The sequence below is a fragment of the Nicotiana sylvestris genome, chromosome 7, assembly GCF_000393655.2.
Source record: "Nicotiana sylvestris chromosome 7, ASM39365v2, whole genome shotgun sequence".
Classification (NCBI taxonomy): domain Eukaryota; kingdom Viridiplantae; phylum Streptophyta; class Magnoliopsida; order Solanales; family Solanaceae; genus Nicotiana; species Nicotiana sylvestris.
The window spans coordinates 83,692,174-83,836,352 of record NC_091063.1 but is presented as its reverse complement, the minus strand read 5'-3'; the positions used below and the strand labels follow the sequence as shown (position 1 = coordinate 83,836,352).

General features: G+C 36.4%; 3 protein-coding genes and 1 non-coding gene across 4 annotated transcripts; 3 read left to right on the top strand and 1 right to left on the bottom strand.

Annotated features, from left to right (window-relative positions):
- Positions 1–34,107: 34,107 nt before the first annotated feature.
- Positions 34,108–36,042, bottom strand: LOC104239516 (uncharacterized). Its single transcript, XM_070151847.1, has one exon. The coding sequence runs from the start codon at positions 36,040–36,042 to the stop codon at positions 34,108–34,110; it is 1,935 nt and encodes a 644-aa protein (XP_070007948.1).
- A 610-nt stretch (positions 36,043–36,652) lies between these two features.
- LOC138874234 (small nucleolar RNA R71) lies at positions 36,653–36,759 on the top strand. Its single transcript, XR_011401278.1, has one exon. It is a non-coding gene; the product is annotated as a small nucleolar RNA R71 (small nucleolar RNA).
- A 14,178-nt stretch (positions 36,760–50,937) lies between these two features.
- Positions 50,938–57,347, top strand: LOC104235949 (ABC transporter C family member 3-like). Its single transcript, XM_070150734.1, has 10 exons — positions 50,938–53,914; positions 53,998–54,084; positions 54,166–54,798; positions 54,944–55,108; positions 55,246–55,540; positions 55,632–55,846; positions 55,927–56,232; positions 56,334–56,397; positions 56,477–56,716; positions 56,798–57,347. Exons 1-10 carry the CDS (start codon positions 51,539–51,541, stop codon positions 56,920–56,922), a joined length of 4,506 nt encoding a protein of 1,501 aa, XP_070006835.1. The 5' UTR covers positions 50,938–51,538; the 3' UTR covers positions 56,923–57,347.
- Positions 57,348–73,623: 16,276 nt separating this feature from the next.
- Positions 73,624–86,286, top strand: LOC104227059 (putative DUF21 domain-containing protein At3g13070, chloroplastic). The gene is made up of 14 exons (XM_009779191.2): positions 73,624–74,311; positions 77,381–77,481; positions 77,579–77,672; positions 78,025–78,102; positions 78,205–78,308; positions 79,649–79,730; positions 81,199–81,338; positions 81,426–81,504; positions 81,617–81,680; positions 82,523–82,614; positions 82,697–82,762; positions 83,064–83,180; positions 83,394–83,573; positions 85,251–86,286. The coding sequence occupies exons 1-14, from the start codon at positions 73,757–73,759 to the stop codon at positions 85,503–85,505; spliced, it is 2,007 nt and encodes a 668-aa protein (XP_009777493.1). The 5' UTR covers positions 73,624–73,756; the 3' UTR covers positions 85,506–86,286.
- Positions 86,287–144,179: the final 57,893 nt, after the last annotated feature.

Here is a 144,179-nt window from a genome sequence, read left to right as displayed (position 1 = left end):
GGACCCTGTTTCAGGCGAGAGATGCCGTGAGGTTGGACTACGACGCTCAGTATGTGGCACCAGAGGACTACCATCGGGGTAGAGGTATCCCACGAGGCAGGGGTAGGGAACGAGGGAGGGGTTCCCCACGAGGTAGGGGTGCTCCATGGGGTCGCGGGGGACGGCGAGTAGGTGGTCCCCAGCAAGGGGGCGTTGAGGCACCTGTCGACCCACCTGTTGAGGGACATGATGAGGACTTTGGAGTTGTGGCGCTTGGAGATGATCAGCCGAGTTATATACCTCGACAAGATGAGCCTTCCAGCAACATGCCTTCGTACAGCCTTCAGCTATCTCTGCCAGCATCGTAGGTCACCCCGTCAAGAGCATTGTCGATCACGGGTACATTCGATGGGGATGTAGACCAGTACTTTGCATGCCCATCTACCGCAGCTGAGGATCGGCCCACCCGGGACATGGATGGAGGGCGCATGTTGAGTTATGCCTCATCCCCGGTGGTTGATGCGGATCTATCACAGGCGCAGGTATGTTTGTATTACTTTAAAATTTCAATTTGTTTTTTTCCTTAATGAGATGCCATTAACTAATTTTTAACTTTCTTATGAAGGCATCATCCCAGCACATCTTTGAGGCCACTACATGCTTTGATGAGGACACCACTGATGCGTATATTCAGGAGGCCGACGAGACCACGGTGGGAATATATTTTTTGACTTAACACGTACAATACAAATATACTTTGTCACATGCTAAGTTTAGTACTTGTTTTGTAGGTTGCTGACGGCCCGACGGCCTATTCTTGCGATCCTGCCAGTTGTGGTGTCGATGTTGCTGCACATCCTCACATAAAGAGGCGGCTTGATGATGATGATCCAGATAGTGTACCCGGGCGACAGGGGATGCGACTCAGGCTAGCAGCAGCACTGAAGCACACAGGCTGCGGGACTCACTGATTTACTTAGATTTTTAGTTTGTGTAAATAGTGCATTATGTATATATTGATAACAATTATCGTTTGACAACATTTATATTTTAATTGCATTTGAACAGCAGTTTTACTTAAACAGTACACAAGAAACACAAACATTGCAAAACGTAGTACTATACTAGAACTAAAACCATCACTGCACAAAGGATAGCAGTACACAGAAAACAAACAATAGAACTAAAACCATCACTGCACAAAGGATAACTAAAACCAGCGTTTTTCACATGGTTTTCATCTTTTTCAGAACGACAAGACAACTCCATAAAACGTAGTACTATACTACACTTTATGTGTTAAATTTTTCTGCAATAAACCAGCTTTTTTCATATGGTTTTCATCTTTTTCAGAATGACAAGACAACTCCATAAAACGTAGTACTATACTACGCTTTATGTGTTAAATTTTTCTGCGATAAACTAGCTTTTTCACATAGTTTTCATCTTTTTCAGAACGACAAGACAACTCCATAAAACGTAGTACTATACTACGCTTTATGTATTTTGTCTCGCCTATAAATAACAGCATCATTATAGTTATTTTGTGTGCTCAAAAATTAGTAAAAGCAAATATTTCATTAAACGTAAGGTTTTTTTTTACTAAAAGCAAATATTTTATCAAATGGCTCAACCTCTTCGTGCACCAAAGTGCAACTGTGGAAAAGAATGCTCGATGCAAAATTGTTGGGACGATGGTGAAATTGGACGCCGCTACTGGTGCTATATGAACCAGTTATACAAGGTTTCCGTCGAACCTTTTTGTGATTTTCAGGAATGGGTTGTTGAACCATGTTATCAGGAATGCTACAGAGAACAACTGCAGTTTCTTCATAATATGTGTTTATGCCAACGGGAAACACAAAGAGAAAGCGATAGAATTATTGTAGAAATGAGGGCGAAACTGAAGGAGGTGGGAGAAGAAAAATGGAAAGCACAATGGAATTGTGAAGCACAAAAGGAACGAAAATAAAAATATAAACGGGAACTTGTGGAGGTGAAGGCGAAACTGAAAGAGGTAGAAGAAGAAAAAGAACGAATCGAAGAACGATTTAAGTGGTTGGAGCGGAGAATAAATGGCAACCGGGACTAAACATTTGCTTGTATGTGTTTAGTGTATTTTTCATATTTCATGTATATTTATTATGTTGGCCTGTTATGTTTGTGTTTGTGTTGTAGTAATGCTTTATTTTAATTGAAGTGCAAGTTAAGTTTAAGTGTTTGTGTTGCGCATATGAAACTATCAAACCACGCTTTACATATTACATTTCCTACAATTAAACAGCTTTTTCTTCACTCATTTCAAATTGTGGAATATAATTTTATTTGATATATATTGCAACATACACAAGTAAAAACATGTATTACAAAAAACAATACCAAAATAAAAGACTAGAGGTATCCTTGATAGTTGGGTACATTCGACGAACTTGCACCAGGAGCCGGATTACCACCGCCACGCACACCACCTGAAGGACATTTACGACGGTCGTGTCCTGTTTGCGAGCATATGCCACATTTACGCGCATAAATAGTGTCACCACCATCCATTTGGTTCCGTATACGCGTTCTCTTTTGCACTTGCAGCTTGCACAAATAGTCCTTGTTACATACCATCTTAAAAAGTTCCGGCGGCCAATAATGCTCAGCACCTAATGGCTGCAACTTCCCACTATACGTGTCTATGTATGCAGCAACATTGTATTGCCTATCAATATAGTTTGTTGCCCCATATCCAACTTGTTGAAAGCACTTCAACGCATGTGCGCACGGCATGTGGTAGATGGTCCATTTTCTACATGAACATAACCTTCTATTTTCATTCACCATCTGTAGATTATTCCCACGGTGTCCGCGGATAGCGGTCTTAACTTCAAAAACACCCCGTTCATGATCGTACCGAAGAAATGAATGCCACTGTGCTCGCCTCCTGGACCTTTCAAATCTTCTCATGGGTATTAGCATATATTGAACACCCATATTCATCAATGCTGATGCAGTTGCATGCCTTTCAACAAACCTCTCCACACTCTGTTTGAATGTCATGCGGACCATGGCAGTGACAGGCAGTCCACGGGCAGACTTCAACAAGCCGTTGAATGACTCCGACACGTTTGTAGTGAGGGATCCCCCTCATCTGCCGCCATCAGCATGCAATATCCACATGTGAAGCTCATGCCCCATCAACCAAGTATAGGCTCGTGGTTCTAACTGCCGGATTGCTTCCATGTGCCCCGTGAATTTGCACTGCTGGTGCTTAGTTGCAGTCAGCCACATTAAGTCATGCAATGCTTTGTCAGGATATTTCTTCTGGAAATTGGCCTTCAGGTGAGGCACATAGTAACGGTGGTATGCATATGGTTCCTGCCATTCAGGCAAGTGATGTATAGAACTTAAAATACACATGCCGATCAGATATTAGACAAATACCTAAACGCTATTTGACAACGTGCTGCTTCAAGTGGTTTAAAAAAAGCGTCCATGTCTCTTCACTTTCGTTGGCACATATGGCAAAAGATAGTGGAAATATTTGCCTGTTGGCATCTACTGCAACTGCAATCAAAAGCTTAATATCATACTTTCCATAGACATGAGTACCATCTATGGAAATAACAGGACGACAATGCACAAAACCATCAATTGCTGGTTTAAATTACCAGAACACATAGTTGAAAATATATTCGGGTCTGTCCGGACTCCGCTCACGCCTCCATTCAACAACAGTCCCGGGGTTAAAGTGTTGCAGTGCGGCCATGTACCTGGGCAGATTTGAAAAAGACTTATCCCAGTCGCCATAAATAAGTTCAAAGGCACGTTTGCGACCGAGATATGCCTTTCTTTTGGTTATAGTACAACCATACTCCTGGTGGACGGCTGTAATACACTCTTTAATCTTGAACCTAATGGACACTTCCAAATATGGAATCAAGACAAGAGAAATCAAGTCCACATCCAAGTTGAAGTGATTCTCATTGTATGTGTCCATTTCACATCTGTGCTCGCTAATAAATTTACCCACTTTCCACAAACCTGATTTCTTCTTGGTGGCACGCAACATCCAGTGACAACCCATAAAGTCTCTACAACATACAGCCTTGTATTTCTCCCTAGTTGATTCACTTACCGTCATCTCATAACACTCTCTTATACTGTAGATTTTTACAACCCTAATTAGGCGAGCTTTATCGGGGAAATACATGCCCTTTGTCAGAACAGCTGGTCTAGACTCATCCCACATCGCTGACCGAAATTCATCAACATCCCTTGTGAGGGCATCTATGTTCGGCATGCTTGGCAAATTATCAAGGTAGGGAATATTCCGCTCATGAAATGGCACGTGGGACTCGTACACTCTTGGTCTAGCTGGAGGTGGAGGAACATGCTCCCTAGTCAACTCAGGTTCAACATTCACTTCCTCCTCCTCATCACCCTCATCATAGAAGGGTGTATCATCCCCAGACTCATCCGCATTGTTGTCATAATCACTATCATCTTCCTGACTCTGCGCATCTACCAAATCACGAGTAAATACGTCGTCTATAGGCAATTGTGTGAGGTCAGGAGCTTCAAGAAGCTCATTTTCACTGCACATAAAGAATAAAATGATAAGTTACCCAACTAGATAAATACTTTAGATATAGCTATATCACTTTACTTACAAGTCGTACTGTCTTGACGTTTCATGATGGATATTTTCTTGTTGGTGATGACTCCCAGATGGACCACCATGGTCCAATACTCCAGAACTACGCATATTCCAACTAGGGGCAGGGTCATAACTTGTAAAATTCATATCCGGACGGTACCCCCTATGAAAAATATGAGTGTTAATACAAATCCAATTAAAACATAAATTAAACATCGCTAAAGCGTAGTAAAATTGAAGTTTACCAGTCGTCTTGTTGATTATCTAAAGTCAAAAAATTATTTTGTGGCTGCTCATTCGCCGGTGGTGACAAGTTTAAATCAAGGCAAGCTCTTTCATCACCAATCTGTCCGGCAAAAACTGCTCCAGAATAACCACCCGATGACTGGGGGTTATCCCTACTATGCACGCCCTCATTATTGGGAACGTCTTCCACCTTGACGTACATTTCCAATAATTTTATTACAATAAATTCCCTATATTCAGCCGGAATCAGCAAAAAATCTCTAAGAGTTTCATCATCCTCGATGTTAAACTCAGAATAATAAGCAAACCCCTGCGGAGTCACTGAATACGGAAATCTACCGGTTATTTTAAGGTTAACCGAACGCCTCCTCTCATTCATTTTTTTACGTAACAACGATACCAATTTATCGTACTCCATAGTAAGCGGCAATTTAACATGACATTGTGGAGGTGAGCTATACCTTACAGAGTTATTCTCCAACATAACCTCACCCCCCCCCCCCACAATATAGTGAAACCCTTATTTTTGCCACTTCAGACATTGTAAAAAAATAATTGATAAGAAAAGAGAGAAGTATGAACTTAAGTTTGAAATAAAGTATTGAATGAATTTTTATAAAATTAAAACGACTTTAAATAAGGCAAGTCCGACGTTGGGGTGTAGAATTTTTCTATGTAAAATGCAGTACAATATTACGTTTTATGTATTGAATTATTGTTATGTCAGTTCATTATTGGTGGGGGCAAAAACCAGAGTACAACGCAATTATTTAATGTAAAACGCTTATACTGCGTTTTATAAATATATCTTAGTAAAACGCAGTATAGTACTACAATTTACAAAAAAAAAAATCTAAACTAAAACGCAGTACTATACTGCGAATTATTTTAACGGCAAAATTTCCGTTAAAGTAATTTGCAGTATAATACTGCGTTTTACTCATTTATGTAATTTTTTTTAAGTAGTACAAAAGTGTTTTTTGTCCAAAAAATGATTAAAAAGGTTTTGGACTCGGTTATTTGGTTGGGTCGGACTGTTCAAAATGAAAAGTGGGGTGGGTCTTTTACATTCAATCAGATCGTGCCACGTGTATTTTTAAAGTTTTGAAGAAGGATTTAACGTATGAGGGGTAATGCTAATCTCAAAGTATGACGGTAAGGTTATTTTTACTAAGAAACTTAAACGGAGGATAGATATAACTTAAACTTGAACAAGAATTGACACAAAACCAAACGCAAGATATACAGAATTTTGTATTATGTTTATTTCTTCTAATATAAAACCAGTTTGTGCCCTATAGTTTAAACAGAAGTAGTACTTAAACCATGTAGCTAGTACTAGGGTGTAAATGGATATTTAAAAACTGATAAATCGACACAACCGTACCGCACCGAACCAATTTTTAGGTTTCTTTTAATAAAATCATAGGTTTTTATATAAATCTACAACCGTACCAATAATTAGGGTAGGTTTTTTATTTTATGAAATAAACGGAAAAAATACCAAACCGTATCGAATAATTTAGATATGCAAAATATATTTATATATTGAGTTTAAAAATATTTTTTTTTTCTTGGGCCTTGGAAATATAAAAATGGTTACTAGCCAACAATTAATTAAAATCAAAATTCTAATTCCCATACATATATATTATTCCTACCAAAACTAAATTATTTCCAGCATATTCATTACCAATTAAGACACAAAGTATTCTAACGATTATGGGTAGCAAACTACAATGTATTGAATATGTTTTTTTCGTATGATTTAGATTTATCTTTTTGAATATTTAATCTTCTACAGACTTTATTCTTGAGTCTCATATTGGTTAATATCTTTCTACTCGTGTGATTTATCTTTTCTTTATCTTTGCTTAGTTTCTTTTACGTTGTTGTAGAGTGGTTGATGGATCTATACTCTGGTTATCTTTCATGTTTTCTTAATTTATCACCATTTAAATAGTAAAACTGTCTTGAGAGTTTTGCCAAGTAAAAGTTTGTATGTATGTTATGAAGGATTGCGTATAGATGTTCATAACACGCAGCGGAAGACAATAACAATCCTAGGCAGATCTTTTCGTATTTAAAATTTATTTACATGTCAATAGATCGGATCTAAGATGTACCTGGTGAAGCAAGTCTTGTTTCAAATTCTTCGATAGTGCGAAAACTCTATGCGTATCCACACCGAAACCGATTCTTATTATCAACTCTTTGATCAATGAAACCCACGAACAAATTGAACGAAGAATATTGTGTTGAAATTTTTCTCAAAAATCTCAACTCAAATTAGAAGAAAAAGAAACACTTTTCTTGTAATTGTATTTTCTCTCTTAGTTTTGTATTGCACTCTCACTTTCATAAAGTGAGTTTTCTTCTCAAGAAAAAATTATGCGGCAAATTTTCTCCATCACCCTTTATATAACATCACCTACAAACTCTTTTCCTATTTAGTTGAGGTAATGATTTACTTAAGGTAAAAAATTTATTCCAAAATAAATTCTATGGGATTTTGTATGAAATTCGCAATCTCATCCTTAATGGGTAACGTGACTGCCGAGAATCATGGACTTTCCATGAAGTCCAATTCCAAACATTGGAATTTTCCTATTATAAACAAGAAAACACATTTGAGTTGTAAGACGTCCTTTTTATGGACTTTTAATTTCCATGTTTAATGAAATCGTAGGAAATTCTTTATGGAATTTCATGTCCAATTTAAAATTGGATTGTAAGAATAAATTAACATTAAATATATAACCTTTATATATAAATATTAATAACGAGCACCAAATATATATCACATATATATTTCAATCAAGAAATATAATTTAACTTTTTATTCCAAATAGAAAACTTCAATTTGTTCACAATATTAATTATATCCTCTTTGCTAGCAAAGAACATAATAATATTTCATTTGAACTAATAAATAAATTATTTGACTGATTAAATTCTTTAATTTAATTAACAAATAATAAAGGAATTAATCCTTTAGCAAAGATCAGAACACTCTTTAGTGTGCGACCCCATAGGTTCAATACTAAACCGGTAGTAAATTGATCATATCAATATACTAATCAAGGGTGGCGTCTAGCAATACTCCTTAACGACCGGATAGCATGAAGTATACAATTTACTCTCAAGAACCAGTAAAAGAATAATGTAGTAATTTCTTCTGTCCTTATAGCTCTGGATCATCCTAGGATATGGTTCAACTGTCAAATCCTAATAGGCGACCAACTATGTGTTCATGTCAAGTATAATCGACCATTAAATGACCTAAGAAACTCTTTTCTTCTTTCATTCAATTACCCTTGCCAAGGTCTTAATTTGGTCATTTATAATTCATGACAACATAGAGCTTAAACTCATTACCAAGAGTTGACAGATTCCATCTTGATCAATCACTAATTCTACAAGCATTCAATCGTACCCAATATCCTTTCAACTATCGCCCTAAGGCCATAGGTGTCTAGTATTAAAGCACAACAAATAACTTGTCAATTACTATGACGATCTCAGGACAAAGGAAACTCTTACATCACATCCTTCAAGAGAATATCCTATTGACAGTTTATGGTAATTCTAACCATTAGGAATTATCCAATGAGTCGGTTCAATGATCATATCTCTATATGCATCATTTATCTATGTGATTCAGTTAATGAGATCAACTAATATTTATCCCATAAAGACAATCACATAAATATTGATCTAACCGAATTACTAATGTCCAAATTAATAATCTTACGAGCAAGAACAAATTTAGATTAAATTGTAAGAGACTTTGCTCTCTTTATCATGATCTCTATCACGATGACAATTCTCAAAATTTAATCAAAGAACTTATCAAATTAATCCAATAATTAATAATAACTATGATAAAAAGAATGTCATATATTTTTATATCAAATAATGTTCACAAAAATATGTTCAAATCATCAAATATGAGATTGGATCTAGGGCATATCTACTATATTCCTAACAATCTCCCACTTGCACTAGAGCCAATCGCTCTTGTACTTCATTCCCAATTTTTACTTGTGTTTGTCAAACTCCTTTGCACCAAGAGCTTTAGTGAATGGGTATGGAGCATTTTCCTTTCCATCAACCTTTTGAATCTAGACGTCTCCACGTCCAATGATTTCTCTTATCAAGTGATCCCTTGGCAGAACGTGTTTGGATTTTTGGTGTGATTTTGGTTCTTTTGCTTTAGCAATGGCTTCAGTGTTTTCACACAACAATGCAATTGTACCTTCTATTGAAGGAACCACATCAAGTTCTGTTAAGAACTTTTTCATCCATACAGCTTTCTTAGCAGGTTCACTAGCTACTATATATTCTGCTTCAGTCACTGAATCAGCTACTGTAGCTTGTTTGGAACCCTTCCAACTCACCGCACCACCATTTAAGGTGAGTACATAACTAGAAATAGATTTGCTATCGTCTCTATCTAAAGAGAAACTTGCATCACTTTAACCTTCAAGTTTCAACTCAGAATATCCATAAATGAGGAATTGGTCTTTAGTCTTTCTTAAGTACTTAAGAATGGTCTTCACCACCTTCCAATGTTCCTCACAAGGATTTGCATGATATCGGCAAGTCACTCCAAGTGCATAAGCCATTTCAGGACGTATACATGTCATGGTATACATGATAGCTCCCACTGCACTAGCGTATGGGATCCTACTCATGCGTTCTCTCTCTTCAGGTGTTTTAGGATAATCCTCCCTACTGAGAATAATTCCAGTGCCTATCGGTAGATAACCTCTTTTGGAATTATCCATATTATACCTTTTCAAAATGGTATCAATGTACAAATATTAGGAAAGTCTAAGCAGCTTCCTCGATCTATCTCTATAGATCTTTATTCCTAATTTATAAGTTATTTCTCCCAAGTCTTTCATGGAGAACTGTTCAGATAGCCAAATCTTGGTACTTTGCAATGTCGGTATGTCATTCCCTATGAACAATATATCATCAACATACAACACTAAGAATATAATTATGCTCCCACTAACCTTTTTGTACACACAAGGTTCTTCTTCGCATCTATTAAAATTGAACTTTTTAATTGTCTTGTTAAAGAGAATATTCCAACTTCGAGAAGCTTGCTTTAGTCCATAAATGGATCTTTGTAGCTTGCAAATTTTATTATGATCAGACGAAGATGTGAAACCTTCTGGTTGTGGCATGTACACATCCTCTTCTAGCTCACCATTAAGGAAAGTTGTTTTCACATCCATTTGCCATATTTCATAATCATAGTATGCTGCTATAGCAAGCAAAATCCGAATTGATTTGAGCATTGTCACGGGAGAGAAAGTCTCGTCATAGTCGACTCCTTCTTTATGATGATATCCCTTGGCAACAAGACGGGATTTGTAGGTCTCCACCTTTCCGTCTGCTCCAATCAATTTCTTGAAAACCCCATTTACAACCAATAGGTTTTATATCCTTTGAAGGTTTAACTAAAGTCCATACTTTATTTTCCTCCATGGATTCCATTTCGGATTCCATGGCCTTTTGCCACTTCTCATAATCAGAATTTTGTATAGCCTCTTCATAGGTCTTAGGATCATCATCATTATGATCAACCTCATTTGATACATCATATTGTACCATTAGATTTAATCTAGTTGGTACATGACGTTCTCGTGTAGACCTTCTAAGAGGTGCTTGTACAACCTGTTCACCTTGTGCTGGATTTGGTTGTTGTTCAATTTGGTTTGGAACTAGTTTATTAGCCTATTTTTAAACTACATTTAGTTCTTGAATTTCAATTGTTGAAGATGACAACTTCCTTATCAACTTCAAAACATCCAATAAAGGTTCTTCAACTTGGGTATCATGATCTTTATATTGTGTTGATTCATTAGTTTCTTGAACTTCATCAAGTTCTATTACTCCATTATAATTTCCTTCTAAAAGAAATTCCCTTTCCAAAAAGGTTGCTCCTCTGGCCACAAACTCTTTATGGTCCGAAAGGTGATAGAAATAATATCCCATTGCTTCCTTGGGATACCCAATGAACCTACACTTATCAAATCTTGAGTCAAGTTTATTAGACTGTAGTCTCTTTACATAAGTTGGACAACCCCAAACTTTAATGTGTTTAAGGTTAGGTTTATGTCCTTTTCATATCTCATATGGTGTTGTAGAGACTGACTTAGTGGGAACTTTATTAAGTAAGTATGTTGCTGCTTCCAAAGCATATCCCCATAAATTTATTGGAAGATCAGTGAACCCCATCATAGATCTCACCATATCTAATAAGGTTTGATTTCTCCTTTCAGACACACCATTGTGTTGTGGTGTTCCTGGAGGTGTCCAATGTGAGAGAGTCACATTCTCTTTGAGATACCTAGTAATATCTTCACTAAGATATTTTTCACCTCTATCACATCTTAGTACTTTGATATTTTTATCATTCTGTTTCTCAACTTCACTACGGAACCTTTTGAACATTTCAAAAGATTCAGACTTGTGTTTCATAAGATACACAAATCCATATCTTGACATATCATCAGTGAAGGTGATGAAGTAAGAATATCCACCTCTAGCTTGAATTTTCATGGGCCCACAAACATCTGTATGAATTAGTCCCAATAATTCAGAAGCTCTTTCTCCACTTCCAGTAAATGGAGATTTGGTCATTTTTCCTTTGAGACAAGATTCACAAGTTGGATATGATTCAAAATCATATTTGTCAAGGTACCCTTCCTTGTACAACTTGTTAATTTTTTTCTCTCTAATATGATCGAGCCTACAATGCCAAAGGTATGTATGATTTACATGATCATCTCTTCTCCTCTTAAGACTCGAAACATGCATAATCAAATTAGTATTCACATTAGGTAAGACATAAACATCATGTTGGAGATAGACATTCACATATAAATTATCACCATAATTAATAGAGCAAATACCATTGCCTATAATAATGCGAAACATATGTTTGTCTAACATAAAAGCTGAAATTATGTTCGAAACAAATTTAGGAATGTAGTAACAATCATCTAACATAAGTACTTTGCCCGTAGGCATTATTAAAGAAATTGATCCTACAGCTACGGCCGCAACTTTTGCACCATTTCCAACTTGTAGATTAACTTCTCCTTTCTTTAGCCTCCTAGTTATTTTGAACCCTTGCAACATATTGCAGATGTTATAACCACTGCCAGTATCTAATACCCACAGTGAAGAATTAGTAGTAGCTAAAGAAACCTTGAAAATATTTTTCATTAATGTGTCACCTTGTTTTTTGTCCTTAAGAGTTGCAAGATACTCCTTGTAGTTTCTCTTCTAATGCCCTTTCTTCTTATAGTGAAAACATTCAGCACCATATACTGACTACAAGATCAAATCTTCAGAAAGTTCTTTACCAAGCTTGTACCCCAACTTCTCATGTTCTTCGATAAGAACAATCATATGATTGACAAGGGGTCCAACTGGAGAGTTTTCAATGTCCAACTGTGTATCAATCATCTTCTTAAGATATTCAATGATTGTAGTTGGATCCATATTGTAACGTTTCCTCTGGAGTTCAGAACGCATAGAAGCGAGAATGATGTGTTTAATAACAAGGCATTCTTCCAAGTGTTTATGATAAACCTTGGTGCCTTGAACATCATTCTCTGGTGGGATTATCTTTGAAGGCTTATCGATCACATCAATGAGTTTTTCATGCATGAGAACAATTTTCAAATTTTTATACCAGTCATCAAAGTTTGGTCCTACCAACTTGTTGGTCTCAAGTATTTCACGCAGTGATATAACAGACATATTGAAAAATCTAAAATATAGAAAAGAAAAGGCAATAATATAAAAACATATTTGCATATATCATAGAGACATGGACTTTTATCTAAATGATATTTCCACTAATTATTTTTAAACTATTTACCCTCATTATAGTTTACCAAAATCTTTATTTCTGTTAGTGGAGTAAAGAAATCCTTTAACAATATGTATGAGCCCCTTGGAAGTCAAGTCGTTTCTCACATATATTTTAAAGGTAGGTACTCTTACCAATTGTATCCCCATACAATTTCCTTAAATAGCTTTATGTCAAATAGTCCCCTGGTAGTCAGGTTGATCCTATTGGCATAGTTGAGTTCAATCATCATGATAGCAAATAACTTATTAAATTTTATACTCCCCGGGTAGTCCAGACGTCTAGTAAAAATTGAATAATTCTTTCAATCCATGCATCTAATGCAATAAATAATTTTAACATATTCTCGAACTATAAGTCTCCCGATAGTCAGGCCGCTCCTTATAAACAAGAAATAAGTAAAATTATTTACTTTGATGGATAGCTCTATAATAAAATATCTTATATTTTATTATTTAAGAACTCAAATTTTAGTAAGAGAGAATTGTTACTAAAACAGTTTTTAATAACATGAAGATCAAATCTTTTATAACATGTGAATTTTGTTCAAGTTGTCTATATGCTTAGTCCTAAATTGATTTACATCACATGTAATAAATAATTCAAAATTATGTAACGAACAAGCATGTGACATAAAAACGAAATTCAACATCTTCTAACATGTTTATCTTATATTTCACATAAAAATAATTCATGCTAGAAAACTATTATTAATTAACATCTCATGAACTAATAACAATTAAAAATAACAATAGAATCATGTAACATATTATAGATTCCCGTCGTATCTAATACAAAATTTCAAATTCAAGTTATGAATTATCTCAATAGTTATATGAATACATATTTTATCCACAATAAAATAATATCAACATTCAAACAATTTGACTATTGCACAAGGCACATGTATTATTGTTTGAACTCTTCAAATATAATATTAAAATATTTCGTAAATAAATTTTAGACACAATAAATCACGGCTTTGATACCACTGAAGGATTGCGTATAGATGTTCATAACACGCAGCGGAAGACAATAACAATCCTAGACAGATCTTTTCGTGTTTTTATTTACATGTCAATAGATCGGATCTAAGACGTACCTGGTGAAGAAAGTCTCGTTTCAAATTCTTCGATAGTGCGAAAACTCTATGCGTATCCACACAGAGACCGATCCTTACTATCAACTCTTTGATCAATGAAACCCGCGAACAAATTGAACGAAGAATATTGTGTTGAAATTTTTCTCAAAAATCTCAACTTAAATTAGAAGAACAAGAAACATTTTTCTTGTAATTGTATTTTCTCTCTTGGCTTTGTATTACACTCTTACTTTCACAAAGTGGGTTTTCTTCTCAAAGAAAAATTATGCGGCAAATTTTCTCCATCACCTTTTATATAACATCACCTACAAACTCTTTTCCTATTTGGTTGAGGTAATAATTTGCTTAGGGTAAACGTTTATTCCAAAATAAACTTTATGGGATTTTGTATGAAAATTCGCAATCCCATTTTCAATGGGTAACGTGATTGCCGAGAATCATGGACTTTCCATGAAGTCCAATTCCAAACATTGGAATTTTCCTATTATAAACAAGAAAACACGTTTGAGTTGTCAGACGTCCCTTTTATGGACTTCTAATTTCCATGTTTAATGAAATAGTAGGAAATCCTTTATGGAATTTCATGTCCAATTCAAAATTGGATTGTAAGAATAAATTAATATTAAATATATAATCTTTATATATAAATATTAATTACGAGTACCAAATATATATCACATATATATTTCAATCAAGGGATTTAATTTAATTTTTTATTCCAAATAGAAAACTTTAATTTGTTCACAATATTAATTATATCCTCTATGCTAGCAAAGAATATAATAATATTTCATTTGAACTAATAAATAAATTATTTGACTAATTAAGTTCTTAATTTAATTAATAAATAATAAAGTAATTAATCCTTTAGCAAAGATCAGAACACTCGTTAGTGTGCGACCCCATAGGTTCAATACTAAACCGGTAGTAAATTGATCATATCAATATATTAATCAAGGGTGGCGTCTAGCAATACTCCTTAACGACCGGATAACATGAAGTATACAATTTACTCTCAAGAACCAGTAGAAGAATAATGTAGTAATTCCTTCTGTCCTTATAGCTCTGGATCATCCTAGGATATGGTTCAACTGTCAAATCCTAATAGGCGACCAACTATGTGTTCATGTCAAGTATAATCGACCATTGAATGACCTAAGAAACTCTTTTCTTCTTTCATTCAATTGCCCTGGTCAAGGTCTTAATTTGGCCATTTATAATTCATAACAACATGGAGCTTAAACCCATTACCAAGAGTTGACAGATTCCATTTTGATCAATCACTAATTCTATAAGTATTCAATCGTACTCAATATCCTTTCAACTATCGCCCTAGGGCCATAAGTGTCTAGTATTAAAGCACAACAAATAAATGTGATGACCTTTTGGGTTAAAATGAATTCTGCATTTTCGATGCCTTAAATACCTCTTTTAGCATCACCTCAATTTGCGTGCACAGTCCGGGCGCGTAGCCGGAAAGCCTATATGTGAAAATCTGTGAAAAATGATAAATTTTGATTATAAAATAAATTAATTTAACTTCGGTCAACGTTTTAGGTAAACGGACCCGAACCCGTAATTTGACGGTCCTGGAGGTTCCGTAGGAAAATATGGGCCTTGGGCGCATGCCCGGAATTGAATTCTAAGGTCTCAAGCCCGAGAAATGAATTTTTTGAAAGAAATTGTTATCTGAAAAATATAAAGGATTTTGAAAGTGAAATGTTATGTGAACCTGTGGTATCAGGCCCATATTATGGTTTCGGAGCCTGATACAGGTTAAATATGATTTATATGTGTTGACGGAAAAGTTTAGTAAGAAACAGAATGCATTCGACGTGATTCGGACGTTAAATGCAAAATTTGATGTTTAGAGAAGTTTTGAGAAATTTCATTGATCTTGAGGTTTAATTCGATGTTCATGATGTTATTTTGGTGATTTGATTACACGGACAAGTCCGTAGGATGTTTTTGAGGTAGTGTGCATGTTTGGTTTGGAGCCCCGAAGGCTCGGGTGAGTTTTGGATAGGCCACAGGGTACATTTTGGACTTAGAAAAATTGCAGATTTTCAGCTGTTTATAGCAGGCCTGCAGGCTTCGCATTTGTGAAGCCTGGCTCGCAAATGTGATATCGCAAATGAGAGTGGTTGATCGCAATTGCAAAGGAAGCCAGGCCAGCTCCAGTCTCCCAAATGCGAGGCTCCTTTCGCAAATGCGAAACTCCCCTGTTCAGCCTTGAGTCGCAAATGTGACCCTGTCTTCGCAATTCCCATCTTGCAATTGCGAGACCCCCTTCGCATTTCCCAACTTAGCAGAGGTCATGGTTCATAATTGTGAACCCCTCTTCGCAAATCCCACATCTGAGACCTGCAACTTTTATACTTAGACGAATTTTAACCCATTTTCACATCTTTTCAAAACACAAACTCCCTAGGGTGAGTTGTATCAAGAACAACTCTTCTTCCAAATCGATTGTAAGTTAATTTTAGCTCATTTTCTTCAATCATTAACCTCTTTTAACATGATTTCAACTCACAATAAATGATTTTCATGGCGAAAATAGGGTGTTTTGGATAGAACTTAGGTTTTTCAAAAATTGGGGATTTGGACCTCGATTTGAGGTCCGATTTCAAAACAAATTATATATTTGGGTTCGTGGGGAATGGGTAATCGGGTTTTGATTCGATCCTCGGGTTTTGACCATGTGGGCCCGGGGACGATTTTTGACTTTTTGGGTGAAACTTAGGAAAATTCATTTTCATGCATTCAAATTGATTCATTTAGCGTTTATTGATGTAATTAAGCAACTTATGACTAGATACGAGTGAATTGGTGGTGGAATCAAGGGGTAAAGCTATAATTGAATCATGAATTATTTTCGTGACATCGAGGTAAGTGTTTGGTCTAACCTTAGCTTGAAGGATTAGGAGTCGAGTCTTATTTGCTATGTGGTAATTGTTGAGTACGACATATAGGCATGGTGACGAGTATCTATACGTTGGTGTCTAGAATGCCCGTGAGTCTTTATATTGTGATTATTATGACTTCGTTGTATCTTTCATGCCTTGGTGATGGTTTCTATTTGTTGTATAAAGTTGGTGGAAGGAATTGTGACCTATGAACATTGAAGAGCATTGGCTCAAGTTGTATAACGAATTATGAAGGTATAAGTGATAATTGAACCTCTAGAGCATTGGCTGATACTACACTCTGCACTATGTGTAGATCCCGAAGCAGCTCTTGGACCGTAGTTTGGAGGCTACCTTCAGTCCACGCGGAGATCCAAGGTAGACCTGCAGGCGTCCGTAGGCCCTAACGTCTCCCTCTATCCCTTATTTCCTGTTTCATTTTCCTTACTTCAGAAACAGTGTACTGTTATTTCTTCAAACTTTGTATATAGCAATCTTAGACCGTCTGTGACACTGTGACACCAGATTTTGGGTAATTAAGGCTTAAATAGTTGTTATAACTTCAGATTTCAGATATTTCATTGTTTTCTTCCGCTTAAATTTAAACTTCCGTTATTTATGCGTTATCGCTTTATGTTTGTTAAAGAGAAATAAAATTGGTAAAAAGGTAATTGTTTGATAATTGGCTTGCCTAGCTCCTATTAGTAGGTGCCATCACGACTCCCGAGGGTGGGGAATCTGGGTCGTGACAAGTTAGTATCAGAGCTCTAGGTTACATGGGTCTCACAGTTCACAAACAAGCTTAGTAGAGTCTGAGGGATCGGTACGGAGACGTCTGTATTTATCCCCCAGAGGCTACAAAGTTAGGGAAAACTTCACATTTATTTTTTCTTATCATGCGGTTTGGTTTCTCAATGCTAAATGAATTTCTACTATGTTCTTTCGCAGATGGCGAGAGCACGCGCTTCCTCATCCACTGACCAGCAGCCCGAGGCCCCAGCAGCAACTCCCACGAGGTGCAGAGGGCGAAGGCGAGGCTGTGCTAGAGGCCAAGGTAAGGCAGAGCTCAGCCCAGGGCAGCAGCACCCGCAGTGGAGCCTCAGGTTGATTTTGATGATGAGGTTCTGGCCCCAACAGTTCCTGTGGGCCCATCTCAAGTCCTAGAGGGGTTTATTGCTACTTCAGTTCTCCAGGATGCTCTGGTCCATCTAGTGGGCCTTATAGAGAGTGTCACCCGGGCAGGTTTGCTTCCTGTAGCACCAGCCATCTCTCAGGCTGGAGGAGGAGCCCAGACTCCTACAACTCGCACTCCGGAGCAGGTACCTCCCTAATTTCAAACTCCAGCAGTTCAGCCAGTTGGAGTAGTTTAGCCGGGTGTGGTAGCTCAGACCGGTGATGGAGCAGCTATGTCTGTCGATGCCTTGTGGAGGTTGGATAGGTTCACCAAGCTCTTCACTTCTACTTTTAGCAGTGCATCTTCTGAGTATCCCCAAGATTATCTAGACAGTTGTCATGAGGTTCTCAGGAACATGGGGATAGTTGAGACCAATGGGGTCAATTTTGATACTTTTCGCTTGTTTGGATCCGCCAAGACTTGGTGGAGGGATTACTGTTTGGCTAAACTATCCGGATCGCCAGCTTTTACTTGGGAGAAGTTTACTCAGCTATTTCTGGAGAAGTTTCTCCCCATCACTTAGAGAGAGGCCTATCAGAGGCAATTTGAGCGTCTCCAGCAGGGTTCTATGACTGTTACCCAGTATGAGACCAGATTCATCGACTTGGCTCGTCATGTTCTTATCATACTTTCCACCGAGAGAGAAAGGGCGAGGAGGTTCATTGATGAACTTATTCAGCCGATTCATCTTCAGATGGCTAGGGAGACTGGGAGTGAGATATCTTTCCAGGAGGCAGCCAATGTGGCTAGGAGAGTGGAGATGGTTCTGTCATAAGGAGGTGGCCATGGGTCGGACATGAGGCCCCGTCATTCAGGCAGATTCAGTGGAACCTCGTCTAGAGGTAGGGATTCGTATGGTAAAGGCCATCCTCCTTGCCTTTTCAGTCAGCACTTCAGGTTTCTCACGGTGCTTCAGGTGGCCGTGGTCCTCAGATGCAATATTCTGATCAACAGTCCTCTAGTGCACCACCAGCTCCTATCAGTGCACCGCCGCTTCAGAGTTTTTGAGGTGGTCACTCAGGTCGTCAGGACCAGCAGCCGAGGGTTTGTTACACTTGTGGTGACATGGGTCACATTGCTAGGTTTTGCCCTCGAGCATCGAGTAGCTCTCAACATCAGGGTTCCTGTGTCATGGTTCAGGCACCAGGTGTTTCGTAGCCCGCCCAGCCAACTAGAGGTGCGGGTAGAGGTGCTAGAGGTGGAGGTAGAGGTATTAGAGGTGGAGGCCATCCAGCATCAGGCCATCCTTGAGATCTAGTTTAGGGTAGTGGGGCCCAGCCCCGATGTTATGCTCTTCCAGCCAAGCCCGAGGCTGAGGCTTTCGATGCAGTTATCACAGGTACGGTTCTGGTTTGTGATAGAGATGCTTCAGTGTTATTTGATCCAGGGTCTACATACTCGTATGTGTCATCTTATTTTGCACCGTATTTGGTCATGCCTAGTGATTCTTTGAGTGCTCCTATTTATGTGTCTACACTGGTGGGTGATTCTATTATAGTATATCGAGTCCATCATTCATGTATAGTTGTGATTGGGGGTCTTGAGACTCGTGTGATTTGCTTCTTCTAGACATGGTTGATTTTGATGTCATATTGGGGATGGACAGGTTATCACCTTACCACGCTATCTTAGACTATCATTCCAAGACTGTGACCTTAGCCTTATCGGGTTTACATCGTTTAGAGTGGAGAGGGACTCCTGGTCATTCTACCCATAGTGTTATCTCTTCTGTGAAGGTTCGACGTATGGTCGAGAAGGGGTGTTTGGCCTATTTGGCATATGTTCATGATTCTAGTGTTGAGGTTCCTTCTATTGATTTTGTGCTCGTTGTTCGTGAGTTTCCTGAGGTTTTCCCTTCAGACCTGTCGGGTATGCCACCCGACAGAGATATTGACTTTTGCATTGATTTAGCTCCAAGAACTCAGCCTATTTCTATCCCGCTGTATCGTATGGCCCCGCCTGAGTTGAAAGAGTTGAAGGAGAAGCTGTAAGACTTGCTTGAGAAGGGTTTCATTAGACCCGGTGTTTCTCCTTGGGGTGCGCCGGTGTTGTTTGTTAAGAATAAGGATGGATCGATGAGAATGTGTATTGATTACCGACAGTTGAACAAGGTTACAATCAATAATAAGTATGCATTGCCGAGGATTGATGATTTATTTGATCAACTTCAGGGTACCAAGGTATTTTTCAAAGATTGACTTGAGATCTAGCTACCATCAGTTGAGGAGTAGGGCATCTGATGTCCCTAAGACAACTTTCTACACTCGGTACGAGCATTACGAGTTCTTGGTGATGTCATTCGGATTGACGAATGCCCCAGCAACTTTTATGGGTTTGATGAACTGAGTGTCCAGACCTTACTTGGATTCGTTCGTGATAGTCTTCATTGATGATATTTAGATATATTCCCGCAGTCGGGAGGAGTAAAAGCAGCATCTTAGAGTGGTTCTTCAAACTCTGAGAGATAGTCAGTTATATGATAAGTTCTCGAAATGTGTGTTCTGGTTGAGTTCAGTCGCATTCCTGGGTCATGTTGTATCAGCAAAGGGTATTTAGGTTGATCCGAAGAAGATTGAGGCAGTCAAGAACTGGCCTAGACCAGCATCAGCTACAGAGATTCGGAGTTTCTTGGGATTGGTAGGCTACTATCGTCGGTTCGTGGAAGGGTTTTCATCTATCGCAGCCCTAATGACCAGGTTGACCCAGAAGGGTGCTCAGTTCAGATGGTTAGATGAGTGTGAGGCGAGCTTCCAGAAGCTCAAGACAGCTATGACTACGGCACAGGTATTGGTTTTGCACACAGGTTCAGGGCCTTATACAGTTTATTGTAATGCATCTCGTATTGGGCTTGGTGCAGGATGGCAAGGTCATTGCCTAAGCTTCACGGCAGTTGATGATTCATGAGAAGAACTATCATGTTCATGATTTGGAGTTGGCAGCCATTGTTCACGCATTGAAGATTTGGAGGCATTATTTGTATGGCATGGCATATGAGGTGTTCACGGATCACAAGAGTCTTCAGTATTTGTTCAAGCAAAAGGAGTTGAATTTGAGGAAGAGAAGGTGGTTGGAGTTGTTGAAAGAATATGATATCACCATCTTATAGAATCCGGGAAAGGCCAATGTGATGGCCGATGCTTTGAGTAGGAAGTCAGCCAGTATGGGCAGTCTTGCTTATATTCCAGTCGGTGAGAGGCCGCTTGCTTTGGATGTTTAGGCTTTGGCCAATCAGTTCGTGAGATTGGATATTTCTGAGCCCAGTCGTATATTAGCTTGCAGGGTCGCTCATTCTTCTTTATTGAAGCGTATCGTGATCGCCAGTATGATGATCCTCATTTGTGTGTCCTTAGAGACACGGTGCAGCACTGAGGTGCCAAGCAGGTTACCTTATGTGATTATGGGGTTTTGAGATTGCAGGGTTGAGTTTGTGTGCCTAACGTGGATAGACTCTGAGAGTTAATTTTAGAGGAGGCCCATAGCTCCCGATACTCTATTCATTCGGGTGCCGCAAAGATGTATCAGGATTTGCGGTAGCATTATTGGTAGCGGAGAATGAAGAAGGGTATCATTACGTATGTGGCTCGGTGTTTGAATTGTCAGCAGGTTAAATACGAGCATTAGAGGCATAGTAGTTTATTTCAGAGGATTGAGCTTCCCGAGTGGAAGTGGGAGTGGATCACTATGGATTTCGTTGTTGGATTCCCGTAGACTCGGAGGAAGTTCGACATAGTATGGGTCATTGTTGATAGGCTGACCAAGTCAGCGCATTTTATTCATGTGGCAGTCTTCTATTCTTCTGAGAGGTTAGCTGAGATTTATATCCGGGAGATTGTTCGTCTTCATGGTGTGCCCAAGTCTATCATTTAGGACCGAGGTACGCAGTTTACCTCACGCTTCTGGAGGCAGTTCAGTGAGAGTTGGGCACACAGGTTGAGTTGAGCACAACATTTCATCCTTAGACGGACGGGCAGTCCAAGCGGACCATTCAGATTTTAGAGGATATGCTCCGAGCTTGTGTCATTGACTTTGGAGGCTCATGGGATCAGTTTTTGCCTTTAGTAGAGTTTGCCTACAACAACAGCTACCAGTCGAGCATTCAGATGGCTCCTTACGAGGCTTTATATGGTAGGCGGTGTCAGTCTCCGGTTGGATGGTTTGAGCCGAGAGAGGCTCCGTTGTTGGGTACGGATCTGGTTCAGGAGGCCTTGGACAAGGTCAGGATTATTCAAGATAGGCTTCGTATAGCTCAGTCCAGGCAAAAGAGTTATACGAACCGCAAGGTTCGTGATTTGGCATTCATGGTCGGTGAGCGGGTATTGCTTCGAGTGTCGCCTATGAAGGGCGTGATGAGGTTTGGGAAGAAGGGCAAGCTTAGCCCTAGGTTCATTGGCCCGTTTGAGATTCTTGATCGAGTAGGAAAGGTAGCTTATAGACTTGCGTTGCCGCCGAGCTTGTCAGTCGTGCATCTAGTGTTTCATGTGTCTATGCTTCAGAAATATTACGGCGATCCATCCCATGTGTTAGATTTCAGCACTGTCCAGTTGGACAAGGACTTGTCTTATGAGGAGGAGTCGTTCGCTATTCTAGACCGACAGGTTCGTCAGTTGAGATCGAAGAGTTTTCCTTCCGTTCGTGTTCAGTAGAGAGGTCAGCCTACTGAGGCGTCGACCTGGGAGTCTGAGTCCAATATGCGGAGCCGTTATCCTCATCTTTTCCCCGACTTAGGTACTTTATTCTTCTGTCTATTCGAGGACGAACGGTTGTTTTAGAGGTGGAGAATGTGATGACCCAAAAGGTCATCACTTGTTTTTAAAATGAATTCTGTGTACCGAGGCCTTAAAGACCTCTTTTAGCATCACCTCAATTTGCGTGCGCAGTCCAGGCGCGTAGCCGGAAAGCCTATATGTGAAAATCTGTGAAAATGATAAATTTTGAGTATAAAATGAATTAATTTGACTTCGGTCAACGTTTTGGGTAAACAGACCCGGACCCATGATTTGACGGTCCCGAAGGGTCCGTAGGAAAATATGGGCCTTGGGCGTATGCCCGGAATCGAATTCCGAGGTCCCAAGCCCGAGAAATGTATTTTTTGAAAGAAATTGTTTTCTAAAAAATATAAAGGTTTTTGAAAGTGAAATGTTATGTGAAACATGTGGTATCGGGCCCGTATTATGGTTTCGGAGCCTGGTACAGGTTCAATATGATTTATATTTGTTGACGGTAAAGTTTGGTAAGAAACGGAATCCATTCGACGTGATTCGGATCTTAAATGCAAAATTTGATGTTTAAAGAAGCTTTGAGAAATTTCATTGATCTTGGGTAGAACCTAAGTTTTTCAAAAATTGGGGATTTGGACCTCGATTTGAGGTTCGATTTCAAAATAAATTATATATTTGGGTTCGTGGGGGAATGGGTAATCGGGTTTTGGTTCGAACCTCGGGTTTTGACCATGTGGACCCGGGGGCGATTTTTTACTTTTTGGGTGAAACTTTGGAAAATTTATTTTCATGCATTCAAATTGATTCATTTAGCGTTTATTGATGTAATTAAGTAACTTGTGACTAGATACGAGCGAATTGGCGGTGGAATCAAGGGGTAAAGCTATATCGTGAATTGTGTTCGTGACATCGAGGTAAGTGTTTGGTCTAACCTTCGCTTGAGGGATTAGGAGTCGAGTCATATTTGCTATGTGGTAATTGTTGAGTACGACGTATAGGCATGGTGATGAGTATCTATACGTTGGTGTCTAGCATGCTCGTGAGTCTTTATATTATAATTATTATGACTTCATTGTATCTTTCATGCCTTGGTGATGGTTTCTATTTGTTGTATAAAGTTTGTGGAAGGAATTGTGACCTATGAACATTGAGGAGCATTGGCTCAAGTTATATAACGAATTGTGAAGGTATAAGTGATAATTGAACCTCTAGAGCATTGGCTCGAGCTGTGAAGTGAATTGTGAAGTAAAAGTGAGAAAGAGAAGAGATCATTATGTTGCCACCGTTGTCGGGTTATTGTTGCTTTATTTGTTATCTCCATTGCCGGGATGTTGATATTGTTGATATTGTTCCTTTGCCGGGACTAAATTGTTGAATTGTTGTTCCCTTGCCGGGATTCTTATTATAATTTCATTTATTTCTCTTGCCCTATTGTTTGTGATTGTTGTTTGGGTGGGAAGAGAGTTAAAGCACGAAGGGTGATGTCGTGCATTGTTTTTGTGAGGAAAGAGTGTAAAGCACGAAGGGTGATGTCGTGTATGATTGTGAGGAAAGAGTGTAAAGCATGAAGGGTGATGTCGTGCCGCACGATGTACCATTCCATGCCGATTATATTGATTATATGGTGAGGAAAGAGAGTAAAAGCACGAAAGGTGATGCCGTGCACATTTTTATTATATAATTGCTTTGGTGAGGACGAGAGTAAAAACACGAAGGGTGATGTCGTGTATTTATTGATTTCTAATTCTTTGTTGATACCCGAGTTATATTGTTTCTTTCGTTTACTTGATGTCTTTCTATTCGGAATTGATATCTCCCCCGCAGCATGCTCCCCCTCCCATACTTGACTGTTTATTTTTATACTTCTTTTCCGCTATATATATTGAATTGCACAGGTTATTTGGTAGTCTGGTCCTAGCCTTGTCACTACTTCGTCGAGGTTAGGCTAGACACTTACCAGCACGTGGGGTCAGTTGTGCTGATATTATACTCTGCAATATGTGCAGATCCCGGAGCAACTCTTGGACCGTAGTTTGAGGCTACCTTCAGGCCACGCGGAGATACAAGGTAGACCTGCAGGCGTGCGCAGGCCCTGACGTCTCCCTTTATCCCTTATTCCATGTTTCATGCATCTCGGATTTTATTACACCTGCATCTTAATTTTATATTTTGAAACGAAACGATGCATGGTTTTGTTTGTTTCCGTTTAATAGAGGTTTTAAATATGAATCATGCGCATCGATTTATTTGTTTTATTTTTATTTCCAATCACTTATTTGTTCATAATAGATTTGAAGCTAGTAATACAAGCTAGAGCATACTAGTTAATGTTGTCTTATTCTTATCAACTATATCCCCTTCGTCTTTTGAATGTGAAACAACAGCCTCCTTGTACTTAAACCTCAAGGGGTTAAAAAAATTCTCATCAGTAAAAATAAAAAAGTTGGGAATATTTTTGGCGCTATATTTCTGGTAAAATTTTATTTGCATAAGTTTTTTGGTACTTATATTAATTTAATGGAAGAATTGAAAAATATTCAAATATGTTCGTTGTTTATTAAGTGGTGCCTTATAGAATGGTCTAAACTCTAAGGCCATTAGGGACAGACACATTCTACTGACAACATGATATTATACGCTTGGAGCTTGAAGTACAATGGGATTTGCGGCGAGAAATGTCATTTTGTTCCTTTTGGTATCATAGCGGAGCTAAAATTTATATCAAGGTGATTCGAAATATAAATAAGTGAACAATCGAAAGTTAAGGGTGATCAACCTCTATTATATATACATAAAAAGAATATTTTGATTTTATACATATAATGTAATTTTTCAACGAAGAGAATTTGAACAAACATCATTCTGCCACCCTAGCTTCGCCCATGTCTGGGAACAAAGACGAATGCCCTTGTACAGGAACAAGAAGAAATCTTAGGGTTCGTTTGGTTGAAATACGGATTATGCTGGTATAAATTATGTTGGGATAAGTTATGTTGGGATTAGTTATGCTGGGATTATTGTTTATTCACTGTTTGGTATGTTGTATTAAGAATGACAATTGCATAATTTCTAAGAAGAAGGTATAAGTTATACCGGTGCTAATTACCCCACCCTCTATAAGGTATAAGTTATCCCGTGTTAAAATTAACACCGAAATAACTTATATCTGGTTTGCTAACCAAACATAGTATTAAGGGGGGATTAAATTTGTACCACCCCTACACCTTCTTATACTTCATACCAAACGACCCCTTAAAGGGGAACTCAGAGGCCCTTAGAATTTACTTTATCTTTTGAGTACAAGGGGTTGTCTTTCTATTCAAAAAAGTGAATGGGGTATAGTTTTCTACCCCTTAAAGGTTGAGGGGTAAACTGGAAAAGCAAAAAAGTGGAAAAGAAAAGGAACATGACATATTATATGTATATATCCGAGTAGGGGTGTTCGTCGGTTGATACGGTACGGTATTTAGACATTTCGGTTCGGTATTTTCGGTATTCGATTTCTTAAAATGCAATACCAATACCGTAACCAATTAAATTCGGTATGGTTCGATTTTTCTCCATTCGATTTCGGTTTATTTGGTTTGATAACTTCGGTTTGAATACTAACTAGTGCATAGAGTCATAGAATGTAATATTCTGAATTAAAGTACTCAAAAGTACAAAACTAAAAATATTTATTGACAAAAAATTTATCCAAAACTAGAAAATATCAACTTAGAGAGAGAAAATTGTACATAAAAGAATAAATTTGATCATTAGAAATGTCTTGTTACTTACTTAGAGTTAATTGATGAGCTTAGAGAATAAAGGAAAGTAAAATTTTAGATTCTTCTATTTATGTTATAATTAATAATATGTGCATTGTGTAATAAAATATATATTTCGGTACGGTATTGGTATTTCGGTATTTTATTTTAAAATACCAAATATCATACCTAATACCAATTTTTTTTAAACTTAAACCAAATACCATACCGAATACCAAAATATCGAATACCAAATATCAAAATTTTTGGTTTTGGTACGGTAATTCGGTATTTACCAAATTATGCACAGCCCTATATCTGAGGGTACTGATCACGCCCAACTATGCCTTCTAAAAGAAAAGGCGGTCGTTGCAAATATAATCCAGTTTTAAGTCCGGAGTCGAATCCTCAGGGAACTAACCTATCTATTACAACTCTTGGCAATGCTATTATCAACTCAATAATTTTCAGATACAAGATTTTATCAATAAAGATTGGGCTTTTGTTTAACTACTTCAAATGATATTAAAAATAACAATATGCTAAATCAAAGATAATTCAATGATAAAAAGGTCTAGGATATTGATTTCTCCAATTGCTAGTTTAAGTCTTAACTCTTTTGCTATAATCTCGCCGTAATACTTCTTTGAGGATTATGAGATATGGTTATCGTAATTATCTCTCGATCAACTACGATAATTTATTAGAGCATTCTCTCGAACTACCCTAGCTGATACTTCGTGCAGCTCTGAATTATCTCACCAAAGTTTCGTTATCTCTAACCCCCACTTTTAAGTTCAAGTAATGAATCTCTTCAATTACCCAAAAGTGGTGTTGTTCCACAGCAATCTAACCTAGTATTCTTTCTCAAGCAACACAAGGCAATTAGACACGATTAATCAAGGGCACATTCAATTAATCACCATACAAGACGTAGTTGAACAATCATATAATAAATTCGGCTCGATTATAACAAAGTTGAGTCAAAACCTCATCCAACAAATGGTTCCATCAATTCTAGATTAAATGTTTATCTACTCATAACAAAGCAAGAGAAAACTACTAAATTGTTCATAATGTGAAATTACAATAATAAAGAGAAGATAGAAAAACTCTAATGTTTGGTTGATCTTCTCACACTTGTTCTTGCCTCCAAAGTAGTCTAAAAACAAGCTTAATACTTTCTTGGGCGATCTTCTAGAGTTTATAAGGGTTTGGGATAAGTTTTCCTCGAGTTACACTTTGGTCCCCAAAATTTCCGGCAACTGGACAGTTCACTGCGGTCGCGACAGATCGCGGCGCGACCGCGGTGAGAGCCAGCCATTCTGCCTCGCATCTATGGCCTGTCGCGGTCTAACCGCGGTCCACTGCGGTCGAGGTGGATTCAAACCCAGTCCATTTTTGCTTCTTTCCGCTCGGGTGCTTCTTGATTGGACGTTTTCTTCATATTATTGACTCCAAAACACTCCATAGTTCTTCCTAACTTGGATTAATCTCTGCGAAGCAAAAGAACACCAATTAGAGCATTTTGTTATCATTTAGCCTATAAAACAATAATAAAGCATGGTATAATTAGGGTGCAAATATCGTCTATGTAGCCTATTATCAACACCCCACACTTAAATCATTGCTAGTCCTCGAGCAATCCACCACACTCTATCAAAGTTCCTTCCCTAAGCTTTCCCTTTAACGATTCACACCAAGAACAATTCACCAAAGTTGCACCTAGTAGTGAACAACCTTTGCCTCAAAAGTCGAATCTCACATGCCATGCAATATTCGTACTTACTCAAACTACTCTATACAGAGGTCAAGACTTACCTTTCCTTCATGACTCACATGCCCTCACATCGCACAAGAGAGTAGTTCCACAATTAATATTATTAAGAACAATTAGGAACTCAGATAGATAAAATTCGCTCACTCTCCAAAAGAACATTCACATGCCACAAAGATGCACCATAAGCTTGCCCGTAGTGTACTAGTCTACTAATCGAGTCTATTCAGTCTAAGATCAATTAGGACTTCACTCGGTTGTAATGTAGGCTAAGGGATGGGTAGGATATATTTGGATATAGTGACTAACCTCCCTAAGCACTTTTAATACAATCACATTAACCTGCCAAATCATACTTATGTCAACCAGACGTTCCACCACATTTTCTTCATAACATCTCTTTCTTTAGGTGCATTTGTATCAAGCTACCACTTATCAACTACTATATTTATTCTTTTTTTTACACTGCACTTCTTCTTTTACTCTTCCAAAAACTGCACTTTTTTTCTATTTCATTGGTTCCACTCAAAAACCAAACCACCACCCCCACACTTTAACTTTTGCATATGTCAAGGTCATTTAAGTGCTCATGGGAGGTAAAAAGGGTTCAAACATATGGCTATTCAAACAATTGGGTAAGGTTCGCAATGTGGTTGCCAAAGAAACAGGCTTATAGGCTCAACGGGGTTAACTACAATGTATTACATTTAGGTGGGTTTACTTTATATATCTGGCTTAACAAAAAAAATGCCTATATCACTTCTAAGACTGAATGAAGCTACTATTTCGCTTTGCAAACACACAAGGCAAGTTCTAGGCATTAAATGTAAAGCATAGAATACAGTACATCTCACACACACATGGCACATGACTCACTCCAGATTGGTTTAACATGACACTCTCTTTTGAGTGTTCAAGTCAGTTACAAACATACAAATTTAAGGCACTTTAGCAAGAGTCAACCACTGAGACTAGGCGTTACACTCTAGTGTCGATTGTGTTCAGGTGTATTAACACCAAGGGTTTCTCTTTCTATTTCAGCTCGTAGCCCATCAATACTAACTAAAAACTAAAAAAAAACTACATACACCTGGTCCAAGCTAAATCCTCGGAAAAGAACCGTGGCACAAAGAAAAACCAAGGGGGAGTTACTACACTACCTAAAAAAAATCTTTTTGGTATTTTCTCTAGACTAACTTCCCTAAAGAAACTGTCTCAAATATCTGTCATCAGGAAGAGTCCTTATATTCTTTTTTTTGTTCGACTAATGTCCCTCAAGAGATATGTCGAAAGGTGTCCATCTTTAGGCCAAGTCGAAGTTAACTACATGACCCTACAATACCAACCAATCAAAAAGAAAGCAGCATCATACAAAGTTATACAGTCTATTTACAACAACAGCCATCCCCCACCCCATACTTAAAAGTTTGGCTTGTACCCATGTCAACAAATATAAAGCACAGTAAGGTAAGGGGACTTCTCTGAAGATCAATCCAGATCAAAGACGGTGTCAGGATCGAGGTGACATGCTCGTCCTAGCGCTCGAAGCCATCCCATAATCTTCTTCTCCGACTTGGCCTATTGAGTGGTCAGAGTGTCAAATCTGGTGCCCAGGTCATCGATAGAAGTGCGGAGACCAGCCATTTCTTATTCCAGGGCTGTCATGTGGGTACTTCGGTGGGGCTGTGATGGGTCCGCCTCATCAACTCTCGTAGGTGGTAGGACAGCAGCTTCATCAGCATCATCATCAGATTCATCATCGTCCTCAACCATCACTACCGGCTCTCTTCCAATTCAGATTTTGCTTGCCCAGAACAGGGCTTTCAATGGCAATTTCTCATCAACTCTAAGGTTTTCAGGGACTCTAGCAAGACGGCACAGCTTGGTGACTAGAGAAGGGAAGTAAAAACCTTTGAGTATCTCAGGTGAGCGAATGAACTTCTCATTATGGAGGAGCCGGGCGATATCAAAATCCTGGTGGGTCATAAGACTGTTGATAGCCGCTGCCCGTGGCCCATTGACATAGTCGTGTTGCTAGAGGGTAGCAAGCGACCGTTGATAATGGTGAGCCAGCACTTTGCCTCCCAATTAAGAGATTGTGAGTTCAATGTTATCAGACGCTTTATCGATATAAACTCCCTGTCAATCACACATATGACATCAAGAATTGGTGTCCAATTGACCCTCGGGCGGTGATAAGCAATATAAGCATCCATCTCCTCCATGAATACTGGTAGTCGGTACACCCGGCGGATGGTTTCGAGGGACGCATTTACCCGGGTATTGCGTATTATGACAACCCCATCCTCATGTTCCGGGCAGTTGGCATAAAATTCCCTTACCATCTGTACATTTGCCTCCTCCGGTTCCTCAAAGAAGATGTCCAGCTGACGCCTCCTCAACTCAGCAAAGATATTCGGGCATTCCACTTGCAAAGCTGCTCGGTCAATATGCACCTTCGGTAACAATTTCTTAGATGCCTTTGCATTGTACCTGTCCTCTGCCTGTTTGGAGACAAACCTAGTGCTGTCAAACTGTGCCACACTAGCTTGACCCCTAGCTCTCGAGGAACTGCCCGATCCACTAGCGGAGGACCCTGTGTTGTGTCTCTTTCTAGATGGATGCATTTACCTATCAAATAGAGAATCGCCTATCAGTTAGGGTGTGAGGTGTGTGAACTATGGGTGGTTACTCAGGCTTCACCACAACCATGGTCACATTAGCCTTTATAACTCTATTGGGGCAATTCCACAAACACCTTGTGGGCAAGACACTTCCTAACACATATAGCCCATATGGATACATCAATGCTTCCCCCAAATCACAATTTGCACTTCACCATACCACCCACAACACTAGTCTTACACACTCAAGCACACATATCTCTACAACATTGTGCACACACTACTCTACAACATTGTGCATATAACCCATTAAAAAGCAAGAAAAGAAGAAAATTAAAAGAAAAAATTCAACTAGAGATACTACACAATTAAATATTGAACTAAGATAAAACTTAAAACAAAAATACAATAGAAGAGGGAGGGGGTAGTGACATACCTTGATGGAAGAGAGAGTGGGATGAATGGAGATGGGGGAGGTGGGAAAAGTGAAGAAGAAGAAGAAGAGAGGAGGGAGATGAGAGATTAGGGTTTAGAGAGAGAGAGAAGATGGGGGAAGTGAGAGGGGGCGGGTGTTTTAATGAAATTAAAAGGGGGGGTTTGAAAAGAAAATAAAATAATAAAAAAAGTTGAAATTAACTTACCTGGGCGACGGAACTCAACGAATCACCGCGGTCGACCGCATTCCCACCGCGGCTGCGGTGGGTTAAGGAATTTGAGGCAGAATACTCTCACCTCACCACGATCCTACCGCGGTCGCGGTGGGTCGAGCAAATGTAAGGCAGAATACTCGTCCTCTACCGCGGTCGCGGTGCGATGATTGTTTTGGTTTTTTTTGTATAGGAAGTTACAAAAGAAACAAAAACAACAACATTCGTGGGTTGCCTCCCACGCATCGCCTGATTTAATGTTGCGGCACGATACAGTCTAGGATCATCATTCCTCATTCGCGTACTGGGGCTCTTCCAACGTTATTATCTCTATATCCCTTTTCTCTTCTACCATTCCAAGGTAATGTTTCAACCTTTGCCCATTCACTGTGAACTTATTCATCCCATCTTCTGACTCAATCTCAACAGCTCCACTTGAGAACATTTGCACCACTCTGAAGGGTCCTAATCATTGGGACTTCAACTTACCCTGAAACAACCTCAATCTTGAGTTGTATAACAACATTAGCTCTCCGGAGTTGAAGTTTCGGTCCACGATGTGCTTATCATGCATTAGTTTCATCCTTTCTTTGTATAATCTAGCGTTCTCGAATGCCTGGAACCTGAATTCCTCTAGCTCATGTAACCCAGTGACTCTGTTGGTGCATGTTGTCTCCATGTCCAAGTTCAACTGTCGCAATGCCCAAAGTGCTTTATGTTTAAGCTCTACCGGAAGGTGTCATAACTTTCCAAACACCAACTTGTACGGTGTCATACCAATTGGAGTTTTGAAGGCTGTGTGGTACGCCCATAATACATCATCCAACTTCTTTGCTCAATCGGTCCTTGTTGCATTCACTGTTTTTGTAAGGACACTTTTAATTCCCCTGTTGGACACTTTAACTTGCCCGCTTGACTGTGGGTGGTACGGGGTGGTCACTTTATGACGAACTCCATACTTTTCCAACAGCCGTGTGAAAGCTCTATTGCAGAAATGGGTTTCGCTATCACTGAGTATTGCTCTCAGGGTGCCAAAACGTGTGTAGATGTTCTTCTTTAGAAAGCCTGTTACCCCTTTAGCATCATTGGTTGGGAAAGCCACTGCTTCGACCCATTTGGAGACATAGTCAACTGCTACCAATATGTACTTATTACCATACGAGCTGACAAATGGCCCCATGAAGTCGATCCCCCACATGTCAAAAACCTCCAGCTCTTGAATTGTGGTCATTGGCATCCCGTGTCTGCGAGATATGTTGCCTGTCCTTTGGCATTCATCGCAACTTTTGACCCAAGCATGGGCATCCTTGAACAGAGTTGGCCAATACAAACCCGACTCTAACACCTTAGTTGTTGTCCGAATTCCTCCAAAGTGACCACCATATGGTGAAGTATGGCAAGCCTGCAAAATAGAATGTTGATCTTTCTTGGGGATACACACCCGGATCATGTTATCTACGCATATTTTAAATAGTAGAGGTACATCCCAATAATAAGACCGACAATTACTAAAGAACTTTTTCTTTTGAATTGGGGAGAGTTCATAAGGTACAATACCACTTGCTAAATAATTAGCAATATCAACATACCATAGTGCCTCCTCCATTGTCATTGCTAGTAACTGTTCATCCGGGAATGTCTCTATTATATCCTAAACCTCTAACTTCTTTTCATCTCCTTCCAACCTTGAGAGGTGATCAGCTACTTGGTTCTATGTCCCTTTTCTGTCACAGATCCCCAGATCGAATTCTTGTAACAAAAGAACCCAGTGAATCAAGTGTGGCTTTGACTCCTTCTTTTCTATCAAGTACCTAATTGCTGCATGGTCAGTATAAACAATAACTTTCAAGCCAATCAAGTATGACCTGAATTTGTCGAATGCAAAAACGACAACCAACATCTCCTTTTTCGTCATGGTGTAATTGAGTTGTGCACTGCTTAGCATTATGCTTGCATAGTAAATCGGGTGCATCAGTTTTGCTGCCCCAAGTCTGCTCCTATAGCATAGTCACTTGCGTCGCACATGAGCTTAAACGGTTGCTCCTAGTTGGGTGCAACAATGATGGGTGCAGTCACCAATCTCTTCTTCAGCTCCTCAAATGCCAACTTGTAATCATTAGAAAACACAAAGGGCTGATCCTTTTCAAGGAGTTTGCATAAAGGGTTAGCAATCTTAGAGAAGTCTTTTATGAATCGCCTGTAGAACCTGGCATGCCCAAGGAAACTTCTCACTGCCTTGACTGAAGTAGGCGGTGGCAATTTCTCAATCATGTCAACCTTAGCATAGTCAACCTCGATTCCTTTACTGGACACTTGATGCCCCAAGACTATCCCTTCTTGCACCATAAAATGGCATTTTTCCCAGTTCAGCACTAAATTTGTCTCCACACATCTTCTTAGCACTCTTCTTAAGTTGTGAAGACAATCCTCGAATGAACCCCCCACCACGGAGAAATCATCCATAAATACCTCCATAATGTCCTCCACCATGTCCGCCATCATGTCCGTGAAAATGGCTAACATGTACCGTTGAAATGTCGTCGGTGCATTGCAAAGCCCAAAGGGCATTCTCCGAAAGGCAAAGATGCCATAGGGACAGGTGAATGATGTTTTCTCTCTGTCTTCGAGGGCTATTGAAATCTAATTGTACCCTGAATATCCATACAAGAAACAGAAGTGAGATCGCCCAGACAATCTGTCCCGTATTTGGTCAATGAATGGCAAGGGAAAATGGTCCTTCCGGGTGGCTGTGTTCAATTTCCGGTAATCCATGCAAATCCACCATCCTGAGACTGTACGAGTCAAGATCAACTCATTATTCTCATTTTGTACAAATGTCATTCCTCCCTTTTTCGACACACACTGAACAGGGCTGACCCAATTACTGTCAGAGATGGGGAAGATGATACCCACATCTAACCATTTGATCACTTCCTTCTTCACCACCTCTTTCATATTTGGGTTCAACCTTCTTTGATGTTCTCTAGAAGGTTTGTTCCCTTCTTCCAAGAGAATTTTGTGCATACAAAATTCTGGGTTGATACCCTTTATGTCCGCCATGGTCCAACCAATGGCAGTCGTACATTCCTGTAGCACCTGTAGGAGCTTCTCTACCTGCACATCTAGCAGACCGAATGATATAATAACAGGCAAAGTAGAATCAAGCCCTAAGAAAACATACCTGAGGTGAGCTAGGAGCGATTTCAACTCTAGTTTGGGTGGTTCCTCCACTGATGGTTTTGTTAGTGGTGTAGCCCTCTTTTCTAACTCCAGGGACTCGAACTGAGGCTCCTTTTTCCAGAATCCTTGGCCTTCGAGTTCCATGACCCACTCTACCAACCCTTTACCATCCATCTCCTCTAAATTTGTCAGACAAGCCTCTAATGGATCTTTAGCAGTCAGGGTCTCATCATCTTCGTGCAGGATCACATCCACTGCCTCCACTAGGGAGCAATTAGCATATTCACTGGGCCTCCTCATGGATTGTTGAACATTTAATATGACTTTTTCATCGTTCAACCTCATTTTTAATTCCCCACTTTCACAATCGATTAGTACTCTCCCAGTGTCTAAGAATGGACTCCCTAAAATGATAGGTATCTCTTCATCTACCTGGCAATCCAGAATAACAAAGTTTGCAGGGAATATAAACTTCCCCACTTGTACCAACACATCATCAAGAATCCCCGTCGGCCTTTTAATTGTGCGGTCAACTAGTTGCAAAAGCATCAAAGTCGGTCTAGCTCTGCCAATGCCCAGTTTGGTATATATGGCCAGCGGCATCAAGTTTATGTTGGCTCCTAAGTAACATAATTCCTTTGCAAAGGCATAACTCCTAATAGTGCACGGAATAGTATAGCTACCTGGGTCAGACATCTTTTGAGCCATGGGCCTTGTCATTACTGCACTGCAAGTCTGTGTCAGAGTTACTATGGATAGGTCCTGAAAGTCAAATTTTCGTGACATTAGGTCCTTCATCATCTTTGCATAGCCTGGCATCTCCCTCAAAGCATCCATCAAAGGAATATTCAATTGAATTTGACGAAGCATCTCCATGAATTTCCTGTATTGATCTTCCTTCTTTGGTTTTACCAGTCTCTGAGGGAATGGTGCAGGTATCACCCTTTGTGCACTGCTTGCTGGCTTCTCTCTGTTGGGGTTCTGTGGAACAAGAGGTACCACCTGTTCTGCAGCTTGTTCACTCTCCTTAGCCTTACCCTTATCATCCTGAACTTGTTCAATCACCACTTCAGTAAGTTCCGCTGATTCATCTACCTCCAATAGAACTAGAGTGGCTGGCGTAGTCTCTTTGCTGGATTGTGCAACTTCTTGCTCCCTGTCTAAATCTCTCCCATTCCGGAGACTTACGGCCATCAGCTGATTCGGATTTTGCTCCTTGGGGTTAATGTTCGTATCTGCTGGCAATGTTCCCTGGGTGCGGTTGTTTAAGGCCATGGATAGCTGCCCCAATTGAGTTTCAATGTTCTTTATTGCTGAGTCATGAACTGCCAACTTTTCCTGCATTTTACCATTCATTCCAATGAGTTGTTGAAGCATACCCCTGATCTCTACCATGTTGTTATCTTGTTGCTGAGGAGGTGGCTGATATGCCAACTGTTGCTGGTTCTGCTATGGATATCCCTATTATCTCTGATATGGCACCATTTGGCCTTGGGGCTGCATACCTCCAGGTTATGGCATGTTTGGTTTGTACTGCTGATTGGGTGTTGGTCTCCACTGTTGTCCTCCTTGTCTCTGACCCCCAAAGTTGTTGACATAATTCATATCCTCTCTTAACCCTTGGTTGTCACCTTCTCCACTCCATGAACACACATAAGACTGATTAATGCAGGGTGTACACAGTCCTCCATTTGTTGTGTCAACAACATGCACTTGCTTTGTACCCATCTCATTAATCTTCTTTGTCAATATACTCATCTGAGTCATGAGTGTGGCTATATTCTCTGCATGCAAATTATTTGGGTCAAGAGGAACTGAATGCACCATTGGTGCCAGTGTTGTGCCTCTCGTCATCCACCCCGAATTCTGGGACATCTTGTCAAGAAGGATTTCGCACTCGGTGAATATCTTACTCAAAAATGCACCCCCAGCTGAAGCATCTACGTTGGCCTTTAGATTGTCTGCTAACCCCATATAGAATCTCTGGCCAAGCATCTGGTCTGGAATACCATGGTGGGGACACTTCAATAGCATCCCTTTGAACCTTTCCCAAGTTTCCTGTAAGGTCTCAGTAGGCTGCTGCTTGTACTACAAAATCTCATCAATCTGTCTTGCAATCTTGTTGGGCGGGTAAAACTTGTTCAGGAACTGCTTGACTAATTCCTCCCAGGTGACAATGGAATTTATTGGGAGCGAATTCAGCCAAGTCTGAGCTTCCCCAGTCACAGAGAATGGGAACAGTAATAGCTTGATATCTTCTGGGGTCACATCTGGCTGCCTTTGGGTCACACAAATCGACAAAAAAAAATTCAAATGTTGATTAGGGTCTTCAATGTGTGATCCGGAGAACAATCCCTTATTCTGCAAAAGATGCAACATGTTGTTGGTGATCTGGAATGTCTCCGCTTGTATTGGGGGCACAGCAATGGCAGTGGCCAGGTTGTCAGCTGTTGGTTGTGCCCAATCAAAAAGTGCAGCTTTTGGCACAAGAGGTGCCACCACTATGATGTTTGGGTCAGCTGGCTCATCCCTGATGTTTCAGTCGATGTTATTTACGTCACCCATGTCAAATTCAAGTTATTGTGTTTATTGTGATTGTTTATTCTTCCTGTTGGCACGGTTCAATGCCCTTAATGTTTTCTCGGGGTCTGAGAGTCCTTCAAGCAGTTCTCCAGTCCTCGAACAATTCCTAGGCATACACCTAAATCCCACAAGAGTTCAAACGTGAGAATTTCAATGAAAAAGAAATTGTTTAACACCTTCGAAAATTGATCTAAACTAATAATTCTAGCACTACTTCTAAGTTGTAATAAATAACGCCATTAAGTTCCTCGGCAACGGCGCCAAAATTTGATCACGCCCAACTATGCCTTCTAAAAGACAAAGCGGTCGTTGCAAATATAATCCAGTTTTAAGTCCGGAGTTGAATCCTCAGGGAACTAACCTATCTATTACAACTCTTGGCAATGCTATTATCAACTCAAACAATTTCCAGATGCAAGATTTTTGTCAATAAAAATTGGGTTTTTGTTTAACTACTTCAAATGATACAAAAAACAATAATACGCTAAATCAAAGATAATTCAATGGTAAAAAGGTCTAGGGTATTGATTTCCCCAATTGCTAGTTTAAGTCTTAACTCTTTTGCTATAATCTCGTCGTAATACTTCTCTGAGGATTATGAGCTATGAGTTATCGTAATTATCTCTCGATCAACTACGATAATTTACTAGAGCATTCTCTCGAACTACCCTAGCTGACACTTCGTGCAGCTCTGAATTATCCCACCAAAGTTTCGTTATCTCTAACCCCACTTTTAAGTTCAAGTAATGATTCTCTTCAAGTATCCAAAAGTGGTGTTGTTCCACAGCAATCTAGCCTAGTATTCTTTCTCAAGCAACACAAGGCAATTAGACACGATTAATCAAGGGCACATTCAATTAATCACCATACAAGACGTAGTTGAACAATCATATAATAAATTCGGCTCGATTATAACAAAGTTGAGTCAAAACCTCATCCAACAAATGGTTCCATCAACCCTAGATTAAATGTTTAGCTACTCATAACAAAGCAAGAGAAAACTACTAAATTGTTCGTAATGTGAAATTGCAATAATAAAGAGAAGATAGAAAAACTCTAATGTTTGGTTGATCTTCTCACACTTGTTCTTGCCTCCAAAGTAGTCTAAAAACAAGCTTAATACTTTCTTGGGCGAGCTTCTAGAGTTATAAGGGTTTGGGATAAGTTTTCCCCGAGTTACACTTTGGTCCCCAAAATTTCTGGTAACTGCACAGTTCATCGCGGTCGCGGCAGATCACGGCGCGACAGCGGTGAGAGCCAACCATTCTGCCTCGCGTCTGTGGCCTGCCGCGGTCCACCGCGGTCGCGATGGATTCAAATCCAGTCCGCTTTTTGCTTCTTTCCGCTTGGGTGCTTCTTGATCGGACGTTTTCTTCATATTATTGACTCCAAAACACTCCATAGTTCTTCTTAACTTGGATTAATTCCTGTGAAGCAAAAGAACACCAATTAGAGCATTTGACCTCTTGGTAGGTGTCAGAGGATGAGCATCTGCTGCAAATTGTAGTGATTGCAAAGAGTATCTTTAAGTGCAGTCCGTGATTCCTGCGAAATCCTCTGCCTCTTCTTTCTTTCCCTTTCTCCTTTTGTGTAAGGGTGGGCATCGGTCGGTTCGGTTCGGTTATGAATATTATCGGTTTGCAAATATCATAACCCGATAACCAAACCGATAAGATATTTGTTATCGGTTATCGGTTAATCGATTATCGATCATTATCGGTTCAGTTATCGGTTTACCCGATAAGATAAAATAACTAAAATAGTTTCGCAATATATAAAACAGTTTCGGTATAAATTATTTTGCTAAAACAGTTTTATAAGATTTGCAATGTATACAACAGTTTCGGTAAAATCAGTGTTCTTAAGATCTTCTTTGTTCAAACGACTAACAGTAACTCTTTGTACATTGATATCTACTTTTTTACTCTAGTTCAGAATTATGTATATAGATTAAAAAGTTTATTAGTTATGAAATACAAATTTTATAATAACTGACATAATACAACTTTGTAACAGCTCAACAATTAAAGCACACGACAAATCTCACTTCAACTTTCAAACAAACTAAGAAAAATCCAGAGCGAGAATGCTTTGAAACGAACTAAGAAAAAGATGGAGATGAAGCAACTAAAAACCTACACGAAGAATCAAGATGAAGCTGAAGAATGCGGCTGAGAAATGCGACTGAAGAGTGAAGTGAAGATGCGACTGAAGAATCTGATGGATATGAGAAATGAAGTGAAGATGTGACTGAAGAGTGAAAGAAAGAAGCTGAGAAATGCGACTGACACCGGCCTGAGTCTTGACGGGCTGACTGGTGAGGGCATGAGGGGGAGAAACTGAGAAAGAATAGGGAAATCAAAGAGTGAACTATGAATTATGAAATCCTAGTATGTATATACTTAAGGGTAAACTAGTAAATTAGTTAATCCTTATTGGGTTATCGGTTTTACCCAATAACAGAATTGCCAAACCGAATCTGAATCGATAATTCAATAAAAAAAATTAACTCGTTACCGAACCGTTAACCCAATAACCCAATACCAATAACCCAATAAATAATTAATAGTTCGGGTTATCGATTTTACCCGATATATGCTCACCCCTACTTTTGTGTGACCGAATAGGGTAAATACTTTTATTTAATTACTAGTTTTAGAGTACGCGCATTGCGCGCGAACCTCATCTCAAAAAACAAAGTCTTTAAAAAATCTCATAAGAATTATTTTAAATTTATGTATAAATTTATATAAGTAAAAGTTAATAAGAAAATATAAAATCATGAGAATGATGATTATCAATTCTTTTTAACTAACCTAATAAAAGAAGAAGCTTGCCCCGTCGAAGTTCTCAAAATTCTAAATTTTGTTCCGTCAAAAATCAATTATTAATTATAATTATGATTTTTTCTGTCATAAATTCATTATGAATTGACAAGTTTTATGTTGGCTAGTCACCTACCACAACCCTCTTCCTTTGTGTTGGCTTGGGACTAACAATGTTAGCGACCTCACATAGGCAAAGTTGGGATTGAGGCGTCACAACATTGTTGTTTTTGTTGTGGTATTTGATATGAAAATTATTTTGTGAACACACGAAATTTAACTCGCATTAGAATTTCATATTTTTATAATAGTTTATATTCATTAAATCACATTCCATCAGAATTATGCTAGAATTTAGTTAGTTTAATTTAAAGATCAAAATATTAGAAAAATTTTAAATTTTAATATTAAAATTTCAACATATATTTATTTGTTGAAGGATTAATATAATTTTTTAAATATATAAAAGTGGCTATGTCAACCAACTTCAACTCTGTGGGCACGTAAATTACTCCATAAAGTTTCAGGCTGTTAGATACCTTAAATATTTTTACTTACGGAAAAGGGTTCAAAATGCTACTAAACTATTTTAAAATTTTAAAAGTACCCTTTATTCACTTATTGGGCTAAAAATATTCCTCCATCCACTTTTTTGGTTCACTTATGCCCTTTGACCGTTAGGTCAATGCTAAACTAAAAATAATAATTATTCTTTTTGTAAAACTTAAAAAAATATTTTGCAAAATATTTTCGTTTTTTTAAACTAATGCACCAATAATCCACTAATTTAGTAAAGTCTTCTTTTTTCCAGTTTTTACAAAAAACAATTCAGTTTTTATAATAAAAAAAATCATTTTTTTAAAGAATTTCTTTTTTGTAAAAACAGAAAAAAAAGCTTTTTAATAAAATATTTTCGTTTTTTAAAAACTGAAAAAAATATTTTTGTTTTTGAAAAATATTTTATTTTAAAGCTTCAGTCGTTCAATTTTGGAATTTGGATTACGTGCGAGGCCCTCAATGACATCATTGCCATTTTGCCAATAAAGCACTCCCATTTAGGTGGACCATGTACGTTAAAGAGCTTTTATAAAGAATTCCTTTTTCTATTTAAAGAAAAAAGTTTAAAAGAATTGGATTCCCAAAAATTATTAGTCAAGTTTTAATGTTTTGTGAGCAAATTAAAGGAGCTTTCCTTGTTTAACTGAACTTCATACTGTATTTTGAAAAGAAAAATCTTATTTAATGTACCTTCTCAAATTAGATTAATTCCCATTACTTTTTCGCTACTACAACACAAACACCAAAATATGAAGAATTGTTATAAAATAAAAGCAATGCATTAAAATGTAAATAAGAAAAGACAGAAAGAAGGAAGAAGTATTTTCTTCTTTTACTTTGGTGTATCTTTCCAATGCAATTACATAGCTTTTTATATGCATAAAAAGTAAAGATGATGGACATAAAGTAGGAGATTTAATCTTTAAGTTATTCACACATGGGCATCCAATGTAGCATCCAATGCACAAACTATGTTATTCACAACATGGACATCCAATGTAGCATCCAATGTACAAACTATTTATAACACTCCCCCTTGGATGTCCATATAAGATAATATGCTTCATTAAGAACTTACAAAAAAAATATTGGGAAGTACATAGTTATTTATAATATGCATTGCTTACTGCCTCATTAAAAACCTTACTAGGAAAACCCAGTGGGACAAAACCTTTGTTAAGGAAAAGAGTGCAGCGTGTAGTTACTCCCCCTGATGAAAAATCACTTAATGTCTCGAAGACGACGCATTCCAATCTTATATATCAGCTTTTCAAATATTGAGGTTGGTAATGCCTTAGTGAACAGATCAGCCAAATTATCACTTGAACGAACTTGTTGTACATCTATTTCACCATTCTTCTGAAGATCATGAGTGAAAAAGAATTTCGGTGAAATGTGTTTTGTTCTATCTCCTTTGATATATCCTCCTTTCAATTGAGCTATGCATGCAGCATTGTCTTCATACAATATTGTTGGAATATTCTCTTTCGAAGAAAGACCACATGTTTGCTGAATGTGTTGAGTTATAGATCTTAACCAAACGCATTCTCGACTTGCTTCGTGAATGGCTATTATCTCTGCATGATTTGAAGAAGTAGCAACCATAGTTTGTTTTGTCGAACGCCATGATATGGTTGTACCTCCACTTGTAAATAAATAGCCTGTCTGAGATCGACCTTTGTGTGGATCAGACAAATATCCTGCATCTGCATAACCAATCAATGATGGCTTGGATTCATTTGAATAAAATAAACCCATATCAATGGTCCCTTGGAGGTATCTGAATATATGTTTAATACCATTCCAGTGTCTTTGTGTTGGCGAAGTACTAAATCTTGCCAATAAGCTTACTGAGAAAGCTATATCTGGTCGGGAATTATTGGCAAGATACATTAATGCCCCAATTGCACTAAGATATGGTACTTCGGCACCAAGAAGCTCTTCATCATTTTCATGAGGTCGGAATGGATCTTTCTTTATATCAAGTGATCTCACAACCATCGGGGTACTCAATGGATGTGCTTTATCCATATAGAATCGCTTTAAAATCTTTTCGGTGTATGTTGATTGATGGACAAATATTCCATCTTTCATATACTCAATTTGTAGACCAAGACAAAATTTTGTCTTTCCAAGATCTTTCATTTCAAATTCTTTCTTCAAACAGTCTACTGTTTTTGGAAGCTCCCCAGGAGTTCCAATGATATTTAAATCATCAACATACACGGCGATTATAACAAATTCAGATCCATACCTTTTTATAAAGACACAAGGACAAATTGGATCATTCTTGTACCCTTCTTTCAACAGGTATTCACTCAGGAGATTATACCACATACGACCTGATTATTTCAATCCGTATAAAGATTTCTGAAGCTTTATTGAACAAGTTTTTCGAAAACTTTTATATGCTTCTGGTACTTTAAACCCTTCAGGTACTTTGATAAAAATTTCATTATCTAATAATCCATACAAATAGGTTGTAACAACATCCATTAGATGCATATCAAGTTTTTCTTGCACTGCCATATTTATGAGATACCTGAAGGTGATAGCATCCACTACAAGAGAATATGTCTCCATATAATCAATTTCAGGCCTTTGGGAAAACCCTTGTGCCACAAGTTGCGCTTTATATCTAACGACTTCATTTTTATCATTTCGTTTTCGCACAAAAACCCATTTATACCCTACTGGCTTTATGCTTTCAGGTGTTCGAACTATGGGTTCGAAGACTTTACGTTTTCCAAGTAAAGTTAACTCTGTCTGGATAGCGTCTTTCCATTTTGGCCAATCATTTCTCTATCTACATTCATTGACAGATTTTGGTTCAAGATCCTCATCTTGTTGCATTATTTCAACAACAACATTATAAGCAAAAATGTTATCGATAAAAATATTACTTCGGTTCCATCTTTTTCCGGTTGAGACGTAACTTATTGATATCTCTTCATTCTCATTATTTTCAGGTACCTGGACCTCCTCTAAGATCTTATCATTTGTTACGTCTTGGGGCTCTTCTTGAGCCACTACCTCTGTGTTATGTTCACTTTGATTACTTGCTCCTTTTTTTCTTCTTCGAGGATTTTTATCTTTAGAACCGATTGGTCTACCACGTTTCAAGCATGGCTTAGACTCATTTGCTTTAATTAATTGTCCGGCCGGGATATCAACTTGAATTGGAGCATTAGCAGCTGGAATATGTGACTTAGTCACCCTTGGTAGGTCAGTGAATGCATCTGGCAATTGATTTGCAATATTTTGTAAATGAATAATCTTTTGAACCTCTTGTTCACATTGATTTGTTCGAGGATCTAAATGAGACAGTGATAATGCATTCCAATCTATCTTCTTTTTCAGCTGCTTATTTTCTCCCCCTAATGTTGGATATACTGATTCATCAAAATGGCAATCAGAAAATCTTGCCGTAAATAAATCTCCAGTCATCGGCTCTAGATATTTTATAATAGAAGGAGATTCATATCCAACATATATCCCCAACCTTCTTTGAGGACCCATCTTTGTGCGTTGTGGTGGAGCAATTGGAACATATATCGCACAACCAAAGATCCTAAGATGGGAAATATTTGGCTCCTGACCAAAAGCCAATTGCAATGGGGAGACTTTATGATAACTTGTGGGCCTTATCCGCACAAGTGCTGCTGCGTGCAAAATAGCATGACCCCATACTGAAATGGGAAGTTTTGTTCTCATAAGCATTGGTCTAGCAATTAATTGGAGGCGTTTGATCAATGATTCTGCTAGACCATTTTGTGTATGAACATGAGCAACCGGATGCTCAATTGTTATCCCAGTTGAAATACAATAATCATTAAAGGCTTGGGATGTAAACTCACCAGCATTATCAAGACGAATTGTCTTAATTGCATAATCTGGAAATTGTGCTCTTAGCTTTATTATTTGAGCCAACAATCTCGCAAATGCCATATTGCGAGTTGATAGTAAGCACACATGTGACCATCTTGTAGATGCATCTACCAAAACCATATAATATTTGAATGGTCCACATGGAGGGTGAATGGGCCCACATATATCACCCTGTATACGTTCCAGAAATGCAGGGGATTCCATCCTAACTTTAATAGTTGATGGTCTAATAATTAATTTTCCTTGAGAACACGCAGCACAAGAGAATTCCTTAAATTGAAGAATCTTCTGATTCTTCATTGCATGTCCATGTGAATTCTCAATTATTTTTTTTGAGATTTTACTACAATATAGTGCTTCATCAATAGCCAAATTTGTTCCTCTTGGTAGTAATAAATTGGCTCTTCCAGAACCTTAAATTAATCTTGTACTACCGGATATTGTATTAACATTCGCTTCTTTTATTACCAAATAAGAGAAATATCTCTTATCTTTTAAAATAGTATGTATTGTAGCACTATCCAGAAGGCATGTATCATCTTTATTAATCTTGAGTCCAACTAAATACTGGGAAATTTTCATATTCTTCATAAATAAAAACAAAAAATACATCATAAGAATTATGAAAGACAAACAAAAAAAAATATTAAGAAATACATTAGGAATGTAGAAACTAGCAACACATGATGCATTAGGAAAATACACTCAAGAAAAATAAATTAGTTGCAAACATAAAAATAACAACTTTTATAGCTTCATTCCCCAGTAAGATGATTAGTTCTTCAGTCAATATCCTCAAATAAGTCTCCAACTTCTAAATGAGTAATATTTGTTAGGCCTCCAAAATCATCATCTTTATATGCAAGATGTGCCTTAGAATCATATTTGTTTGAGGGACCTGCTTCATCATCATTATTTTGAAAGGTCAAGTGTGCCTCCACATTATTTTCTTTTTTTCTGAGGGAGGCTTGATAAAGTTTGATAAAATAATTTGGCGTACGACAAACGCGTGCCCAATGACCATTCATACCACATTGGTGACACATACTAGTTTTACCTTTTGAATGATTAATTTGAGAACCCTTATTGTTCTCCAATTTATTTCCACCATAATGACGATAATTGTTCCCTTACCACGTCCACGTTTACGACCATGTCCACGACCACGGTAATTATTTTATTTTCTTTCAAACTTATCATATGCTGCTACAGCATTCCCTTCCGAAAATGGAGTTAACCCAGTGGGATGGGCTTCACGATTTTTCATTAATAGAGTATTATTCTGCTCTGTCACAAGTAGAATGTGATTAACTCAGAATATTTCTTAAAATCTTTTTCACGGTATTGTTGTTGTAGCACCACATTTGAAGCATGAAAAGTAGAAAATATTTTTTCCAATAAGTCCTCATCTGTGATAGTGTCTCCACATAATTTTAATAGAGAACTTACTTTAAAGATAACAGAATTATACTCATGTACGGTTTTAAAGTCTTGCAGCCTTAAATGTATCCACTCATACCGAGCTTTCGGTAATACCGTAAGTTTTAGATGGTCATACCGATCCTTCAAATTAATCCATAATTCAAGTGGATCTTTTATGGTTAAATATTCAGTTTTTAATCCTTCATGTAGATGATGACGAAGGAAAATCATGGCCTTCACTTTATCCTGATTTGATGCTTCATTTCCTTGTATAATAGTATTTCCAAGACCTTTAGTGTCAAGGTGAATTTCAGCATCAAGGGCCCATGATAAATAGTTCCTCCCGGTGATGTCAAGCACCACAAATTCAAGTTTCGATAAATTTGACATAGTTAAAACTATCATAAAAGATGAATAAGTTAGAGAAATAATTATAATAATAAACAATTAATGAAAACAAAACGATTAAGGTAAAAGAAATGAAAATAGATTTATATCATGTTAACAATCTACTAATTCATTTTATTCTTGCCATAAAGTAGAAATTACATACTTGTTTTATTTCACTTTATATTATTGATATATATATGTTAATAGAATTGAACGTGACTAACATTATTTATATGTTCCAATAAATATAACATAATTAAACTATAAAATTATTGTTTGTCAATTCATTTCTCACAGTTCTTCAAAATGCCTTAAAGATATGTTTTGATCGAGGAAGTCCATGAATATTATAAGTATGTCATTAGTGTATAGCTAGTTTGATGACTTTGAGGTCCTCTAAGAGTTGAGCACGAAACGAAATAGTTATTTTATCACTGCAATGTACTTAAACTATTTAAGATGCCCAAGAGCACAAGTAATCTGCAAACAATGAGCATATGATAAGTACTGCCATAAATAAACTGATTATAATGATACATACCTTAATAAAATATGGCTCAACTTAGCAGGAGTTAAGAATAAAATTAGAGTTTCGTGCTGATAACGTATTATAAAATAAAAGCAATGCAGTAAAATGTAAATGAAGAGATAGAAAGAAGGAAGAAGTCTTTTCTTCTTTCACTTTGGTGTATCTTTCCATTGCAATTACATAGCCTTTTATAAGCATAAAAAGTAAAGATGATGGACATAAAATAAGAAATTTAATCTTTAAGTTATTCACAACATGAGCATCAAATGTAGCATCCAATATACAAACTATTTATAACAAGAATATCATAGTAAACTAAAAGCTGCAATTAGAATAGATAATAGAAGATTTATTATACCAATCATTTTGAAAAGAGAAGCTCTTCCAAACGGTACTTCTAAATTTTTAATTCTCGAAATAAGTAAACTTTAGAGGTTTAAAAAGATAAAACTAAAATCTTAGCATCTACACCATAAAAAGGAAAGCTCATAGAAGTATTTATTGTTTAAATAATTTCTAATAGCTGAATAGGGATTTTAAAGAAGGGTAAAATGGAATGGTATTCATCTTGTTTTTAAACAAGGATATTTTCTTTATATGATATTAATTCAATCTTGTGATGATTATTAAGATTTGAGAGTAACCAAAAATCAATACTGGTAATATATATATATAATTGAGAGATGTGGTGACGGAATGAACATGATCATTTTATCTTACTAAAATTTTCGTGTTCGAGCTTTAATAAAAATACACAACAAAAATTTAAATTACTTGAGCTACTAACTTTCGAATACTAGATAATTATAAATAAAACGTATATACAGGGCGGAGGCACAAGTTGCTATAGGGGTTCAGCCGAAATCATTAGCTTTTGCTCAAACAAAACATTTGATATTTTAAAATTATAAAATATTTATAACTATTAAATCTAGAATCTATATATATGTATATAAGCTATAAAGTTACCATATATAATTGACTTTGTGGTTAAGCTAAGTGGCAAACTAATAAATATCAATAGTATATGATAACTTTATTCCATATTTGACTTATGTTAGTCGAATATATATATATATAAGGATAATTTTGAATTTATATATATGATGTTTTTAAATTTGAATTAAAATAAAAAAAATTATCTTTTTTTGCCATGTTATCATACTTAATTCGGTTAGTGATCATATGCAATTATATTAGGAACTTTTGTTATCTTAATTCAAATTATGTAAATACTACTTCGCCTCTGGCAAATAAAAACAATACTCCAAATAACTATAAACTCTTTTACATTTAAAATCCTATAATTATAGTTCTTTAAGACACTATAGCCAGATTTGAATAAAGTGATTTTTTAAAAAATAAATGTAATAAGGTACACATCTATGTTTATCCAGATAACAAAAAAATGTTTAAAAGTTGATAAAAATCTACTTACATATATAATAAAGTAAACCGGCATGCTGGAGAAAGAAATATTACAAAAATCAGTCAATATTCAACACAAGTTATTTTTTTTTCTTTTTGAAAAATGTTTTTGTAAAGAGTCAATTTATATAAATGGACATCAAACAAATAACAAAACTTTGGCTATATAATTGATTAATTTCTATTTAACACCTTCTAGGAATTGAAGGGTATAAGTCGAAACCTCTTCATTTAGCAGCAGTCAAACCAACATTGCAAAGGTATAATATTTTTTTATTGAAAAATATTAGTTTTGAATCATTAGATTATGTGAAAGATTTTTTTCTCGAATTCAAAAGGAGGGTATTAGTTTCTAATTGATAATTTCTATAGTGATTTTCAAGTGTAACAAAAAGTATATTTAAAAAAAAATTGGTATGACGTGAAATAGTTATTTTTAAAATGTCGAAATGGGATTATTTTTTAAATTATAATGTCATTTTTAAAATAAAATATAAGATATTTTTAAATATTAGTAGAGATTTTTTAAAATAATTATAATAGAAGTCATATCATGGATAAAATCAAGAAACCGAAATCTTATGGATTATTACATAAATATTCGGCCTGTTTTATTGTTTATTTTTTATAGCTAATATACATAGATGATATACCTATTACACACTATTATACACATGTTACGTATGAAGTATATATAAATTACACTTCCTCAATTTTTTAATTAAGTGGTTGGGTGAGCTCCTATTTAGGTTGATAAGATAAAGCCAAAATAAAAATATGACAGAATTTCAACCAAAGATTAAAAATATAAATAAAGTTCTTATGTAGACAATTTCTATTAAAACTCATCCTTTTGTTACGAAATAAATTAATTTTGTGTAACAAAATAAAGAAAAACATAAAAAAATAAGATAAAAGAAAATAAATATAGAAAAAATGTATGAAAAATCTAAAAACCAGAAATAAGAGACGACAACGAATTTTTTTCTGTTTCATCTTTGTTGAGTGTAAAAAATTTGGAAGACGATCTCATCGATTTCAAATTTTTTTTTCAACTCAAATACATAAATTATAAGATAAGGATATCTTAGAATATTTTTTTATATTTACATTGTGTGTTGTTTTAAAAAAAAATCACTATTACTAACAAACTGATATGATATTTGAATTTGAATTTAATTATAATTTAAGTAGTTTGCATTGAGGTTAAGCCAAGTATAGTGTCGAGAAAAAACTGCTTGGGAATTTTAAGACAATATATGCAATGTTATATAATAACAATCAATTAATCTAACATTTAGTGATTCAAAGAACAAAAAATCTGTGTATGTATAGGGTATACAAAATTTAAAATCTGTGGCTAGAGATATCGATAAACTCAAAATGGAGTCATACTGAAATAAAATTTCACCGGCCAAAGAATCATTTAAATTTTTAGATAGTCGATTTAAAGTGAATTTTAAATTAAGGATAATATCTTCACTTGCATCATTACAAAAATAATCATTATTGAAATATACATAATGTTGTAGAAATTAAAATTTCAAAATTGAAATATATTTTTTAAACATAATAGCATACTAAATACGAATTCAAGTCGTAGTAAAAGAGTTAGGTCGTAACCAAAGAATCGTTCATATTGTGACAACTTTTGTGCTTTGCCAGAGCTCATAAATACGAGTTATTATTTCGCTTTGTGACTATTTTTAGGTTCCAATGACACCAATAAGAATGGTGCAAAAATAAAATTATCACTACGAAATTTGAGAAAATGTTAGCCTTTTTTCATGTGTGATTCATGAACAATATCTAATGATTATCTATAATTACCTAGAAGGTTTAAATTTTAAGGTTATTTACATATAATTTAAATAACTCACATATTTGACATGGTTAATGTCAAATATCAAAATGGAGTCATACTAGAAAGAAAATCAATGGCTAAAAGAATTTTTTGAATTTTAGATAGCCGACTAAAATGAGTTTTAAATTAAGGATAATATTTTCACTTACATTGTTATAAAAATAATTATTATTGAAAATAAAGTTTTAGAAACTAAAAATTTAAAATAGAAATAATTTTAGAATATATCAACACACCAAATAAGAGTTCAAGCAGTAGTAAAAGAGTCAAGTCGTATCCAAAGAGTCCTTCATAGTCTAAACCTTTGATTGTTTTGTCATAAATATAAATTATTATGAATGAATATTTTCCGTTTTCCACATTAAAATATAAATCTGGACAACTCCAACCCCCATTTTAAAGCCAATAAAAAGGGACCATTTTATTTCCTTAGTTTTGTAGATAACTTAGAAGTTTGTTACTGAACATAAATACCATAGTACATACTAGGATCATGCAGTATTGAAGTTTTCGTATGGATTCTAATTATACGAAAGCATAAGAAAAGAGTTTTCGTATAGATTCTACGCAAAAGGTCTGTATATGTCCCTGTATTAGTAAATATTAGTTATATGAACCTCCGTTATACTATTCGACATTTTCTTCCGTTACCGCTACCCATTTAAACATATATTTACCCTCTAATTTAACGGACCTATTCCTCCATACACGTGGCTGCATTTTAAAACCCCAACCCATATTTCTCTTTTTTAATCCTTATTACCTATACCCACGCGAACCAGTTCACCCGAAGTATACAAATAAGGATTTAGAGATGCCATGGCAACCCTTCAAGGCTTATTTTGTTCTGCTTCCTCATCGTCATCTTTCCAAAGAGGAAACATTACAGCAAAGATCATTGACGAGAACCCACAAGCAGAGAACAACACAAATAAACACCTCATTTGGTTTTGATGAGTACATCAGAGAATTTGGAATTGTGTTTTTATTTTTTATTATGTCTTATGGAGTGACTGAGAATATATGGTGATGATGAAGCTTACAGGGCTTGTATTTTCTTCTTCCCAATTGTCCTTTAGTTCTCATCACTTGTTCATTTGTTCTCTCCGTCAACCCAGTCTTGGCCACCACATAAACACAGCTTTGACTTGTCTCTCCCTTTTCCCTATTTTCACCACCCTTTTCAATTTCCCACCTTATATTCATTATTATATTTAATCAATCAAATCAAAGTTGGAAAAAAAGGGAGTAATAATCAAATGGAGTAGTATATACATACCAGAACAATGAAAGAGCACTCATAAGCTAAAGCCCATAATTCATCACGAAACCACAATATAGAGGAAACCTGACGTGTCCCTTAAAATCTAACCTTGAACCTCTGAGACCTCCAAAAAAAACATCATGGAAATTGCAAAGGGCATGTCTGTGTTTCAATCTTTGAGGTATGTTGGCGTTGATGAATCCCTCCGAAACCCCATTTTCTTACGTGTCATTAGTTGTTCTTTGCACCTGGGATTGTTCCTTGTAATTCTTGGGTTGTGTTGTTGGAATACAATCAGGAGGGACAATAATGCTGGCCACAAACAGAGTAGTACTAGGAATGCTAGGTTCTTGTACTACAAATCAACCTTGTTTTGTTCAATAGGTCTAGCCATCTTTAGCTTTGTGTTATGTTTGTTAGCTCATTTTTATTGGTATAGAAATGGTTGGTCAGAAGAAAAAATTATAACCCTTTTGGATTTTGCATTAAAGTTGCTAGCTTGGTTGTCAATCTCTGTTTTCTTGCACACCCAGTTCCTTAATTCTTGTGAAACCAAATACCCTCTTGTTTTAAGAGTTTGGTGGGGGCTTTTCTTCTTTGTTTCTTGTTATTGCCTTGTTATAGACCTTGTTTATGGGGAAAAGAACCAATCTTTACCAACTCAATTTTGTATACCTGATGTTGTTTTCACTCTTATGGGGTTATTCTTCTGTTTTGTTGGGTTTATTGTTAAAACAGAGAGTGAGGAGAATATGCTTCAGGAACCCCTCTTAAATGGTAGTGTTGCCAATGGCATGGACTCAAAGAAGTCTACTGGGGATCAAACTGTCACCCCTTATGCCAATGCTAACATTTTTAGTCTCTTTACTTTCTCTTGGATGGGTCCCCTAATTTCTGTTGGCAACAAGAAACCATTAGACCTTGAGGATGTTCCTCAGCTTCACTTTGATGATAGTGTCAAAGGGAGTTTTCCTATTTTTAGAGAAAAACTAGAATCTGTGGGTGGGGGAAATAGTAACCGTGTGACTACCTTCATGCTGGTGAAGGCTTTGGTTTTCACAGCACGGAAGGAGATAGTGTTATCGGCTCTCTTCGTGCTTCTTTACGCTCTGGCGTCTTTTGTTGGCCCGTACCTCATTGATACCTTAGTTCAGTATCTGAATGGAAAACGAGACTTTGATAATGAAGGTTATGTCTTAGTGGCTGCATTCTTCGTTGCAAAGTTGGTGGAGTGTTTGGCGCAAAGGCATTGGTTTTTCAAGGTGCAACAGGGAGGGTATCGGGCACGGGCAGCACTGGTTTCCAAAATCTACAACAAGGGTTTAACCCTCTCCTGTCAGTCAAAGCAAAGCCACACTAGTGGAGAGATCATCAATTTTATGACAGTTGATGCCGAGAGGATTGGTGACTTCGGTTGGTATATGCATGATCCTTGGATGGTAATCATACAAGTTGCTCTGGCATTGGTGATACTCTATAAAAATCTTGGCCTAGCTGCTATCGCCGCGTTTGTTGCTACAATAATAGTGATGTTGGCAAACATCCCTTTAGGGAGTTTGCAGGAGAAGTTTCAGGAGAAACTCATGGAATCGAAAGATAGAAGGATGAAGGCTACATCTGAAGTCTTAAGGAATATGAGAATACTCAAGCTTCAAGCTTGGGAGATGAAGTTTCTGTCTAGGATCTTGGACCTCAGGACTACAGAGGCAGGATGGTTGATGAAATATGTGTACACATCAGCTATGACTACTTTTGTCTTCTGGGTTGCTCCTACATTTGTTTCTGTGACGACCTTTGGCGCTGCAATGCTTATGGGAATCCCACTTGAATCTGGGAAGATATTGTCTGCACTTGCGACATTTAGAATTCTTCAAGAGCCCATCTACAATCTCCCAGATACAATTTCAATGATTGCTCAAACCAAAGTTTCTCTTGATCGTATTGCATCTTTCCTTTCTCTTGATGACTTGCAGCCTGATGTCATAGAGAAGCTTCCAAAAGGTAGTTCTGATGAAGCAATTGAGATTGTAGGTGGGAACTTCGCTTGGGATGCATCCACCTCGACTCCACTTCTAAAGGATGTAAATCTTAGAGTGCTTAATGGCATGAGAGTTGCCATTTGTGGTACAGTTGGTTCAGGAAAATCAAGCTTACTGTCTAGCATTTTAGGAGAGATGCCCAAATTATCAGGGACTATTAAACTTAGTGGAACGAAGGCTTATGTTGCACAGTCGCCCTGGATACAGAGTGGAAAGATAGAGGAGAACATATTATTTGGTAAAGAGATGCAGAGGGAGAAGTATGATAAAGTTCTTGAAGCGTGCTCCTTAAAGAAAGACCTGGAAATTCTCTCTTTTGGCGATCAAACAGAAATAGGGGAGAGGGGCATTAATTTGAGCGGTGGACAGAAGCAGAGAATACAGATTGCTCGTGCTCTTTACCAAGATGCTGATGTTTACCTATTTGATGATCCGTTCAGTGCTGTGGATGCTCATACCGGATCCCATCTCTTCAGTGTAAGTCCTTTCATATATATGCTTTATTTTCATGCTTGATATATTTTACCTAGCCACTTGATTGACCCATCCTTTAATTGCAGGAATGTATAATGGGGCTATTGAATTCAAAAACAGTTTTATATGTTACACATCAAGTGGAGTTTTTGCCTGCTGCGGATTTGATCTTGGTACTCTTTCCTTTCAGTAATTATTGTTTGCTTAATATCATATATAGACTTAACTCATTTAACTATGATATTTCTCTTCAGGTCATGAAAGATGGAAGGATCAGTGAAACTGGGAAATACAATGATCTTCTCAAATTAGGTAGTGACTTCATGGAACTTGTGGGTGCTCACCAAGAAGCTTTAACAGCAATTGACACAGTTAAGGGAGAAGCATTGAGAAAGAGTGAGGAAATGACTGGTGATAATACAAATGTACAGAAGGATAAAAATATTTCAGATGGCCAAAATGGTAAAGTGGATGATATTGTTGGAACAAAGGGACAAATTGTTCAGGAGGAGGAAAGAGAGAAAGGTAGTGTTGGTTTTTCAGTTTACTGGAAATATATAACAACTGCATATGGAGGTGCTCTTGTGCCATTTATGCTGTTGGCACAAGTTGGTTTTCAGCTCCTTCAAATTGGAAGCAATTATTGGATGGCGTGGGCAACTCCCGTCTCAAAGAGTGAGCCACCTCCTGTTGGGAGTTCTACTCTCATCATTGTCTATGTTGCTTTAGGAATTGCAAGTGCTTTATGCATCCTTGCTAGAACCATGTTTCTTGTTACCGCTGGATATAAGACAGCCTCTTTGCTTTTCCATAAAATGCATCTTTGCATTTTCCGTGCTCCAATGTCCTTCTTCGATGCCACACCGAGTGGGCGGATTCTAAACAGAGTAAGTGAATGATTACATTTTCTTTATTTAGCCCCTTTTTTTTCCTTATTAGTGTCAATCTTTCTGTTACATGACTAATCAATGTTTTGTGAAAATTAGCTAGTAATTTCAGAATTAACTCAAATGTACTTTGGTATGAAAACAGGCATCGACAGATCAAAGTGCAATTGATCTGAATGTTCCCATTCAAGTTGGATCCTTTGCCTTCACAATAATACAGCTTTTAGGGATTATTGGAGTAATGTCACAAGTTGCATGGCAGGTCTTCATTGTCTTTATTCCGGTCATTGCAGTTTGCATCTGGTTGGAGGTTGCTACGACCACCTTTTTCGTGTTCTTTGCCTTCACAATTATTCTACTATATGCTTTTTCACAAAGTGAGTCATAACTTTAGCGACATTCATAAACGTGAGTTACATTTAAGTGGTGAATTTGTTTTCATTGCAGCAATATTACATACCATCAGCACGAGAACTGGCACGGCTAAATGGGACATGCAAAGCTCCAGTAATACAGCACTTTGCCGAGACAATTTCAGGATCAAGCACAATTAGAAGTTTCGATCAGGAATCTAGATTCCAGGACACAAGTATGAAATTGATAGACAATTATTCTCGGCCTAAGTTTCACATCGCTGCTGCAATGGAGTGGCTTTGTTTGCGTTTGGATATGTTATCTCTGATCACTTTTGCTTTCTCTTTAATTTTCTTGATCTCTCTTCCTGTTGGAACAATTGACCCAAGTAAGTTCTCTATCTTCATGTTTTCTTTCCTTGAAGTTTGTTGTGTTGAATAACTCTTAAGAGCACATTTTCTCCGTTTCTTGATTTACAGGTGTTGCTGGCTTAGCTGTTACATATGGGCTTAATCTGAACATAATACAAGCTCGGGTTGTTTGGAATCTTTGTATGATGGAAAATAAAATTATTTCTGTTGAAAGAATACTTCAGTATACTGCTCTTCCAAGTGAATCTCCTCTTATCATAGAATCCAACAGACCAGACCCTAACTGGCCATCTTGTGGAGAGGTTGATTTTAGCAATCTTCAGGTAAATTAAGTTATTCTCTGGTGTTAATTATGCAGGTTAATTTGTTGGTATGGGTTGGTATATCTGAAAACTTTTAATAGGTCCGATATGCTCCTCACATGCCTCTCGTGTTGCGAGGCCTTACATGCACTTTCTTTGGTGGAAAGAAGACTGGAATTGTCGGTAGGACAGGCAGCGGTAAATCTACTCTAATACAGACCCTCTTCCGCATAGTTGAACCAGCTGCTGGACAAATAAAAATAGATGGTATCAGCATCTCCTCAATTGGTTTGCATGATCTACGGTCTAGATTGAGTATAATTCCACAGGATCCAACTATGTTTGAGGGAACAGTTCGCAGCAACCTAGACCCGCTTGAAGAGTATTCAGATGAACAAATTTGGGAGGTGACAGCTTGGTTTTGCCTATTTTTGGATTTATTTTGTTTCAGATAGGAAAATGACAAATTTTATTTTATTGAGAAACTTTGTTTGATGTTATGCTTCAGGCGCTCGATAAGTGTCAGCTAGGAGAAGAAGTGAGGAAGAAAGAAGGCAAACTTTATTCTACAGGTAACTTCAAGAACCACATCATTTTCTGATGATTTCCACTTTTAGAGCTGTAATAATCATCTTCATTGCGTTGCTGCAGTATCTGAGAATGGAGAGAACTGGAGTGTAGGCCAAAGGCAGCTGGTCTGCCTTGGCCGTGTGCTACTGAAAAAGAGCAAGGTCCTGGTCCTTGACGAGGCTACAGCATCTGTCGACACTGCAACTGATAATCTTATTCAGCAAACTCTAAGGCTGCACTTCTCTGATTCCACGGTTATAACCATTGCTCATAGGATTACATCTGTGCTTGACAGTGATATGGTCCTACTATTAGATCATGGTAAGAATCATCGTTTATGTTCTGGAGCAAGCGGAGAAGGAAATTCTTGGTAGTTACCTTTTTTTTTATGCTATGCTGCAGGGCTCATTGCTGAATACGGCACTCCAGCCAGGTTGTTAGAGAACGAATCCTCATTGTTTGCTAAGCTCGTGGCAGAGTATAGTATGAGGTCAAATTCAAGTTTTGAGAATGTTTCAGACATGTGAGTCTCAGAAACTAATCTTCGTTAATAATGTTACACGACGATGATGATGAAAATTAGGGGACTCTAGACTAGTACCTTAGTCGATAGTGTTTTGAGTTTCCATCTGTGGACACCATAGCTTGAACAAGAACCAGCGAAATGCAGGTCATGCCTGTGGCTTGAGGGAAACTGCAACAATCCTATGGCAGGGAAAGAAACCTACATCTAGTGATGCAATATTGATTGTGAAGTGGCATTTGTTTTTGTTTAGACTTTTTGATGAGAAAATGTATACGTAACTTTGTGTTTACAATAATTTGAATGTATGTTGAGTCAAGTGATTAGTTAGTTAAGAGTGCACGGATTTTGCTACTTCTGGGTAAAAGAAGTAAACCTTGTTGTTGAGAGTTGAAAGTGAAATTACTAGTGTCGAATTTTGCCGCATAAGCTAAATGAAACACTTTTACGATAAACTCCTAGTGCAACAAAGGAAAAATTCATTGGCAAGACTAGCTGTTTATGTTTCACGACTCTCATCTATAGTGAACTATAAAATCTTTCCTCTTTTTTGTAACTAGTCTAACGATATGCGTATTGTGCGTGCACCCATGTCAATGAGTATATAACTTTTTAAACAAACATATAAATATTATTAAATATTATATTTGTGTGAAAAGAGTAAAAAATAAAAATATAAATTCTAAAATTAATAAATCTTGATCCTTCCACCTCAATGCACCAAACGTACGCCTGGTATGCGCCCAGCGCCTAACTTGCAATCGTCTATAATTAGATTTGTATGTAGATCATCAAAAATTCAATAACAATCCTTTGAGCAGTCAAAAACGTTCTTTATTAATCGCATTTCAAGATTTGAGAACATAATATCACGCCACAAAAGTGAATTTGATAAAACCTTTCATCCAAATTTCTTATTTTTGTCAAGTCTTGATTGTTTATATTTTTTTTTTTGTTTATATTTTTTTATGTTATTTTGTTTAACAATAATTTTTTTTTATTTGTGGTTTATGAACGTTATTATTTATTAGTTAGTATTAGTGAGTAAAAATTTATGAATATTCGTTAATATTCTTTTAGTAATGAATTAGGGTTTTGAATTGTTTGTCAAATAATTAATAGCTTATTAGAAGCACACGATGGTAAAATATAATATGTAATTGTGAATTATTCCTCTAAGAGTAAATATTGTTTTTCTAATTTATTTAATTCTTAACTTGGTTGCCTCTCAAAACATGTTAATGAAGGAGGCATTAGTCTTTAATTTACTTTTTTTTTTCATTTACTTCTCGCCCAAAATCTATATAATGGATTAAAGTTATAGATAGTCAAAATATAAAATAAATTTTAATGGTAAAGTATCTTTTTAAGAAAATTAGTATCTATAAACGTGCGTTGCACGTTAATAATGGAACATGATGGTTTAAATATTTATTTATATGAAGGAACAATAAAATTTAATTAATGAGATATAACAATCATTTAAATATCGAAAAATATTGTTATATTAGCATAGTACGTGAATTCAAAATAAAAGGACATCATCAGAACTTACATAAATGATTAATTTTAGTCATGTTAAGTAGATAATTATGTAATGTTGTTTACAGCATGGGCGAAGTCACACTTTGCTTAGGGTGATCAATTGACTACCCTTTGTCGGAAAACATTGTGTATATACGTAAAATATTAGGTTTTGGAGATAAATAATATATATTGAACACCCTTTGTCATAATTTTTTTTACTTATTTCAAGCTTGAATACCCTTGAGAAAATTCTGACTTCGCCATTGGTTTACATGTATCTAATGTGATGGTATCTTTCCGAACACTTCTTTATAGACGGTATTTTTTTTTTGTATATGTTTCCTTCTAATGCTTGGTTACTCTGCCATAACCAGAACTCTTGTTGTCGGTATTGATATCTCTCTTGAAAGTGCAACATATAGTTATTCGTGTAAGAAAATATATTATGATAAATATAGTCCAATATTTAGGATGTTTGTCCTTATACTTTATTTATTATAACTACAAAACATAAACATACTAAAAGTTATTTTCATGCAAATTTTTAAAAAATATTCTTTAGTTTCGAAAAACGAAAATTGAATGCGGGGATAAATACATACTTAGAAGCACATTGACCAGTATCATAAGTTCCGCATATATGATATTATTGTCAAATTTTTTATATACCATATGTGTACTATTGCATAAGTTATTCAATGAATCTAAGTTTGCAGTAGCATGACATGCATATTTTTCTTCAAAATCAACCTATATGCAATGGAAGATCAATTTTAACTTAGTCTACTATATATATGGTGACACTAACATGTGTAAGAAATAATGAACTTGACAACAAACATGTACGGTAAAAGGCCATTTGGTGTTAAAGTATTTAAGTATTCTTCTTGGTAGTATTCTTTTGCTGAGTCAAAACTAAAAAATATTTTATTTTTACCATAAAAATTAGCAATCAACCTTTTATTTAGTTAATCAACATATTCATTTCTGCTAGCTAAGATAGTTCTTTAATTTCTATCATGTAATTTGCACAAATTGCATTTTAATCTAATGATGAAAATATTTTTCTTATTAAATGCACTACTATTAATATTGAAATTGATAACCAAGTGTTCTAAAAGAATCAAATCATCTTTTATTGGTTGCTCTTCTTCGTTTTCGACACGAAGCAAGAAGTCACTGAATGTTTGATCTGTTCTTACTTTTATATTTCTTGTCAATTGAATATTTTTCATTTGAGGTCATAAATATAATTTTGGCAAGCTAGATTTTACATTTTCTGCTTTGGTCAATATTGAAACTACTGATCGTACGTGACAGAAATTACCTCCCAAACTATTACTTTTCCACCAAACGGTTCATCGATATCTAATATATCTATAAAACTCAGGGCGATTGTTTTGATTGTTTGACGCGTAGCCAAAAGCGCTTCATCCCATATTATCACTTCTGCTTTCCTTATAAATTTAGCATTATTGCTCTACTTTGATATATTTGTGATGGTCATTTCAGTTATTTGAAAATGTATATCAAATCTAAAGTGAGTTGTACGACCTCATAATAAAATCGTTGCTGACACACCACTTGTTCTTATTGCTAACAATGTCATGCCTCTTGATCTGACATTTGCAAGTAATGCATGACATAAGAATATTATTTTGATTCCGCCGGAGGCATATACAAAGGATAATCCCGCTATACCAGGTCGACTTTTTATAATATAGTTTTGAAAACTTATTCTTGTTTAGGATTTAGCTTTGATTATGCTTCCTCAAACACTTGTATGGCCTTCTTGCTATTATACTAATCTTTTTTACTTTGTGTACTATTTTTTTAATCTCTAACACTCTTTTTATGGAATAAATTTATGTACCCTAAGATTTATTTTTAACTTGAAAAATAATTTTACTCAAATGATGAATTTAAAAAATAATTTAATTGGACTCTCTTGCTAAATAATTAAGTGAAATATTTGATTATTTGGTTTTAACATAAAGTATAATTTATTTTCTGTTGATTTAGATTCTTAATATTAATTCATCTCATGCCTGAATATTTAACCGTAATTATAATTTATTCTCCTTAAATTTTATTTTCAAAGAATAAAAATGATCGATCTGACATTTCACTTTTAGATCTTTATGTTTGCAAAATCATTAGTGGTATTGATTCTTACCAACCTATTTCTTTCTTTTCTCACACATTTATAGTCTTAAAATTTTTTTTAGTTGTTCCTTAATAATTGGGTATATTTTTCTTATATTACACGAAAAATTAATAATAAAATAAATTATTTGAGCAGGAAATCAGTTCAAATATAATATAATAATATATTATCTTGGTTTTTTTCCCTCAAGTTTAACACTTTATGCCATCCGTTTAGCATTACTTTTATATTTTGATATTGAATATTATAAAATAGGAATGTATTACCAATATGGAGGATTCTTACGAAATTAATTTTATTAAAACTTCCTACATATTTTTAATAAGAATTCATTAGACAAGATTGTATTAATTCTAAAATATTAAATATTAAAAAATTAATATAGAAGTTATTGTGGTCCAATAAAAGAAGTTATTACAACTATATATGTCCTTTCAATGTGATTTCTTATGTTTAATATTTAGGGTTATTTTGATCTATTAATATTATATTCACGCTTTTATGATAATATAAGTTCTCCTATTTCTAAATAGTTTGGGACAATATAATACATTTTTAAATTAAATTAGTAAAAGGAATATTTTAAGAAGTATGTCCTAAAAGTAATAAGATTACATCGCTAAAAATATGTCCATATTCCGAAAGTAATTATACTAATAGAAAATCTAACATGTTACTAAAGGTATTAGGTTTACATATTAATATGTAGTATTATATATCTATGCCTAAAAATAATTATACTAATAGGATTTCTAAAGGTAATCATCACATGTAGTATTATTTCATAAAACTAATAGCATTACAAGGCTAATGTCTAGAATTTCGATTATGTCCTTTTATTGTAAGTTATTATGCTTCATATTAAAAGGTTATTTGTGTTATCTAACATTTTATTCACGCTTTTATAATAATATATAGAAGATAGATAGATATAGATATAGATAGATAGATAGATAGATAGATAGACATGATATAGATATAGATATATATTTTTAAGAATAATTTAAATTTTAACCAATTTTCTATTGAGTCTTTTTCTCAAAATTGTTCCATGCCTGCAACTTGCTTTTCAATTTCCAAAACCTATCAGATAAGACCCGTTAATTTGAAACCAACTATAACTTGAGATTAATATGAATACGCATCATAGAGATTAATCATGCCATGACAATAAAAGTAAAAGATAAACTAAGAAAGAAAAAAGTATAAGAAAATTTAGGGACTTTATGCAAAATATATTTTATCAAGCAAAAAAGGAAAAAGAAACACAATAATAAGTAAGAAAAAGGTTTGGATTATAAGGCTAATGTCTAGAATTCCAATTATATCCTTTTATTGTGAGTTATTATGCTTAATATTAAAAGGTTATTTTTGTAATCTAATATTTTATTCATGCTTTTATAATAATATAGATAATTATATAAATTTGATATACAATGAAAAGTTTAAATATTTAATTTGGATGAAAACTGTACGTTGATGGAATCTTAACATGCTTTATCAAATTTATAAATACACGTTCCTAATTTGTAGGTCTAAAAAAGTATGAACAAATTATTATAAATGAATTGTTCAATCTATACAAGTCAAATTTTAATTGATTTAATGTCCTAGATTTTAGACTTATATGTAACCGTTTAAAAAAGGAAAACCTTAATAAATAAAATTTTACTTGATTTGAAACTTCTCCGTATTAGGAGATAATTTAAATGATAATTTTGTCCAATATAAAATTAAATTCTAAGGGTAAAAAAGGCGAACGACATTTCGCTAAAAGCGTTCGTGCTTTTAACGCTTTGCGCATGCATCCAATCTCCATAAAGTCAAAATTTTAAAAGATCACGTAACTATTATGTTCAAAATTAAGTTTGAGTTATATATAAATTAAAAATTAATGTTTAAGTTCTTGTAAATAATATATGTTGACCTTATATGTCACATAAGTTGTCCATCATCAGTAGAGATACTCAACATACAAGTATTAACGTAAACAAAAACTTTTAATAGTTTTTAGATACATCATCGGTTGTATAAAAGTTTATTATTTGGGAGATTTGGTTTCAAGAACCCTCTTTTCTTTTCGATAAATAATTTTTAGCTTTGTTCATATTTTATGCGGAAGAAAATAATAGAAGGAGAATTAAAATGCACAAAGCAATAAACATAATTTGAGAGAGGAACAATAGAAAAAGAAAAACGTACTAATAGTATATAGTTTGAAATTGTTGCATATTGGTTTTTGTCTTAAATTTGATTTCGACATGTCTTATTTGGAATAGGAAATTTTTAATAATTTTGAAGTTTTAAATAGTAAGACTTAATTCGTATGTAGTTCAAATAAGAAAATATTTAATAATTAAAATTTTGGTTAATTTTAAAGTTTTAAATATTAAAATATAACTATTTTATTTAGTGTGAAATTAATTTTTAAAGGGTAAAAATAAAAAATCATACGTGTTTTATACGTACACATATCAATCAATATAAATTTTATGAAAATCATATGAATATGTATCAACTTATGTTTTCTGACATGTAATTGTTATGTGTTATTCGAAAATATTCCTTCAACTTGCGGTTGAACTAAAGAGTTTAATAATCGTAACTATTGGATTATCTTATATCTAATTATAGTATTTATTAGAATATGTATTTACATTTGGTACATACATTTCATAGAAGAAGTGTTTAACTAAAAGATAATATATATATGCTTATACCTTTCACAAAAAAGTCTTTCTGTACGTTTCTTTTATACTTTTACTCTGATAATTAAATTATATAAAATTTATGAATACTAACTTTATGACCGATTAAAATCTACAATTAAGAATAAGAAAGATTGAAGAAGTGTCAACATTAGCTATAGTTTACTACTTAGTCTTTTTCTATTTTATTTGTTATTTGTACTAATATAGATTTAATTGGTTATTGTTATGAAATAAAGACTATAAAGTAAAGACAAGTATAGAGAGAAACTGATATATTATTCGAATTCAAACTGATGTACATAATGAACTGAAATCTCTTCTATTTATAGAAGAAAGGAAGCTGCTCCGTAAGCTGCTACTACAAGTTGCTGTGTAAGCTGCTACAAGCTGCTGTGTAAGCTGCTGCTATACCAGATATGGATAATCTTCTACTGAGAGCAATATTTATCCATAACGGAGTACTGAATGGATAAGCTTATTATACCCGGTATGGATAATCTTTTACCGGGGGTAATGTTTATCCATAACTGAGTACTGAAAAGATAAGCCTATTATACCCGGTATGGATAAACTTATACTGGGGGTAATGTTTATCCATAACCGGGTACCGAAGTGATAAGCTTCTTCAGGAAGCTTATTTCCAATATAGTACTAAATAGATAAACATATTTACGGTGGAGTCCCATATGGATAAGCTTCTTCAGGAAGCTTATTTACAACGGAGTACTAAATGAACATCCATAATATAATATATTTATAACACTCCCCCTTGGATGTTCATTAAAAGATCATGTGTCTCATTAAAACCTCACTAGGAAAAACCACGTGGGGAAAAAAAATTCTAGTGAAGGAAAAAGAGTACACATATTTAGTAATACGCATTGTTAGGTGCCTCATTAAAAACCTTATAAGGAAAACCCCATGGGAAAAAACCTTAGTAAGGGAAAAAGAGTGCATCGCGTATTTTACTCCCCCTGATGAAAACCTTGTTTCAAATATTTGAGTCTCCGCATTCCAATCTTGTATACCATCTTCTCAAAAGTTGAAGTTGGCAAAGATTTAGTGAATAAATCTGCTGGATTATCACTTGAACGGATTTGTTGCACATCAATGTCACCATTTTTCTGAAGATCGTGTGTGTAGAATAATTTTGGTGAAATGTGCTTCGTTCTATCTCCTTTTATAAATCCTCCCTTCAATTGGGCTATGCATGCAGCATTGTCTTCGTATAAAATTGTGGGTCTTTTCTCACATTCCAAACCACATTTTTCTCGAATAAAATGAATTATTGATCTCAACCATACGCATTCCCTACTTGCTTCATGAATAGCTATTATCTCAGCGTGATTTGAAGAAGTAGCAACAATAGATTGCTTTGTGGAGCGCCATGATATGATAGTACCTCCATATGTAAATACGTAGCCGGTTTGAGATCGAGCTTTATGGGGATCAGATAAATAACCTGCATCTGCATAACCAACAAGGTCTGCACTATCTTTGTTAGCATAAAACAAACCCATATCAAGAGTTCCCTTTAAATATCGCAATATATGCTTAATCCCGTTCCAATGTCTCCGTGTAGGAGAAGAACTATATCTTGCTAGTAAATTAACAGAGAATGCTATGTCAGGCCTTGTAGCATTAGCAAGATACATTAGTGCACCAATTGCACTGAGATAGGGTACTTCGGGACCAAGGAGTTCCTCGTCCTCTTCTGGAGGTCGGAACAAATCCTTATTCACTTCAAGTGATCGAACAACCATTGGTGTACTCAATGGGTGCGCTTTGTCCATGTAAAAGCGTTTTAAGACCCTTTCTGTATAGGCAGATTGATGGATAAAGATCCCGTCTGCTAAATGTTCAATTTGCAGACCAAGACAAAGTTTTGTCTTTCCAAGATCTTTCATCTCAAATTCTTTCTTAAGATATTCAATTGCCTTTTGGAGCTCTTCTGGAGTTCCAACAAGATTTATGTCATCAACATAAACAGCAAGTATAACAAATTCTGATGCCATTTTCTTTATAAAAATACATGGACAAATAACATCATTTATGTAACCTTCTTTCAGCAAATATTCACTAAGGCGATTATACCACATGCGCCCAGATTGCTTTAAACCGTACAAAGATCTTTGTAATCTGATTGAATACATTTCCTGAGATTTTGCTTCAGGCATTTTAAATCCTTCAGGAATTTTCATATAAATTTCATTATCAAGTGAACCGTACAGATAAGCTGTAACTACATCCATTAGATGTATTTCAAGCTTTTCATGTAGTGCTAAACTGATGAGATATCGAAATGTTATGGCATCCATAACAGGTGAATATGTTTCATCAAAATCGACTCCAGGTCGTTGTGAGAATCCTTGTGCAACAAGGCGAGCTTTGTATCTTTCAACTTCATTTTTATCATTCCTTTTTCGCACAAAAACCCATTTATGACCAACTGGTTTTATACCAGCAGGTGTTTGGACTACTGGTCCAAAGACCTCTCTTTTAGCAAGTGACTTCAATTCCGATTGAATTGCCTCTTGCCATTTTGGCCAATCAGATCTTTGTCGACATTCTTCGACAGATCGAGGTTCAAGATCCTCACTATCTTGCATAATATTAAGTGCAACATTATATGCAAAAATATTATCCACCACTATTTCAAATCGATTTAAATTAATCCCATCACCGTTCGAACTTATTAAAAGTTCCTCACTCACATGAGCTTCAGGTTCATTGATTTCTTCAGGAATCTCAGAACTAATCAGATTTTGGGTCTCTTCAGGGGATCCCTTCATAGTATCGTTTTGATCATTTGTCGATTTTCTTTTTCGAGGATTTCGATCCTTAGAACCCAAAGGCCTACCACGCTTCAGGCGTGCTTTAGGTTCACTAGCTCTCATGCTAGTAGATGGTCCCATTGGGACATCAATTCGGATATGCACATTCTCTGCTGGGATATGTGACTTAGTTATCCTTTTCAAATCAGTAAATGCGTCTGGCATTTGATTTGCTATATTCTGTAAATGGATGATCTTCTGGACCTCCTGATTACATATAGGGGTACGGGGATCAAAGTGAGATAATGATGAAACTTTCCACACAATTTCTCTTTTGATTTCCTTTTTCTCTCCCCCTAATTGTGGGAAATTTGTTTCATCAAACCGACAATCTGCAAATCGAGCAGTAAATAAATCTCCTGTCAATGGTTCAAGATAGCGAATAATAGAGGGTGATTCAAACCCAACATATATTCCTATCCTTCTCTGTGGTCCCATCTTACTACGTTGTGGTGGTGCTACTGGCACATATACAGCACATCCGAAAATTCGTAGATGGGCAATATTTGGTTCATGACCAAAAACTAATTGTGATGGAGAATATTTATTATAATGTGTCGGTCTAAGACGGATAAGTGATGCTGCATGCAAGATAGCATGGCCCCAAACAGTAGTGGGCAATTTTGTTTTCATAAGTAGTGGTCTTGCTATCAATTGCAAGCGTTTAATAAATGACTCTGCAAGGCCATTTTGAGTATGAACATAAGCTACAGGATGTTCAACTTTTATCCCAACGGATAAACAATAATCATCAAAAGCTTGAGATGAGAATTCTCCAGCATTATCAAGGTGAATAGCCTTTATAGGATAATCTGGGAATTGTGCCCTTAATCGAATTATTTGGGCTAATAGCTTTGCAAACGCCAGGTTGCGAGATGATAGTAGACACACATGAGACCATCTTGAAGATGCATCTATTAGGACCATAAAATATCTAAACAACCCACTTGGTGGGTGAATAGGTCCACATATATCCCCATGTATACGCTCTAAAAAGGCAGGGGATTCAATATCAACCTTCATTGGTGATGGTCTAGTGATCATTTTTCCTTGATAACAAGCATCACAAGAAAATTCGTCATTTGTAAGAATCTTCAGGTTCTTTAATGGATGCCCACTCGAATTTTCAGTAATTCGTCTCATCATTATTGATCCGGGATGGCCCAAACGGTCATGCCAAAGCACAAAAGTATTTGAATCCGTAAACTTCTGGTTTACGATAGAGTGTGCTTCAATTGTACTAATTTTTGAATAGTATAAGCCAGAAGATAAAGTTGGTAACTTTTCTACAATGCATTTCTGGCCAGAAATATTCTTTGTAATACAAAGATATTCCCTGTTCATTTCATCTATTGTCTCTACATGATACCCATTTCGGCGGATATCTATAAAACTCAACAAGTTTCTTCGGGACTTGGAGGAGAACAATGCATTGTCTATAATAAGTTTTGTTCCCTTAGACAGAAATATTATGGCTCTTCCGGAGCCTTCAATCAAACTTATATTACCAGAAATTGTTGAAACATTTGCTTTTTCCTTATGCAAATAAGAAAAGTATTTCTGATCGTTGAATATGGCATGTGTTGTTCCACTATCAATAACACACATATCTTCATGATTTGTCTTTGATCCAAACATAATTTGAGGGTTATCCATATTCTTCAAAATAACATAAATAAAATATATTATAGTAAATATCATTATCAAAACATAACTTTTATTTATGTACAATAATTACATAACCATACTATTTATTACAAACAACACAAATTAAAATATTTACATTTCTACAGATTCACTACCGATTACATGACTTATTTCTCCTTCTGGGAGTGCAAAGTAATCAGCTACATCCAAATGCATGAAGTCTAAATTATCTTCAGAAATAAAATTTGCTTCAGCATTTTTCTCTGTCTTCTTCAGGGAGGCTTGATAAAGCTCAACCAGGTGCTTTGGCGTACGACAAGTACGTGACCAGTGCCCTTTTCCTCCACATCTATAGCATGCATTTTCTGCATTTGGCGCTTGCACCGCTTCATGCTTTTGTTCCTTCCTTTTCCACTGCTGGTGGTGAGGAGGCTTCTTTGGTGCATTATTATTACCATGATTGGGGTTTCTTCCCCGACCACGGCCATGACCACGACTGGGGCCACGACCTCTTCCACGTTTAGCTTGGTGGAAGTTCGTCTCATTCACTTCAGGGAATGGACAAGAACCAATAGGTCGGCTTTCATGATTTTTCATTAATAGCCCATTATGTTGCTCTGCTATAAGAAGATGTGAGATAAGTTCAGAATACTTTTTAAATCCCATCTCTCGATATTGCTGCTGCAGGAGCATATTCGAGGCATGAAAAGTGGTGAAAGTTTTCTCCAACATATCATGATCAGTAATATTATCACCACATAATTTTAATTGGGAAATAATTCTGAACATAGCAGAATTATACTCACTGATAGATTTAAAATCTTGTAGCCTTAGATGAGTCCAATCATAACGTGCCTGTGGAAGAACGACCATCTTCAGGTGGTCATATCTATCTTTCAAATTATTCCACAGTATGACTGGATCTTTAATAGTGAGATATTCCATTTTCAGGCCCTCATCAAGGTGATGGCGTAGGAATATCATTGCTTTGGCACGGTCTTGGTTTGATGCCTGGTTTTTATCCTTGATGGTGTCTGCCAGACCCATCGCATCAAGATGAATTTCAGCATCAAGTACCCAAGACATGTAGCTTTTGCCCGATATATCCAGGGCTACAAATTCAAGTTTAGAAAGATTTGACATTATTTAGGAAAAGAAAGTTCTTACCTTAGATACTTTCAAAATATTTGCTCGAGATGGTAGAGCTTCGTGCTGATAACGTGTTATGAAATAAAGACTATAAAGTAAAGACAAGTATAGAGAGAAACTGATATATTATTCGAATTCAAACTGATGTACATAATGAACTGAAATCTCTTCTATTTATAGAAGAAAGGAAGTTGCTCCGTAAGCTGCTACTACAAGCTGCTGTGTAAGCTGCTACAAGTTGCTGTGTAAGCTGCTGCTATACCAGATATGGATAATCTTCTAATGAGAGCAATATTTATCCATAACGGAGTACTGAATGGATAAGCTTATTATACCCGGTATGGATAATCTTTTACCGGGGGTAATGTTTATCCATAACTGGGTACTGAAAAGATAAGCCTATTATACCCGGTATGGATAAACTTATACTGGGGGTAATGTTTATCCATAACCGGGTACCGAAGTGATAAGCTTCTTCAGGAAGCTTATTTCCAATATAGTACTAAATAGATAAACATATTTACGGTGGAGTCCCATATGGATAAGCTTCTTCAGGAAGCTTATTTACAACGGAGTACTAAATGAACATCCATAATATAATATATTTATAACAGTTATACTTTTATAACAAAAAATAATTCAAACCTACACCAAGTAATAGCTACTCTTTACTTCTTACCATGTTTTTTTTATTTATTTTTTTGATATTATTTGTCTTTATAAAATTATTGTGTTACATAAAATAAGGAAAAGATTTTGCGCAATAGATATAATATAATAGGACTTTTTATATATAGTTTAAAAAGGAAGAATTTAATGTTACAAAATTTATTAGATTTTGATCTCCTAGATATTGGGAAAAACATAAGTTCTCAAAAAAAAAAAATTCTTGAAATTAAAGAGTTAACTCCTTGTTTTAAATTGAAAATTGATATATTCGATATTTTGTCTTAGTTCATTATCAAAACGTTGAATATCAAATACAAGTTTAAAATTGCATGACTAAATTCTGCATATACCATTTTGAATCATATATGAATGCGAACTTTATACAACAATGTTTATTATACTTGATTTTGAATTTCTAAATACAATATTAAGACTTTCAACACAATTCAAATAACGAAAAATTTATTAACCAAACTTTAGTTAATTTTAAAAGTTTTAACTAATAAAAATATTAAATTACAATTTTGTCCATTAGAAACAAAGAATTAGAAAATATAATTGTTTAAAATTCGGAAGAACTAAATGGAGTGCAAAGTTTACCTGTTACTTGAGTTTGAGTCAAATAATGATTAAATTGCTTATAACAAAATAAAGAAAAGGAAAAACTTGAAAATAAAAACTTTTCTAAGATTCCTAATGTGTTTAAAACTTCTTTACGTTTTTGCTTACCAGAATAGCCAATAAATTTGGTAGAATCGGACTAAAAAGATGTAAAATTTACGTTTAATTTGGATTTGGACAAAGCTAGAGTTTTATTTTATTTAAGTTGAAGTCTAATAGTGATTAAATTATTTCTAACAAAATAAAAAAGGCAGAGACTTGATAATAATTATGACTTCAAATAAGGAAAGAATTTAATAATCAAAATTTTAGTAGATTTCAAATTCCTAAATATTAGGATAGCAATTTAATTACGATTTTATCCAATGTGAAAAACTATTTTTAAAGGGTAAAAAAGGCGAACGACATTTTGCTAAAGGCCTTCGTGCTTTTAATATAGTATATAGATATAGGTAAAAAACTTACCCACACCTGACGTATACACAATTATGTGAAAATCAGGACCAAATTACAATTGAAGTGCTATGACTCGGCTGCGGTTAACAATATTTATTGCTGCATCTACAGTTTTGGCAAGTAGCGGAAGACATTAGATTGGTTGATATTAGAGACTTTTGAGAAGGAGATGCTAGTGAACTTGGTTGATCTGATTTGTAAACAGTAGTAGCATTTTACATACAATTGTGAACTAAGAAACCATTTCAATATTATCTTTTTACAATGAGTATTTGTCGTGGAACAACAGAATAGCTAGAATTCTAATAAGATTATTATTATATTTATATTATTTAAGATTACAAAAATTAGATGAAGTTAACTATGGTTAAATACTACTAATTTATAATTAATAAGATGACAAATGCCATTTAATTATTGGCTTGGTGTATACACCGGATGCGAGTAAGTTTTTTCCGTATAGATAGATATAGATATAGATAAAGATAAAATAAATAGTAAATGGAAAAAGTATTTATGAGTTTAAATTTTATATTTGTTGTTTATCAAGTGAAATAATTAGCACAGTTGCTCAGCATGGGTCAAATTATAAATTTCAATGACTTAAATTATTCAGTATTTCTTAAAAAATTTATAATAATATTGACCAAGTAAAAAGTACCCTAACCTAACCGTTTGTTTAGATGGTTGTTACCTATTGTATAGTTAATTTAAACACGATGTTTGTTTTGATTGTTACTTAAATTTTATTGTATCGTATCGTTAAATCTGTCATTACGTAACGACGAAATGTGCCACTTTATGTAATGGCCAATTTGGTATGGTCGCATCGTTACTTTGTCTTTATCTCTTAATCTCACCCTTCATTATTATTAAATAATTTATTTTATCATTTACCCTACCTTTTTATATAGTAATTTTATCCCGTATCATAATTTTTCTTTATAATATTGCAAGTTTATTCTTCATATTGTTGGTGCGTGATATCATGAAACTATGACAAACGACACAATCTATCCAAACATTATATTTATCAAACTATACAGTACAATACAATATGATACATTATAAAACAACATGTAACAACCATCCAAACAAACTGTAAAGAAAAGCTAAAGTTAATAATATAAAAAGTTTACAAATCATAGTGAAAATTAATTTGGCCATCTAAATTGTATAAATATATTTGTTTTACTTATGGAGAAACATATAAAACACATGTAAAATGTCTCTGACAATAAAAGTAAGTATCCCTTCATTTTTAATCACACGACTCTAATTTTAATAGCATATTTGGAAAGCCACTATGTAATTAGATTTGAGTGTAATTGAGTTACATAGTTTTCGCATGTTTATCTGACCAAGTAATTACTTAGTCAACATATAATTGGATATAATTGAGAAGGTGTAATTACACTCTGCAATTCTCAAGGGGAGCTGAGAATTGCTGGTAATTACATGGTGTAATTATCAGGTTATTTTTTAAATATCTTTTCTTTTCTTTTTAAGTTACTTTTTATTTGTGGTTTTTTTTCTTTTAATTTTTTTAAGTTTTTAAATTCTTTTTTATTTCAAATATTTTTTTATTTTCTTATTTCTCATTTTTCAACCTTCACTTCACGTGTTTCTATATAATTTCACATATTTTGTTTCTTTCTTAATTATTTTTATTTATTTTTATTACATTTAACTATGTAATTATTCTAATTTTTCTAAAAAGTTATACCCTGTAATCTTAGAAAGAATAAGTCATCCACAAACTTGACTTATAATGAGTGATGTTATTGAAGTTAAGCTTTATTATAGGATAAGGTCATGTGCAAACTTAATTATGTTAAAATAATAGTTTACTTTTAATATTAAAGAATATTTTTATTTTTCAACCTTTATTCTTTGTGATTCTATGTAGTTGCTCATATTTTTTCATTTTATTTTTATTTTCTTCATTTAGCATAATTGTGCTATTATTCTAGTTTTGAAACTCCTCCTCCTAATATTAGAAGTAATGAATCATTAATAAACTTAACATATAATGAATGATGTGATTAAAGTAGAATCTCATTGTTGAATGAGGTTATAGACTTATATTTTCCTTTTCTTTTGAATTATATTTACTTAAATTATGTTGAAAATTATTTTAGGTTATGTTGTAATTTTACATAAGAGTATTATGTTATTTTTTTTTGGATTTTGAATTTTATGTTATATTTTCGCTTCCAATTTATTTGCTTTAGTAGTATTCACTTATTAATTCAGATTGTATGCCATTTATTTTTTAGTTAAAGTTGATAGATTATTTTTCGTAAAATATTTGAGTAATGTTGTGGCGTTATATTTATAAATATTAATCATTTTATCAAGCATGCAGTCCATGATGTTCTTACAAATATGTACTTATTAGTTACAAATATATGATTAGTAATTAATATATTTTCAATAAATAATATCTATCTTAAATGTCAAATTTAATATTATTTATAAAGGCATATATTTGTTAAATCTTAACTTTTAATTTTTAATAATTAATTTTATATTTAAAATTTAATTTAACTGTGTAATTATACTTGTGCAATCAAATAATACACTTATAATTACAATATAATTATATTATGATAAACAAACAGATCATCGTAATTATAATACTATATAATTACTATCCTAATAATTACGATCAATTCTAATCATCCGGTGACTTTTTACCCTAGCAGCAATAGCGCGTGTGAACTCTGATTAGTCAAGCTTTGAAACCAAAACATAAAATGAAAATTCACAGACCGCAGGGTGTGAGGAGAGATTACGGGCAATATGATGTCAAATCTGTCATTTCACACCTGCAAGTTGCTTAGTTAGCGTCGTATGTATGCTTGTTGATTCGACGAGCTTAGCTTAAAAGAAACAAAAAAGTTGGAAGCAGGTGAGCTCTCGTGACCCAAGAACGCGATGAGCTCTCCCCAATTTCTTCATCTCTTCAAACTCGAAAAACAAAGCCCAGTTCTCCAAATACCCACAATTCCTCTTGCTTTCTTTTAGTATTTGAATTCTGCACAAGAAAATTCCATGGATGCAGCAGTCCACCAAGTCTCACTCTTTAATCCATCCTCATTCATCACCACCACTTACAAAAAACGTTCATATCCAAGCATTTATACTCGTCAATTAAAATTATCCATTAAACTCTCCGCCCATAACAACCTCCGTTACTCTTGTGGGGTTCCCTCAAATTTTCAAAATTCCAGGTGTAATTTTAATTCTAGGATTTGTCTGTCAGTTAAAGGAAATGGTGTTTTTCAGAATGCCCAAGATTCTTCTGGGTCATGTTTAAGAATACAGTTTTTAGAGTTGTTGCTCAAAAAAGGATTGGTTTTGGCTGCTGTGATATGTGGGGTTGTTGTAATTGGGTGCAGAAGAGTTCTTGCTGTTGAAGGGGTTTTAAATGGGGGATATAATGGGGTTATAGAGCAGAGTTTGGTTCTGTTGAGGAGTTCTTGGCCTACAGTTTTGCAGCTTCTCAGGGTTTTTAAAGAGCAAGGGTTGGTTCTTGCGGCGCTTCTTAGTCTTTCAGCTTTTTTCTCAATGGCTGAGACCTCAATCACTACACTTTGGCCTTGGAAGGTACCTTCTTTTGCTTCCTCTTTATATGCATTGTCTTAATTGTAAATATGTTCCGTGGTGCATTTGCATGCTTAGTTTTCTGCTAATACAATAACAACAATAACCCAGTGAAATCCCATGAGTGGGGTCTAGGGAGGGTAGTGTGTATACAGACCTTACCCCTATCTTAATATCAAGCGAAAAGTTATATAAAGCTTTTGAGTTTATCCTCCTATGCTGAATTCGCAAGTGTAATGAGTAAATGCTGATGCTTCTCTCCTATTTCAATCCGTGGTGGAATTAAGTAGAGAGAAGGGGGTTGAACTGAATCCCCTTCATCGAATAATATTACTGTGCAAATAAGGTAAAAATGATTTTTTTGGGTTATATATAAGCTGTTGAATCCCTTTAAATGAAGAAAAGTTTGAACGTAGTCGTAACGGGGTTCAAAAGTTGCTTTAGGTCATAGGTTCAGTCCCAAACAAGTTGGGGTCAACTATATGAATCTTCAATATTCATTTAAGCTCAACTCATATCATCATTATACAAATCCCATTTAGAAATAAAGAAAAAAATATAAAGCTTTTGTATTAATCCTGTATGCTGAATTCTCAAGCGTAATGAGTAAATGCTGATGCTTCTCTACTTGTCAGTTGTTTCATTTCATCAATTTAGTGCGAGTCCTTTAAGCTGTATAAGTTTATATGGTGCTGCGGTCGTAATGAAGCAGGCTAGTTTAAAAAGAATAGAGAGAGCTAGTGCGGATGAATAACAAAATTTGAGAAAATATGCTAAAACAGTCTAGACGTACACGGCACCTTCTTGGTACATTGTTAACGAAACTTTTGACTGATTAAAAAAAGTAAAAAATGCCAGTTTTGATGTATGAAAGAAGGCTTGCACGTTGTGCACATCAAAATAGCGCGCTAAGAAAATTTTCCTTAAAAATTAAAATAACACTTTGTCACTAGTTGGTAAAAATGTGAATTAGTGTGAAAGGATTGTGGATAAGGTGGGCAAATGTAATATGAAAAGAAGTAATTTAGAAAATGATCAAGAGGGGTTATGCTCGCATTTGCTGTTGTTTGATTTTTGAGATTATAAGTGTATAGAAGAGTAAAATTAACCTTTGATTAGTTTTCAGGTGGACTTAACTATTGCCAAATCTTCAGGTCTCCTACTTTTGTTTTATGTATTCTGATTTCTGGGTACGACTGGACCTTAGGGCTTAGTGATCAATATGTATAATTTGACCAGTGAGCCAATTAGAAGCTTGTAATGAGTTGCACATTTCAAGCAACTTCTAAAATGTCATACATTGAATTATATAGGTTTAATTCTCACCAAACTTTTCCCTTCCCCTTTATCTTCCCTAGGCCTCTCTTAAACACCCCCCCCCCCCCCAAAAAAAAAGAAAAGAAAAAGGGAACGAAAATAAATTAAAACACAGTTAATCTTTCAAGAGTAAAATAAAAAACTGCAATTTTCGATAAAGTAAAATAATTTTATTAATGTTTACTCCCTCTGTTCCAATTCATTTGTCATTCTCCTTTTTTTATTCCGTTCCAAAAGAACTATATCTTTCTATATTTGGAAGCTCTTAAACCTCCTATTTGACCCTTAATGTCATGTTCAAGACCACAAGTTCTAACTTCTAATGGTTAACCTTTCGCTTGTCCCAAAAAAAGGACCACAAGTTCTAATGGTACTTTTGGTATGTGACAAAGGTATCTTTCTTAAACTTCGTGTCAGTAAAACACCATAATATAAAATGCAACGGAGGAAGTAATAAGTAATTGAATATTTTTGTTGCTGTATTTAAAACCCACAGAATAGTATTTATTATGGTTTAGCATTTTTTAATATGGTAAACCCCACTCCCTCAAACCACCCCCTTGGTCCAGGAATCATTTCTGACCTTTTTTCCACTTTCCCTTGGTGACTCAAGCCACCAGTAGGTGGAGGGTTGAAGGTTTTTTTTAAAGGTAATGAAGCACTTTATTGATGCAATCCAGCACCAAGGGAATGCTGGGAAAAAGTACATAAAAAAGAACTTTACGGTGAATTTGAAGAACTAATAAAGTCAAACGAAGACATTCGATTCTAAATCATCTGCCGTAGTCCTGTTGCAATAAAAACTAAGCAAAAGTAAGCTTTTGTGCTTAGGATTAACTACCTTGTTCTTTTTGTTTTCAAAAGCTCTAGAAATAGTGTTAAGTATTTTAGGACGTCCCAAATTTGTGGAGCATATAAATTGGAGTGTCGGGAGTATAATGGACTTCACTATAGCTGAGAGATCATGGTGCTTAAGTTGCCGTTTTAAAGCAAATTTTAGTGTTTATAAGGCTTGTGGGTGAACTGAGTTTTCGCTTTGTGCATGTTTTGTGCACCTTCTTAGTGCACATTTGCTGAATTAAATTACTTTTACCGATTTAAAAAAGAAGCTTAATGGTAAGATTAAGGATATCAATGTCTCTAGCAGATATCATTCCTAACATTGTCTAATCTTGTACGAAATTCATCTTGTGGATATGGTAGCCTTGGATGCCATACATCCACACTTACATAATATTGTTCGTCTTACAACCGTGCTTTAGAACTTGCTTCTAACTTTGTTTGGTATCTTCCTCACATATGATAGAAAAAACAAAATAAAATTATCATTCTCTATTGCATGTCTTTTACGTACTCTAACATGGCCGTACTTTTTGACAAAGTCATGAGGAAAATTTAATTTTCCTCACCTTGTTCTTTGTAAGATTCAAGGTGCTGAGAAAGGTAAAACTTTTAGCTTGAGATAGTTACAAATCTGTAATATTAGAATGTGTTCATTGTTGTGTTGTATTTCACGAAATCAAATTTGGCATGGACCCTATCATTTTATTCCTTACCAAAGTTCTTTTTACTTATATGTGAATCAACTTTTGCTGATGAATTTAGCGTGAAGCTTCCTTTTGCTTCTCCAGGTCACTATCCTGCTGCTTTTTCTTTCTTCTCTAGCATTAAAAAGAAAGAAACTCTCGTTCATCATTTGCACATCATTTTACTCGCCAATTAATGCAATTAATTATTTCTGCTTTTAAATGTTAGGTACGGGAGTTGGCTGAAAAAGAATCTGACAGTGAGGGAGTCTTCAAAATGTTGAGGAGTGATGTTACTCGATTCCTTACAACTATACTCATTGGAACAACGTACTGTTCATTTGATGTTGTAATCATGACTTATACTGTGTTCCTCGACTTGAAAATGAAGATTATTTCTTATTTTAGATTTCATATGTGTGCTCAGCGTTGTCAATATTGGAGCTACTGCATTAGTTACTGAGGCTGCAACTGCAGTATTTGGTGAAGCTGGTGTGAGTGCGGCAACTGGAGTTATGACGGTATGTCATGTTCCGTCTACTTTGTTCTTGATATTGGCCTTTTCCTTAGTCATATATTTTCCTTATTTGCTAAGGCCAAAAGCCTATGCTTAAAAATAGTTTGGAGGACAGAGGCAAAGCCTAATTTGAAGAGTGTGATTTTGTAAGCTGACTTAACAAACGAAAAATGAGTTGCTCCTTTGAAAAACCTCTATTGCTGAGGATGCCTCAGTCCTTTTTCCCTTTGTTTGAAAATATAGAAAAGTGAATGAAGACCGCTTTTGCTGCTTGTAAACTTTTACTCAGTGCAGATGCCAATACAATATTCTGCTAGTGTTGCTAAACTACCACCTTTTTCTGTCTATTCTGCAAGGTTTTAATCCTTCTCCTAACGGAAATTACTCCAAAAAGCATAGCTGTTCACAATGCTACGGAGGTTGCTAGGTTTGTGGTAAGTTGATGTCTTGGCTGGAAAAAGTGATTAATGGATTCAGATAATATACTGATGATGCCTCGAAAATCTTAGATGGAATCTGATTTGAACTGCTTCTAGGTTAGGCCAGTGGCATGGCTTTCCTTGATACTATATCCAGTTGGAAGAGTTGTGACATATCTATCAATGGGAATGCTAAAACTCCTCGGCTTGAAAGGAAGAAGGTATGATGACTGTAAATCAAGTCTTGCTGTTATCACGAGCTCCGCCTTACAGATTGTTCATCTTTTGTTACCATCTGTGAGCTGTATTTACAGAACATGCTCTTATTTATTATTATTTTGAGAATGAACACGCTCTTTTTTTTTTTGGGAGAAAGATGAGATGAACATGGCAAGTTCACACACGCATATTATTTAGTAAAGATTATCCTTGTCATACATGCCTGTTCTCAATCATAGCGTGTGACTATATGCTGTTTTGTATTGGAAAAATACATTGTTATAGAGAGATACATGCAAAGCATTAGTTTTTTTTTTTGGGGTGATAACCGTAGTGTCCGGGCCAACTTGCGTGTATCTCAACTATTTCCACGGGATACCTGCTACCTCCCACCAGCAATAGGTACTAGGTAACTCTATCCACCAAGTCTTAGATAGATGGGAAGATCGCCTAGTGCTTTTTGTCTTCGCTGGGAATTGAACCTAAGACTTCCTGGTTCTAACCCACTTCATTAATCGCTAGGCCACACCCTTAGGTGCAAAAGCATTAGGTTCTTTCTGCATATAGTTTTTAATAGATTCTTAGTCTTTTGTCCATGATAACTTGTAGAAAAGTCTGGTTAGGATAAAATAGATGGGAAGTGTTAGAATCTCACATTGCACCCGAGGGCGTGGTCTCACGGTAAATGAAGTGGGTAAAAACCTTGGAGACCGGGATTCAAATCCCGGGTAAGACAAAAAACGCTTGATGATTTTCAAATCTCTCTAAACTTTGGTTGCGAGAGTTACCCAATACCTGTACTGGTGGGAGGTAGTCTCTTGATATGGTCTTGGGCAATTCTCAACTCATGAATTATCTTTTGGAGTTGAGTTAGACCCAAAATTCATTGTCGTAACATGGTATCTAGCTAAATCGCTCCATGTTAGAAGGTTTTCCCAATGATCCGTGTAGTGTTGTCCACGTTCCAGATTTCCAGCGCAGGACATGCGAGGTGTTGGAAACTCATATTGGGGATACAGGCTATAGTCTCTTTTTACGGTTTTGTGCAATCCTTATCTCATGAACTAGTTTTTGGAATTGAGTTAGACCCATGGTCTATTTAATTAACCAAAAAGATCTGGAGAAGTACATCGTCATACAAAAAGAAAGATCTTGAGAAGTATGCTGGAATTCAAAATAATAGTGAGAGATGCCTCTGTTATCTCTCCACCAGCATTCTTTTCACTTCGATAGAGAGCATGTAGCTTAGTCTTGTGCATGTTAGAATGCATGTTTATTTTTGTATGTGAGTTTGTGACTTCAAGTTGTGTGAAATCTTTTTGTAACTATTTTGGTATTCTAGTGAACCATACGTCACTGAAGATGAATTGAAGTTGATGCTGAGAGGGGCAGAGTTAAGTGGCGCAATTGAGGAGGAAGAGCAGGTGAGTTAATGTGTTTTCTGGGTTTCTGTTGTTATTCGTGGCTACTCAATTATTACCAAATATGAACCAGAGAAGCACATTCTACTAATATTAAGGTTGTCTAGTTCACATTGAATTAGTTGTCCGTGAGAGTAGCCCTCAAGTATGTGGCCATTGTACTAAATGCAGCATCTTGAGGTGCATTATCATGTCTATTTGGACGAGCTCCATTTTCGCAAGCTCTTTGTATCTTGTGTTTATCTTTCATGTTAATACCGGAGATTGATGGTTACATATTTTGGAAGTGAATGGATCAACTAATAGGTGTATCATTTTATTCTACTTCTATAAATTTAAGGAAGTATATGAATGAACAATGATGAAAGAGTTACTAAGCTATGTGAAAAATTGTAGCTTATATTATATGAAAGGCAAAATACATAGACAGACACTCAAACTTGGCCCCAACTATCAGTTTGACACTTCAACCTTACCCAGTGATTAGACACTTCAACTTGACACAGGTGTGTCTCGTACATACCCCCTGTATCAAGTTGCTATATATATCCTTGTTCATCTTACAAGGATAGAATCTAGTAAAGAGTCAGCATCATATACATAGCTTTCTTTACACCAAAAATGAAATAATAGTAAGCAGTTCATCTTGATCTTTCTGAATTGAGCTGCCTCTTCCTTCAAAACACATGGCATTCCTTTCTTTCCATAAGGTCCACCATATACAAGTTCGGATTATCTTCCACCATTTCTCTTGGTCTCACACATCCCCCAACATTACTCCAGCACCTCAATAGATCAGTTGTTAGAACTAGGCATAACCCGTTCGAGTCCAACCATGTTCAGGAAAAGTTGCCATAGCAGACCAGTGACACCACAGTGCAAAAATAAGTGGGCTATTGGATTCTACTTGACTATAGCAAAGGTAATACCACAATCCAATTTCCAAGGCCAGTTGCTATCCTGATTCTCATTTTCTAAAAATACAGAGTAAGCTGAACTGACAGTGAAGATCCTTTTGCAGTTCCCCTTCCATGTCAAAGCATCATCAGAACCAGTAGTGCCTTGAAACAGTTCCACGTGTTTATAAAATTCGGCAACTCCCTCTATTTCCCAGTCATTTAGAAGTTTACTAAAATTGAAGTTCCACCCTTGTAATTCCCAAACATCCTCATTTAGTCATGGTTCATAACTAATGCAGCTTGTTAAATGCGTACAAGGTGTGTTTCGTGGAGGACTAAGTAGAGGATGCTTGAATATATTTGTTGGGATATCCTTGAACTTGTTGATTTCCATGCATAAGTAGGTGGCTCTGAGTAACTGACTTATCAGTTAGTTTCAACCTGTAGTATTTTGCAATACTATCAGTTTTATCATCTCTCCTTTTGTTTTTTTGAATTAATTCTCAATTTCTTAAAATGCAACTTTTCAGAATTTCGCAGATGTGAATATTATTACCTCTGTTCTCTTGCAGGATATGATTGAAAACGTGCTGGAGATAAAAGATACCCATGTCAGAGAGGTAATGACACCTCTTGTTGATGTAGTTGCAATCGATGCCAGTGCAACTTTAGTTGATTTCCATAGTTTTTGGGTGACACATCAGTACTCCAGGTCTGTTAGACGTGTTATCGCTTTTTTTCTGCATAGAAAACAAATTTCCTTCAAAAGGTGCTAAAAGAGTTTATCTATGATTTTCAGGGTGCCTGTTTTTGAGCAACGTATAGATAATATTGTTGGCATTGCATATGCCATGGATCTCCTAGATTATGTACAAAAGGTCTACTATCTACAACCTCAACTAGTCGTCTTTCCGAATAGTAGTGGTATCATTTCTAATTGTACACATAAATCTCATAGTATGCAGAATTACATTCTGTTTGGTTTTGAAGGGAGACTTGCTGGAAAGTTCTGTCGTGGGAGACATGGCTCATAAACCTGCATACTTTGTTCCTGGTAATATTCATTTGTTCCTGATTGCTGTTTGAATGAGAGATCCCCTGTTAACTATTTTGTCGATTTCACCTAAACCATGTCTGCAAAATCAATAATTTATATACTGATACAAGATGCTGTTATCAGTAGGGCTTTTACGTACAGCTGCATATATTTGAGACTTAATGTCTCTGTTTACCACACTGTTGTCAAAGGCTCATTTAAGGCGCGCTTAAACCCTGAAGCTCAGAAAAGCTCAAGAAGGGCGCTTCACCTTGCCTAAGTTGCGCTTTAGTGTAAGGCAAGGCACTAAGGCGTGCGTCTCATTGCCCATGAGTTCTCGCTTGAATCAAGCGGCATTAAACAACAAATATAATCGGAAATAAGTTTGTTAGCTGCTAACGGAAACATTGTGAAAGAATTTGTTGCTTTGTTCTTGAATTACATATAAATTTTTATTTTTTTCCTTCATTGCGCCTTTTTTTAACTAAAACTCACACTTTAAGTGCACTTTGCGCTTAAAGCCCAAATAGACGTAGAGCGCTTTTTAGAGCTTTTCGCCTTTGACTACACTGGTTTACCATAACTATATTATCAAACAGATATAAATATTTTTTAGTATAATTAACGCTACTGAAGGTCTGTCCACTTTCCTGAAGGCAGTATTTAGATCCTTACGCTGCTGAGATATAATACTCCTTATTTAACCTGCTGCTTTCAGCGAGTATCATTATTATGACACATATCCCATTCTTAAAACTTTTCATGCTTTATGCTTATAAAAGGTATACACTGCTCTCTTGTTTTCGTTCCAACACATGAAGTTACCCAAGGAGGTAAACAATAATCTTGTAACAATGCAGATTCTATGTCTGTGTGGAACCTTCTAAGAGAGTTCCGAATCAGAAAGGTACACATGGCTGTTGTTCTAAATGAATATGGAGGAACTATTGGAGTAAGTATTCTTTCTCATCCCGTCTTTTTCTTGGTTGTGACGCTTCATTAATTTTATCGAAATTTCTTATTTCATGAAACAGATCGTAACCCTTGAAGATGTGGTCGAGGAAATTGTTGGTGAAATCTTCGATGAAAATGATTCAAAAGTAAGACTTTTATGGGTCCCTCTGTCCACTTCTTTGAGCTGCTAGTTGTTTGTAGGTCCTCAGATATCTCTGACGGATGCCCTCTTCAACTCAGAGCTGAAATTACTGCAGCTCTTTTAAATATGTCCAAACGATAAATATATTTGAAAATTAAATGATTTGTAACCTCCATACTGTACTAGCGGTGATATTTAGGTGTTGTTATGATAGGTGAAGTGATCTCTGTATTCTAGAGTATCATTACTCATTAGTACAGTGGAAGTTATCTGTTTATGTATTATCTTTTCTTGTCGCGTGACAGGAGGAAATCCAGAAAAAAACTGGCTATATCGTCATGCGGGCTGAGGGAATATATGATGTTGATGCAAACACCTCTATTGACCAGCTCTCTGAAGATCTCAATATTAAAATGCCAGAGGTATACTACTCTTCTAAGAGCTAAATTTTCTACCTGATAATTACATCTTACTGCTTGTTTTAATTTTCTAGCTGTAGCTGCCAAGTTTCCGGTTCTGCAAATAACTATTATGTCTGCTTGTTAGCATGATTTTGGTAGGGGAAAACAGCTTCAACTATTGCTAATCATAGATTTTTCCCACTAATTTGACATCTTTATTTTAATTGGCACCAGGACCATCAGTATGAGACAGTCTCTGGCTTTGTCTGCGAAGCATTTGGATATATCCCAAGGACAGGTGAGAGGATTAAGGTTATACTGGAAAGGGGAAATGAAGATGAGGACAACAATTATAATGACACAGAATCTGATCGAGCTGACCAAACTGAGAAGAACCAAATGTTTAAGCTTGAGGTATGCCTTTTCTTTTTTCCTGTAAAAAAGCAGATTTTTGTGTGTATTCCACACCATTACATACGAGCTCTTCTATGTGGTAGTTATCTAATTGGAGCTAGTAAATGTACTACAAATGAGTACTTCCAGCCGTACAAATTGGATTAGATATCAGAGTTAGATCAATAGCATATCAACAGAACTGTGTTTTCTTTAGAAAAATAAATAATAGTTCCTGTGCAAAGAGGGGGTTGTGTGCATAGAGAGGATCTGATAATGTGCCTCTTTTTGAACTTCAGATTGTGTGTTTATTTTCTAAATCCTCACGTTTTTCTGGTCGAGTTGAAAATAACCAAGTTGTTGCTGCTTTTATAGTTAACTGTGATTTTTCTTTCTTGGAAATAGCTATGGCTGCTTTGTTACCTGACATCACTAACTGCTTTCTAATCTTTATATGCGGGCAGATGCAATAGATTTCATATGTTTTCATCTGTTATACAGTAACTGATTGAGCTTTAGGTTGGTGAAATGAATAGGATAAACTTATGCTAAGTTGCTTTCAAATATTTCTTTCAGAAAAAAGAAGTTGCTTCTTGTGTAGAAGTTTTTTATTTGTTCTTTTTCTGGATAATCGAGAAATCTTCGAGGGCCAGTGGCAAACGGTTCAAAACTTGGTGGATAACGGGCCCCCTATCCTTCTCTACTTAAATACCAGGCTTTTGTTTTCGGCATAACTCAGACCTGTGACGTGCCTCTAATCCACTTATCATGCGATGCTCACCCATATACCAAAGCCCTAAGTGTGACCAAATTTTAAATTGTTATTTGCTTTTCCTTGTTATCTTTTGTCAGCTTTTTCTTATTTAGCTATTTAATGTGGTGAATTGAACAGTTAATTTCCTAGAAAATATTATACCTGAAATATAACAGGTATATAATTATACTAACAATGCAAGAACATAGCATGTATAAGTTATAAGAACAATGCATAAATATTAGACCTTGATTATAACATATCTATACTTATAAGAACAACGAGGCCAATGAAACAGTTCATTATACCTTTATAAAAATCACAATAGAAAAGGGGAGAGGATTGCTCTAGATGAGAGAGAACTTTAATAAGAGATGAGAGACGAAAGATGACTTTGAAAAAAGGATAAAAGAATTAAATGAATCCCTGATTTAGTGGGACCTAAATTTTTTGAAATATTTAGGTATTAAGCATAGGAACCTGATAAACATGCTAAAAATGATGCTATAAAATGTGCTATTAATAAAAAAAACCAAGAGCCTAGCTCAAGTGGCAGAGGGTGGTGGATTTGTGTCTTAGGTCACAGGTTCAAGCCCCCACACCATGCAAAACAAAACCTGGTATTTAAGTGGAGAAGGGTAGAGGGGCGGGCCCATTATCCACCGAGTTTCGAAGGCTGCGGTTGGTCCAAAGGATCGGCCTTAGACGGATTTCTCGGTCACAAAAAAAAAACATGTTGAACCAGGTAAGAATTCCAATAGTATGGCTGTGGACTTGAACCGTTGTATGGCTTGATTTGAATTACCATGAATGGATTGACACTGAAAGCTTCAACTACCTTCTTAAATCCAAGCTGCTGTCGTTTTCCATGAACTTAGCAGATTGAAGAATTTCATAGTAGGCAGATACTTAGTTGGCAGCTGATCTTGTCAATTGTGGTGCAGATATTAGCAGGAAATGCCAGAAAGGTCAGTGCTGTTCGATTTGAACGGCTCAATCATGACGATGAAGAAACAGAGACCAATGAGGTAACACGCCTCATTCCCAAAATTATGACTAGGAAGCGGAAAAATAATGGAGGCTCAGATAGAAGCAATCACAACGAGATCTCTTTTATGGAGAGGAGAGAAGAGGATGACCATTCCAACAATTTTGTTATGGCCGAACATGAGGACAATCATGATACTGCTAATAAATAATAATTGCATGAGTTATCTCATTCTTTTATATAAATTTCATTGTAAATGCCGGGTCAGGTGTTTGAATGGCTTTCAGTTGCCAAACTGAAAAGGGTTGTTTTGCCCGAGGACTTTATCAATCATCGCTGCACCATAAGCTCTACTAATTCTGAATCTTTGTAAGAGTTACGCTGCTTAAGCTGGTCATGGTGGAGGCAGGTCTTTCGGTTAAATTTTTCTTGGCGATAGCATCACAACAGTAGGAGTGGATGTGGGGGGACTATTGGCTCTAGTATTGAGATATTCTCCCTGTCTCACCTCCTTTTTGGCTATCTCAGAGCAGGAAAGCAAGTCAAAGAATGGTTGAAATTGGGGCCATGAAGTAACGGAAAATGATTGCAGCAGCCTTCAAAAGTATTCTAACATTTGGCAGTAGGACCTTTATAATTTGTCATAAGTCCACATTACAGTTGGTTGATGTCAATCATAGTAGTACTGGCTGGTGTCGAGATGATGAAGGGGCAAACCATCTCTACTTGCACAACTGCCAGGTAGAGAGGTCTCTATTTTTTCTATCCGTAAGGCGGTTCTTGGGGAGGGAGGGTGTAAAAAATATATATATTTGCTTATGGTTTTGAGTCCTATAAACCTTGGTAGAATTATGTTTTTGTTGATCCAGGGGAACCCATTTTGTTCATTTTCCAAAATTAGCATACTCCTGTGAGACTGGAGCGAGAGCTGCTTTAATCACTTGACAAAGCACTTCTTATAACCTGTAATCAAGATCCTCGTTTGTCTCTTGCATCCATTCTTCACCATGAGGCTGTTCAGAGGTCATCATTTTATTATATTATATCTGCACAGAAATGAAATCCAAACTAAGCTGTGTAATTTCTACATCAAAGTTGCCCTGTTGACCTTTTTATGTTTTTAATTTAACGAAAGATAACTATAAAAGTTGGAGCGTCACACCACCCATCATAGGCTTAAATTTGTTTGGAACTTGCAGTTGTGCTGATAGCTTTTATCTTGTCCCTTTAAATGTTTTAGGTTTTGTTATTTTAATTTCTAAGTACTTCAGGTATAGTTTCTGAATATTTAAATATTAGTAACTTTAGTACCTAAATCGAGATGGAGGTGGCAAAGAGAAGTAAAGTTCAACACTCATTTGGCGTGGATTTGTCACAGCCCAATTTAGGATCATGATCGGCGCTTAGGAACAAGTGCTCCCAAGTAAACCTCGTCGGTAATTTACACAAAATCGGACAGAGTTTTCCCTGTTTTAGGACTATCCAAAAATAATCCTGTCTTAGAAATTACCAACACAACCAACCAATATGCACGTAAATCATTCATAATCTTCGTCAACTAACCAAAAACGAGTTTTCACCATCATTACCAACCTCATAACCATAATAATACCAAACCAATTTAAAAAATACGGAAAGAAGTGCAATAGTAGTAACTAGTCCAATATAACGAATGAATACTCATGATGCTAATAAAAGTGACTATGAAGCAACTCTAAGAGTTCATAAGGAAGGACGATAATAAATAAATAAACTCTTCGCCCAAGCGAAAAAGTGGGGGCTCACCAGGAACTATCAATTCTTATACTCTAATTAACAAAATCCTCGCTCGCGTCAACTGCTGTCTCTGTAAAAAAAAATAGCGGGGGAGTGAGTCGCTAGCTCACTGAGTACTAACACTTAACCACAACCATTTTTTATCGGGACAAGTCAGAAATACATGCTGGTATAATAAAATTCAGAAATTATCATAAAAATAAAATGCTCTTTCAAAACGGTAAGAATAATCAGTCTCATTATGTATTTACTATAACAGAAATCAATTTAACAATTCGGTAATAAACTCGGTAAGCACTGTATCATATCAATTCCTTATGTTTGGGAGGTTTCCAAGAAAGGATCATGTATCTGTATCACTGTGTGGACCCCTTCGTAAAAAGAGTCAAATATAACTGTAGGTCCCTACTCGAGGGAAAAACTGTAACTGTATGCTAGTTCTACCTTCCCACTAGCGAGGGCTATAACTGTACTCGGTAATCGGTAAATACAAGGTGCACCAGGTCTAACGAACCCACCGTTAGCTACAGGATCCTTCAAAGTTTCCTCCCGTTTATACTCTTTCTTGTAAACAGTAAATACTCGTACAAAAATATTTTCAAAATAATAAAGGGCATATAATTTCTTATCAACTCTTGAAATTTTATTTCGGTAACGGTAAGCGTGTCCCAAGGAACAGTAGAACATGTCTAGTAACAGTGAGAACATTTTAAATAATTGTAAACATCTCGAGTAAACTATTCAGTACCATATCAAGTAAAAGGACTTGTCCCACATGCAATTTCAAAGCACTGGTAACACATTTATTTTTTCAAAATCATATATAAACCATGCAAGTTATGAAAATACAAATTGAGGTAAGATTACTACTCACCTCAATGCCAACTATTCAAAGCTTGACTTCTTATCGATCCAAATGCTCAATTCGTTTGCAATCTATGAATCATTATAAGTCCAGTGTTTCCACCCATCAACTCCATAATCCAATTCTCCCAATAATTATCTATCAAAATTCATGTTCTATCCTCAAAGCCTTTCTACAACTTTTCTAAGTATCCTGAAAACTTGTAGGAAATAGTAAACAATAAGTTAACATCTTTATCTCTCCTTCATGGTTCTATATGAATACAATTGAGAGAATTAACATTTTTTTTAAAACTGTTATATCCAAATTATAGGGAAAAATTCTGATCCAGCTCTACTAGTTCACCATTAATCTATTCAATAATAAGTATCTGATTATTATTCATGGCTATTCTCGTATTCTAGTCGCTGGTAACTTACAATATCTAATGAAATCCTACAATATCTGAGGTGAAGTTAAAAAAAATATCTACTGAAAAATTCAAATTTGGTGTTCAAGTAATACCCGATGAAATATGTGAATGCCAGAAAGATCTACAGCTGATATATGACCTTTGAGGCAAAAACAAAACTTCACGGTTTTTTTTTGGTATGAAAGAAAAATGCTTCAATTTCTGCAGAAGATTTTGGTCGTGTCCTCCTTAGGATGGAATTCCCTTCTGATAGATATTTTTCCAACTCTCAAAGTTTGCCCCAATCTTAAATTTATTGTTTTAAAATTCTATAAGACTAAGGACTCAAAATCCCCTTTTGGTGTTCCAGTTACGCTACTTTTGTTAGATATGACCCATCTATATTTTTTCTAATCCTTTTCTTTTATTACTTGGTCCTCTTTATTTATTTATTTATTTATTTATTTATTTGTAAGTTACTTAACTACCCTTGTTTTTAGTGTGAGGTATTATATTCTTCCCACCTTATGAAATTCGGTCCCCAAATTTAGCTCATGTACGTACTCGTAGACTGAAATAAATAAGTATACTCGACTCGCATAACATCTTCGACTTCCCATGTAGCTTCTTCAACTGTATGGTTTCTCCATAAGACTTTCACGAACACAATTTTTTTTAATCGTAGCTTTCTCATTTGTCTATCAACAATAGCTATCGGCTCCTCCTTGTAAGATAATTTCTTATCAAGCGGTATAATTGGTTGCTTCAATCACTTGAGAGATGTCCGATATACATTTTCTGAGCATAGAGGCATGAAACACTGGATGTATAAAAGATAACTCGGGAGGAAGTGCCAAACAATGTGCCACAACTCCTACTTGGTCAAGTATCTTGTAAGGACCTATAAATCTCGAGCTCAACCTATCTCTTTTCTCGAATCGCATCACACCCTTCATAGGAGAAACCCGTAAGAATACTATGTCCCCTATTGTGAATGCTAAGTCTCTTCTTCTCTTATCAGCTTAATATTTTTTGTCTGCTTTGTGCTGTGAGTTATTTTTTTCTTGATTAATTAAACCTTGTCAATAGCTTCATGTACTAAGTCGGGTCCCAATTAGTTAGTCTCACCAGCTTCAAACCATCTAATAGGAGAACGACATCTCATACCATACAATGCTTCGTACCGTGCCATCTGAATACTAGACTGAAAATTATTTGTGTAGGAAAGTTCAGCTAAAGGTAGATAAGCATCCCAGTTACCTCCAAATTCAAGAATACATGTTCTCAACATATCCTCCAAGATCTTTATAGTACGTTTAGACTTCCCGTCTGTCCGTTGATAAAATACAGTATTAAGATCTACTCGTGTACCCAATGCTTCTTGAAAAGATATTCAAGGCATGCGCTAAATTTTGATTCTCTATAAGGAATGGTGAATAATAGAACCTATGGACTCGGATAATATTTCATTTATGTATCTATGCATATTTCAACTCATTGTAAGAAGTTTTGACTAGCAAGAAGTGTGACTATTATATAAGCCAATTTATAATTTCCCAGATATAATCATAACCTCTAATTGTTTGAGGTGTCTGTCACAAAGTTCATAAAATTCTATTTCATTTTCACTTTGGAACTCGAGTTGTAGTAGTGGTCTTACAAGTCGCAAATTCTTGCCTTGACATGCTAGCAAGTCAAATAGTTAGAAACAAGATAAAAAAACCTTTCCTCTTTCATTTCTTCCAAATACAATTTTCTTCTAGTTATGGTACATCTTATTGGACCCTAAATGTACAGTGTATCTAGAGTTGTGAACTCCTCAAGAATAACTTGTCTTAATCCATCTATATTTGGTACACATAACCTGCTGCTTAGTCGAAGAATACCATCACTATCAATAGTCATGTTCTTGCTTTTACTAGCTAGGGTCTCATCTCGATATTTATATAATCGCTCATTTTTATATTGAGTGAACTTTATGTTCTCCACTAGTGAAGACTTGGCTTTATCACAAGCCAATAATATCTTAATTCTCCATACTAAACTTGATACAAGTACCATTTAGTCTCTACATATTTTAAGCCAAAAGTCCTTTTGACAAAACTATATGTGTCAAATTGCTCATAGGTTTTTTTCTGCTCAATGCATCAACCACCATATTGGTCTTTCCATAACGATACCAATTAAAACAATCATAGTCATTGGGTGGTTTCATCTACCAAAACGGTTGAAGATTTAGATTTAGTGAAAAATATTCTTTAATCTCTTGTGGTCAGTATAAATCTCACAATTTTGCAATATAAGTAATGCCTCCAAACCTTCAAGCCAAAACCAAAACCACTGCGACTAACTCTAAGTCATGAGTAAGATAATGTAGGTCATGCTTCTTGAATTGTCTCGAAGCGTAAGATATAACACGATTATATGCATAAGAACACATCCTAATTCATCCTTAAAGCATCAAAAAAAATATCGTGAGTCCTCCAAAATCTATTGGTAAGGCTAATACTAGGGTAGTTGTTAAACATGTTTTGGGTTCCTGAAGCTTTGCTCACATTCCTTTGTCCCTGGGAACTTTGCATTTTTGTTGTTGTTGTGTTAACTAGGTTAGTGGTGCTGTTATTTTGCAAATATCCTATACCAAATTCTAATAGTAGTCTGCCAAGACAAGTAACTACAGATCTCTATAGCAATAGTCTTAAATAAAAATTGCAGTACTTTTTTTTTCTAGAAACAACTCGAACACCATATTCATTATATCTTATAAAAGCGACTAGAGAATTTGCCAGTCCAAAAGGCATTATAAGTAACTCATAATATCTGTACTGATTTCTAGAGATTGATATTGAAATATCTTCCTTTATTATTTTAAGCTTATAATAACTAGACTGGAGATCAACCTTTTAAAAGTGGGAGGCTCCTTGTAACTAACCAACAAGTTATCTATACAAGACAATGGATATTTCTTGTGTATTGTTATCTTATTTAATTATCTGTAGTTGGCGCACATTTTTAAAGACTTGTCCCTTTTTTTCCAATTAATATGGGTGTACCCTATGGTGCAACACTCGATATAACAAAACCTGTATCCGGTAAGTCTTCAAAATATATAATTTACTCATCTCTAAAACCTATAATCCTTTTTTTTTGGGCAAAACTAACTTTTAAAGTTCAACAAACTTAATAATCTTTCCATAATAATCGAGGGTAGCCTGGTAAGAAGATAATTAATCCATACATATTAGTATGTTAGAGTCAATCATATCAAGTACAACTTAGTTAGCTAGGGTTTCCTTCTCTTAACTTGAATCTTAAAAGTTTTAAACACATGTCTTATAAATTTTTCACAGATGTGGCAACTCGACAAAGATCGCTTAATATCTCAAAACATTCTTGATTTTTAAATCTTCGACTCATATTAAAATCCATACTAAAAGATATTCTAATCTTGATCTTCTTATGTGAGTTCTTGCACGCCTATCATGTCCATATTTTCAACTTTCTAGTAAGTGCAACTGCTACAGAATAGGTTTAAGTCTTCATATATGTAGTTACTATCTTGTTTAAACGGTTAACCAACCTTTCAACAAGCCTCTAAACTTAAGATGTTGTTTGCGTATCCAGCTGAGAAAGTTTGGTGTTATATGTAAGTATACCCAATGTCTAAATCAATTTCTTAAATGATCTGGCAGGCAAGTTCACGTCACAAACTGTCAAGAAGGAAGTGATTCATAAGTCCTTTAGTGAAATTATTCCCAAATAAGTTGTGTTGCTCTTGTTGGTGTCTATAAGAGTACACTAGCATTTCATGTATTCGCCATATTCTCTTGTCTAAAAGTTGCATGTTCCATAGACCTTTTCATGAAATATCCTATAGCTCATAACATGGTAAGTATTTTACTAAAACCTTTAAGGATCCTTTGAACTATCAGAAATAGCAAACTTAGTTGTTTCAACTTTAGGAACTTTATTAAGAATATTTTGTTGTTTCATATAATCTTCTAGGTCCATGATGACTTTAGAGCCCCAATTTTTTTGCTCATTATTCTTACGTTTATCCATTATATCCATAAAGATTTCAATTTTTTTAATTCATGGAGGTAAGTACCTTTTTTTATAGTACTCCTCTATCGTTGTAGTGGTAGACTAGTATAAATTTTCGAAATAAACCCTATACGCATCTTACCAGAAAGCACCTCATACGGCACAATGAACCTTTCACTGGTCTTGTATACTACTTATGTAGCATTTCTTTGCTTGGAGATGGTTGCATGTCCATTGGCGAAATTTGACGTCTTTGAAGTTTGAACCTCTAGCCAAATTCTATTATAGGGTAATTGGTCTGAGCCATACACGAATAGGATAAGTAATGATAGATTCAGTTATCTGACCCTAATCGCCACACACGTACGGAGGAATAAGAAAGAAAGACAAGACACATCCTATCACGCCCTCGCAGAATCACGATTATGGGAATGGCCGGCTACATACCCATAATTGAGATTCTACTACTGACGTGTGCTCCATTAGTCACAAGAATAACCTAGGACTCTAATACCAACTTTGTCACAACCAAATTTAGGATCATGACCGGCGCTTAGGAACAATTGCTCCCAAGTAAGCCTCATCGGTAATCTAGACAAAATCGGACAAAATTTCCCCTGTTTTAAGACTATCCAAAAATAAACCTGTCTTAGAAATTACCAACACAACCAACCAATATGCACCTAAATCATTCATAATCTTCATCAACTAACCAAAAACGAGTTTTCACCATCATTACCAACCTTATAACCATAATAATACCAAACCCATTTCAAAAATACGGAAAGAAGTGCAATAGTAGTAACTAGTCCAATATAACGAATGAATACTCATGACGCTAATAAAAATGACTATGGAGCAACTCTAAGAGTTCATAAGGAAGGACGATAATAAATAAATAAACTCTTCGCCCAAGCGAAAAAGTGTGGGGCTCACCAGGAACTGTCAACTCGTATACTCTAATTAACAAAATCCTCGCTCGCGTCAACTGTTGTCTCTGTAAAAAAAAATAGCGGGGGAGTGAGTCGCTAGCTCAGTGAGTAATAATACTTAACCACAATCGTTTTTTTTATCGGGACAAGTCAGAAATACATGCTGGTATAATAAAATTTAGAAATTATCATAAAAATAAAATGCCCTTTCAAAACGGTAAGAATAATCAGTTTCATTATGTATTTCCTGTAACAGAAATCAATTTAACAATTCGGTAATAAACTCGGTAAGCACTGTATCATATTAATTCCTTATGTTTGGGAGGTTTCCAAGAAAGGATCATGTATCTGTATCACTGTGTGGACCCCTTCGTAAAAGGAGTCAAATATAACTGTAGGTCCCTACTCGAGGGAAAAACTGTAACTGTATGCTAGTTCTACCTTCCCACTAGCGAAGGCTATAACTGTACTCGGTAATCGGTAAATACAAGGTGCACCAGGTCTAACGAACCCGCCGTTAGCTACGGGATCCTTCAAAGTCTCCTCCCATTGATACTCTTTCTTGTAAACAGTTAATACTCGTACAAACATATTTTCAAAATATTAAAGGGCATATAATTTCTTATCAACTCTTGAAATTTTATTTAGGTAACGGTAAACGTGTCTCAAGTAACAGTAGAACATGTCTAGTAACACTGAGAACATTTTAAATAATTGTAAACATCTCGAGTAAACTATTCAGTACCATATCAAGTAAAAAGACTTGTCCCACATGCAATTTCAAAGCATTGGTAACACATTTATTTTTTTCAAAATCATATATAAACCATGCAAGTTATGAAAATAAAATTGAGGTAAGATTACTACTCACCTCAATGCCAACTATTCAAAGCTTGACTTCTTATCGATCCAAATGCTCAATTCGTTTGCAATCTATGAATCATTATAAGTCCAGTGTTTCCACCCATCAACTCCATTATCCAATTCTCCCAATAATTATCTATCAAAATTCATGTTCTATCCTCAAAGCCTTTCTACAACTTTTCTAAGTATCCTGAAAACTTGTAGGAAATAGTAAACAGTAAGTTAACATCTTTATCTCTCCTTCATGGTTCTATATGAATACAATTGAGAGAATTAACATTTTTTTAAAACTGTTATATCTAAATTATAGGGAAAAATTCTGATCCAGCTCGACTAGTTCACCATTAATCAATTCAATAAGAAGTATCTGATTATTATTCATGGCTATTCTTGTATTCAAGTCGCTGGTAACTTACAATATCTAATGAAATCCTACAATATCTGAGGTGAAGTTAAAAAAAATATCTACTGAAAAATTCAAATTTGGTGTTCAAGTAATACCCGATGAAATATGTGAACGCTAGAAAGATCTACAACTGATATATGGCCTTTGAGGCAAAAACAAAACTTCACAGTTTTTTTTTGGTATGAAAGAAAAATGCTTCAATTTCTGCAGAAGATTTTGGTCGTGTCCTCCTTAGGATGGAATTCCCTTCTGATAGATATTTTTCCAACTCTCAAAGTTTGCCCCAATCTTAAATTTATTGTTTTAAAATTCTATAAGACTAAGGACTCAAAATCCCCTTTTGGTGTTCCAGTTACGCTACTTTTGTTGGATATGATCCATCTATATTTTTTCTAATCCTTTCCTTTTATTACTTGGTCCTCTTTATTTATTTATTAATTTATTTATTTGTAAGTTACTTAACTACCCTTGTTTTTAGTGTGAGGTATTATATTCTTCCCACCTTATGAAATTCGGTCCCCAAATTTAGCTCATGTACGTACTCGTAGACTGAAATAAATAAGTATACTCGACTCGCATAGCATCTTCGACTTCCCATGTAGCTTCTTCAACTGTATGGTTTCTCCATAAGACTTTCACGAACACAATTTTTTTTAATCGTAGCTTTCTCATTTGTCTATCAACAATAGCTATCGGCTCCTCCTTGTAAGATAATTTCTTATCAAGCGGTATAATTGGTTGCTTCAATCACTTGAGAGATGTCCGATATACATTTTCTGAGCATAGAGGCATGAAACACTGGATGTATAAAAGATAACTCGGGAGGAAGTGCCAAACAATGTGCCACAACTCCTACTTGGTCAAGTATCTTGTAAGGACCTATAAATCTCGAGCTCAACCTATCTCTTTTCTCGAATCGCATCACACCCTTCATAGGAGAAACCCGTAAGAATACTATGTCCCCTATTGTGAATGCTAAGTCTCTTCTTCTCTTATCAGCTTAATATTTTTTGTCTGCTTTGTGCTGTGAGTTATTTTTTTCTTGATTAATTAAACCTTGTCAATAGCTTCATGTACTAAGTCGGGTCCCAATTAGTTAGTCTCACCAGCTTCAAACCATCTAATAGGAGAACGACATCTCCTACCATACAATGCTTCGTACCGTGCCATCTGAATACTAGACTGAAAATTATTTGTGTAGGAAAGTTCAGCTAAAGGTAGATAAGCATCCCAATTACCTCCAAATTCAAGAATACATGTTCTCAACATATCCTCCAAGATCTTTATAGTACGTTCAGACTTCCCGTCTGTCCGTTGATAAAATGCAGTATTAAGATCTACTCGTGTACCCAATGCTTCTTGAAAAGATATTCAAGGCGTGCGCTAAATTTTGATTCTCTATAAGGAATGGTGAATAATAGAACCTATGGACTCGGATAATTTTTCATTTATGTATCTATGCATATTTCAACTCATTGTAAGAAGTTTTGACTAGCAAGAAGCGTGACTATTAGATAAGCCAATTTATAATTTCCCAGATATAATCATAACCTCTAATTGTTTGAGGTGTCTGTCACAAAGTTCACAAAATTCTATTTCATTTTCACTTTGGAACTCGAGTTGTAGTAGTGGTCTTACAAGTCGCAAATTCTTGCCTTGACATGCTAGCAAGTCAAATAGTTAGAAACAAGAAAAAAAACCTTTCCTCTTTCATTTCTCCCAAATACAATTTTCTTCTAGTTATGGTACATCTTATTGGACCCTAAATGTACAGTGTATCTAGAGTTGTGAACTCCTCAAGAATAACTTGTCTTAATCCATCTATATTTGGTACACATAACCTGCTGCTTAGTCGAAGAATACCATCACTATCAATAGTCATGTTCTTGCTTTTACTAGCTAGGGTCTCATCTCGATATTTACATAATCGCTCATTTTTATATTGAGTGAACTTTATGTTCTCCACTAGTGAAGACTTGGATTTATCACAAGCCAATAATATCTCTTAATTCTCCATACTAAACTTGATACAAGTACCATTTAGTCTCTACATATTTTAAGCCAAAAGTCCTTTTGACAAAACTATATGTGTCAAATTGCTCATAGGTTTTTTTCTGCTCAATGCATCAACCACCATATTGGTCTTTCCATAACGATACCAATTAAAACAATCATAGTCATTGGGTGGTTTCATCTACCAAAACGGTTGAAGATTTAGATTTAGTGAAAAATATTCTTTAATCTCTTGTGGTCAGTATAAATCTCACAATTTTGCAATATAAGTAATGCCTCCAAACCTTCAAGCCAAAACCAAAACCACTGCGACTAACTCTAAGTCATGAGTAAGATAATGTAGGTCATGCTTCTTGAATTGTCTCGAAACGTAAGATATAACACGATTATATGCATAAGAACACATCCTAATTCATCCTTAAAGCATCAAAAAAATATCGTGAGTCCTCCAAAATCAATTGGTAAGGCTAATACTAGGGTAGTTGTTAAACATGTTTTGGGTTCCTGAAGCTTTGCTCACATTCCTTTGTCCCTGGGAACTTTGCATTTTTTTAGTTGTTGTATTAACTAGGTTAGTGATGCTGCTATTTTGTAAATATCCTATACCAAATTCTAATAGTAGTCTGCCAAGACAAGTAACTACAGATCTCTATAGCAATAGTCTTAAATAAAAATTGCAGTACTTTTTTTCTAGAAACAACTCGAACACCATATTCATTATATCTTATAAAAGCGACTGGAGAATTTGCCAGTCCAAAAGGCATTATAAGTAACTCATAATATCTGTACTGATTTCTAGAGATTGATATCGAAATATCTTCCTTTATTATTTTAAGCTTATAATAACTAGACTGGAGATCAACCTTTTAAAAGTGGGAGGCTCCTTGTAACTAACCAACAAGTTATCTATACAAGACAATGGATATTTCTTGTGTATTGTTATCTTATTTAATTATCTGTAGTTGACGCACATTTTTAAAGACTTGTCCCTTTTTTTTCCAATCAATATGGGTGTACCCTATGGTGCAACACTCGATATAATAAAACCTGTATCCGGTAAGTCTTCAAAATATATAATTTACTCTTCTCTAAAACCTATAATCCCCTTTTTTGGGCAAAACTAACTTTTAAAGTTCAACAAACTTAATAATCTTTCCATAATAATCGAGGGTAGCCTGGTAAGAAGATAATTAATCCATACATATTAGTATGTTAGAGTCAATCATATCAAGTACAACTTAGTTAGCTAGGGTTTCCTTCTCTTAACTTGAATCTTAAAAGTTTTAAACACATGTCTTATAAATTTTTCACAGATGTGGCAACCCGACAAAGATCACTTAATATCTCAAAACATTCTTGATTTTTAAATCTTCGACTCATATTAAAATCCATACTAAAAGATATTCTAATCTTGATCTTCTTATGTGAGTTCTTGTACGCCTATCATGTCCATATTTTCAACTTTCTAGTAAGTGCAACTGCTACAGAATAGGTTTAAGTCTTCATATGTGTAGTTACTATCTTGTTTAAACGGTTAACCAACCTTTCAACAAGCCTCTAAACTAAAGATGTTGTTTGCGTATCCAGCTGAGAAAGTTTGGTGTTATATTTAAGTATACCCAACGTCTAAATCAATTTCTTAAATGATCTGGCAGGCAAGTTCACGTCACAAACTGTCAAGAAGGAAGTGATTCATAAGTCCTTTAGTGAAATTAGTCCCAAATAAGTTGTGTTGCTCTTGTTGGTATCTATAAGAGTACACTAGCATTTCATGTATTCGCCATATTCTCTTGTCTAAAAGTTGCATGTTCCATAGACCTTTTCATGAAATATCCTATAGCTCATAACATGGTAAGTATTTTACTAAAACCTTTAAGGATCCTTTGAACTATCAGAAATAGTAAACTTAGTTGTTTCAACTTTAGGAACTTTATTAAGAATATTTTGTTGTTTCCTATAATCTTCTAGGTCCATGAGGACTTTAGAGCCCCTATTTTTTTTGCTCATTATTCTTACGTTTATCCATTATATCCATAAAGATTTCAATTTTTTTAATTCAAGGAGGTAAGTACCTTTTTTTTATAGTACTCCTCTATCGTTGTAGTGGTAGACTAGTATAAATTTTCGAAATAAACCCTATTACGCATCTTACCAGAAAGCACCTCATACGGCACAATGAACCTTTCACTGGTGTTGTATACTACTTATGTAGCATTTCTTTGCTTGGAGATGGTTGCATGTCCATTGGCGAAATTTGACGTCTTTGAAGTTTGAACCTCTGGCCAAATACTATTATAGGGTAATTGGTCTGAGCCATACACGAATAAGATAAGTAATGATAGATTCAGTTATCTAACCCTAATCGCCACACACGTACGGAGGAATAAGAAAGAAAGACAAGACACATCCTATCACGCCCTCGCAGAATCACGATTATGGGAATGACCGGCTACATAACCATAATTGAGATTCTACTACTGACGTATGCTCCATTAGTCACAAGAATAACCTAGGACTCTGATACCAACTTTGTCACGTCCCAATTTAGGATCATGACCGGCGCTTAGGAACAAGTGCTCCCAAGTAAGCCTCATCGGTAATCTACACAAAATCAGACAGAGTTTCCCCTGTTTTAGGACTATCCAAAAATAAACCTGTCTTAGAAATTACCAACACAACCAACCAATATGCACCTAAATCATTCATAATCTTTATCAACTAACCAAAAACGAGTTTTCACCATCATTACCAACCTTATAACCATAATAATACCAAACCCATTTCAAAAATACGGAAAGAAGTGCAATAGTAGTAACTAGTCCAATATAACGAATGAATACTCATGACGCTAATAAAAATGACTATGGAGCAACTCTAAGAGTTCATAAGGAAGGACGATAATAAATAAATAAACTCTTCGCCCAAGCGAAAAAGTGCGGGGCTCACCAGGAACTGTCAACTCGTATACTCTAATTAACAGAATCCTCTCTCGCGTCAACTACTGTCTCTGTAAAAAAAATAGCGGGGGAGTGAGTCGCTAGCTCAGTGAGTAATAACACTTAACCACAATTGTTTTTTATCGGGACAAGTCAGAAATACATGCTGGTATAATAAAATTTAGAAATTATCATAAAAATAAAATGCCCTTTCAAAACGGTAAGAATAATCAGTCTCATTATGTATTTTCTGTAACAGAAATCAATTTAACAATTCGGTAATAAACTCGGTAAGCACTGTATCATATCAATTCCTTATGTTTGGGAGGTTTCCAAGAAAGGATCATGTATCTGTATCACTGTGTGGACCCCTTCATAAAAGAAATCAAATATAACTATAGGTCCCTACTCGAGGGAAAAATTGTAACTGTATGCTAGTTCTACCTTCCCACGAGCGAAGGCTATAACTGTACTCGGTAATCGGTAAATACAAGGTGCACCAGGTCTAACGAACCCGCCGTTAGCTACGGGATCCTTCAAAGTCTCCTCCCATTTATACTCTTTCTTGTAAACAGTAAATACTCGTACAAAAATATTTTCAAAATAATAAAGGGCATATAATTTCTTATCAACTCTTGAAATTTTATTTCGGTAACGGTAAGCGTGTCTCAAGTAATAATAGAACATGTCTAGTAATAGTGAGGACATTTTAAATAATTGTAAACATCTCGAGTAAACTATTCAGTACCATATCAAGTAAAAGGACTTGTCTCACATGCAATTTCAAAGCATTGGTAACACATTTATTTTTTTCAAAATCATATATAAACCATGCAAGTTATGAAAACACAAATTGAGGTAAGATTACTACTCACCTCAATGCCAACTATTCAAAGCTTGACTTCTTATCGATCCAAATGCTCAATTCGTTTGCAATCTATGAATCATTATAAGTCCAGTGTTTCCACCCATCAACTCCATAATCCAATTCTCCCAATAATTATTTATCAAAATTCATGTTCTATCCTCAAAGCCTTTCTACAACTTTTCTAAGTATCCTAAAAACTTGTAGGAAATAGTAAACAGTAAGTTAACATCTTTATCTCTCCTTCATGGTTCTATATGAATACAATTGAGAGAATTAACATTTTTTTTAAAACTGTTATATCCAAATTATAGGGAAAAATTCTGATCCAGCTCTACTAGTTCACCATTAATCTATTCAATAATAAGTATCTGATTATTATTCATGGCTATTCTCGTATTCTAGTCGCTGGTAACTTACAATATCTAATGAAATCCTACAATATCTGAGGTGAAGTTAAAAAAAATATCTACTGAAAAATTCAAATTTGGTGTTCAAGTAATACCCGACGAAATATGTGAATGCCAGAAAGATCTACAGCTGATATATGACCTTTGAGGCAAAAACGAAACTTCACGGTTTTTTTTTGGTATGAAAGAAAAATGCTTCAATTTCTGCAGAAGATTTTGGTCGTGTCCTCCTTAGGATGGAATTCCCTTCTGATAGATATTTTTCCAACTCTCAAAGTTTGCCCCAATCTTAAATTTATTGTTTTAAAATTCTATAAGACTAAGGACTCAAAATCCCCTTTTGGTGTTCCAGTTACGCTACTTTTGTTGGATATGACCCATCTATATTTTTTCTAATCCTTTTCTTTTATTACTTGGTCCTCTTTATTTTTTTTTTGTAAGTTACTTAACTACCCTTGTTTTTAGTGTGAGGTATTATAGGATCTATGGCTAAATTTCTCTTCTTCCCGTGTCTTAACGGGTGTTTCATAAATATCATCTGAAAAACCAAACTGTTTCAGTAGTAGTGAAGGAGACAAAAGAAAAAAAACAAGGTATTTTGTGATATTATGCTTGTGGTATAGGCGAGTAAGATTACCATTGCAATTCCAATCCCTGCACATTATATTTTACTCCATGCTCTCAATAAAAGTTGATTTTCTCTTTCTGCTCTTCTTAACATGTTTTCCTGTAAATAAAAAATTGCTCTGTCAAGTAATTTGAACTGGTATAAATATTACACTATTTATGTCAATCTATTTTCTAATTTTTACTCAATTTCAAGATGGATGAACCCTTTCCTAATAGGAAAATTCTTAATTTTAGGATTGCAATTTTATCTTGAACGAAAAGCTTTTACATTTACATAAATGGTATGACAATATTTTACATCACAAATATCAAAAAATTTATAATCAAACAAATATTAAGGTATATTTATAAAAGTTTTAATTTTTTTCTTCTTCTTAAACTATCAAATAGATTCACGTAAATGAAAACGAGTACGCTAATCAAACTTGGCAAAATATCAGCTTAACTAATTTCTCTATGTTATTGAAATTGAATATAATATAACAAACTACCTAACGTTTTATACTTTAAATTATTATATTATACTCTTCTATACCAAAGTTTGACATAATAATTTATTTTAACATTTTATTGTCTTGTGATGTTGATTAGAAAATCTAGAGAAAAAAGACGGTTGTGGTGGCGGCTGAACCCCTCGAAAGTCCCCACTTAGCTTTAAGATCTTATATCTATAAAATAACTTTGAGAAGCGACATACATAACCCTCAAAAACATATTTAAAAAGAAAATAATATAAAAGCTGAAAAGAAGTACTAGTATAAGAAGAAAAATGGGAAATTGTAGGGCCAACATGATGTTGCACGCCGAGCTAGCTCCTAACCGTGTATCACACGGGACTTCACGTGGACAATAGTTTATACGTATATACATACAGTAATTTTAAAACTTTTATTTATTGATTATTGTAGTTTTAAAAACATAATTGTTAGGTAAAATCAAATATAATATTATCACTCTTGTTGCTTTTATATATCATCTACTTGAAAAGATTTTATATTTCCGTGGTAAAGTTTAAAATAGGTAATGTTAACTATTTCATTATTCACCCAAATCTTTCTATGATGTATAGACTGTCTTGATGCCGATGATTAATGGAAGAAACACTAATTTTATTCCAAACTTCTCGCTGGCTGATGGAAATAAATAATTATCGGAATATTTATGTTACTTCGTTTGCATTGGTTTGTACACGAATGCATGAACAACAATTCTTTAGATGTATTATTTGCTTTAGATTGAGTGCTTTCATAGCCGGTAAAACTGATAAACTGAATAGAATTCTTTTGATTGGATCAACCTAAAAGGAAGGAAAACAACTGCTAAACTGCCATGCTTAATTCAACAAGATTATACCTCGCTAACTGTAGTTACTTGATTCAACTAAGTTTATAAAGAAAATGGCTCAACTAATTAAAATAAACTTTGAGTGAGGGTCATGCTGATGCTTAATTATCTGGTATTTGAAACTTACTTGATTCTATTAGTTAAAATTTTGGTCGAATAAGACCACTATAAAAAAATAAATAATTCCTCACCAAAAAATTCTCCATCACCCTTACTTGGTGGTTGGTATCTTTGTTTTAAAATCTTTCTAGTGCAGAGAAGCTGCTAAAGTCGTAACTGTGTCCTTTCGCAAATGCCACGAGCGCTCTTGGGTTGTTGTCTTGAAAAGACAAACGAATGAATAGTTTAACAATTAGATTTATAAGATTTTTTTTTATTAAGGCTTTATATACGTCACTTAATGATCATCACTTCGTCATCAACTATTTCTTTATATCGATGACAAGCCGCGGGAAGCAAGACTCAGATAGTTCGAGCACGTTCAAAGGAGAAATTCAAATGCGTCAGTGAGGAGGTGTGAGCGGCTGACTTTGGTGGGCTTGAGGAGAGGTAGAGGGCAGCCTAAGAAGCATTGGGGAGAGGTGATCAGGCATGACATAGCGAGACCTCAGATTACCGAGGACATGACCCTAGACAAGAAGTTGTGGAGATCGAGCATTAAGGTTGTAGGCTAGCAGGTAGTTGGGAATATCTCTACGACGCTCCAAAGTAAGGCTAGTCTGTTAGGACTTGGTCTTTGACTGTTAGTGGTTAATGTTGAGTTCACACTACTCTTTCGTTCCTCTTAGTGCTTATCTACTGGTTATTGTTTTGCTTTTCACTTATTTTCTGGTTCTGGTGATGCTGTTCTTTGTTCTATGGTTTCTATTGATGGTACTGATATATTGCCTGTTTTCGTTTTCTTTTTGTCTTCTTAAGTCGAGGGTCTTTCGAAAATAGCCTCTCTATCCTCTGGGGGTAGAGGTAAGGTCTGCGTACACATTACCCTCCCAAGATCCCACTAATGAAATTTCACTGGGTTGTTATTGTGGTACGTCAGTTAATAATTATGCATCTATTACAATGGTGGAAAAGGGAGGATATTTATAGGATAGTCTTAACCCTAATCAGAGGCAGATTCAAGATTTTAAGAGAATGAATATGGTATTGTGAAAACTTGGATATAGATTTATATTTGACGGATTTAACTTTAATCTCTTACCATAAACCATAACACTTTTGGAAATATAGGTTCAAAATTATATATATTTTTAAATTTTTGGTAATTATATATATAAAATCTGTGTTGAAAACAAGGTAGTTTGAAATAAGATTTGAACCACAAATTTTACTTGTATAGGTTCACCAATAATTATTATACCATACGAGTCTTTGAGCTTGGGTGAGCATACATATATTTTTAGTAATTTTAAAGAGATATAACATTATTGTCAATAGTTTAGGTAGAGAAGTATGGGGTTCACGTGAACCCAAACACCTCTCCCGCAAGTTGAGGGAAAAAGATTGTGGTTGTTGGATGCGATCGATACGATGAAATATATCCTAGATATTTCAGAGTTCGGTGATGCTGGGATGACACTTTCTGAATATATTGGACCTTCCTGATGAATCACTCCGGAATATTGTCATTGTTTAACCAAAAATAGTTTTCTTGGTCAAAGGTAATATTTAGAAGAAAACGTGTTACTGATAACCAAGATTTGCTTCATTTTCCTAGCAATTTTAGGAAGAATAGATTGTAAAGTAGAAATGAATAACAAAGAAAAGTTAGGGAGTGAACTGTCAATCAATATTCGAAATCAAGACTTAGAACTTATAGAGTAAGCAAAGAAAGTAGTATGTATTTCAGTAATAATCGTAACCTGTCCTTACAAATGAGATTTTCGTCCTTATATAGGAACTTATAATCATAACGATTCCCACACTTAATTTGGGTTTATTAATGACATTTATTATATTGATTGCATGTTACCATATATACCCATTACTGGCACATTTATACCGAAAGATTCTTTGTAACTGCTCTGATTTCCCTTCGTTATTTACTTATGCTTCATACACCTTCCCTTCTTTTTAGTTTTCATTCATTTCGTTCTCGTTTACTTTTCGACTATTATTAGGTCCGGTTCTTTTTTCCACGTCATCCCGTGGGTGTTTCTCCTGTACCTTTCGTTCTCTCTTTCAATTAATTGAGAATGACACTTGTCTCTATATTGACATTCTATGCAAATGCCTCGTCAGCTTATTGATGTTCCACGTGTCATATTTTTTTTCCTACCAATACAGATAGTCCCCTCACTTTCTGGATGTACTCAATTGAATATTCGGGAAGTGATGAGTTTTTATGGCGGGAATTCCTAACTGCCGTTTTGAGTATCATCATATCTCTTATAAATTGATGCGATGTATGCCACATCTATTTAATGCCCATGACACATAGCTTCTCACGAATGGATCTGCAGGTTCTCAGCGCCTTTTAGGGTTTCTCTGCGGCTGCATCAGTCATGAAGTGACACCCCTGCTTCTCATATCCTTCCATCCAGTTCTATTTTTCAAACTCACAGATGAGCCAGAAAGTACCCCTTTAGTTATTTCTGATGAAGTTACTTCTATTCCTCCGTCTAGTCCTGTTGATAGATAGTTTGCCTATGACTTTGAGGGTGAAGAAAATTTCGGGCCTGTTGTGGATGAATTGCCTCTTGCCTCCCTTCCAGTTCCATTTACCATCAATCCTCCTATGCCTTTACCTGATGTTACTCCAGTGTCTACTTCTCACATGGAAGCCGAACCTTCTGGCAGCAGAAGAGAGATACGAAGAGTTGTAATTGAGGTCCCTGAAGGTGGGAACTTATTGAGAAAATATGGCCAAGCCGACGTATGGTTGAAGCCACTATTAGGCCCCATGGAGAAGAGAAAGCTAGAAAGCCATAACTGTCTGACCTTAATGAATGACATTGTTCATTCATCTTTGAAGGTGCTAGTTTAATTACGCTTCTTTATCTCTTTCTTTATTCATAACTCTTTCTTCCTCTTTTGCAGATTAATTTGATTGGCACAGAGTGTCACACCTCCTTTTTCCGCACCCGCGAGGGCGCAAGGGAGTTTTTTCCAATTAAAGGACAATCGAAACGGGATTGGTTTAATTATTTCAGAGTCGCCACTTGGGAGATTTAGGGTGTCCCAAGTCACCAATTTTAATCCCGAATTGAGGAAAAGAATGACTCCATATTACAGTCTGCGTACCAGAAATCCGGATAAGGAATTCTGTTAACCCGGGAGAAGGTGTTAGGCATTCCCGAGTTCCGTGGTTCTAGCACGGTCGCTCAACTGTTATATTCGGCTTGATTATCTGATTTTATACAAGTGTGAACTTATGTGCAAAATTTAACTTTTAACCGCTTTTATCATTTACTGTTTTTATCAAGAATTGCAACGTTGTGAAAATGTATCTCGAACCGCGTTACAATCAATGTACCCGTGGTCGTCGACACACTTTGACTCCGTTGAGATTTGGATTTGGGTCACATCAATGTGCACCCGAGTTTAAGGAAATTAAATTATTAAAGGCGCGCCTAAAGCGACTAGCGTATTTATTTTGGGTAGGACCGTGGAATTTTACTAAACGGTCCATCCCGAAGCCTAAACAATTTTTAAAGCAATATTTATTGAGGGCCCCGCAATTTGTATTTTTATTTGGCGAGGCTCACCTCGTTCTTTATTTCTAATGAATTTGCAACGTCATGGACATGCATCTCGAACCACGTCACAGTCAATGTACCCGTGATTAGAGAGGCATTTCGAATCCGTCGAGATTTGGATTTGGGTCACATAAATGTGCACCCGAGTTTAAGAAGGTAAAGTTTATTAAAGCGTATCCTAAAGAGACTAACGTGTTGTCATTTTAGGAAGGTTGTGAGATTCATTAAACGGCCAAATCCAAAATCTAGTCAATGGTTATGCATTTTATTGAGGGCCCCGGTGGTTTGTGATTTATTTGGCGAGGCTCGTCTCATTTTTATTTTAAAAGGATAAACCTATAGCGACTACATTTTCTATTAAGTTCGTCTCTAAAATAAAAGGAAAATCTCCTAATTATTTACATGCTGAAAAACGCAACTTATTAGTTATTAAGTTACGGCTTATGTGAACGGAAAATTGCGATCGCGTTTGTACAAGGAAAAACTGCTTTCATTTCATATTTTATTATTTGCTAGAACATGAGATAAATACACAATAATATCAAAGCCGATTAACTATTCTTCAAATAATTTAAACTAGCATTATTAGATGAAGAAAGCATACATATGCAGCCTCATTACTCATTAATTAATCGACTACATTTTTATACGAAGAGAGGAAAATTAATATTCAAACACAGATCCAAACAAAAGAATTCAACAGGAACAGGAGCCTGATTAATATTTCATTTTTCGCTTCAAGCCAAGAGTGTACAAATGTGTACCTGGAAACAGCAGTACAAGAACAAAGAAGTAGGAGTCAGCAACAGTAATAACGCAGCAACAGCAGGTTCCGCAACACCGCAAAACCAGTAACGACCAGTAGAATAACCCAGTGACAGATTGAAAACTCAGCAGTGAAAAAAGTACAATCGCAGTCAAAGCAGAAGAGAGAAAAGACACGAGATGCAGTAGCTTCGGATTTTTGAATAACACTCGAAGAAAAGCAAACAGAAATTATTCGAGTGAAAGTTCAAATTGGATTTCTCTTTTACTCTCACAAACTCTCTCAAGTATCTCTTAATATTCAAGTTCTAAAAACTCTCTTCTATTTTTTTCTCTCCAAAAAATCTTCTCAAGGTTCAAGTTCTAGTCTCCAAAAACCTCCTAAGAATGACTCTATTTATAGCAAGACAAGTCTTCCATTCCCAACCCCAAAATTATTCCCCCAATGGCATGCTTTGGCCCACTATTATTTGTCTTCTTTATTTTAAATTTTGTCCCCCATGCCTACATTAAATAAATACCACATTCCCAACCCATTACCATATGTCCCCCATGCCTATATTAAAAAAGTACAAGATTCCTCCCCATTATGTTTTGTCTTGTTCCCCATTATATTAAACAAGTACATCAAAAACCCCACCCCATTATATTTGTCCCCCATGCTTAACATAAAGAATCAAAATAATGTTTAATTACCAAACTACCCCTCCGACCTTATTGCAATTACAAATCTACCCCCGAATGCAATGCAATTTACCAAATTACCCCTCTGCTCTAAACAATCAATTAATCATAACTCAACCAAAATATAGTCAAGATGACCAATTTCTCAACAATCTTCAACAACAATTTACATGAACATGATGAACAACACAAACTCCAAATTAATGGAATGAATTAACCATATCGGGAACCAATCCTGGTTAATTTAGACCATGAATGTATGAGCAAGAACACAACAATACAAACAACAATATGCATGATTCAAATTAAATCAACAAATCACAAAACAAACATAAACTCACATTAAATCACTGGATTTAAACATGAACTTCAAACAAAGATGAACATGAATTAAATCTGTTTTTAAGCCACAAACATGACGGATTCTAACGATTCAAACAACATTAACATTTTCTGGAAAATACATAACACATGAAACAAATTGAAGAAACAATTAATTAAATTTCAATTTGAATCTAACAAACATTAAACTAACAAATATTCACTTAAACAACAATACAAACATGAAATAAACATGAAAAATAACTAATTAATCTTTCATTTGAAATCTGAAAAATTAATTTAACAAAACAACACATGAATCATGAACTAAAAATTAATTCAAACGATAAACAAAACAAACATTTGCCGATTTTAGATTCGAAAATATCAAAACAAAATGCGGACAAAATAAAACTCAAAAATCTACTAACCGGATCGAAACGACGAACAACGACCAAACAAACAACGAACTCGACGAGCCTCGACCAAAGCTCGAACCAACGATGACGAACACGAGCAGACGACAACGAACATGAACCTACGAAGCAATATCGGCAGTTGACAACTGAATCCATGCCGAAGCTATACCGGTAGTTGGCGCGGCAGAAGTGAAGCAGCCAAAGCATCCATGGACGACGAGGGTTTAGTACACACCCATATGAGAGGTCGACGGACAGCGGAGACGCGACAGTTGGGGACGACTGGACGTCGAGCAGCTGCTCGTCGAGGAGGAAAGCTATGGCGGACAGGCGTAGCTCGGGGTCTGCCGGACTGGTTTGGGTGGTGTCCGCGTGGGTTCGACGGGCAGTAGTAGCTGTTCGTCGAGGAGGAAGAAGGTGGTCGACGCAGCAAGTAGAAAACTCGAGCTTGAAGCATTGTCAATGGCGGGAAGGCAGCTGGAGGTGGAAGGGTTGTGGTGGTTTTGGACGATGCAGCAGCTATAGCTGCTGCTTGACGATGCTGGACGGGTGGTGCTAGAGGCGGAGGGGTCTGTTTGGTGGTGAAGCTGGTGGCGACGGGATAGTGACGACGCAGGGGGGAGCTGGTGGTTGACGGGGCTGGTGAATGGCAGCAGCCATGGACGTTGGGGTGTTTGAGTTTGAAGGTTTGGAGAGGAAGAAGATGGAGGAGGCGGGTGAGTATAGTTTAGGTTTTTAGGGTTTTTTGTTTGTGTTTTTGTTTTTGTGTTTTGGCAAAATGAAGAAAGGGTATTGGGTTAATGGGTCATGGGGCAGACCGGGTCGACCCGGTCTGAAGTGGACCGGGTCGTAGAGAAGATTGGGCAATTTTTTGGGCCTTTGGCTTACAATTGAAGAAGTGGCCCAATCCGATTTTCTTTTATATTTTTGTTCTCTTTTCTTCTTTTATTTTCTAAAACTAAATTATAAAAGTACTTAAATTATTATTAAGAACTAAATTAATTTATAAAAGCGTAAATTAACTCCCAATAACAATTAACGCACAATTAAGCATAAAATTGTATATTTGGACATTAAATGCTAAAAATGCAAAAGGTGCCTATTTTTGTAATTTTAATTTTTGTAAAACTAATTTAATTACTAACAATTGTAGAATTAAATCCTACATGCAAAATGTGACATATTTTTGTATTTTTTATTAATTTAACAAATAAGCAAACACAGACAAATACAAATAATAATCCAAAAATGTCACAAAAATACTCAAAATTGCACACCAAGGAAAATCATTTTATTTTGCATTTTTTTGGGAGTAATTCTCATGTAGGGCAAAAATCACGTGCTTACAGCTGCCCCTCTTTGCCCGAAGACACGAAGGGTTTTCGCGCAAAGATAAAGCGAGCGATTTTTGCCCGTCCGAGTACTCCGTGTGAAGCATTTTTTGAAAAAGATTTAACCGAACCTTTGCTTCAAAGGTTTCCTACATATCCCTGGCTAAAGGGGAATCAGGTTAATGTAGTTCGGGAAATTTTGGTAGCTGGGACTACCGTGGGACTGCAATGTTACTGCTGTTGCATGCTGTTATCACTGCTTACCGATCTCCTTATTACACCGTGCTTAAAAATAAAACAAGAAGCTAGGCTAGATTGAAATTTGTTCCTGTTGCCTTGCTTTCTTATCGGCTTGTATTTCATCCGGTGCTTTTCTTCCTTGAATTTTGGAATGATACTGGCTATTTGCTTTTCTGAATACCAGTTTTCATCATTTTGCTCGGTCCGCTGGGGACATAGCTTTCAGACTTGTTATGTTGGGCATGATTTAATGTTCACCAGCTGCTTTTTTCAAGACACCTCTTTCCTTCCTTTTGACTCATGCGCCTGAATTTGTGCTGGGATCTCTTGTTGCAACCTTCTGCTTCCCGGTGCTGGGGATTTTTATTATTTCCTGTAGGGTATTCCTGCTGTAACCCTCTGTTTTATTGTCTTCTGACTTGATCTTGAAATGTATGCCTCTGCTATATAGGCGGGCTCCCAACTTCAATACTTGAAAATTAATGCTGAAACTATTCCTCTGTTATCTGGGCGGGCTCCCAACTTCAACGCTTGAAACGTAAAGACTGAATGTATGCCTCTGTTATTATGGGTGGGCTCCCAACTTCAATGCTTGAAAGTAAAGACTGAATGTATGCCTCTGTTATCTGGGCGGGCTCCCAACTTCAACACTTGAAAAGTAAAGACTGAATGTATATGCCTCTGTTATCTGGGCGGGCTCCCAACTTCAACACTTGAAAGTAAAAACTGAATGTATGCCTCTGTTATCTGGGCGGGCTCCCAACTTCAACACTTGAAAAGTAAAGACTGAATGTATTCCTCTGTTATTATGGGCGGGCTCCCAATTTCAACGCTTGAAATATAAAGACTGAATGTATTCCTCTGTTATTATGGGCGGGCTCCCAACTTCAACTCTGGAAATATAAAGACTGAATGTATTCCTCTGTTATTATGGGCGGGCTCCCAACTTCAACTCTGGAAATATAAAGACTGAAATGTATGCCTCTGTTATCTGGGCGGGCTCCCAACTTCAACTCTGGAAATATAAAGACTGAAATGTATGCCTCTGTTATCTGGGCGGGCTCCCAACTTCAACTCTGGAAATATAAAGACTGAAATGTATGCCTCTGTTATCTGGGCGGGCTCCCAACTTCAACTCTGGAAATATAAAGACTGAAATGTATTCCTCTGTTATTATGGGCGGGCTCCCAACTTCAACTCTTGAAAATAAAGACTGAAATGTATGCCTCTGTTATCTGGGCGGGCTCCCAACTTCAACTCTGGAAATATAAAGACTGAAATGTATTCCTCTGTTATTATGGGCGGGCTCCCAACTTCAACTCTTGAAAATAAAGACTGAAATGTATGCCTCTGTTATCTGGGCGGGCTCCCAACTTCAACTCTGGAAATATAAAGACTGAAATGTATGCCTCTGTTATCTGGGCGGGCTCCCAACTTCAACGCTTGAAAGTAAAGACTGAATGTATTCCTCTGTTATTATGGGCGGGCTCCCAATTTCAACAACAACTTAGGATTGGGTAAAACTAAACTTAGGAGGAAATGCGTCTCCTATGGGTAAAACTAGACTTAGGAGGAAATGCGTCTCCTATGGGTAAAAGTAAACTTAGGAAGTGCGTCTCCTACTGGTAAAACTAGACTTAGGAGGAAATGCGTCTCCTATGGGTAAAAATGGACTTAGGAAGTGCGTCTCCTACTGGTAAAACTAAACTTAGGAGGAAATGCCTCTCCTATGGTTAAAAACATAAACTTAGGAGGAAATGTGTCTCCTATAGGTAAAAGTAAACTTAGGAGGAAATGCGTCTCCTATGGGTAAAACTTAGGAAGTGCGTTTCCTATTGGCAAAACTAGACCTAGGAAGTGTGTCTCCTATTGGTAAAGGCATGGAATGTATTCCCTTGTTATACAGGTGGGCGCCTGATGGTAAAGACATGAGATGTATTCCCTTGTTATACAGGTGGGTGCCTGAAATGAACAGACAGAAAAGTATTCCTCTCGTTATTCAGGTGGGCGCCTTTTTTTTTGAGAAAATTTTCGCGATGAGAAAATTTTCTGCCCCGGTTTGATGATCTTCTTTGGCATGTTCTTCCGCCATCTGTAACATTTCTTTTCCCTGTTTCAAATCAAAGAAAGATTTTGTTAGTTTTAAAAGAAAAAAAACATGGTTGCTTTCCTTTTTTTTTTTTTCTTTTTTTTCGGCGTTCCATTACACTATCAGAACTTGCTGGGGATGATACTATTTATTGGGGATGATATTACTGTTGGGGATCATGTCCCTGCTGGTGAACACATTCCCGTTGGAGGTGGTTTTTCCTCTTCTTTCCTTGCTCCACATTGTCCGACCTTTTTTGGAATTTGGTCGATGATCGGCCAAGGATGCTCTTGCATCTCGACCCCTTTTTCACTATACCCCCTTGACATTTAGGCCAACTCATCATTCGGTCTTGCAACAAATGTCTTTTCCGTTTCATTGTATTATCTTTGGCATGTCCTGTTCGCCTTTTGCTTCGCAGCATTTTGGCAATTAGTAGTAAGCTCTGAAAAACAAAATCCTTCTAAAAACAAACTACTGGAGAAAAACACTATAAACCCAAAATAAAAAGTGATGACTTTAAAAAGATGAAAGAAAAAGTCTTTCTGAACAAATGTTGGAGAAAGAAAAAATAAAGAACTTATCCGAATGGTACAATCAATCCCAATGATCATGTCATGCATTTCTGGATTAACCAACTCAGTCTATTCATATCGATCAATTTTTCTGACGGCCTTACTTTGCTGGGGATGTGCAGAAGCCCAACTTTCGCCGGATGCGGATCTTATCTTGCTAGCCCCCTTTATATCCTTGTCGCCTCATAGTGCCCTTCGAGGGGTTTTCACTGAATGAGGCTCTCTCATTTCTCTCAATTCTCGTCGCCTTATGGTGCCTGTGAAGGTTTTCACCGATAAGACTCTTCTCATTTTATTTTCTAAGCTGGAGATTGGAGTGTTACCGACATGACTCTTTGCTGGGGATGTGCAGAAGCCCAACTTTCGCCGGATGCGGCCCATTTTTTGCCAATCTTATCTTGCTAGCCCCCTTTATATCCTTGTCGCCTCATAGTGCCCTTCGAGGGGTTTTCACTGATGAGACTCTCTCATTTCTCTCAATTCTCGTCGCCTTATGGTGCCGATATGACTCTTTGCTGGGGATTCTTTAGGTTATCAATTCGTTGCCGACTTTCTCTGCTTTTATTTGCTTAAACTTGGCTTTCCTCGGATTCTGATCGGGAGGTCTTTTTTGGACATCAACATGGTTTTTTTTTGTTTATGGCTAAAAGAAAAGGAGGGCATCAAAAAGGGTTCAAAATAATTCTGATGGGTAAAAACCATTACAACTCTTGGAATCGAACTTCTTTCCCAACATTACAAACATAACTTCTGCCCCAGTTTCTTGCTTGGGGATTCTTATTTTTTGGTTACACTATGACCGAGCCGTGAGGCGCCTACGTATCCTTCTTTGAGGAATCAGGTCAAACGTAGTTCGCAACTCCCTTTTTCTTTTTCTTTTTTTTCTTTTTTTTTTGTGACTTTTCTTTTGTTTTTATTATCATTATATTTTCTTCTCTTTTTTTATTATTTTCATTACTGATTCCAAAAGAGGGGTATGAAAGAATAAACAAGGCTCAAAAGGGGAAGCAAAGGTTAAAATGTTTGGATAGAAGAAAAATTGCCTCCGTCATTTCATTCTCAGATAAATGCCAAGTATAAACAAACAAACAACAATTAAGAGCCATGTCGATGCATCTTCCCTCGACATCTGTCTGATATGAAGCGCAACTGGATAACATCTTGGTCACAATAGACGGCCACTGCCAATTCGGGACAAATTTGCCATTTTGCTTTGGCCTGATGTGGGAGGATCCGTTTCAACACTTGCTGTCCCTCTTCAAATTTCCTGATATCGTCTGCACCCCCTAAATTGACGTCTTATGCGTTATTTAAGTTGGGCTTGGATTTCTCTTCCAACTAGCTTAACTCTCTGTTTGTCTCTTTGAAGGCTTTATTATCATCGTATCCCGATTCGTCGTCGTGATTGACCTTTTGTATAATCAGTTCGGAATCAGATTGATTTTTAGACTAAGTTGAAGATCCGTTATGCATGCCACGTCATTGGAATCACTATAAAGAGCTTTGTTTAGAAAGAGAAAAGGAAGAAAACAGACTTAAAACAAAATAAGAAGAGAAAAGCTTTCGCTTTATAGAAATACGGGATAACAGAGTTTCACACTAAAACAAAACTGGATTACAACTCTACAATAATCCAAAACAAGAAAGAAAAATCAGAGCCCACTACCAAGACTCCCTTCGGATAGGAAGAGGAGTAGCCGTCCAATTGTTGATTTTTTTTTTGGAACTATTTTCACCGGCACGGATCGTCATTAATGTTTGGCGGCTCTGGAACCTGAACCTCGATCCTATTTGTGTTGATGAGCTCTTGCACGGCATTCTTCAACTTCCAACATCTCTCAGTATCGTGTCCGGGAGCCCCCGAACAATATTCACAACTTGCTAAAGGGTCAAGATTTTCAGGAAGGGGATTTGGTAATTTGGGCTCAATAGGATTCAATAGGCCTAACTGCCTCAATTTGTGGAACACGGTAGTATAGGATTCTCCCAGCGGAGTATATTTCTGCTTCCTCTCATTCTTAAAAGCTTGATTCCCCCGGAAACCTGACCCTGGAGGATTTCTATAGGCCCTCGGAAGTGGATATATGTTTGGTGGAGGTGGGTATGTATTTTGGGGAGCCGGCGCACGCCATTGTGCGTGTGCTGGAGAGTGGGTATAGGTTTGTGCATGATGAACGGAAAAATGGGGATCTGGCAGTGGGTAATAATGTTGTGGAGGGCTATATGGAGTGCGGGGGTAATTTTGGTGGTAGGGTCGTAGTTGGCTATAGTAGGGTGACAGGCCTCTAGATCCGAACCAGGCTCCAGACTCAACGGTCGTGACATCTTCTTTCTTCTCCTTCCCCAGTACACCCTCAGTGCCGCTCTGGATGGCCTGAGTGGTTGCTTTGATTGCCGAATAGCTCAGGATTTTGTTGGACCTGAGTCCCTCTTCGATCATACCGCCCATTTTAACTACTTCATTGAAAGATTTACCAACTGTCGTCACTAGATGACCAAAGTAAGTTGGCTCCAAGGTTTGTAAGAAGTAGTCCACCATCTCTCCCTCTCTCATGGGAGGATCGACTCTGGCTGCTTGCTCTCTCCAGCGGAACCCGAACTCGCGAAAACTTTCCCCGGGCTTCTTCCCGGTCCTCAACAACGTGAGACGGTCAGGGACTATCTCGAGATTGTATTGGAAATGACCTGCAAAAGCCTGCGCCAGATCATCCCAAGTGTACCATCTGCTGGAATCCTGTTTGGTATACCATTCGAGTGCCGATCCGCTCAGACTTTGGCCAAAATAGGCTATCAGCAGTTCATCTTTACCGCCTGCCCCTCTCATTTTACTACAGAATCCCCACAAATGTGCCATGGGATCACCGTGCCCTTCATATAAATCAAACTTAGGCATCTTGAACCCAACCGGGAGTTGGACATACGGGAAAGGGCATAGATCTTTGTAGGCCACGCTGACCTGGTCGCCCAATCCATGCAGGTTCCTGAAGGACTGCTCCAGGCTTTTGAATTTCCTCAATACCTCATCTTGTTCTGGGGCTTTAACCGGCTTTTCAATTTCTGCCGGTGCCTCTAAATGTGGATTGTAGGCATGTGGTTCGGGGGCATGGAATGTAGGCTCAGGGGGATAGTATTGCGTATCGGGAGCCTGAAGCAATGGCTCGCTGTTTGATCTTTGCAGGGTGGCTGATGTGGGTCCCATATAAGTTGGAACATTTGGTATTGGGAGAGGTTGATGGGGCGGTGGAGCTTGGGAATCATGAGGGCTTCTTTCTTGATGATAACGGGGATTCGGATGGCTTGTTGAAGGGCCGGAGTGAGGGTATTCCGGCATGTGCCCCAGTGTCTCAGGGCTCTTTTGTGTTTTGGCTAGGGCTAGCTGCATTGCATTCATCTCTAGTCCCATCCTTTCAATCTTTTCCATCGCTTCTTTTAACAACTGGCTCATCGGCCTTTCTTCCTCATTACTATTCTCTGAAGTAGTCATGCTTGTTGCTTACCGGTCCTTTGGATCTGGTTTGATAGGAGTGTGTTGCCAGAGTTCTTTAACAACTAACTTGTCTGGTTTCAGACAACAACAAGCTTTGTTAGCGTTAGAGTTTAACAGATTTGATCACAACACATAGAGGATGTAATGCTCCTAGGCAGTTAACCGTTTCTACATGCTTTGCTTCAAACAACATGCGTCATCCCGGCTTGCTCATTTGTCCCCTTTTAAAGCACTTTGGGAAACCCTGTATTTTATTTTATTTTGTATTTTCTTTTTCTCTTTTTTTCTTTCTTTCTTTATTAAAAGCGGTCGAATCTTATGGAGATTGCCTACGTATCATGACCCCGCATGAATCAGACCTTGCGTAGTTCGGACCAATAAAAGCTAAACAATAATACACATTTTTCAATTTTAAAACAAACTAGGTTTCAAAGGTTTGAAGATGACCTGCAAACTTGAAAATCAAACAACCCACATATTCTAATCAAAAGATTTACAAACTCAAAAACAAAAGGCTGACCCCCTTTCTCTGTTTGACAAATGCAACCGAACGGTTATTTTTGCAAACGTGGCCCTTCCAAATTCCACATGAATTCGAGGCCGAAGAGGATTATTTTATGACACTTTTACAAACTTGTCCGTTCTTTTACGAAAATAACCTTTCGACAACTGAAAGATACTCTAAGGCTATTTTGGCAAGAACGGTTTAAGACGCGGCCGAAGCTGGGTCGGCTTATTTTGACCAAAAATCCGAACGGTATTCACCTAACTGCTGACTCTTTGTTTTTTTTCAAATTACAATGAAAACGTGGAGTTGCAAACACGGCCCTTCAGCGCCTCGGGGACGAAGATTTTTAAGGCTGTGCGGGTCAACTGGACTAAACTCCTAAACATGACCCAAAAGGTGGCTGTTTATGCAAAGTCAGCCTTCCGGCGTCCCTTTCGGAAACATTAGGCTATTTATGACAAAACAGCATCACCTGACTTATTTATGACTCTTTTTATCGATTTTCAAATTAGAAAACTCAATACTGCAAACACGGCCTTTCAACGTCTCGGGGACGAAGATTTTTAAGGCTGTGTGGGTCAAATGGACCAAGTCTTAAAAATGACCCAAAAGTGGCTGTTTATGCAAAGTCAGCCTTCCGGCGTCCCTTTCGGGAACATTCGGCTATGTCTTGATAAAACAACATCACCCGACTTCTTTATGAAACTTGACATATTTGCTATTTTTTGTAAAAGGGGAAGTTGGACATCACCCGACTTATTTATGAATAAAAACTTGACATGTTTTTTTTTATTATTATTATTTGTTTTTGGCTTTTTTAGCAAAAAGGGGGTTGGACCCGATGAGGGTTGCCTACGTATCTCACATCCGGTGAGAATCAAACCCGCGTAGTTCGGGCCGATCATGAATAAGTAAATGAACTAACACATTTTTTTTTAATTGGAATTTGTAAAAGAACTGCTTCAAAATAAGAAAGGAAGTATTTTTTTGATTGATTTTCTTTTTGAAAGAAAGACTTGTAAGAATTCCTTTTCTTTTGATTTGTACTTTGAAAACTGCAAAAATAAAAGGAAGATATTTTTTGTCTGAATTTTCATTTGTTTTTTCTTATTCTAAAGAAGAAAGAAAATACTTTTGGAATTTTTACCTTTAATAAAAGAAATGCTTTCTAAAAAAAATTTTGAAATATTTTCGGATTTTTTTATTATATATATATATATATATATATATATATATATATATATTTTAACAATTAAAAAGAATTTCTAAAGAAGTCAATAATGGAAAATATTTTTGGATTTTCTTTTTGAAAATTGGGAGTCTAAAAACTTTTCTAGACTTTTTGGCAAGACAAATATTTTTGCAACAAATAAAGATATATATACATTTTTTGGAAATAAAGAAAAACTTTTTGGATATATATATATATATATATATATATATATATATATATATATATTCGCAACAAATAATAAAACCACTTTCAACGCCCAACTCATTTTATTTTTTTATTTTTATTTTTATTTTGGCATTTTCATAAACAATTAAATAAATAAAAACCCATTTTAAAACAAGACTCTTTTTTTATTTTAATTTTTATGGTAAGACAAACTATTTTTTCTAATTTGTTTTTTTTTTTTGAAAAACAAGACAAAGCCACTACTCTTTTTTTCTATTTTTCCCTTGCTTTTAATAAAACAAACTAATAAGACATTTTTTCATTTTCTCAAAATTTCGGCAGAGTTTTGACAGTATTTGTGTATTAGGTTTTTTCAAAAATAAACAATCAATTCCCTAACCGCTATTTCTTTTTTTTTTCAATTTCACAATATTCATAATATTCAAACACCGGTAGCGAGACAAAATAAATGCACGGAAAACAAATAGGATGCCTCAGAATGGTCTTTTTATATCAGGTTGCTAGTCCTAGACGGACTCAACCCCTGTGTTGAGTCCCCTAAGTCAAATGCAACGTGATGCAAATAAGCGTTCCTACTAGGGATCCGGCATGAAGTCACGTTATTCTATGTTCAAAACCTGGGTCGGTGTTCTAGACAGTGTACCCGAGCGGACAACTCGAGCTGAGGAAGGAGCTCCTTTCCGGGAACCAAAAGGCCAGCCGGCTTAGAAACTTTCCGAGCCTCTTTTATTTAGGGTACGACACTAACAGAATAGGGAGTCTCAACCAGTAAGCACATCCCCAGAGGTAAGAAGAGAAGGGTTTCGGCACAGTTTATATACAGTTCAAATAATATCAAAGCGGTAAAAGTAGCATTTTGCACATTTAGGCTAAAACAAATAATAATAAAATCAGATAATAAATAAAGCCAGATAATAACAATTATTCTAAGCTCGAATTCTTAACCCTGAACCAGTGGTTCTGGGTTAAATCCCCAGCAGAGTCGCCAGAGCTGTCACACCTCCTTTTTCCGCACCCGCGAGGGCGCAAGGGAGTTTTTTCCAATTAAAGGACAATCGAAACGGGATTGGTTTAATTATTTCAGAGTCGCCACTTGGGAGATTTAGGGTGTCCCAAGTCACCAATTTTAATCCCGAATCGAGGAAAAGAATGACTCCATATTACAGTCTGCGTACCAGAAATCCGGATAAGGAATTCTGTTAACCCGGGAGAAGGTGTTAGGCATTCCCGAGTTCCGTGGTTCTAGCACGGTCGCTCAACTGTTATATTCGGCTTGATTATCTGATTTTATACAAGTGTGAACTTATGTGCAAAATTTAACTTTTAACCGCTTTTATCATTTACTGTTTTTATCAAGAATTGCAACGTTGTGAAAATGTATCTCGAACCGCGTTACAATCAATGTACCCGTGGTCGTCGACACACTTTGACTCCGTTGAGATTTGGATTTGGGTCACATCAATGTGCACCCGAGTTTAAGGAAATTAAATTATTAAAGGCGCGCCTAAAGCGACTAGCGTATTTATTTTGGGTAGGACCGTGGAATTTTACTAAACGGTCCATCCCGAAGCCTAAACAATTTTTAAAGCAATATTTATTGAGGGCCCCGCAATTTGTATTTTTATTTGGCGAGGCTCACCTCGTTCTTTATTTCTAATGAATTTGCAACGTCATGGACATGCATCTCGAACCACGTCACAGTCAATGTACCCGTGATTAGAGAGGCATTTCGAATCCGTCGAGATTTGGATTTGGGTCACATAAATGTGCACCCGAGTTTAAGAAGGTAAAGTTTATTAAAGCGTATCCTAAAGAGACTAACGTGTTGTCATTTTAGGAAGGTTGTGAGATTCATTAAACGGCCAAATCCAAAATCTAGTCAATGGTTATGCATTTTATTGAGGGCCCCGGTGGTTTGTGATTTATTTGGCGAGGCTCGTCTCATTTTTATTTTAAAAGGATAAACCTATAGCGACTACATTTTCTATTAAGTTCGTCTCTAAAATAAAAGGAAAATCTCCTAATTATTTACATGCTGAAAAACGCAACTTATTAGTTATTAAGTTACGGCTTATGTGAACGGAAAATTGCGATCGCGTTTGTACAAGGAAAAACTGCTTTCATTTCATATTTTATTATTTGCTAGAACATGAGATAAATACACAATAATATCAAAGCCGATTAACTATTCTTCAAATAATTTAAACTAGCATTATTAGATGAAGAAAGCATACATATGCAGCCTCATTACTCATTAATTAATCGACTACATTTTTATACGAAGAGAGGAAAATTAATATTCAAACACAGATCCAAACAAAAGAATTCAACAGGAACAGGAGCCTGATTAATATTTCATTTTTCGCTTCAAGCCAAGAGTGTACAAATGTGTACCTGGAAACAGCAGTACAAGAACAAAGAAGTAGGAGTCAGCAACAGTAATAACGCAGCAACAGCAGGTTCCGCAACACCGCAAAACCAGTAACGACCAGTAGAATAACCCAGTGACAGATTGAAAACTCAGCAGTGAAAAAAGTACAATCGCAGTCAAAGCAGAAGAGAGAAAAGACACGAGATGCAGTAGCTTCGGATTTTTGAATAACACTCGAAGAAAAGCAAACAGAAATTATTCGAGTGAAAGTTCAAATTGGATTTCTCTTTTACTCTCACAAACTCTCTCAAGTATCTCTTAATATTCAAGTTCTAAAAACTCTCTTCTTTTTTTTCTCTCCAAAAAATCTTCTCAAGGTTCAAGTTCTAGTCTCCAAAAACCTCCTAAGAATGACTCTATTTATAGCAAGACAAGTCTTCCATTCCCAACCCCAAAATTATTCCCCCAATGGCATGCTTTGGCCCACTATTATTTGTCTTCTTTATTTTAAATTTTGTCCCCCATGCCTACATTAAATAAATACCACATTCCCAACCCATTACCATATGTCCCCCATGCCTATATTAAAAAAGTACAAGATTCCTCCCCATTATGTTTTGTCTTGTTCCCCATTATATTAAACAAGTACATCAAAAACCCCACCCCATTATATTTGTCCCCCATGCTTAACATAAAGAATCAAAATAATGTTTAATTACCAAACTACCCCTCCGACCTTATTGCAATTACAAATCTACCCCCGAATGCAATGCAATTTACCAAATTACCCCTCTGCTCTAAACAATCAATTAATCATAACTCAACCAAAATATAGTCAAGATGACCAATTTCTCAACAATCTTCAACAACAATTTACATGAACATGATGAACAACACAAACTCCAAATTAATGGAATGAATTAACCATATCGGGAACCAATCCTGGTTAATTTAGACCATGAATGTATGAGCAAGAACACAACAATACAAACAACAATATGCATGATTCAAATTAAATCAACAAATCACAAAACAAACATAAACTCACATTAAATCACTGGATTTAAACATGAACTTCAAACAAAGATGAACATGAATTAAATCTGTTTTTAAGCCACAAACATGACGGATTCTAACGATTCAAACAACATTAACATTTTCTGGAAAATACATAACACATGAAACAAATTGAAGAAACAATTAATTAAATTTCAATTTGAATCTAACAAACATTAAACTAACAAATATTCACTTAAACAACAATACAAACATGAAATAAACATGAAAAATAACTAATTAATCTTTCATTTGAAATCTGAAAAATTAATTTAACAAAACAACACATGAATCATGAACTAAAAATTAATTCAAACGATAAACAAAACAAACATTTGCCGATTTTAGATTCGAAAATATCAAAACAAAATGCGGACAAAATAAAACTCAAAAATCTACTAACCGGATCGAAACGACGAACAACGACCAAACAAACAACGAACTCGACGAGCCTCGACCAAAGCTCGAACCAACGATGACGAACACGAGCAGACGACGACGAACATGAACCTACGAAGCAATATCGGCAGTTGACAACTGAATCCATGCCGAAGCTATACCGGCAGTTGGCGCGACAGAAGTGAAGCAGCCAAAGCATCCATGGACGACGAGGGTTTAGTACACACCCATATGAGAGGTCGACGGACAGCGGAGACGCGACAGTTGGGGACGACTGGACGTCGAGCAGCTGCTCGTCGAGGAGGAAAGCTATGGCGGACAGGCGTAGCTCGGGGTCTGCCGGACTGGTTTGGGTGGTGTCCACGTGGGTTCGACGGGCAGTAGTAGCTGTTCGTCGAGGAGGAAGAAGGTGGTCGACGCAGCAAGCAGAAAACTCGAGCTTGAAGCATTGTCAATGGCGGGAAGGCAGCTGGAGGTGGAAGGGTTGTGGTGGTTTTGGACGATGCAACAGCTATAGCTGCTGCTTGACGATGCTGGACGGGTGGTGCTAGAGGCGGAGGGGTCTGTTTGGTGGTGAAGCTGGTGGCGACGGGATAGTGACGACGCAGGGGGGAGCTGGTGGTTGACGGGGCTGGTGAATGGCAGCAGCCATGGACGTTGGGGTGTTTGAGTTTGAAGGTTTGGAGAGGAAGAAGATGGAGGAGGCGGGTGAGTATAGTTTAGGTTTTTAGGGTTTTTTGTTTGTGTTTTTGTTTTTGTGTTTTGGCAAAATGAAGAAAGGGTATTGGGTTAATGGGTCATGGGGCGGACCGGGTCGACCCGGTCTGAAGTGGACCGGGTCGTAGAGAAGATTGGGCAATTTTTTGGGCCTTTGGCTTACAATTGAAGAAGTGGCCCAATCCGATTTTCTTTTATATTTTTGTTCTCTTTTCTTCTTTTATTTTCTAAAACTAAATTATAAAAGTACTTAAATTATTATTAAGAACTAAATTAATTTATAAAAGCGTAAATTAACTCCCAATAACAATTAACGCACAATTAAGCATAAAATTGTATATTTGGACATTAAATGCTAAAAATGCAAAAGGTGCCTATTTTTGTAATTTTAATTTTTGTAAAACTAATTTAATTACTAACAATTGTAGAATTAAATCCTACATGCAAAATGTGACATATTTTTGTATTTTTTATTAATTTAACAAATAAGCAAACACAGACAAATACAAATAATAATCCAAAAATGTCACAAAAATACTCAAAATTGCACACCAAGGAAAATCATTTTATTTTGCATTTTTTGGGAGTAATTCTCATGTAGGGCAAAAATCACGTGCTTACACAGAGCTCATGAAAAGAGTTTCTCAGGCTGCTCAATAAATTATTGACCTGCGTACCGAGGCTGATAATTGCAAAGAGCAATTCGAAGGTCTTCAATTGGAGAAGGATGTTCTTGCAGAAGAGAAAAGTGCCTTGGAACGACAAATGAGAATACCTTCCGCTGAGTTAGCAGTCAAAAAAGCTTCTTCCAGCCAGGTTGAGAAGGATAAGGATAGGCTGGAATCCTCTTTCGCTGAATAACTTTCTTAGGCTACTGAAGAAATAAGGGGTTTGAAAGAACTCCTTAATCAAATAGAGGTTTACGCGGGTGATTTGGTTCAAACACTTACCCAAGCTTAAGAAGACCTCCGCACCTCTACTGATAAGATTCAGTTCTTGAAAAGTTCTCTCGCTCCTTTGAAGACAGCTTATGAAGCATCAGAAGCAAAAAAAGAAGGGCTGAGAGCTGAGATTGATCAATAGGAGAAGGATTATGTGGCCCTCGAGGATAAGTTATCACTGGATGTTAGTTGGGCTTTCTTGAACACTCGCCTTGAGACTCTAATTAAATCCAACCATAAGGGTTTTGACTCAATACTAAAATCGCTAGAGCTGAAGAAGTGATTGATAAAACTCAGCAACGTCAAATCTTTTCCTCACCCAAAGATGAAAGTTTCAAGGGTGATGGAGATGGACTTGTTCCCGGTAGGGCTGATGTTCCAGCCTCTTCTTCTCAAGCTAATCCTTCTTCTCTTGTTGATGATGTTCCCGCTGATGATACTCCTTAGCTTTTACCTTTTTCCTACTTTTTGTTAGCTTTTATGCTGTTTTCCCCTAGTTTTAACAACTCTTTTGGAAAGTTTATTTTTGGCTACCCATGTTTGCTTTTTTGGGGTTTAATGACAAATGAGCATCCTTGTTTTTCAAGGTTATATATAAATGTTTTGATTGTCTTTGCCTCATATTATGCTCTTTGGCTTATTCGAGCTTTTTCTTGCATTTAAAAATGCCTTTGCAATCCGTGATTTTGATAAACATGGTTTTTAATTATAAATGAGGGCCCTTTTATGTTAACGACACTGGTGAAGATGACGCCTCATCTTCATATTAGTGCAAATATACGAAATATGAAGTATACATGAAAATAAATAATTTGAAGAAGTTTTATGTTTTTAACTTTCAAATAAATTTCGTACATTATTTTCATAACTGTTCGTGTAACGCTTTCATAACTGCTTTCATTGTAGCAGATTTTAAAATACAAAATTGGGTCTATTATCCCGTGACAATTTTTGGACTTAACCTAGAACTCGTAGGAATATGGAGTATCTTGAATATCTTATCTTGCATCCTTTTTGCGAGTTCGTACTCCTTTGGAAAATTCAAGGTTTCCTCAAGTTTTTTTGATTCTAGCTGAACTGAACTATGCCTTTTTTGGTCCTCCTGCTTCCTTCTATATGTATAGTCTCCCCAGTGTTTGGAGCTTTTAAGTATGAAATCTCGAACACTGGGTTACTCCTTCCTTGTGGTCCATTCCCTGAAAAAGGAAAATATAAACAGGACTCAAAGATAATTACTTAGATGATGACTGTTTAACCCTTTTTCTATTAGAAAGGTTGCAAACATGACCAGGAATATTTCAGTATTCCGCATGCCTTTCGGTTTAATATCATCATTTAGTACGAGATAACTTTTTGCCTATTATCTAAAATGATTAGTAACATTCAAAAGAACAAAAATAAAATTGAACTGCATGAAACCTGACCCTGGGTATTTCCCTTGTCTAGAAGTAATACTTCTTTAGATGGACTGCATTCTAATTTGATGGTAGCACCTTACCATCCATGGTTTCCAACTCGTATACTCCTTTTCCCATGATGCTTCGAATCGTATAAGGGCCTTTCCAATTTGGATTCAACTTTCCTGTGTTGGCTACTTTTGTTGATCGCAACACTTTTTTGAAGACGAAGTCATCAATCTTGAATTATCTCAAATTAGCTTTCCTGTTGTAATACCGTTCAACTATCTATTTTTGAGCCGCCATTCGATCTCTGCGTCTCTCCTTTATTCTAATAGATCCAAGTTTACTCGCATTTCCTCCTTATTTGTTTCCTCGGTAGTATATGCATATCTCGTACTTGGTTCACCTATCTCTACCTGAATCAAAGCCTCCGCACCATATACAAGTGAAAAAGGTGTCTCACCCGTACTTGTTTTTGCCGTTGTTCGATAAGCCCATTGTCACGACCCAAAATTTCCCACAGTCGGAGCCATGATGGCGCCTAACACTTCACTGGCTAGGCAAGCCAACATTAAAGATTATTAAGCCAAAAACTTAAACCATTCAATGATTAACAACAATTAAGCCATAGCAAGGTATAAAAGTGCGGAAATCCATAATAACCTTAACACTTATACACAACTACCCAAAATTTGGTGTTACAATTCACGAACTTCTAAGATTAACTACAAGTAACTGGCTGAAAGAAAGTAAAAATGTTTGAAATTAAAGAAAAGGTAAGCTGGAACAGCTAGAAGGGGACTCTAGGGTATGCGGATGCCGGCAGATCTACCTTGGATCTCCTGTGGAATGAAGTCAGTAGCTAGTCACAAGATCAGCTCAGACCGACACCAAAATCTACACAGGAAGAGCAGAGTGCAGTATCAGTACAACCGACCCCATGTACTGGTAAATGTCGAGCCTAACCTCAACGAAGTAGTGACGAGGCTAAGACAAGACACCCATAAACAACATATGTAGTATAACCAAACATATACCAAAAACAGTAGTAAAAGAAACAAGACAGGTAATATTGGGAGGGGCACATGTTATGGGGATCATAATATAAGGAATCAAATAGTGATAACGACTTGATCAATTAATATGCCATAAACAGATAGAACAAGCAAAAGTGGTAAAGGAAAGTGCACGGCATCACCCTTCGTGCTTTTACTCTCAATCTCGCCATATAAAATAGTAGAAACGGCATGGCATCACCCTTCGTGCATTAACTCTCTTAAAACATGGCACGACATCACCCTTCGTGCATTAACACTCACAATTTCGTGCATTATCACTCGCAAAATATGGCACGACATCACCCTTCGTGCATTAACACTCTCCCCCACCAAAACAAGAAGCAATAGTAATAGAGAGATAGAAATGACAACAAAAAGTTTTACTTCAACGTTTGATTCCATAACATCACCCTCAACTTTGAGTCAATACTCAATCAATACCAAGGTCCGTAAACATGATAAGTGTAGACATGTGATTTTTGACTCTCCCCAAGATTTTTTATATTTTAGCATGTAAATATTTAATTTAGGCTTAATATCGCTAGTTTAACAAATTTTTACTCTTTTACTTTATTTTATTACAAGAAAATGAAAATTACAAAAAAATAATTTCATTAATGTTTTGTAGTCATTTTTAATCTTGAAATATACCAAAAATAGTTTCATTTTAACGGTCAGTCTTATTTTTATAGTTATTTTACTTAAGTAGGATTAATTAATAAATGAGATCGTATTTTTAGTCTCGTTCACGGAGAAAGAATAAAATTTGGGTTCAAACAACCCATTTTTAAGCCTAATTTTCGGACCTAGCCCATAATTCCCTAGCCCATAATTCCTAGGCCCATACGCCCTAACCTAAAAAACCCTATAAAACAAACAAGACCCTAGACCTCTAGACTAACGCCTAAAATTTGGAAAGAAATCAGAACCTAGAGACCTATATACACAAAAGAGTTCCACCGTTTTAGAGGCCCCCCTTCCTGTCTTCACTTTCTTCAACATTTGAGGATAGTAGCCATGATTATCTTCTTCAACAACAAAATCACAGATCCTAAGTCCTAAGACACATGTCCATTTTTGGACCTTTCATTCTACAAACAAAATCAAAAGACCTAATGTTAAGAGATCAAAAATCTCCAGCGACTGTTTCTTTCACCTCGTCTCCAAGCCATCACTGACTTTCTATGACCCCCATCGACTTCTTCTTCGTCCCTTCTTCAACGATCACCCACTGAACCTAGGAGCTGAACCTTAGAAATTCCGTCACTACCACACCCTTAACCAGCAACCACCTTGACGCTGCTCGGCGAGCTCACCGGAAAACGAACCAACAACCACCACTCCACTGTCTTGCCTTTTCGTTTAGCTCCCTCTTTAGTGTCAATGGTGTTAGAAGCTTACACATCACAAAGAACTGAAAACATCCATTCATATGTTCTCTCACAAGCTCGAATATCTTGTTACAAGGCAAGAGATGCATTTGGAAAAAGAATCGAGTAAAAAACCTATAGAAATTGCTACACTTGGGCTTTTATATCCAGTTGAATGCAAGAAAACAATAGAGGAATATGTGAAACAATGCCAACCCACCTGGGTTAAGCATTTTCATAGGCAATACCGTGCTAAGAAGAGAGTGGTTGAGATGCGGCCGGGTTGAGATTGCGGTTGTTCGTTGAGGTTCCAATCACGGTCCAAATTAGGTCCGAATTTCTGTTTGCTGAAAACCTTTTGAGGTCCATTTCCTTTTCCTCCTTTACGTTATTGTGTTTAGTTATTTGTGAAGATTTCCTCTATACTTGTATGGATTTTATCATGCTTGATTTACTAATTTAGTTATTTGGGTTTAATTACTCGTGTTTGCTGTGTTCCAATAATTGATATCGAATTGTTCTTTGGTGACGTTGCTGGCTTGAAATGTAGTTAGATTAGGTTTTGAATTTGTTTTGTTAAAAGAAGACGAATTGTTTGAAACGTTGTGTGGGTTGGATTGAAAGAGCAAATATTATTGGGTTACAAGATTTGGATCTAAGAAGCAAATTGGATTTTTTTTAGTAATTTGAGCTTTGGATTATTTTGTTCTTTACTCTTGTTTTATCACTTTAATCGCTAGTAGCATGCCTAAGAACGTCATGGTAGGCAAACCTTTAGGCGCGTTTTGAATTTATTATCGTGATTATGTACACATTCGTGTGACATGGTTACAGTTTTTAAAAGTAGAAAATGCTTTAGGCGCGAATTGATCTATCATCGTGGTTGTGGACACGTTCACGTGATATGATTACGATCTAAAAAATATGAAATAAGGGTATGCGTTCGTGCAACTTCGACAAACTCTCTTAATAATAACTAAGCATTATCGATTGTGGACACGTTCGCGTGACATAATTGTTGACGCGCCAAACGAAATGAGTACACGTACGCGTGACTCGATTTAGGATAATTTTTAATTAAAAGAGGTGAAAGCACATAGGTTCTAAAATGAGTAGTTGAACAATAATAAGCCAAGTATGATAGAAGCGACCGTGCTAAAACCACGAAACTCGGGAATGTCTAACACCTTCTCCCGAGTTAACAGAATTCCTTACCCGGATTTCTGTGTTCACAGACCGTAAATAGAGTCAAACTTCCTCGATTCAGGATTTTAAACCGGTGACTTGGGATACCATAAATTATCCCAAGTGGAGACTTTGATTTTAAATAAATAATCCTGTTTCGATTGCCACTTAAATTGGAAAAAACTCCCTTAATACCCTTCCTGGGTTAGTAAAAAGGAGGTGTGACAGCTTTGGCGACTTTGCCGGGGACAAGAACCCAGAACTTCTGGTTCAAGGTTCAAGAATTCGAGCTTGTTAATAAGATTTTTACTTAGCTTTATTTATTGTTCATATTGCTGTATTCTGTTAACCTTTTGTGCTAAATGCTATATGTTTACTGCTTTAATATTGTTTTAATTGTATATAACTGTCTTCTCACGCCACCCCTCTGAGTCTTCTGAAAATGGTGCACACGTTTGCATGACCCCCTTTTTCTGTAGAAATTATACCAAATAGAATGAGGCTGGGCCAGCAACAAGGCCGGGTAGACTTTAGTGCTCCCAGTACGTTGCCCCCTCTTCGGCCCCAGTTGTCCGCTCGGGTAACCCATGTCTAGAACACAACCCCAGAATTTAAACCTAGAAAAACACAGCCTCATGCCGGATCCCTAGTAAGAACGTTTGTTTGCATCACGTGCATTTGACTTAGGGGACACAACATAGGGGTTGGGTCTGTCTAGGACAGGTGTACCCAAAATAACAGACCATCTTGATGCATCCTATGTGCTACATGTTGCATTTCTTCAAGGGTAAAAGGATCATTTGGCGGACCAATGATAATTGAGGGCGATGAAAAAAGAAAAATAAAGAAAAAAAGAGAGGGTGAAGTGTGAGAATAAATCAAGTAGGGCCCAGTTATGTTTTGTTTCACATTTTTGTTAAGAAAAAGGAAAACAAAATGAAAAATTCAAAAAAAAAAGGATTTTGCACTTTTTCATCATTTTCCAAAAATCAAGAAATCAAAAAAGGGGGAAAAGAAAATCCAGAAAGAGTTTACATATTTCGTCATTTTTCAAAAAAAAAGAAGACAAAAATATGTTTTCTCTAAATTAGTTATTTTTTAAATTCTCGACCGTATCCAATCTGCCCGAACTACGCATACCTGATTCTCGTCTTTCGAGGCGTGATACGTAGGCAACCCACATAGGGTCTGGTCTTCCTAGTAAATCTTAGGTTCTTGGCTTTGCGGAGTCTTAGCCAAATTTTGCACTTCTAGCCACCTTTTGGCCACACAAGCCATTTTGCAAAAATAGCCTCAATCATGTCTTGAATGTGCCCAACAGGAAGGGTTATTGTCTCACATAGCGTTCTAGGTCTTTAACTTCATTTGGTCTTAATTTTCTCATACAGGTGTGGATTTACTTACCAGAGTTTTAGCATGACCGACGCTCTGGGATCATCCAGTCAGGATCGCTCATTCAGGAGTTGCTTAAGGAGATTTTTCTTTTTATGTTTTGAGTCTGTTTTCCTTTTTATCTCGACTTTTACCTTCTAGTTTTGTACAGTAATGTCGAGTCTTTTGTTATTGTATTTCCTATTTTGTATTGAAAACATGATGTGTAGTAAATCAAAAATCCAAAAAAAGAGATTTTGCGTTTTATATTTCCGTTAGAAGTTTTCTTTAGAATACTAATTCTAGAAATTAAAAAAAAAATCTTTTGAGGTGGTTTTCCTTAGGAAGATAATATTTAGAACACAACATAAAAAGTTGATTTTATATTTCCTTTTAGTACATTAAGATTAAAAATTAAAAAAAAAAGAAGAGAATTTTCTTTTAGTACCTCTTTAAAAGTTTTCTTTAAGATATTAATTCCAAAAATCCAAAAAGATTTTCTTTTGAGGTTCTTCTTTGGGAAATTAATGAAAAATGAATTTAAAAAAAATCTTTTTATTTTTACTAGAACTTTAGGACATTGTACATAGAAGGAAAAAAACAACATACTTTACCTTTTGTTTATCTTTAGAGTTTCTCCTTTAGATAATCAAAAACTGAAATCCAAAAATATTTTTTTATTTCTCGTTTCGAAAGCTTTCTTCAGGATATCAAATGAAAATTCAATTTTTTTCCTTTGGTTCATATCTTAGATTTCCTTCCTAAAAAAAAGAATTAAAAATATATTTCTCTTCTAGAATTTTTTCCTTAATAATTTTCCATAGAGTATTTGTTTCAAAAAAAATAATATATATGCTCGTTAAGCTTGAGTTTAGAATAGGTTATAGAACATTAAGTCTAGAAATTTAAAAAAAAAGAGGGATTTGCTTCTTTTATTTTTCTTTTCTCATCAGCGTAGTCATTAAGGTGAAAAAAGAGAATGTTAGTTTGTTTACTTTATTCCCGATCATCCCGAACTACGCAAAGATCTGCTTCATGCGGCATCATGATACGTAGGAAACCTACATAGGGTTCGATCGAATCATTTTTTTATTTATTAAAATAAAAAAAGAAAAAAAGAAAGGAAATTATGGGATATGAGAAATGAGAGGAAAGAAAAGAGTGATAATTAGAAAAAAAGAAGAAGAAAAAGGAAGGAAAATGAGCAAGTCAAGAAGTGCTAGACAAGAAAGAAAAGAGAAGATTGAAATGAACAAAATTGGGATTATGCCAAGTGACCTTGTGACCCTAGAAGTCAATCGAGAACCGTTAATTGTTGTTAGGTGCATTGCACACAATGTGATATTTTTAGATGTTAAATGCCCTAATGCTAACAGGATATCCCCATTTTGTTCCTTTTGTTATCTTCATTGAGCAGAAGGGTGGTTGGTTTGTGGTTTAAGTAACTCATCCATACAACAAAAGGTTAAAGAGCAAGGTAGCCATGACTAGCAAAGACTTGAACACAGGGGTTATTGATCCCTCTAAGGAAATTGTTGAGTCAGAATCTGAGTTGAAAGAAGAGGTCTTAAGGTTGAAAGGACAGATGACCGAAATATACCAAGCCTAGATTAGTGGGCGTCCTCCACCATCAGTTCCCACTAACTACACTGAAAGCCTTGTCACCATTCCGCCACTGTCACAAGTCCAGGATATCTCCCCACAACCTTTTCACGCTCCACCCCCATAACCACCTTATATCCCGCTCCTCTGACCACTCATGTTTTTGTAGCTCATCCACCTGCTACCTTTCCTCAATCCTCTAGTAAGACTGTGTTCAAAATCCCCAATGCCTAACACTATGCTCTAGAACCAATTTTCAAGGTCTCGGGTCTATACTCTTACGCTCCTCATTTTGAGCCTCCCGGTGAGACTGCAAAGCCTGCTAAGACAGTGGAGCAAGATGAGATATCCAGAAAGCTGAAAGGGTTTAAGATGCCAAAGTTTAATTTGTATGATGGGCGTGAAGATCCAGTAGCCCATATGAGGGATTATTGTAGTGAAATGAGAAGTGTTGGCGGGAAAGATGAGTTCCTGATGACGTATTTCAATGAGAGCCTGACTAGGGAAACTTTGGAATGGCATAATCGTCAAGATGTCGGTAAGTGCTATACATGGGATGACATGGATCAAGATTTTGTGCGACACTTTCAGTACAATATAGACATTGTCCCAGACCGCTCCTCCCTATCTCAGATGAAAAAGAAACCCAAGGAAAGTTTTAGGGAATTTTGGTTTAGATGGAACGAACAGGTTGCTCGGGACAGTCCTCCCATTGATAGAAAAGATGTTGCTAGCCTCGCTAACGACATGATCTATGGGGCATTCTTGCTAAATGCTTTTAGCCGCAATACCGACCCCATGAACATCCCCAAACTCCATATAATCCACCCCAGTATTATCCTCTGAACAACATCCGTCCATTTGTCCAACCACTAGGTTACTCCCTAGGGCGAGCACCAGCATCCCAAAATTCTTGTGCGCCTTCACAGCATTTTCGAGCATCCAACAACCCTAGAAAACAAGGGCAGAGAGGGGAACAAAGGCAAAGAATAGTTTCAAGCCAATCGGGGGGTCCTACATAAGATTGTTAGAGAATTAAAACATTCTGACCTGATTGAGCTGTTTCTCGGCTATACTCCGGACCCATATGCAAAAGGATTTGATCCTACTATACGGTGCATGTACCACTCTAGTGTCCAAGGGCATAACATTGAAGATTGTTGTGCTTTGAAAAGCGAAATAGAAAGAATGATTCAAGAAGGAATAATTGTGGTCTAAGGCAGTAATACCCCAAGTGTCACAGGTAATCCTCTATAGGTACATGACAATGCACAAATTGTTGGGATGGTTGGAAATGACGAAGGGTTGGTCAAAGGATCCAAGGATCCACTTGGTGAAGTTAATGATATTGAAATCGGTAATGGTCTTGGTAATATTGATATGGAACTCAGTGGCTAAGATGCCGTGATTGGTAATTGGATAGACGCTCCATTCTTGGTTAGCCCGGGGAGGAGTTGTGGTGGTTTATTTTGTTATCATTTCTGTTGTCCGGGTTATTTTCAGGGTTGTAATCCGGATATTGTCTTGTGACTCAAACCCTTCTATCCTTTTATTTTGCCTAGTTTCTTTAGTCGTAGTAACTCATTTAGTGTTATCTAGGTTTGTTCCAAGGTTGTAACCCTAGTGTGTTTTGTTTGTTTTGTTGTTCAAACCCTTTTACCGTCTGTCTAATACAATTTCCTATTTTCTGTTATTTCTAGTCAGTGTTTGTTTAGTTCTCCTTTCCTTTTATAGTTCTTTTCCTGCTGACTCTAGTGACATGACATGCACACATAATTCTAGGCCTGATCTTAAAAGTTAGCCTAATCGTGAAGCAATAAAACAATTTTTAAGATGATAGGGACATTTGAGGGAAATAAGTAAAGGCATTTTGAGATCATTTGAATCTCGATCTATGTGAAACTGGGGCAGATAATTTGGAAAGTTGAGAGGATGATAGGATTTGTTACAGGAGAGTGCATCCCAGACAATTTGAAGCAAGCAACTTTGAGTTCAAGTGCATCTCAAGTTACAAGATAAAATCAAGAAAGTTTTCTCCGGATTGACGGAGGATATCCATCGTGAAGAATAAATTACCTAATGAGAGTTCTGTACTTGACAAGGCACTAAAAAAAAGTGAAAAGCATATCAGTGATATCAATGTCGAAATTGTAAAAGAAATGTTGTGTGTGCTCTTCCTTTTTCATTTCAAGTTGCATGTGTTGTACTTGGCATTTTCAGGGATTGAGAGACTCTCTTTCAGCTACCCAAACACTTTATACCACTCAGTACCCCTCTTGAGCCTGTGCTAATTTTCTTGACCTCCCCTCTTTTGGAATCAAGTTAAAGTCATACGAAAAAGGGGTTCATGTCCCCATAGGTTTATTTTAGAACGTTCATTCCAAAAGGAAAATTAAAAAAAAAAGAAAAGAAGAAGAGAAAAATAGAGATAAAAAAAGGAAAAAAGAGAAAAAAAGAAAAAGGAAAATAGTAACAAAAAGTAGTCTTGTGAACTATCTTTGACCTGATTCTTATCACCACAAGATACATAGGCAGCCTTACGGTTCGATCATACCAAATAAAATATTTCATAATCCCACAAAGTCGAGAGTGGGAAATTCCAAAAAACAAGAGAGGGAAAAATAGATTCAAATTCCCATGTTTTAGAAATTGGGGCAAAGTTTTTAGAATGGATTCCAAAAGTTGTAAATAAATTAACCTCGTTGTCATAGTTACTTTGAGCTTTTATGATATCCTTTCTTTCTAATCCTGTCCAAAAGCCACATTACAGTTCAAAAAGACCTCCCGGATAATCTTTGAGAGTGCTGACTTTAGACATGCCAAGGGTATATGATATTTTTACCATGGTTAATGCCTTGTCATCTGCAGAATCAGAGGAAATAAGAAGAAAAGAACAAAATGAGAGAGTCTTATTGGTGAAAACCTTCACAGGCACCACAAGACGATGGTGAGTTGAGAGAAAGAACAAAATGAGAGAGGCTTGATGGTGAAAACCCTTCGGGCACTACAAGTCAAATAAGGATCATGAATTAGATTGGATAATCGGAGCATTGAAGCCCAGTTTCATGGTTTAGGGGTATAACAAGAGTTGAACATCAGACTTGCTTGACAGATTAGGCCACTTAATCAAAATGTGCATGTCATGGTCATTAGAGTTGGTATCTACATCTGATAAGTTTCTACTTTGTAATTTTCTTATTAGGAATCATCTCTTTCCATTATCCTTTACTCTGTTCCTTTTGTCCTATTTACTTCCTCTTCCTGAGTCTGTTTGAGCAAAACAAGTAAGAAATGACTTCAAAATTTGCGACCAACTTTCCAATTGCACAAAACGGGATCTGGCTAGCACATCAAAGTGGCATAAGTCAGGAAAGAACAGCGTGTGCACTGCGTTGGTAGCAATCAACATGCTTTGGGATTCATGTGAAATACAAAGGTTTGGTATATGTCAATTCATGAACAATGCAACAGATGGAGGGTGTTAGTTGAACAAATCAAAGGTATTTTCTGTGATAAGATTGACAAAGAAAGTGGTTAACCAGTGACGAGCAAGGTCTTTTAAGCGGAAATTAAAGTTATCATGACAAGTGAAGGAGCAATAGACCTCAAGGCCAATGCAGTGGTTTAAATCAGGAAAGAACAACATGCACACTGAGTGGGTGTCAATTGATGTGCTTTGGGATTCATGTGAAACACAAAGGTTCAGTATATGTCAATGCAAGAGCACAATGCAACAGATGAATGGTATTGTGTTTGAACGAATCAAAGGTATTTTCCGTGATAAGGGTGACAGAGAAAGTGGTCAGTCAATAAACAGGCAAGGTCTTTCGAGTTGAAATCACAGTTATCATAGGAACTGAAGGAGCAATCGCCCTCAAATTCAAGGCCGCAAACCAACCACCATGTTTAAACTCACAAAGTTTTCTTTGATTGAAACAGGGGCAGGAAATTTTGTTTGTTTTGGAGAAACCCTCCATGAGGAAAGCAGGTGCCAGACAGGCTCGACAGTAAGTTTCTAGTACCCTCCTAGATACCGGGATTTAGTAAGTTTTGAGACCCTCGCAAATGATAAGGTATGACGAGAGATCTAGTTTTGGGAAGTATAATTTGGCATTTAAATTGTCACTTTTGAGAAGAGGTTTGGTTTGAAATTTTCAAGATAAAGGAATTTAGTTTAGAATTTGTTATGATAACAAGAATCGGTTAGAACTCACATATGTTCCCAATATCAAACTGGGGCAGAAAATTTTATTTTCTTTTGTTTGTTTTGTTGAAATTAGGCACCCACCTGTAGAACAAAGGGAAGACGACACAAGTTCAAAGGAAAGCGGGTCAAGCTCAGCAATCAGGCGGCCACCCGGAGAATAAGGGAAGACAGTTCAAAGGAAAAACAGTCTCAAGAGAAAGCAGTTCAGCCTCAGCAATCAGGATCCCACCTGGAGAACAAGGGAGAACATCTCAAGTTTCAAAGGAAAACAGTGCGAGTTCAGCAGTCAGGCGCTCACCTAGAGAACAAGCAAAATCAGCTCAAGTTTCAAGAAGACGAGTCAAGATCAGCAATCAGGAGCCCACCTGGAGAACAAGGGAAAACAGGTCAAGTTCTGAGGAAAAGCAGTTAAAGTTTTGGCAATCAGGCGCCCACCTGGAGAACAAAGGGAAAATAATAATGTTCAAGAGAAAACAGTTCAAGTGTTGGAAATTAGACGCCCACCTGGAGAACAAAAGGAAGTAGTTTAAGTTTCGAGGAAAAGAAGTTCAAGTGTTGGAAATCAGGCGCCCACCTGGAAAACAAAGCGAAAACAATATAAAATTCAGAGGAAAGGAAGACAGTTCAAATGTTGGTAATCAGGCGCCCACCTGGAGAACAAAGGGAAAGCGACAATGTTCAAAGGGAGACAATAATCAGGAGCCCACCTGAAGAACAAAGGGAAACAGTTTGAGTCAAGGAGAAATATTGCAAATGTTGGTAATTAGGCACCCACCTGGAGAACAAAGGGAAAGCAACAATGTTCAATGGAAGGCAGCAATCAGGAGCCCACCTGGAGAACAAAGGGAAACAATTCAAGTCTCAAGGAAAAACAGTGCAAATGTTGGTAATTAGGCACCCACCTGGAGAGCAAAGGGAAAGCAACAATGTTCAAAGGAGGACAACAATCAGGAGCCCACCTGGAGAACAAAGGGAAACCGTTCAAATCTCAAGCAAAAGCAGTGCAAATGTTGGTAATCAGGCACCCACCTGGAGAACAAAGAGAAAACAACAATGTTCAAAAGAGGACAACAATCAGGAGCCCACCTGGAGAACAAAGGGAAACAATTCAAATCTCAAGGAAAAGCACTGCAAATGTAGGTAATCAGGCACCCACATGGAGAACAAAGGGAAAGAAGCAATGTTCAAAGGAAGACAACAATCAGGAGCCCACCTGGAGAACAAAGGGAAAACAAGTCAAGTTTCGAGGAAAAACAGTACAAGTGTTGGAAATCAGGCACCCACTTGGAGAACAAAGGAAAAACAACAATGTTCAAAGGAAGACGATTCAAGTTCAGCAATCAGGCACCCACCTGGAAAACCAAGGGAAAACAATTCAAGTTTTGGAGGAAAGGAAATAATTCAAATATTGGTAATCAAGTGCCCACCTGGAGAACAAAGGGAAAACAACAATGTTCAAAGGAAGACGGTTCAAGTTCAGCAATCAGGCACCCACCTGGAAAACAAAGAAAAAACAGTTCAAGTTTCAAGGAAAAGCAGTGCAAGTATTGGAAATCTGGCGCCTACCTGGAGAATAAGGGAAGACAGTTCAAAGAAAAGCACTTTCAGAGGAGTCAATTCGAGTTCGGCAATAAGGCACCCACCTAGAGAACAAACGGAAAGTAGCAGTTTCAGAGGAGTCAGTTCGAGTTGGAAATCAGGCACCCACTTGGAGAACAAAGGGAGGACAATTCAAGTATTGGAAATCAGGCATCCACCTGGAGAACAAAGGGAAAGTAGCAGTTTCAGAGGAGTCAGTTCGAGTTCGGCAATCAGGCACCCACCTGGAGAACAAAGGGAAAGCAATAGTTTCAGAGGAGTTAGTTCGAGTTGGGCAATCAGGCACCCACCTGGAGAATAAAGGGAAAGCAACAATGTTTAAAGGAAGACGGTTCAAGTTCAGCAATCAGGCGCCCACCTGGAAAACAAAGGGAAAACAATTCAAGTTTCGGAGGAAAGGAAGATAATTCAAATGTTAGAAATCAGGAGCCCACCTGGATAACAAAGGGAAGCAACAATGTTCAAAGGAAGACGGTTCAAGTTCAACAATCAAGATCCCACCTGGAGAACAAAGGGAAAATGAGTCAAGTTTCGAGGGAAAAGCAGTACAAGTATTGGAAATCAGGAGCCCACCTAGAGAACAAAGGGAAAACAACAATGTTCAAAGGAAGACGGTTCAAGTTCAGCAATCAGGAGTCCACTTAGAGAACAAAGGGAAAACGAGTCAAGTTTCGAGGGAAAAGCAGTACAAGTGTTGGAAATCAGGAGACCACCTGGAGAACAAAGGGAAGACGAGTCAAGTTTCGAGGGAAAAGCAGTACAAGGATTGGTAATCAGGCGCCCACCTGGAGAACAAAGGGAAAGCAGTTCAAGTTTTAAAGGAAGATAGTTCGAGTATTGGAAATTAGGCGCCTACCTAGAGAATAAGGGAATTCACTTCAGAATGCAATTCAAGTCAGCAACAAAAGAAGTCCGCGGCAAGAATGCGAGTCAACAGTCCAAGATGATCAACAAAAGTTAGTCACAACCCAGAATAAAAATAAGAAAGGCAAGAAGTGAATCCAAATGCAGAAGTTGATGAAAGATGTGAGCTGCTCCAGACATGACTGAAGTCACAAGCATGGTATGTCCGATTTTAATCCGAAAAGCTGAAGAAGAATAAACTAGCACCTGCAACTAGCAAGCGTCAAGGTTCAAATCCAAAGTCTGCATGAAGAACCATTCAAGACTCAAGATCAAGCTTTAGAAGACTTATAAATAAGAATATTGTAATTCATAGTTGACAGGCTTAGTTAGCCTTTTTTATTTTTTTTATTTTGATGTAATAACAGGACCCAGACCAGAACCTCGACGGAACGACACCTCGATCGACTCTTCACCTTAGTATACTCCATCATCTCACTCACTTCTGAACTATACGTGGCCTTCCTTTATAACCAAGGATATGCAAGCAGCTCAGATACCAGAGCTCGGTCACATTCTCCTTTCTTTTAGATTTTGCTCTCTTTAAATAAGGGTCGGGTCAAAAAACCTGTCTAGTTGTTCTTGGCTGAAAATACTTCGTATTTCCAGTCAAAGAGGGGCAGCTGTAGATATGTGATTTTTGACCCTCCTCAAGATTTTTTATATTTGTAAATATTTAATTTAGGCCTAATATCGCTATTTCAACTAATTTTGACTCTTTTACTTTATTTTATTCCAAGAAAATGAAAATTACAAAAAATAGTTTCATTAATATTTTGTAGTCATTTTTAATCTTGAAAAATACCAAAAGTAGTTTTGTTTCAATGGTCAGTCTTATTTTAATAGTTATTTTACTTAAGTAGGATTAATTAATAAATGAGATCATATTTTTAGTCTCGTTCGCGGAGAAAGAATAAAATTTGGGTTCAAACAACCCATTTTTAAGCCTAATTTTCGGACCTAGCCCATAATTTCCGAGCCCATAATTCCTAGGCCCATACCCCCTAACCTAAAAAACCCTATCAAACAAACAAGACACTAGACCTCTAGACTAACGACTAAAATCTAGAAAGAAAATAAGAACCTAGAGACCTATATACACAAAACAGATTCGCCGTTTTAGAGGCCCCCCTTCCTGTTCTTCACCTTCTTCAACGTTTGAGGATAGCCTCCATGACCATCTTCTTCAACAACAAAATCACAGATCCTAAGTCCTAAGACATATAGCCATTTTTGGACCTTTCATTCTACAAACAAAACTAAAAGATCTAACTTAAGAGATCAAAAATCTCCAGCGACTGTTTCTTCACCTCGTCTCCAAGCCATCACTGACTTTCTATGACCCCCATCGACTTCTTCTTCGTCCCTTATTCAATGACCACATACTGAACCTAGGAGCTGAATCCTAGAAATTCCGTCACCACCATACCCTTAACCAGCAACCACCTTGACGTTGCCCGGTGAGCTCGACGGAAAACGAAACCACAACCACCACTCCACTGTCTTGCCTTTTCGTTTAGCTCCCTCTTTAGTGCCAATGGCGTTAGAAGCTTACGCATCACAAAGCACTGATAAAATCCATTCAGATGTTCTCTCACAAGCTTGAATATCTTGTTACAAGGCAAGAGATGCATTTTATTCATACATGGAAAAAGAATCGAGTAAAAAGCCAACAGAAATTGCTACAGTTGGGCTTTTATATTTAGTCGAATGCAAGAAAACAAGAGAGGAATATGTGAAACAATGCCAACCCACATGGGTTAAGCATTTTGATAGGCAATACCGTGCTAAGAAAAGAGTGGTTGAGATGAGGTCGGGTCGAGATCGAGGTTGTTCGTTGAGGTTCCAATCATGGTCCAAATTAGGTTTGAATTTCTGTTTGCCGAAAACCCTTTGAGGTCCATTTCCTTTTCCTCCTTTAAGTTATTGTTTTTAGTTATTTGTGAAGATTTCCTCTATACTTGTATGGATTTTATCATGCTTGATTTACTTATTTAGTTATTTGGGTTTAATTACTTGTGTTTGCTGTGTTCCAATAATTGATATCGAATTGTTCTTTAGTGACGTTGCTGGCTTGAAAATGTAGTTAGATTAGGTTTTGAATTTGTTTTGTTAAAAGAAGACGAATTGTTTGAAACGTTGTGGGGGTTGCATTGAAAGAGAAAATATTATTGGGTTACAAGAATTGGATCTAAGAAGCAGATTGGAATTTTTTTAGTAATTTGAGCTTTGGATTATTTTGTTCTTTACTCTTGTTTTATCACTTTAATCGCTAGTAGCATGCCTAAGAACGTCATGGGTAGGCAAACCTTTAGGCGCATTTTGAATTTATTATCGTGATTATGTACACGTTCGCGTGATATGATTATGGTTTTTAAAAATGAATATTCGTAGAAAATGCTTTAGGCGTGAATTGATCTATCATCATGGTTGTGGACACGTTCGCGTGACATGATTACAATCTAAAAAAATAAAATCAGGATATGCGTTCGTGCAACTTCGACAAACTCTCTTAATAATAACTAAGCATTATTGATTGTGGACACGTTCGCGTGACATGATTGTTGATGCGCCAAACGAAATGAGTACATGTATGTGTGACTTGATTTAGGATAATTTTTTAATTAAAAGAGGTGAAATCACATAGGTTCTAAAATGAGTAGTTAAACAATAATAAGCCAAGTATGATCGAAGTGACCGTGCTAAAACCACGAAACTCGGGAATGCTTAACACCTTCTCCCGGGTTAACAAAATTCCTTACAAATTATCCCAAGTGGAGATTCTGATTTTAAATAAATAATATCATTTCGATTGTCACTTAAATCGGAAAAAACTCTCTTAATACCCTTCTGGGGTTAGTAAAAAGTAGGTGTGACAATAATATTACTCAACATAACAAGTAGCTAGTCTAAACACGGATACTATGATCAAAGAAAGCAATAATCACAAGAATAGGACCCACTCGCATGCTATGACTTGACAACAACACATAGGTACTCGTCATCTCACCTATACGCTGTACCTAACATTCAAACATGTAACAAATAAGCAAATAAGACCTAATCCCTCAAGCCAAGGTTAACCACAACACTTACCTCACTCCAACGACCAACTCAAAGCTCAACCACCGCTTTTACCTTCACACAAGCCTCCAGACCAATAGAATATAGCAAATTACCAACCAAACGATTCAATTTAAGACTTAGGAACTACCCACGATAGGAAAGGATTCAATTTAGGTAACTTTTGAAAAAGTCAACACACAGGCTCGCTTGGCCCAAACCCAAAATTTGGACCAAAACTCGATTAATCATTCACCCCCGAGTACGGATATTTAATTGGTTTTGGAATCTGACCTCAATTTGAGGTCTAAATTTCCAAATTTTGAAATCCCTAGTTTCTACCCAAAAACCCCCAATTCCACCATGAAAACCTTAGAATCTAGGTTGAAATCTTGTAAAATGAAGTGAAAGATTGAAATAAACTAGTTTAGAATCACTTACCTATGATTTGGGAAGAAATGGTCTTTGGAAAATCGCCTCTTGTGTTTTAAGTTTTGAAAATTTGAAGAATGAGAGAAATATACCATCTAAGTCTCTTTTACATAGTTGCAGATATTGCAAATGCGACCAGGGGTTTGCAATTGTGAACCCCGCAATTGCAAGAAACACTTCGCAAATGCGAAGTTTCCCCCAACTCTGCTGTCTTTGCAAATGCGAACGTTTGTTCGTAAATGCGGTCTGAGTTGATCGCAAATGCGACCAATACTTCACAAATACGAAGTCCACCTCCCAGCCCAACTTCTCGCAATTGCGATGAGTTCTTCGCAATTGCAAGGCTCGCATTTGCGAGCTAGACCTCGCAAATGCGAAGTCTGCAGACCTGAAGCACACCTGCAAAAATTCCTAAGTTCAATTCACTCTATAGCCTATCTGAAACTGACCCGAGCCTACGGGACTCCAAACCAAATATGCACAAAAGTATTCAAACATCATACGGACTTGATCGCACAATCAAATTGCCGAAATAACACCTAGAACTACGAATTGAGCACCAAATCGAATGAAATTTTTCAAGAAAACTTTAAAATTTCTATTTTCTCAACCGGATGTCCTAATCACGTCAAACCAACTCCGTTTCTCACCAAATTTCACAGATAAGTTATAAATATTATATTAGACCTGTACCGGGCTTCAAAACCGAAATATGGACCCGGTATCAACAAGGCCAAACATCAATCAATTCTTTAAAACCATTAGATTTTCAGGCTTTTAAATTTTCAACAAAAATTAATAACTCGAGCTAGGGACCTCGGAAATCGATTGCGGGCATACGCCTAGATCCCATATTTTGTCACGGACCCACCGAGACCGTCCAAACATGGGCCCGGGTCTGATTACTCAAAACGTTTACCAAAGTCAACTAAAATTAACTTTTAAGGCAAAAATTCTTATTTTCATCAACTTTCAACATAAAAGCTTTCCGGAAATATGCCCGGACTACGCACACAAATCGAGGAAGATAAAAATGAGATTTTATGGCTTAAACGCAGAATCGAGTTCTAAAATATAAGATGACCTTTTAGTTTATCACATTCTCCACCTCTAAAATAATCGTTCATCCTCAAACGGATATAGAAAAGTATGTGAGCAGGTGAAAAGGTGGGGATATCTACTCCGCATATCAGAAACAGACTCCCAGGTAGCTGCCTCAACATACTGACCTCTCAACTACACTCGAACTGAAGGATAACTCTTTGATCTCAACTGTCGAACCTGCCGGTCTAGAATAGCTACTGGCTCCTCCTCATAGGTCAAGTCCTTGTCCAGTTGGACACTGCTGAAGTTTAATACGTGGGATGGATCACTGTGATACTTTGAAGCATGGACACATGAAACAATAGATGTACCGCTGATAAACCTGGTGGCAACACAAGTCTGTAGGCCACTTCTCCCTCTCGCTCAAGGATCTCAAAAGGCCCGATGTACCTAGGGCTCAACTTTCCCTTCTTTCCAAACCTTATTACACCCTTCATGGGTGACACACGGAGCAACACTCTTTCTGACCATGAATGCGACATCACGAACCTTACGGTTGGCGTAACTCTTCTTCCTCGACTAAGCTGTAAGAAGTCTATCCTCAATGATCTTAATCTTATCCAAGGCATCCTGTACCAAATCTGTACCCAATAATCGAGCCTCCCCTGGCTCAAACCATCCAACTGGCGATCAATACTGTTTTACATATAATGCCTCATAGGGGGCCATCTGGATGCTCGACTGATAGTTGTTGTTGTAGGCTAACTTTGATAGTGGCAAGAACTGATCCCACGAACCTCCAAAGTCAATAACACATGCACGAAGCAAATCCTCCAATATCTGAATGGTGCGCTCGAACTGTCCGTCCTTCTGAGGATGAAATGTTATGCTCAGCTCAACCCGTGTGCCCAACTCACATTGTACTGCCCTCCAAAAATGCGAGGTAAACTATGTACCTCGATCAGAAATGATAGACATGGGCACACCGTGAAGACGAACAATCTTGCGGATATAAATCTCTACCAACCATTCTGAAGAATAAGTAACTACCATAGGAATGAAATGCGTTGACTTGGTCAATCTATCCACAATAACCCAAACTGCATCGAACCTCCCCTAAGTCCGTGGGAGTCCAATAATGAAATCCATGGTGA

Excerpts from the sequence above, each read along its gene's own strand:
- LOC104239516 (XM_070151847.1), bottom strand. The coding sequence starts at position 36,042 with ATGGTAGAGATCAGGGGTATGCTTCAACAACTCATTGGAATGAATGGT.
- LOC104227059 (XM_009779191.2), top strand. The coding sequence starts at position 73,757 with ATGGATGCAGCAGTCCACCAAGTCTCACTCTTTAATCCATCCTCATTC. Across the intron at positions 77,673-78,024 it reads CGGCAACTGGAGTTATGACG|GTTTTAATCCTTCTCCTAAC; the intron begins GTATGTCATGTT and ends CTATTCTGCAAG. Across the intron at positions 78,309-79,648 it reads CTCGGCTTGAAAGGAAGAAG|TGAACCATACGTCACTGAAG; the intron begins GTATGATGACTG and ends TTGGTATTCTAG.
- LOC104235949 (XM_070150734.1), top strand. The coding sequence starts at position 51,539 with ATGGAAATTGCAAAGGGCATGTCTGTGTTTCAATCTTTGAGGTATGTT. Across the intron at positions 53,915-53,997 it reads CCGGATCCCATCTCTTCAGT|GAATGTATAATGGGGCTATT; the intron begins GTAAGTCCTTTC and ends CTTTAATTGCAG. Across the intron at positions 55,847-55,926 it reads TTGATTTTAGCAATCTTCAG|GTCCGATATGCTCCTCACAT; the intron begins GTAAATTAAGTT and ends AACTTTTAATAG.